The following is a 144,179-nucleotide window of genomic DNA, read 5'->3' on the forward strand; positions in this document are numbered from 1 at the left end:
TAGTTTTTCGCTGCGCTGTATCCGAACTAGTGTCTGATTCATGTCGGCAAACGGCGATCCGCAAGGCCCGCACATTCGTACTCGGATATGTTCAACTCGGCTCATTGACACATTCACACGGCGGAAAGCGAGCAGGCGACAACGCAGGCGACAACGCAGGCGGGTGAAATCTACTGTCGACGCGGGGGCCATGTACGCGCTAAAAAAACGCAACTGGTTCGTGTTCGAGGATAGTTACGGAGACGGAGAATGCCCGTAGCGCTAGCAGAAATTAGAGTGCTCTAGAAATGTGGCTATTGTACCGAAGTAGACGACGATGTCACACGTGAAAGCAAAATTATGCACTTGCTGGGCATGGTATCATATATCTAGGAAGACTTAGACTAACAAAATTAATTGTTTAAGAAAGTATTTAGTAATCCAGAGGAATACCGGATACTGCTCCTGGTGGGCCATGCAGTTTTCGCAGATGCTGTCACGAGTTGGACCGTAAATTTCCAGGCAGGCTCGCTTGACTTCGGGGTTCCTCCATACCGTCAAGCCATTCTGAATGCCACAGTCAGAGTATCCTCACGTTCAATGTCTTCGGCACGAGAATCGCTGTACCACTGAACCGAAAAAATGGAAGTAGTGCCCGGAGCCTCAAAATACCAACAAAAGAAGCTTAGCGGCGATCTTGGTGCCATCCCGTGCAGAGCGGCATTGTTGCTAGACTATCTAGCTGTATGCGCCCCGGAAGCGTAGTATTTTGATATACTCATCCGCCCGAATACTGGACCAGAAAGAAGCTTCGCATTGTGAATCCGCCTCGACTGCGGGCCCTCCGCTGCAATCACGAATTCGTGAGGTCACAAATACGCATTACCTGGCCCGAATCAGTGATTTCACCCGTCGAGCAAATCGGCTTGCAGAGGACACTGTCTAAATCGCTCGTTCAAGCGCTGCTACGCGCAATGGTAGGTTAGAAAGGCCCTATTTTACGTTCTAAACAACAAAAACACACAAATGAATAGCAAGAGAATAAACAGAACTCCATTTAACCGCAGGTGTCGGTGATACGCACAAAGGGCACAACGGTGATCTCGAAGAAATTAAATTTAAACCACTGTCGGGGAGAAAAGTGGCCTGTGTGATGGGACGCGTACCAATACCTTCCTAAAAGGATAGAGAATCTTGAAGTTAACAATGCACTTGAAGACGAGCAAAAAAGATCAGAGAGAAGTCACATCGCTGCGGACTGGCTTAAAATAGAGCAATAAGTACAGTAAACTTGAAATTCTATGACGTCATATTATAAGAGAACGAACGAAGTTTTAAGGCATGCACATTGCCTGCACGCACAAAATGATAATTGTCATTGCCATCATCGTTTTTACTGACGCGGGAACGGGCACTGGTCACTCGATCAGGTCTTGACGGAATTCAGTGGCGTTCGCCATCCAGCACGCAACCTCACCGAGGGAAGGATGACAGACAGACGGGCATAAACCACTAAATGAAGCTTCGCTCTGAAAAGTTGTTTCTTCTTTTTAGCCTACCGTATCTTGACATTTCTAAAACATTTTTTTTGTTTGACGAAATCTCAACATGGGTTGCTTGAATAACTTTCAAAAGGAGAAGCCCCAGGCGTAAAGCATTTTCTGAGAGAAAGGGTTTCACTTACCGCAATGGAATCACATGGCAACGATTCTCCTCATTACGATTCAGTTAAACTCAATGAATGTACTACTTGATTGTTGGGCTGAGTTGTTCCTATTCCAGTTTAGCAGCGAGGCAGACCGGCTCAGCATTAGCGGCGCTACAGAAGAAGTGACAACTGGGCTACTTGGTATTGCATTTGAATCATCTTGATGGTAGCGCACTTAGACACACGACACTAAGAAAATAGACGAAAAACCACAGCGCTGACTCACAACTGATTTTGTATTAGAACAGACACACATTTAAATACTACACCCCAAACTCATGGATTGTGACGTATGTATGATGTGTGGTCCCATGGGTTTAGGGTGTGTATTTAAATGTGTCTCTGTTCTAGAAAAATCAGTAGTGAGTCAGCGCTGTGGTTTTTCGTCTCTTTCCTTAGTGTCCGTGTGTAAGTGCGCTACCATCAAGATATTCCATAAACACCACTATACCGGTGTTATTTTGAAAGAGAAATATAATTTGTCTAGCTAGAGTACTAAAATTTATTTCATATGAAACATTTACGTCCGTACAAGGTGAAATGGCTGCAAACAGCTCTGATCTAACGATGCAACATACCGCATTGACTGCAGTACGCTCCTTACCACGTATTTCAACGCGGGGGAAATAACGCTCCCATGAATGGAGTCTGTGCCGAAATACTCAAGGCTGTATGCACATCCCTGCGTCTCAGGTATGTATCATGCTTAAGTTTTACCTGTATCTGGTTACACTTTTGTAGAGAAAAAGCAGGTAAACAAAAGCGAACGCGGCACCATTATTCGCAGTTTGACATTTTCGTTCTTTTTAGTCGCAATATTGAAATAAAAATAGGCACACACATTACATACAAAACAGCGTGAAAATAAAACGAGTGCTTCAATAGTCGTTTTTTTAAAATTAAGGGTTGTTTTAATGTAAGGGCGATGATTTTATTTGTGAGCACTTCTAGGCCAGAAAGCCACTTGGTTCCACAAGCGCTGTAGACGTGTGGCATACGAGATCCGACAAAATTCGCAAGGGGTCGGCGCATCAAATGGTATTGGAAACAGTGGCGTACGCAGGATTTTTCTTCGAGGAGGGAAGGGGGACGGGGGGGGGGGGCACATAAAACGTAGAGAGAATGATAACAAAAACTACCAAATAAGGATAATAATAAACAAACAAAATGATTTAGTAAGAACAAAAAACAGCAACGAAAAAACAAACCCAAAAACACACAGTGGCTCATGGTTGATCCAGGCTTGAGAAGTGCCCCTCCATCTCAAAAATTTCAAGCGGGGGGATCCTCAGGGTCACGTGTGGTAAGCTGGGCCTCCCACTGCTCCTCAGTTGCGCAATGGGCGTCGGTGCCCGCACACTCCCATACTATGTGTCATAGGGTGTTAAAATGTAAATAATAACTTGCCCACAACTTTCCCAGAGACCGCACGCGCACTGTCATTGATACTGTCACGGTAAGCTCCCGTAGATAATGCTTCCCCGTAATGCATTCCCGTGTTAGCGCACTGGTTATTTTTGCAGCTACAACTTGATACCGGCGGATGATCCATTCTGGGGCCTGAGAAAGAAAGACGGAAACTGGACCGGAATTACCGGCATGATCCAGCGAGACGTGAGATTTGATTTCTGCCTTTCAAACCAGAAAACCTGGAAATAGGATACCTTTTATGGCTGACAATAGCGTGTAAGCCCACATTGTGTTAAGAAGGAGTTATTTGATCCTCATCTACCGTAATAGGGCTTTTGTCACCTACCATTGTTTCTTTCGCAGCACTGAGAAGCTTAACAAATTATAAGGCAATTACGAACTGCAAGGGATACACTGGCACAAGCAGCGGGGAACAAATGTCTTTTAGGGAAAGCGAGCTGTAATTTGTCTGCAATAGCAGGATCACTCCGGAGCGAAAGTAATAGCAGAATTTAAAGGAGGGCTCATCGATAAGTTTTCATCGCTGAAAACAAAGACCCGCTATAGGAAACAAAACAGCCAAAAATCCCGCGCAATCTCCACTATCGTGAAACCAAGGAGACGAAACCGTGACGTGAAACCTTGTGAGGGGCGAAGCATGCAGTTTATAAGTGTATTCTTGGCGCCTTGGCGTTTTTGCTCACGGAGATGAAATCGTTGGGGGCTAGAGATATACAGCTTTGCTGTATGTCTCATGTCTTTGAAGTCCGAAGCGCTCTAGCGCGAGCCGTTGGAAAACGAGTGTCGCGGTGTTTTAGTACCGTGACTACATGATGCTAGGACGACGTGAGACGACGACGACATGACACGGTGACTGCCCGAGCCCCTAAGAGGCTTCGCCCCTAAAACACTCGTCAAATGAAACAGCGACCGTCCCGCCTTCTTTTATGCATGTTTTGTCTACTTCAAGTCTGCATTTCCTTACACGACGAACTATATACGCACTCTGCAGCGTGCGACGTAGGTACTTGGGTTTTTTTAAACAAACACATACACACACAAAAAAAAAACTGCGTTGCGTGTGCTAGGTGTTCTCCATCTATATATATCTGTTGTCGTTATTTCGCATCTTCAAGCAGCCAAAACATGTCCGCCCCGGGCTAATGTAAACACAGACTAATATGGCAGGCACCACTGTGCGCTCTACTTGCTCAATGATTACGCGTCTGGTTGCGGAAAACCTAAGAGTTAACGACTGTTGAAGCGGAATATGCCTTTTGGCTATGTGCCTATTCTGTGGATGAACACTGCAGCGCAGTTCTCCTGCATGATTATAATGCGCAAGGTCTTGCAACACATTATTCGTTAGTTTTCGAAACGAAGTAAAAGAAACTTGGCAAAGATGATGCCATCTTCCTTAAGGTAGCTGTAAATAATACTTAACACCAAAAAATGACTTCTTTGTTGACATTTTATTTTTATTCTTCTCACAGGAAGCCGACCTCAGCATGTCCGTGCTGAACCCCAGCCACGAATCAGAGGTGGTGGCGGAGACCGCTCCGATCTTCATGTCCATCGAGCTGGTCATACTGGCTGGGCGCATCAGCCGGCACAATGGGAGTCTATTGGACACCATCGGCATCTTCAGTTGGCAGGCACGTGGTTTAAATGTCTCGCCGGGCCCACCGAATACTTCAAAATTTAGCAAATTATGAAAGAAAAATGGCTGGCGATTACGATACTCCCTAATGCGATATTTAGGCGCAGCAGCAGCGCGCTGAGGCAGCACTTACTCGTGCGTTCTCTCGACGGCAGCGATGATGAGCCTCTGCGTCGGCGGTGCGAAGTGCGTCTCAGGAAGGGACCGCGACCCGCGTTTTAGGCAGGGAACGCACACCACCATCACGCGCACCCCCCCCCCCCCCCCCTCGTTTTCGCCAGCGGCGCGCAAGAGAGCGTCTCGTGCGGGCACAGCATATTGCCCCCCTCCTCCACCGTACACTTACGGAGAGCGCTCGCGCCGCCGCGGCGAACCGCTCTCCCCTCAAAACTTCGCGATGCTCTCGTCCTTTGCTTTCTTTCGCTATTCGGTCTTGCCATCGTTCACTCGGTTACGATGGCGACGCGGCTCAGCCCAGAAACGGCCGCCAGAGGGCTGCGCCCTAAAAAATTATGTTTCACCTGCCGACAACCTCGCACTGTGCCCACAAAATATTATTTAAACAGTATTCGCCATTACAGCCCCTTTTGAGTATGAAAACTAGAGGCCAGATTTTAAACGGCGCATGTGTAGCATACGCGACGCTCCATGTTGGTGTTTTCATCAGGTGAGCTATGCTCCCAAGCGCAGAGGCGTGTAGTTCCCTCCATTCGCAGCAGTTGGCGGGGGGACGGGGGTAATGAACGGAGGGTGGGGGGTCTGAAGGTGCAATCTGTGCTTCCGTTAGCTCGATTACTCGATTACTCTCTCACGTGCTTGGCGGGCGTGCACAGTAAGAAACCTCCGTCCGCACTCGCTCCATCTGTAGTCGCCGATCGATGAGCCAAGGATCATTAGACGAATCGACCTACAGCTGCTTTTTCGAGAACCCTCGGATTTTTTTCGCGAAGAAATTGGTGAATAGCATACATCGTTGTCCCATCGTGAAGTCTCAGCTGACGGGAGAATGTCCATGACCTTCACCCTAAATGGGTGAAACGGGCTGTGACGTTGACGTTGAAACCGATGGGGAAAAGACGGTGCGCCTTAATCGGAGAATTGGATTGAGACAGCGGTGTGCTAGGTTGCTGTGTGAGTGTTTATGAACACCAACATTACCCCATTCTCTGTCCTTAACAAATTTCATTCACAATCCTCTTTTTTGTTATTCCTTCCTTACCCAGGTGAACACGCTTGCTTCCACTTTTTAATAATTCTTCTACATTCAGTAAGAACGGATATGTTTGTGTCAGGTTGTATGTATGTGATAAAGTGTTTTATATGACTTCTGGCATCTTATTGCCCTTTTCATAATTTGCTGATAGATGACACCAGATTAGAACATCCATTTGATCTACTGTCTTGTATCTGTCTGCTGTGTATTAAGTGTATTCACTGTGTATTCACTGTTGCTATTTGTTGTTTTTACAGTTTTCTGCATTTACTCTTTTGCACTGTTCACTGTTTTGTCCTGTTTTTTACAGTTCTTTACATTTATTATCACAGGATGTCTTAAAGCAGCCACAGACTATGGGTCATGCTTCTGTATATATAACACACTTCACTAAAAACACATTTTTACAGCAATAAAACGGATTATGTTTCGAAAGGATATTATCTCTGAAATAAATTCCTATAAAGAGAAGTGCCCGACTGACTGAGTGACTTACGGACTGATTAATCTTAGCCTAGTCGTAACTGTCTGAACTAGAGACTCCAAATTTCGGGAGTACATTCCTATCATCGCGCTGGAGGAAAGAGGGGGGGGGGGGAGTTTAAGCCTTGATTTACGCAAATTCTACCCCTGAGGGAGGAAAGAGAAGTGCGGATCGGCATTTAGGAATGTACTGGGTGTTTTTACCGCTCTCCCAATGTATGCTCGAGCGATTTATATGTCGAATTGTTTTTTTTTTTTCTGGCAAACGTTATACCCATTCAAATGCAAAAAAACACGTGTACCATCCTGGGCATGTTGCTATTCCATAACTACAAATAATTGCGCCCGTCCTTTACTTCGTCCGTGTCTCCCATTTTTCGCGCAATTATTTTTAGTAATGCAAAAAACACATTTATCGATTTTTTTCTTACGACAGTGTTAAATGACAAGATGGATTTTTAAAAAATACACACGTAAAAAAAGGAAAGGTCTAACCGTTAATCTAATGCGCACCAAAAAGCTGGTTCTAGAGGCTTGAAATTTCGGGAGTATACATTGCTATCCTGCTTTAGGAGCTCAGTATTTCTAGATTTTAAACAAATACACTGTTGAGAGAGTAAAAATTGCTAACCTAGTTTTTTTCTTCAGAAATTTCTCACTTTATCTCAGGCCCGTTAAGATATCCAAGTGGTTTTCGTTGATGCAGGGAACCTATACCAATCTCTAAACGCTGTTCTCTCCTAGCAGCCACCTAGTGAGGGGAATCAATAATTTGGTAAAATTACGTGTTTCTTAACAGTTTCTCAAAAACTGAATAGCCCGTTGATATTCTCATTTTGTGTTTTATTACAAACGTGTATACGAACATATTTCAGCATTTTGTACTCACGAACATATAAAAAAAGTGAATGGGATTTCTCAAATCGAACACCTCGCCAACTTGAATTCAATGCCGTTTTCTCGCGTTCGCGTACTGTGTGCGCCATCTTCTGAGACAGCGCGCGTCACTTTCTTTGACAATCGCATGCCTCCCGTAGGAGCCCATGTTATTTGTTATGAAACTGGTACTGATAATCATCTATGAAACCTACTGAAATAAAGCTCGCCAAACGTATGTAGTCATTTGATTCCAACAACGTCGTACAATTTGTTTCTGTATTATTACAACAAAACACGGGTTACAGCTGTTTTCTAAACCACACGTTTCCTGTAGTAACCCATGTACATATGACAACAAACGAATAACTCATATCTGTCAGACCCGGTGGTAGACTGCCCCTCCCCCCTCGCCCCGTCAGGCATTGCCCGGGTACGACCAGTGTAGGGAATTCAACACTCGATAAAATATTTGGTGACCTCGCTCTCACACCGTTGGTTAGCTTTCCGGTTGGATATGACGATTAGTTAATAGCGTCGCCAAGAACTCTGCGCGATTACAAAGCTACTTATTTTTTGGCAGGTGTGGTCCTGTTTTTTCGCAGCCCTGCTTCTCTCCGCAGTCGTCATCGCCTCGACCGCGAACGCAAAACGGGTGTGGACCCGAACCACCAGCGGAAGGGTATCGTGGGCTTATGACTTCAACGAGGCCTTCTGGGAGCTTGTTGGAAATACCTTCTGCGAATGTGAGCGCGCTATGCCTGTTCCCGGGCTTCTGGTGCCTGCAATAATCATTACCGACCGAGTGCCGTGGTAAAAAGAAAAAAAAATGTTTGCAGGAGAGATTAGATGCTACGTAACCCCGCAACAGATTGTCACTATCGAGCGTGAATGGGTGCCGGTAAAGAAAAAAGCTACAAGCGAATTTTAACACAACGCTGACGGAGGTTATAAATGAATGGGGTAGTGTGTTAAAAGGTTGTAGAAATTCGAAATAAAGCCATTCTATCGATAATTATAAACCCTAAAATTGATCCCGAGATACTTATTGACTGAGAAAAATGAGCAGACAAACAACATTCGGAAGCCAAATTAGCAATCGTTGGAGGCTTCTGGGGCCGAGCCCTAAGTTTGCAAAGGAGAGGGACGAGATGCTCACGCATTACTCAAGATGCCCAATAGACCTTTAATTAATTTCTATTGCTTCACAATTTTAGCATAATTACAATAATTTTTTATGTTTAATAAATTCATGCAACTATATACGATGCTCCTCCGAATTCTTGAACTTAGATACACCCGCTTCCAAGTTTGTTAGAATGAATGTGTGAGGGAGCTCACTTCCCTGTTCCTTGTTATTTCTATTGTGTTTGTGTATTGTGTAAATAGTACTCTCTTATGCGACCTATGCATCGCTTTGGGTAAATGACTTCATAACGTTAAATCAGTTCGCGTTTTTAGTTTATCGCAACGCCAATTCGCTCTGCGTCTTCGGGTTCTCAATGAAAAGCGTATACGAAAGTGCCTACAAAGGCCAAGCGCGATATACTTGCGAATTCGCTCCACCGTTTGGTGTCCCAGTGACTTCCCTTTCAAAGATGTTGGGTACTGAACAGGCCACATGGGCCCGACAATAAAAGCCACCTCAGGCCGAAATGATGTCGCCAGTGCTAGTTTGGAGTGCCATGGTGAGAGCGCCTATAGCCCGGTGTAGACCGCGGACAGAACCTTGGAGAAAGGAATCAGCAGTTTACTTGGCAGAAGTTATCTCTGACGAAAAAAAAGACTCGTATGTTGTCGTTTCGTAATCGTCAGGATTTCCTTTTCAGCCGCGTATAAAGGCCATCCACCTCTCTGTTTTTTTTTCATTTCTGTTCGGCTTGTTTCACTCACTCACTCACTCACTCACTCACTCACTCACTCACTCACTCACTCACTCACTCACTCACTCACTCACTCACTCACTCACTCACTCACTCACTCACTCACTCACTCACTCACTCACTCACTCACTCACTCACTCACTCACTCACTCACTCACTCACTCACTCACTCACTCACTCACTCACTCACTGGCCTTTGAAAAAGCTTCATTTACTTGAAAGCTAGTGTATTTATCTGCGGCTTACAATTGTTTCATTGTTGACTAGCTGGCATGACGTGCAGCTTCACCCATGGTGTGGACGTCTGGACAGGGAAGGATCGTGAAGGGCGCCTTCTGGTTGCTGGTGATCGTGATGACCACTTCGTTCGCTGGGCAGATGAAGGCCTCCATGATGGTAAAGAAAGACACTGACCGAGTGGACTCCATCGAGGACATCGCGCACAAGTCCACGCTCAAGACCTATATCCCACCGGGGAGTGCCTCCGAGTATGCCCTCAGGGTACGTATAGGCATAAGACTAGGTATATGTATAGGTATTGGTATATGTCTAGGTATAGGTATAGGTATAGGTATAGGTATAGGTACAGGTATAGGTATAGGTATAGGTATAGGTGTAGGTGCAGGTGCAGGTGCAGGTGCAGGTATAGGTATAGGTATAGGTGTAGGTGCAGGTATAGGTATAGGTGTAGGTGTAGGTGTAGGTGTAGGTGTAGGTGTAGGTGTAGGTGTAGGTGCAGGTAAGTCTGCAGCTCAGATCTCAGCGACCCTCCTTGAATCGATTGGTGCGTTGCTGGGACATTAAATTAACCCGTACAAAGCCCGTACTTAATGTTACACAGTATAAACCTCGTAGAGGATATTATACCGCCTATCAGCATGAACAAGAATAAGGATCTTGTTCATCTAAATGTCCCATCCTGTTTTATAGTTCACATACACGCGCATCCCCACAAGCAGGAACGTTTACAAACACATTCATTTGATATCTGCCCTGTGATTAAGGCCCGCCGCGGTGGTTCATTGGCTAAGGCGTTGTGCTGCTGAGCCCAAGGACGCGGGCTCGATTCCCTTCTGCGGCGGCCGCTTTTCTGATGGGAGCGGAGAGCTAAAACGCCAGTGTGTTCGAGATTTCGGCACACATTAAACATCCCAAGGTGGTCAAGACGAATTCGGAGCCCCCCACTACAGCGCGCCTGATCGCCTGTGTAGCGCCGGCGCGTTAAACCTCACAATCAATCAATCAATCAATCAATCAATCAATCAATCAATCAATCAATCAATCAATCAATCAATCAATCAATCAATCAATCAATCAATCAATCAATCGATCAATCAATCAATCAATCAATCAATCAATCAATCAATGCTCTGTGGTTCAAGAGTCCACTCTCAATTGATTCCGCTTTCACAAAGACAGAACGGCATAATGAGCTCTTTAATTAAAAATAACTCGTAAACAAAAATTACGGCCTTCTGTTTAGTAAAAATTCGCTTCGGATTAGTTTTTACGAAAAAAAAAACAGGGTTTAAAAGCAGCGTCGGCAAGAAGAAATACAAAAACAGAACGAAACAAAAGGTACAGAAAAAAATCGCCGCGTATCTGCTCCTTTCGTTGCAAATGTCGTCAAAAGACGACAGTCTTTATCGTCTTTTGCCAAGTAAATGCCTCCCTTCGCTTTCCCGCTCACCTCTTATGTTGTTTCTCTTGCGTCGCGCTCCTCCCAACGTAAAGACGCGAAAGGTTTGCTTAAATCATTTTAAATTTCCCGCGTTCCACTGCTCCAAACCAGGTGTCTCGATGCCAACGCTGCCGTACGGCGAAGACACGCGTGAATCGAGGCGCACTACTTCAGCGTTTATAGAACCGCGTTTCCATACTCCACGTGCGTTGCAAGCAGAACTTGGAACCTTTCGTAACTGTTGCCGGTTGATTTCTTAAAATGGCGCCAGAAGCTATAGTGGCGCGGGTGACAGCAGGCGACGGCGAAGTGAATTTTTTTTCTGCTGTTGATGAAGTACTTAATTTCGCAGAAGTCAAGCATGTATGATTTTTTATAAAGGAACACTGCAAATATAACTTCTGTATTAATTTGTTGTCTTATATTTGGGTAATGTCTAGTTCTTCTTCAACAATGTTGACAAGTATGAACATTACACCGGACTTAGACGGTTAGATTTAGCTGTGACAATATAAGACTACTGCGCAGACATTGTTTTACTTTGGCATGGTGGCTGAATCGAGTCACAGACAGATAGATGGACAGACAGACAGACAGACATACAGACAGACCAAAATTTCTGGGTTTGAAGTAGCACAAGACTATCGTCTTTAAAAGCTATGCCTTGCACTGTCGCAGCGGCGCCAAGCATAAGGAAAAAAAACCCGCCCGCATCTTCCCACGGGGGGAACTCGAGTAAATGCGTCGCACAGTGGTGGGGGTATCGCGTGAATGTTGCGTAAGACTATCGTCTTTAAAAGCTGTGCCTCGCACTGTCGCACCGGCGCCAAGCATAAGGAAAAAAAAACCCGCCCGCATCTTCCCACGGGGGGAACTCGAGTAAATGCGTCGCAGAGTGGAAGTATCGCGTGAATGTTGCGTAATTGGATATGGTTTGGGAATGCTTAATTGTTATTTCGTCTTTATTATTCTTATTTATTGAATGAAGGAGAAGCGAAGGCAAGGAGTGTAAAGTTAAAGTGTGTCTTTATTGCTTGGTGCCGCCAAGCAAAGCGTCAAGTAAAACGAAAGCCAAGCAAAGACGCCCTTGACTGAATTCCGAACGTGCGCTCCGCCGCTTATATACACTCCGCCCGCGTTCGAGGGAGAGGAGTACGGGGGAGAGACGCGCATGCGCACACTTCCGTACACAAGCGCGCAAACTTTCCACGCACCCACCACGCCGTTATCACGTGTACACGCCCTGCCGCCATTACTGTGAGCGCGACGCAGCGCACGGGTAGCGACGACGCATGCGCGCACAGACGCGCTCCTCTCGCACCACCGCAGCTGTTGTTGAGAGCGACGGAGCGCACGGGGTACACGCGCTCCTCCCGCACCGCCGCACCTGTTGTTGAGAGCGAGGAGGGTACGGGGGAGAGACGCGCACCTGCGCCTCGACGCGACGCGCATGCGCAGTGAGCGTGTGGACGGCGCCGACGCCGACAACATCGACGAGTGACATCGCGAGCCTAAGAAATGCTCCGCATTTAAAAATTGGAGTTCATTTTACTATGGTAAACGCGAGTTGTAGCGGTAGAGCTTGGCAGGGCCTCACGGTTATGCACTGTAGCCGACGACGCCCTTCGAACGCTCCTCCCTCCAGCGCCACACGTGCACCATTATCCCGAGAGAGAGAGAGAGAGAGAGAGAGAGAGAGAGAGAGAGAGAGAGAGAGAGAGAGAGAGAGAGAGAGAGAGAGAGAGAGAGAGAACATGTTATTGAGCAAGGTCAGAGGATACTCGTGGCAGCAGGCATGAGCCGAGCGGCGACGTCGGTAGCTCGGTTGACCAGGGTGGTTTGCACGCCTGGATCCGAGATACGCAGTGCCTCCTCCCACCACTCCTCGGATGTGATTAAGGGAAAGATATTTTGAGGGCAGGCCCATATTACGTGAGGTAGATTGGCTGGGGCGCCGCATAGGGGGCAATCAGGTGTGCGGTATATTGACGGGTGAATGTGTGTTAGCCTTGCGGGGTTTGGAAAGGTGTTTCTTTGTAGCTGATCACTTTGTTCAGTTCTGCAGTGCTTGGGTTTACATAAAGTAAGGAATAGTTTATTCTGCTGATGACAAACGCTTGCACCAGCCTAATCCTCTCATCTTCTTTTAAACCTTTGCGTCTGTTTGAAATTCGGCGTATCAGACCAATTGTTTGGTTTATATGTTTCTCGATTGTCTGGAGGAATTTAGTGTTTACCCTGTTCTGAATTTGGAGGCCTGTGATTTTTAGTGATGAGACCTCTGGAATCCGATTGTTGTTAATGTGTATTTTAATGTCGGGGTATTGCTGCTTACTTCGTCTAGGGGGGATTAGAAGGAGCTCAGATTTATTTGGTGAACATGATAATCCTGCCTTCTTTGCTTCGTCTACTACAACCTGTGAGGCCTCCAGCAGAGTCTCCTCTATGTACGCGTCGCTACCGCCTCTCATCCACAAAGTGCTATCATCTGCATATAGATTAAATTTCAGGTCAGGGATCAGGCTAAGCTTTTTGGGAACGTTCAATATTGCCAGGTTAAATAGGAGCGGGGAGAGCACTGCCCCTTGCGGTGTGCCTTGTCTGAAATTAAAATAGTGTTCGAGGTGACGCTTCCTACGTTAAGTACTGCAGTGCTGTATCTAAGGAAGTTCCTAGTGTAGTTGTATGTGCAGGTTCGGGGGTTAGTTGATACTTGCCCTTCCATGATGGCAGCGTGGGTGACATTGTCAAAAGCCTTGGCAAGATCTAGTGCCAGTATTGCCGCCGTGTCTAGGCAATCAGCAGGGGTTATGATGTCATGAGATAGCTGGAGCAGAATATCTTCCGTAGACAGTCCGGCCGTGAAGCCTATCATTGTGTGTGGGAGCTGCTGTGTATCTTCTATGTGCTGTGTCAGTCTTGCTAGGATGATATGTTCCATTAGCTTTCCCAATCATGAGGTTAAATAGATTGGTCTTAGGTGTTCGAGAGTTAAGGGTTTGCCCGGTTTCGGAATAAATACAATTTTTGCGTGTTTCCATGCCTGAGGGATGAAGCCTTCTTTCCAACACGGATCTAAAAACTTCGTGATGTTATTAATCGACTCGTCATCTAGATTCTTCGACATCTTGTTGGTTATTTGGTCTGGGCCAGGGGCTGACCGTGAGCGAGGTTTAAGAATTGCCGAACGCACCTCTGCCGGTGTTATTTCCCTGTCTATCACCGAATTTGGTTGCCCGCTATACTGGGGGAGGAATTTTGGAGTTCCAGAGGAGAGGTAGGCGTTTCTGACTTGTTCTATCAAGTCTCCATCAGTGCCAGGGAAAGCTGGGATTATTTTAGTCAGTCCGTGTCTTTGGTCAGTTTTACTGTGACCTGGGTCGAGCAGATGTCTGAGGAGCTGCCATGTTTTCCTCATACTCATGTTTCCTTTCATTTGATCGCAAAATTAGTCCCATTGATTTTGACGTAAGCGCGTTGAATGTCTTTCTATGTCTTTTCCAAGTTTAGAGAGCCTAATTTCGAGTTTTCTGTTGCTTTTGTTTTTTCATCATCCTCAGTGTATGCTTTTGTAGGCCTCCCACAGATGGTTAAGGCAAAGTCCTTCAATGCTTCGTGAATGACTCTGGTTAAGGTATGGGTCAATAGCTTCGGTCGGTATTTCCAGATAGAGGTTTTTTGTGGCGGCTTATAGATCTTTCAAAAGCTGTTTGACCCATTCATCTATGCTTGTTATATTCTTAAGGCTATTGGGTTCATCGCTAGACTCTCGGATCTTTCGGAAGTCGTCCCAGTTCGTAAGGGTTTTCTGCCTAAGAACGTGTGTGATTTTATGTGTTGGCGTCAGTACAGTCTGTATTATACAGCGGTCACTACCGAGAGATGTGTCTGTTACATTCCAAGTAGTTTTGCTTATGTGTTGTGGGAATGTGAGCTACTTAGAAAAAAGAGCCAAAAACGATACGATAGGGAGCAAAGACAAACACGGCGCTAAACTGCCAACTGAGTTTTATGTAGAAGAACAACGATCAACAACAACAACAACGATCAACAAAAATAAACTTCCATTTTGTGTGTTTGTGTTATGGATTTCCTTCTCTCTTCCTTGTTAGTATATATTTGTTGTTTTTGTAAATAAAACTCAGTTGGCAGTTCAGCGCAGTGTGTATCTTTACTCCCTGTCGTATCGTTTTTGGCGCTGTTTTTTCTAAGTAGCATCATGCACCAACTAGCCCGTCTCAGTTCACTTGTTCAGTGAATGTGAGGTCAGGGGGGGAATCTCGATGTACACTGTTGCCTATTCTGGTTGGCGTGTTAACTTCGGTTTCTAGCACGAGGTGATGTATTTGTGACTCATTCCAGAGGTCTCGTCCTTTAGGATTGCACGTTGGGTATCCCCATGCCGTGTGATGTGCATTAAAGTCTCCCACAATGATGAGAACACGAGGCACAACTACTTTACACGCTAGTGAAAATAAAAGATTAAATTTATGGTAGCTTTTGGGAGCGCTATACAAGTTGAGTAGTAAGAGTTTGTCTTCTCTTCTGTTTTTCGGTAGGATTGTTATAAAGTGACGGGGAGTTTTCACACTATCGAATTGGGTTCTATGGGCGGGTAGATTTCTGTTTACGAAAGACTGCCGTTTTGGGATCATCAGTGTTTTGGAAGGCTTTTTAGCCTGGCAACTTCAGTACTGTGCCCGTTTCCTGTAGTGCTATTATTTCAGGAGGCGTTTGCAGGCTTTGTATATGCAATTGTAAACTGTCCCTTTTCCGTTTGAGTCATCGGCAATTGCACTGCCAGACTCACACGGTGCCGAGTTTTTATATTGGTTATTTATTTGGGGTGCCTGCGCTGCGCGGTTGCTTACTGTGTTTAAAACACCCTGCATACAAGTGTGCGACTCTCTGCGGAGGGATTATACGGCAGCTTGCAAAGTTCGAATCTTGGTATGTAATGTGTAGTAGTTCTTCTGGATTTCCTTCAACTCGCTATTTGTTCCCCAGCAACGCGATTCCTTGCTGGCGCGGTATTCTTTCCTTCTGTAGCCTTGATATATAAAGGCAGTACACTCCCACGAAATAATGTCGCCAAACAGCGCTGTTCCTTGGTCAATCGCATACGTTCGCTCTGACAGACGCAATGTTACGAGGTGGGGTATTTGGAGCTTTCGTACAAAAAAATTGGCCGTGTATCTGCTCCTTTCGTTGCAAATGTCGACAAAAGACGATAGTCTTTATCGACTATGGTTAAGTAAAATCCTCCCTTCGCTTTCCCGCTCACCTCTCATGTTGTTCCTCTTGCGTCGCGCTCCTCCCAAGGTAAAGACGCCAAAGGTTTGCCTTGAACCATTTCAAATTTACTGTGTTCCACTTCTTCTGGCCGGGTGTCTCGATGCCCACGCTGCCGTACGGGGAAGACGCACGTGAATCGAGGTGCCCTACTTCAACGTTTATAGAACCGCGTTTCCCTACTCCACTTGCGTTGCAAGCAGAACGTGGAACCTACCTAGTGGAACCTTTGGTAACTGTGGCCGGTTGATTTCTTAAAATGGCGCCAGAAGCTATAGTGGCGCGGGCGGCAGCAGGCGACGGCGGAGTGAAATTTGTTTCTGCAGTTTGTGAGGTATTTAATTTCGCAAAAATCAAGCATGTATGATTTATTGTAAAGGAACACTGCAAATATCATTTCTGTATTCATTTGCTTTCTTATATTTGCATAATGTCTTGTTCATCTTCAACAATGTTGACAAGTAAGAACATTACACCGGACTTAGACGGGTAGATTTAGCTGTGGCTATGTAAGACTATGCGCAGGCATTGTTTTACTTTGGCCGGGTGGCTGAATCGAGTCACAGACAGACAGACGGACAGACAGACATACAGACAGACCAAAATTTTTGGGTTTAAGTAGCCCAAGAAAGACTATCGTCTTTAAAACACAAAGGAACCCACGCTGCCTGTAACTGTCCTGCATCCTGCATCGGGGGGTTCCGAAGGCGCTGCCTCCCACCTTGCCTTTTTTCTCGGCAACGCCGTCAGAGGGACGCGATGCACGGCAAAGGCGTCCTAGTCGGATGTCGCACACAGTCCCTTCAGCGTGTTGATGAAAAATGTCATTCCGTTTAATAACTTCCTCAGTCTCTCTACGTCAGCAGAATTCTCTGCAGACGTAATGGCTAGGCGGGAATCGATGTGATTGGCCATCAGCATGTCCTTGCGCCAAACATAGTCAGTAAGTATTTTGACTGCGGCGTCATAACATCCTGAAGATGTTAAGGCGCTGTAGTCAAACATAACATCCTTAAGACGTCACATCCTCACGAAGCCTGAAGCCTTCGACCGCGGTCTTGGGCATTACGAGCTAAATACCGAAAGATATTAGGTTATTAGCCAGAGAATGCTGCGCATTGAAACTATCTAACGAAACAGATGGGGTAGCCGGGGGTAACCGGCTGCGATCGTGGAGATGACGCGTCACTTCCGCTGAGGCAGCGGAATTCTGCCCAGAAAATTCCGCGTGGTCTAGCCATTTGAAAGTCGAAAGAAACGTCCTTTAAATGTAATATTTTAGGAACGAAGCACACGCGACTGCTTCGGATGGGCGCCCAAGAGTAGTCTTCCCGAACTATACGCCTCGAGCTTCGCGATCGCTGCGCCGCCTGCCGCCGCTTCTCTGCGGCGATGACGGGATTTGCGCTGCGTGGTTCATAGGAGCTCGTGCAGTGTTTTGGTTCTGTTTCGCTTCTTTTCGCCTTTCCGCGCCCTAAAAGAACTTATGGTGACGTCTATAGGCAAAGAGTATGTTTAGGTCACTTAAAAATCAGCTGCGTCTTCGTAGAGTACGCGATCGCCTGCACAAGCTACCCGGGGACGCGGTTCTGCGTGCTTCGTCGCCGCTCTTCCGGGCGTCTGCGACGGCAGCAACATATATCACCCATGTCACCTCCAAAACATCAGGCACAAATGCACTCTACTGTTGCCTCGTTTAGACATGATACTGACACATTGAGAGGTTGGCTTCATTTTGCAGCGTGGACAACGAATGCGGCTTCGTTTCGGATGTATACGTCGCAGAAAAATAGTTTTCGGGGATATGATTACCCCAATCCCGACAATAACTTATGCCTTTTATAAGAATATAAATCATGCGAAAACGTTAAGTATATTCCAAGCCTGTACGTCGTTAAATATGTGCCAACACACGCCATATAGCAAGAACCAAGGCAAGTTAATGAAACTATGGAAAAATAAATGATCTGCAAGTGCGGAATTGAGAAACCTAATAGCTCTAACGGAAATAAAAAAAAAAACAGTTCAGCTTCTGACATGCTAAAGAAGTTCGTCGAAACTTAAGCCAGGTAGGGTTCACTAGACCAACTACATGCGAAATCCACTGCTATTTCGCGAGACATCGGTGGGGGGGGAGGGGGGAGGCCAGGGGGACGCTGTGTACAAATGCGGAGCGAAATCAAGCAATTAACGTTTCAGTGATCCCACACAAAAATCTCGCGTTCACTTTACTTTTGTTTTTCTACTTCAACGAAGAGCCTGATCGTACGGCGGACGCATGTTTGGAAGTATAAAGGGTAGGCTGTTCAACAAGCGATCAAGGTGTCGTTGGAAGAGTGTGGTATGTGATAAGGCCCTCTGATTTCAGTTTCTGCTTTATTCTGCGGGCTCCCTGTGCTATTTCGAAGAAGAATTTAGTCGCGGACAAGGATTATATTCGAAGCCCGTCTCCGCGCTGCTCGCAGAGGATATATGTAGCAGATTAATGTTTGCCGGCGCTCACCTCACGATAAGACGACTCTGTCGTGTGCTGATTCCCGAGTATAATTATGCATTGTCCCTCGTGCTTTTGTTGAATATTCCCGAAATTAACACAGACTGGCTTGTAAATGGTGGTGATCAATATCTCAGGAATAATATTGGCAAACGTAACTGGCGTGCTGTCAGGTATAAGTGCTCCGCTGATTATGTAAGCACACAAAACCGATTTAAATCGCAGTGTATAGCCATAGCATGAACATCTGAGGAACCGGTGGTTACGGAGACACGGCTAGTAAATTTAGGTCAGTGTAACTACAATCGGTTCCATCATACACCGATTTCGCGACGCTGGCCTGTGACAGACACCTGGCCCTTATACAGACCGAATATACCACACTAAGATCGCGTCAGAAACATTTACTCTCTCGTAAACACACCCCATTTGCGAACAGAGTGACTGCTCCACATAAACATGGATTTCAAACGCCCGCAAACGGTAAATCTCAGTCGTGAACGTGCCGCAAAAGCAGCGGCGGCACATGGGGAGCGGGGCGCGGACTCCCGCGGCTGCTTTCGAAACGGGCCGCTAGGGGGATTTCAGTGGCGCCCCTACAGGCCGCGCTCGAGGCGTATAGATAGTGTCACAGCCTACGCCTGGAGAGTGAGGTTGGGCTGTGTGTAGAGAGAAAAAAGACAGGGGAAGGACATTTCGTTTGTGCAACCACTTGAATTCCTGGCAGCATTTGTTGCGGTCCCATAGAAGGGACTCGATTAGCTTCGTTAAGCGAGTGGCAGAACGACCCTTACCTTCCAGATGCTGTGCGTGGCCTCTGGATGATTATTTTCAGCGCATCGTAGTGTCTTTGACATTGAGGGCGGACTCGAAGAGTGTAGTCTCTGTTTCAGTGTTCATATTCTTTCTGATCGCTAAATTTTATAGCCCTTTGCTTCCTGCATGCGTGTACGAAGACGTGTACACGGGTAAGCATCACGCACGCCCTCGACGTCCTTGCAGACCTCGGCAGACCCTTCGTACCGTCGAGTGTGGGACCAGGTGCAGCGTCACGGGTCCGTGCAGCCTATTCATCGCCTGCTGAGCCACGCCTTAACTCTGGAAACGATGCGTTCCGAAGCGGTGGTCATCCTGAGCCGTGCGTCACACGCCGACAGAGGGGAGAAGGCATGCGCCGCCAACGACTCGCGCGGGGAGCTGTACGTGGGCCGCACGCCCTGTTACTCCTACAACTCGGCCTTCTTCCTCAACAGGCGCCTGCCGCCGAGGCTTCGTCGGGACATCCGCGACAGGTGAGTTTAGGGCGAGTGTTATAGTGCGGGATGATGGCTACGAAAACTATGATTGTGTTCTTCAGGGTCAGCCCTCAAAAAGGCACGTATACACCATGGCGGGGAGACATATGCAACAAAAACCTAGCGTAAACATGAATGCCAACGCATTTCTGACGGTTCTAAGCAAACTCTCGTTGAAATTGTTCTCGCGAACTATAAATACTGTAAAGATCTCCGCACCTACCCACCGACAACAAATCATGCCATCTGATTTCCCCCCTTTGAATTTATGAGCCCTGTGCATAAAATTTAACATGCCTGGCCTCACATCACAGAAAAGTTATGCCTCAAAATTCGCCCCCTTCAATTAACAGTTGCCCTTATAAGTAGCCGGTACTCTCATATGACCCACATTTTTACTGATGGCGCATCTACATTGACCGCAGTTATTCTGGACTCTTCATTTCATCTACCGGCCAAGCACTCTCATGCCGTCTTGGGCGCCCAACATCATCCACATCTGTTGAGCTTCATGCCATTGAACAAGCACTTCGCTAAATTCTCCGCCAGTAGCCAGCACGGTGGGTTATCTTTACAGATTGGAAGACAGCGCTACAAACTCTTGGACATGACAGCTGCTTCAGCATTCACGAACATGTATCCCGCGACGTCTGCTACCTGAATCATGTAGTCTGCGTCGCCAGGCACCGCGTGATGTTACAGTGGATCCCTGCACACTGCAGCATAATAGGCAATGAAAACGCAGATAAGGCCCCCAAGAAAGGATTACGACTCTGGAACGTGAGGAAAATTTTCTTCACGAAGCACGATGCCTTGAGACTAGCAAAGGAGCTTGTTTTCAGGGAAAGAAGCGCCTTCTGTTCTCTCCTAGAAAAACCAGCACCCATTTCCGCATCATGTCGATCCTACTTCAGCAGTGAGGTTACCGAACGAGCTTCACGTCGGCTAGAGACTTTGTTTCATCGATTACGCCTCAACGTAGCTCTTACAAATACCTAGCGGTATCGCCTTGGCCTAACCTTGAACCCTTATTGCGACAACTGCGGTTCACCGGAAACAGTCGATCATATCTTACTGGAGTGCCCGACATACAGCCAAGCAAGAAACCACCTCGTACAGAAGATCGAGTGCCTCAACCACAGTTTCGTAACTTTCAAAGCTCTTCTGGGACCATGGCCATCTCCCTCGTCTCAGTGGAAAGCGCTAGCAGCATTAGTTGCTTACCTCCGTGGCATCGGTGTCGCTGAGATGATGTAGGACTACAACATCCTCACAAAATGCAACCATCTATAGACTTTTCACGTGTCACGCTTACGGTCGCCAACACACAGGCCACCTTTATTTTTTTACTTTTTTTCACTTCATTTACTTCCTTCTTTCTTTCCTCTCGTCGGCCTTACTTCCTATTGCGACGTCATTACCCCCTCGCCATCCCCGCAGAATAGCATGCAAGCGACAACATGCCGGGAGACCTCTCTGTTTTCCTCTAATAATGAGCTCTCTCTCTCTCTCTCTCTCTCTCTCTCTCTCTCTCTCTCTTGTTTCAGGTGAGATGTTTATACGATACCCCAACAGATTTCGACAACGTCTTTCTGAACTCTATTTGACCCCTGACCGTTAGCCTGACCAATCAGGCAACAGCTGATAACGCGACATCACAAGCGGAGGAAAGGGGGAGGGGTGCGTGAATGGGAGCATTGGGGATGTTACACAACATATCGTCATAACTGAAATCAATGGTGAAAGATTTTCCCGTTAGGCTGTTCAATTTGCTCGGCTATTTGGTATCATTTGTATCATCCATAGCTCAAGTTGTTTGCGGATAGATTTAAAGCTAAAACACCCCAGCTGCCACTTATTGTTCGCCCTTTTTCTTTCTTTCGCCTATTCTGCATTCGCCGCAGGATCGTTCGCCTGCTCGAGGGCGGCCTCATCCACAAGTGGTGGCTTGAGTCAAACGGCCAGTGGCAGGGCTGCGGTGAGGCAGTCAGCGGCGACACGCTCTCCTTCGAGGACTTTCAAGGAATCTTCGCGCTCCTCGGCGGATGCTTCGCAGTGGCCACTAGTCTCCTGCTGCTGGAAGTCACCGCGTTATTTGTTATGAGTGGCGACCTCCAGCGTGCCATAGGCGCCGCTCTCAGCAGCGCATTCAGCAGAGCTCGCCGAATTTGCCCCACTTCCGCTGGGCACATACACATCCACGTTGGCCAGAAATAAAGCCCCTGCTGAACCGAATAAAACCTAACGGAGGAGGGAAGTTGGCAGAAGAATGTCTCTGTGTTCCTCCAAAAGAACCTGAGATTATTAACCATTGATGATCCGTTCTACACGAAGAATTCAGAGCAGGCTGTGGGATTTCTTAGAGAAGGTTTTGAGGAAGTGTTCCACGCTTTTTCAATTGACATAAAGGACTTGTATTATTCATTGGCTCACAAACAAATGTTGGATTGCGTCAAGGCCACCATATAAAGCTTTGGTGATGTGAAGTCTCACAATTCCTCCAGTCTTACGGTTGCGAGTTTTCTGGAAGTGTTGTCTGTATATTTTCGACCAACGTATGTCAAATGGGATGATTCAGTGTACCTACAGAAGCAAGGAGTTTGTATTGGCTCTTCAATTGCTCCACTGTTGAGTGACTGGTTGCTGGCGCATTTTGATAGGTTGCTGGCTTCTCGTCTGCCAAAAAGTGACGTGATCCGTGTGTTTGGGTACGTAGATGATTATCTGGTGTTGTTTAAAAGCAACTGTAACAGTGTAGATCAGGCCCCAAAATGCATTCTGGTGATTTTTCAAGATTCCCTTATCCCGCTGATTCTTTTTTTTTTTATTGCGGAAGTTTGCTATTCAGCATAAGGGGAAATTAAATGTACAGATATACTCCGGATTCCCGAATGAATTGGAGCGACCCACGAAAGTTCAGTTGAAAGTTCCAATCGTTTCCTTGCTACGTCTGCTGTTCAAGGACTCCCACGTGTGTTGGTGGTATGAACCACGTGGTAAAAATCTGTTGCTTTTATATGAGTCTTGTCATTCAAAGCTTGTCAAGCGGGGTATTGTTCATACGTGTTGGTCAAATGTCATCAAAAAGTCACGCCATCATGCAATGTCAGACAACTTGCTGTTAAAGCCTCCTGTCTTCTGTGTGCAGGCTACCCTTCGCTTTTGTTCAGTGCCGTTGCTGAAAGATTGCTGAAGTCTCTTAAGAACATTAACAAAGAAAACAGTGACAAGTCATCCACAAAAAAGAAAAATGTTGTTATGCCATGCATTCATGGAGTGTCACACAAATTGAAGAAAGTTGCCGAGCGTGTGAATCTTCAGGTCCTGTTATCTGCACCGCATAAGTTGTCTAGGCTGTGTAAAATAAATAGGCCCAATTCTAAAGCGGTTGGTGTTTGCCCCGTAAATCACCGCAAAATTTTTGTTGAGTGTGTGGAAGGGGTTTTCTACAAGATCCCCCTTTCATGCGGCAAGAATTACGTAGGAGCGACGGGCCGCTGTCTGAATGACAGGTTGCGGGAGCATGATAGTAATGTTAGGCGTGGTTTGGAGCGAAATCTCAGCCGGCATTGTCGTTCGTGTGACCAGGCAGGTTGTACGCCACTGTTTGACGAGTGTCTTGTTGTCAGCCGTCGTGGTAATGCACTTACCTGAGAGATTATCGAGGCAGCTGTGATAATAAGGGATAAGTGCATAAGTGCCCGTCCATTCCGTTGTCAAAAAATGAGATTACTTCCTTGGGCGCCCAATCGTGAACTTTCCCTTGGATGCTTGTGCTGTCTTATTTTCTTTGTCACTTGTTTCTATGTATGCCGACAGTGTGTTTTAATCAGTTTTGTACTCGTGGCTGTGTTGCAGCTGCGCTATCTGCCATGTCATTGTGATAGAATGTATATTTATGTGTGTGTTTCTTTTCTTTAAAAATTAGTTGGAAGTAAGCGTTTGTTCGTAGTCTTCTTCTCGACCCTGGTCTTCTTTCGCGCTGTGTAACTCAAGCATAATTGCATATAGATAATTTTTGGGGATGTCGAATATGTTTCAGTGTTAGAACATACTAGTATGCAGAACCGTCCCAATGGGTGGGTCAGGTTGGCTGTTGCTTCTCTGAAGTTGTGCAGTGCTAAACTGTGAACAGCGACTGCGTAAAGGAAGCACGTTGGTCTCGAAGGAGCATTCACTGCTTCTGTTTAGAAGATGTGGAGCGGGGAAATGCAACAAAGCGGGAAGAAATAATTTTTTAAACAGAAAGGGTTTTATTCCCGGATACACGAAGATTTCGCTGGCGTCATACACGTCACGGAAATGACGCCAGTACACGTTTAACGAAGTGACCCGCCAGCAGGACGTCGCTCACCAAGCACACCCACAAGACAGCCGCCGACCAGCAAATCATGATTAGCTGCAGATTTCGCTGCACATCTCACTTTCGTGTTTGGCTGATTCCTATGACAGGGGAATCAACCACAGTTTTTTACTCATGAGATCCGTACTGGAGGACGCACGGCCTAGGTAGCAGTGTTGTATACGTTCTACTAAAACAGGAACGAAAGCTCGTTCCTCGTTCCTGCCAAATTTTGAAACGAGTTCCCGTAACAAGTTCCTTTATTGCGAAAGGAACGCGTTCCAATTCCACTTCGAACATTGGAACGTGTCGTTACATTAACGTTACATTACATAAAAAAACACGAAGATTTGTACACAAACAATCACGCAATCCACCCTCTCCCTCACACTCACACTCCCAGGTACTCATTAAAGTAAAAGTATAACACAGGCTGAAACCGACCAACTAAAGCAACTCCGAATGCTGGCCGCCGACCTTCGGGCGGCGTCTCTCAGGTGTTGTCCATAGGCGCGAGACGAAATTATGGCCAACAATGACGAAATTCTGTCTTTTGTCAACACGACGCGTGTAATACAAAAGGACCTGGCACTCCCGTCTACCCAATCCCGCCAGATCGGCGACAGACCGCGTCATGACGAACTGCGCGCGTACTCAGTAGCCCCGGATACATAGACTCGACGAGAAAGGGTCGAGTCGACTCGACTGGCGTTTTCAGCTACCTCGACCCCTCCCCCGTTTATATGAACCCCGTCCGAAGAATCGAGGTGAGGGGAGCAGCGAGGTTCTTGGAAAAGGAGTTACCGTATTTTCACGATTATACTGCGCACCCTCTTTTGTTAAAAGGCAGCCTTAATATTTGTGAGCGCGTTACAATCGGGTTCAAAACCGAAATAGGTTTTAAAGCGGCCAGCAGCATTGCCATGCGGAACGGACACGAAGTCCCCACAAAATCCAACTCAATCCAATAAAAACAATCCGTCAACACCACGTGAGTGAATTTCGGCGCACTAATTCCTCAATGGCATGTCGCATACTTTGATCAGCTGTTGCACATTTTGTTGTGCTGCTGAAATTAGCCCGTAACGCCTAGAATTATGAAGATCAAGGCACTTGAAATCGCGAACAGCTTCAGTGTTTCCCGCTATGACTATTTCCAGCAGGAGCTGGATGAGCAATCTTATGAAGCACAATCATTTTTGGCTTCCACAGCTGCATACGCCAAATAAAATCTCCCTCTTCCAGCTACGTGGTGTCATGTCTTTTCCATCTGCGCAGTACCGTCAGTGTCAAATTAATTTTTTTTTTAGAATTTTCCTGCGCGAACTTACCCGCGCGTTACGATTGCGGGCGCGTTAGAACCGCGCAAATACGGTATTATGCTCCCCGCGGCCCGCCGACTCAGCCCGACGAACGAGCCAACCCACCCCCTGCCTTCGATTCGACTGGACTCGCCGCGACGGCTCTCCGACCCAACGTTACGTTGCTCCGACCCACCCCGTCCGCTTATACATAGGGGGGTTGAGTCCGAAAAACCTGTTTATTTGGACTCAACGCGCCCTCGTCGGGTCAATATAAACAGGGCTAGTAACTTCAGGACAACATCCCGAGACACTGCGGTGCGCCCAGCTCTATTGATAGCCGGTGACCCTTCGAATGACCTCACAGCGAGGGCAACTCCCCCGACAACAACGCACCCGCGCCTCCCGGCCACTAATGCGGTACTCCTGACAATGTATAGATACTGTGGTTTCACAAGGGACCGCGCAGTGCCGCTCGGACTTCGACAGCCTCTCCCCGGCAGGGAACAATTTTATCGTAGCGTCACTAAATAAGGTACGCTTTTATTTATTTAGTAAAGCCTTTATTTAGTGACGCTATTCTATCGACCAGACGCGCACCCTGGCCTCCCCAGACAAACGATAAAATGTGAAAAGCATCCTCGCGGCTGCGCTAATCACTCTTTCGAACACCGCGTAAGCTCAACCGGCATGAAAGCACGCACAAGCTGCGGCCCGCTGTGTGATTATTCTTCTGCCTTTGACCTTCGAGGGAGCCCGTTCCGCTGAAGGGCGGGCAAATTGGCCAGCTTATAGGAAGAGAAACACAGGAGCGACTTGTGGATTTTTGTACTCGAGCCTTGGCATCAAAAACAGCCAATTCCTAGCGATGTAACGTTTGCAGAAGGAACCCCGTTCCTGCCGTTCCTTCAAAAACCTAACGAGTTGCCGTTACAGTTCCACCGACCCTTAATTGAACGGTGGCGTTCCTCCGTTCCTCCAAAAAGGAACTAGTTCCAGGAACGCCGTTCCTTGGAACGCCGTTCCGTACAACACTGGGTAAGAGTCTAAAACGGAGTGACCCCCGACGATAAAGTGGTCACTTACTGTAACATATTTCCTCCTGACAAAATTTTCTTGATGATACAGCCGTCCAAATGGCAGTGATGAATCAGTCCTGTGTTGGATTGGACTCAATGTGTACTACATGATGCATTTTCGATTTCACCCCCGGCAGACTTTTGCCCCTCTGCGCCTGACTCGGCGCAAACCGCGTGGACCTTAAACACCATTTTCTGCGAATGTCCTCGTCTTGAACTGGCACGAAACGCCGGGAATGTTTCTCTTGGTCTGGCCCCTGCCCTTTCATGTCACCTTGCGGATACCTCTTGACCCGTGGGAATCTTTAGGAACTACATGAGGCGGTATTGGCGCAGTTAAAGGCCAGCTGCACAAAGTTTATTTTGCCCATGTTTGGTACATAGAGGTAGTTAATGCTCTTGAAATCACTCCGCCGAAATCCCAAGACTCGTAAACGCAAAGCAAGCTAGGTACCGTAGTTGAAAGTAGCTCCGAGCAGGCGACGTTTGCACCTGGCGGAGAGTCGCCGAAACAAGTGCCGAGCGGCCTGTGACGGAGAAGACGAACCTGTCCCGTGGAGCTTGCGCTTCTCCGGCGACTTGCACGGCACACTGCCTGGCGCAGGAATGTGTTCTGCTACACTACCACGCGGTACCACCGTCGGCATCACATGTTTAAAACTAGCCGCATAGGTAGCAATATCCGCCATTTTTTCAATGCAAGAAAAGGCATTAGAAGTCTACAAACTATACGCGCGGATGCGATGGTTTTGGAGTCAGGGAGGCGTTTTCACTTGAAAATATATATTTTGCTGATAAAAATACCACGGAAGGAACACTTGCCTGTACACTTATCCTTCCTACTGCATCTGTCACGCGCACACACAGAAAAGGATCGTTCATAAATTCATAAACATTTGCTCTACAGCGTTTAATACTTGCCGTATTTGGGTTGGCCCAACGCCACTCCACCCCTTAGACCTCTCAAAAACTTCGATGACCTAACTAGAGTTGTTCTGCGTGGGGGAATAAAGATTTCTGCGATAAAATTAGTTTTGCTTGTGGTAATCAATACATCCGCACAAAGACCGCTGTTGTCTTCGCGAAGTGCGAAAGCTAACGAAACTGCTCCTCTCTTAAACAATAAACTACAATTTTTTCAATTTTTTTCAATTTAGGTTACTTGAAGTTAAAATGTTATAACGTCCCCATGCCTCTGGTTAAAAGTAGGAAACAGCGGTATATATAAACCTTTTTTCGTCTTTTAGTGCATTATCTAGCTGTAGAAGCTTACGTAAGGTATAAGACCCATTTTATAATTCCATCTTCCATGTGCAGCGAGGTGAAAATGCCGGGCTGATATTCCGAAAGTTATTTGAGTGTAATGACATAGTAAAATAGTTCGTGATTGATCACCGGCCGTGCGTGGTTTGTTCCATTCAAAAAGAGCGCTGTGATAGCCGAGGCGCCGGCTAACCAAAACTGCTTCTCGATATCGTACGAGCAAGTAGCTTTGTAAATCTGGAGCCGCTTTTTTACTCGCAAAGCCGAAAATTGCTGCTCCGGCAGTTATTCTGATACAAAAATAACTGTCGGGTGCTATACTTCGTCTCAGTTGATAGCACCGAGATGTCGAAATTGCGCCCAACTCCATTAGCCTCGGCAAACGTTAGAAGAAGTTCTTCTGTGGAAATAACTATATAATATGCGAAACGCAGCACTACCGCATGCATTTGGGCGCGCCTGAGAGCAGCCGCCGGTACTGGCGCGCCCGCTTGCGTTCCATCACATACGTCACGTCCTGCCGCCGGTAATGATTGCCTTCTTTTTCAGTTTTGGTTCCGAAAACGTCAATCTTTACAAGCCCTTCGCGTCTTTTTTTTTCTTTATTGTTATAAGCCCTTCGCGTCGCGCGCGTTCATGTTTGAAAAGCAGTATTTTGTATTTCCCACTTTTATTAGGTGTACTATTAAAGGATTATTTTTACGTTATCGAAAATTTCAGTGAAATTGGCCTTTAACATCATCTCGGGACACTACACTCGATAGGGCACTGTGAACGTTCGGTGATATGATCGTATGTGGGTGTGCGTGCGTGCGTGTGTGTGTGTGTGTGTGTGTGTGTGTGTGTGTGTGTGTGTGTGTGTGTGTGTGTGTGTGTGTGTGTGTGTGTGTGTGTGTGTGTGTGTGTGTGTGTGTGTGTGTGTGCATGCGTACCTGCAGTTGCGCTTGTGTGCCTAATTGCGTGTGCGTGTGTCTGCACGTGCGGGTGTTGTGTGGTTGTAGTGTGTGTGTATGCGTGCTTGTGCGTGTGTGGGGGGGGTGTGTGTGTGCGAGTGTGTGCCTGTGTGTGTGAGGGATTGCCTGTGAGCACGCATGTGTGTTTGTGTGTGCTTGTGTGTGTGGCCCTAATTCGCGTTTGTGCGTGCGCTTATGTGTGTGCGTACGTGCGGATGCAGGTATGGGCGAGTGTGTGTGTGTGTGTGTGTGTGTGTGTGTGTGTGTGTGTGTGTGTGTGTGTGTGTGTGTGTGTGTGTGTGTGCGTGTGTGTGTGTGTGTGTGTGTGTGTGTGTGTGTGTGTGTGTGTGTGTGTGCACGTGTCTGCATGTGCGGCTCTTTTGTGGGTGTATGCGTATGTCCGTGCCGCTCTGCGTCTGTGTGTTTGCAAAGAATAGCTTATTAGAATTTGGGTTTGGGCTAGTTGGTAGCGGTAATCCGCGACTTCGTGTAGCGCCAACAAAGCGCCTCCCTGTGTCCTCTGTCGTTTTGTTGGCGCTACACGAAGTCATGGTTTGCAAAGAAACAACTCTTCATACCCTACAGCCTGATTTGGTGCAGCAGGTCGGCCAGGTAGTTTGTCTGACATCGCGAGTTTCTTAGAGAGTTATCTCTCACTCGTTTTCTTACTCCCATCGACACATATTGATTCGAGAGCATTACTTGGCCCACTGTGCAAAAACACCGCCGTCGCCAGAAAGCAGAGGCAGAACAACAGGGCACGGAAAAAAGATGCCATTCAGGATTCTATGGCCTCCGCCACTTCTAGCACTCCGTATTATATGGCGCACTATCCGCTGCACTACCAACGCATTGTACCAGCGTAGCCACAGGCCTCAGTGATGGATACTTTCGGAGGCGGTACACGTGATTGGGCTCTGCCTGGCGGGTGATTCAGTAAATGACGCAAGCCGGATTAAGGCGAGTAGTTTAACTAGGGGTGAAAATGACACGGGGCACGTGGTTGGGCCCTGGTTCACGGGATTTAACGCTTCCTCATTAAAAGCGCGGAATCAGGCTTAAGTTTTCCGAGAAATTTTTGTGCTTCGCCTTTTTAAAGAAAAAAGAGCGGCGACCATTGACGAAAACCGAATCCACGACCCCATCAGAAGCAGCACGGTGTCAGTGGAAGAAGTTCGGGTAGCGCATAGACGAAACCAGGTAATCCTGAATAAAAACAAACAAACAAAAGAAAACAAGTGCAGGCACATGCTTCTTTATAAGACTACACAAAAACTCCGATGAGAAATCCCGTTTTAAACGATAGGCAGCTCGTTCGCAGCTATTTTAACAACATGTCCGGACTTTATGATCCTCTAATAATCCACACCGAACGGTTTATGTTCAAAGAAACTCTCCTAGAGGCGCTTGATGAATTAAAGATTCGTGGAGGAAAGCACAACGTCCTCAATATCTTGGCGGGAATCTATAACAACGTACTACATGGGGCCCTAATGTACTGCACGCTGACAACTGCGAACAAAACTTTTATGTTTCATCGCGTTGCTTATCTTCCACATTTGGGAAGCCACCACGTGGTTCCTACATAATTAATGTGCACGGAGATCACTACAAAAAGTCGCTCGTGGAGTTTGTGGCGGACATGAAAGCTTTGTGTAGTTTTGGCACGCCGAGATCTTTGTGGAAGAAAAATATGCGACATGCATGCATAGCGTCAAATTAGCATATGTGACAGTTGCAAGTTGGGCGAGTTGGTACGTGTTCATACTTAATCACAGCGCGGAGGACGGGACAGACAGAAAGATCAACCACTGGACAGGCGCCTGTCCAGTGGTTGATCTTTCTGTCTGTCCCGTCCTTCGCGGTGTGATTAAGTATAGCATATCTGATTCTGATTTACGGAGACGGAGTGGTCGTACTATGGTGGGCCGTACATCCGTACAGTTCCACGGTGCCTTTGGTGTATGAAATCAAATCTTTACTGAAAAAATAATAGCTCAGCCATGGTCCGAGTGTTTGACTCTTCCTAACTCTTATTGGACACTCCGTGAATAGACGGCTGTGTGAGCTTACTTCTCCACAGTAACCAAGCAAAGGGTCTAAATTTCGAAATATGCATGGATATACGGACAAAAACTAAAGGCTCGTCTTCTTTTCTTATTTTTCGAGCCAGTAATACCCTAAATACACGGTGATTGTGGGATATTACAAGTTTTCGTTTACCTCCAGATAACACGCTGCAGTTAAATACGCTAATGCTCAAAATAGAATGGCTAGTACTAGGGCTAACGTGCAAAATCCACATTAGGTTAGATTCTAAACCAGACGCCTGGAGATCATTTACCGCCGTAACGTGTTTTTACCTTCGCAGGGCGAATCTGTTGAGTGTTCCATCTGGACAATTTTGTTGTCAAGCAAGGATTACGATGATGCTGTAATTGACATCGAGAGTCACTTTCTTCCAATTCGAGGACCTCAAGTTTCGACCCAGATCGTTCGAGGATGAGCACCGTCAACCACAGCCTCGGGGCTATTTTGAGGGTTGGTAGTTTCTCGGTAAGTTTGAGTGAAGTTTTGCATCCCGCTTTATTAGTAAACGCAAGTGTTTACATCATGGCGGGAAGACATCACTCTTTAGGTGTTAGCATTCAAGCGTTACTCTGCGTAATGGCATGTTAGAAACAGGATCTCTTTATTTAAAAACGAAGAAAACACACAAGTGCACCGAAAAAGGCCGTTTAGCTGCGCGCGTCAGTGGTATGCCCGAACGTCCAAAGTGCAGACAAGGTATCTATGATCACCGATTACGTTGCTCCTCCCTCTTCCCCCCGCCCCGCCGGTCATTAAATCTTGCAACAGGATGAACACACTGGGCAATAGCGTGCAGTTTCCACTATATGTACTCTCGATGGCTAAAGCTGGTGCACACGTTTGTACAGATTCACCGCTCTATTACTAGACGGCTACCAGACCGCCCAAACCACAAATACTGATGACTTCTTTCAGAACACACGAAAACGTTTTAAGTTTTAGTTTCTTGCATTTTTCTTAAGTTTGACATTTTCTAGAGCCTTTGTTGCCTGGCGAAATCGTGACATGGGTTGCTTGACTTACGTGCCGAGCGAATGATCTCAGGTTAAATGCATTACCGAAAGGACGTACTTCCCTCCCCTTAACGGAATTATATGGCTACAATTTTTTTCTCTATGGTTGCGTAGAGGCCAAGGAATATATCTCTATAATAGGCTAAGTTGTTTAGTTCAAGTTAACCTATGTGGCAGGAACTGCTCCGATCAGCGCTTCTATCGTGGTGTTATTTTGAGAGTAATGTAATGGGTATGGTTCCAGCCTGAAAACTTATTTTACATAAAATCTAGACGCTCGAGCTTGAAAAAATATCTGTAAAGCATACAGATTTAACGATAGAAACTTCCTCATTGATTGCAGTACGCTCCTTACCACGTGTTTCAACGCGGGGGGATCAACGCCCGTTTAGATGGAGTCTGCGCCGAAATACTTAAGGCGGTATGTTTATCCCTGCATTTAAGGTACGTAAAGTGTTCTGTTTCATTCTCGTACTTTGTACCACTTGTAAAGAAAAACGGCGAAGAAAAGGGATTAACGCAATGCAATTAGCAGCTACTGTTTACCGCCACTTAAGGCTTTAGAACTGGCAAAGTAACACCGGTAAGTACATACGGGCGAAATTAAATGCGAGTAGAGTGAGTGATTGCTTCCCTCTTAAGTATTTTGTACGAAAGGAATCATCAGCAGACTGGATAATGAGTGAATAAACTAGGATAGTTAAGCTGGTAGAATGGAAGCCTTCTTATTTTATGGGAACTGTGCGGCCATACCGCACATGATCTGAAAAAGAATTCCAGTTTTCTGGGTACACCACATTTTTTAAAAAACACTGTTGGACTTTCGCTATCTAATGCTGTATTCACATTTTTACTTCGAATTCTCAGCAACCACATCTTCTTGCACTTTATGCGGGCGTTCGAACTTAATCTAAGCAAAGTATTCCTGCCATAAAAACACAAACAAAACAAATTTTCTACGGCGATTTCGGTAAGATTTTAATGTGGCAAATTTACATTGTCACGCCTTCCTCGGCATCTGCATGAATATTAAAATGGCAAATTACTGAAGCACAACTTTCTCGGAGCAGCCCTGCATCGGTACTGTAACGGCAAACTGCCTTTGCCAATGACTTGCGGGCTTTGTTTTCCCGTGCTAATGAACTGTTTATCTTTCTAGTTACGACCTGATACCGGCAGCGGACCCGTACTGGGGCCTGAGAAAGAAAGACGGAAACTGGACGGGAATTACCGGCATGATCCAGCGGGACGTGAGACGACATTGCTGACTTTCAAACCAGAAAATGTTTAATGGCGATGCCGATCACCTTATTTGCTTTCTCTCTACCTGTTTGCTTACCACGTAGAAAGGGAGACGCGCATGGGCGGGATGAGTAGTAGGGCCAGATTTAGTTAACTGGTCGGATGAGGCAATAAAAATGTGGTCGAATCATTCGTATTGTAGCAGAATACCCAGCGAAAGTGCTTCAACTTCACTGGGCTGCACACATTTGCAAAACCGACCACCAAGCCAAACAAACCCCAATAGAAAAAAAGAGACAGAAGCAGAAATGGAGAATAATTTTTAAATAAATTTTAGAACTTTATTCTGCTCGGTTTGTCCTAGTCACCAGCACTTTTGTGCACGCCCCACCAAACGTTGACACTGGGGGAATAACAGGTAAGAAGAGTGAGACTTCTTTGTCAAAGTTATAGAGTGCACTGCAGGCAATTTTTTTAAGCGGTGAGCTGTCGCCGGCCTTCTTACTGTACATGGTGCCTATAGAGTCGTTGCTGCTAGTCGCGCTCTCTCACCGGTCATTCTGCGCTTCACGACACAGGCTGTAAACGCAGCAGCTCGGTTCCAAGATACTCCCTTAAAGACGAACTGACGAAGTAACGCTAGGGCCTCTCATATCTTTGGACATCAACGTAGATGCGCACGGAAACATTTTTTTAGAAATATTATTGTTACGTGAAGCTTGTTTGAGGTAGTTAAGGTTTTATCAGCGCAATGTGAAAAGACTTCCGAACAAATATTTGTTGGCTCAGTTAAAGTGTTTACACCCCCAACCTGGAAAAAAAATATATTTATTATTTCGCCTTGGAGTGCTTTCCAGATATCCCTGCAGAAAATCAACGTGCTAGTTTCTTTTGAAACGAAACAATTTCCTACTACATAAACAAGAACCCCTGCCATCACGCGGAAAGTAAGGCCCAAAGAAATGGATACCCTTTAGCTTAGCGGGAACAAAAAAAAAAAAAGAAACTTGACGGTGGTGATCCCGTGGTTACCATAAGCTAATAATAAACATGGAAGTCTAGAAGAGATATTAAAGAAAGTGTCTCCTATTGACGCCCTATTGTTTTATTATGCGTCCAGGAAGTAGACTTAAGCATGGCCGTGCTGAACCCCAGCCATGAGTCGGAAATAGTGGCAGAGACAGCACCGATTTTCTTGTCCATCGAGCTGGTCATCCTTGCGGGCCGCATCAGCCGGCATAATGGCAGCCTACTGGACACTGTCGGCATCTTCAGTTGGCAGGCAAGCGCCATTCCTTTACAGCCGCTCAATCCAGCACATACCCCTCTATGTATGTTTTCTTGGAGACCATACGGCCTCTAGATAAAAGGCCATTTTATATTAAAAAGGGCCCCGCGATTTTTAGTTAATCTCGTGTCACTCATCGCGCCCCGTTTTACGGACGGATGGATGGATGGTCGGACAAATTTCTGGGTGAAGTCACCAAAGCATGCTTTCCCATTAACATGCAGGTTGGTCGGCCAACAACTTCCCAGGGTACGCACAAATTATAACTGCTTAATTCCTGGCCATGACAACTTCGTTTTGCAAGAGTGTGCGTGTGCATGCTTGCGTGTGTGCATTAGGAGTCCTAACAAATTCGCACATAAAATGTTTTAACATCGCAATATTTCATTAAGGTTTAAAAAATATTTCGGCACATTAGAAAATTCTAGGCAGACACTACTTCGGCAGAGCCCAATGTCATGAGAAGCATTTAGGGCTTGGTACCAGAATGACACTGTTTACCGTTGTCTAGGTTGTCGTCCGGCGAGAACCAGAGCACCTCTAAGACACTACACGAGCTCCCGAACAACCCGTTAGTGCAGTATCTAAGAATGACAGATTTGTGTTCGCTGGCTGAATTACAGCATCTCCTCCTCATCAATCTTCCTCTCTAGCCATACTTTCTTTCCAGTCCCTTCTACCAACCCTACACTCCTTAAGTTTGTTTAAAAGTCAAATTTCGAGCCTCCACCTTTATTCTTTCGCTCTTTCACGAAAACGATAATAAACACCGTGAAACCGGGATGCTGTTGTGCGGAATTCTCATCATTGTAAAAGGCACACCTAAGGTATCGCGATCCAGAGTCTTTTGCGTCTCTAACTGATATACGCGATTACAAAGCCACTTTTTAAGGGCACAGCACTTTGGGCGCTCGCTTGTCGTCGTAGCTCGCTCGCTGGAACCAAGTAGAGCAGCAGGGCGTCACCTGGTAACGCTGTCGTTCGCGGCGTACCCAAGAGGCTTCGAAAGTCAAACGGTTTATATAATCATAAGCGTTCGAAACTCGTGACCCGCTGGCGGTTGTCCAACATCCACCCGTTGTTTAGCGTAAAGAAAACTGTAGGTACATTCGAGGCAAAATATACGTAATTAACCGGCAGCTCCCGCGTTCATTTAGTGAGGAACGCCCGGTGGGTTGGTTTTTACGATAGTAAGCGAAAAAAGCAGCCGCGCAAGAAAACAATGGCGCGTTCAAAATGACGCAGAAAGGCTCCAGCCGAGCAAGAAAAAAATGGCGCGTTCGGAATGACGCAAAACAAGGGACCATACAAAACAGCTCCAGCATACGACAGTGAACAGAACTCCCGCTGGCGAAGTTTCAGGCAGGGGGCACGCGAGCACTGCGGAGGCGGGAAGTTTGAATTGCATGGGGTGGTAACAGTGAGCGGATAACGGCAGTACAGCCCGTTATGGCGAATCAGTGCTCTGCACTTCCGACAGCTTTCACATTTAGTGGAACGGCTTTAATTTTTGTTGCAGGTATGGGCTTGGTTTTTCGCAGTCCTGCTTGTCTCCGCGCTCGTCATCGCCTCGGCCGAAAACTCACAGCGAGTCTGGACTCGAGCCACCAGGGCAAGGGCATCTTGGGCTCATGAGTTCAACGAGGCCTTCTGGGATCTCATCGGCAACACCTTCTGCGAATGTGAGCGCAATGTGCCTGTTGCGAAATTAAATCCGGTTGTTGGTGGTACTAGTCGTCTTCACGGATTGAGTCACGGTCGACGCACAAAAATGCTGCCAGGAATTGTTAACTGCTACGGAAACATACAATCCGTTCAGAGACGAATATCCACTGAGAATGTTCACTGGGGAAAAAAAGAAAATAGCTAGAATCGAATGTTAATACAGCGGCAATGATGTATATTAGAGAATATAGTAGTACGACAGAAGTACGAAAATAATGTGCTAACAGGGCATTTCACCAATGCCTACGCACTACAATACGACAAGAGTGATCACGAGTAAATCAACTAATGGCAACGATAACAGAAAATAGAAATCTGACCCGCAGATTAGGAAATGTTGGAGGATAATTATGCGCATGCTAAACTGGTATATACGTGTCCGTGTATCAAAGCGACTCGTACCCCAGCTCAGGGGACACAAACTTAATTTTTCAGCGTGATGCTAGGAAATTGATTGATTGATTGATTGATTGTAGGGTTTAGCACGCCGACGCAACGCAGGCGATGAGGCGCGCCGTAGTGGAGGGCTCCGGATTAATTTTGACCACCTGGGGATCTTTAACGTGCGCCGAAATCTCGTACACACGGGCATTTTTGCTTTTCGCCTCCATCAGAAAAGTGACCGCCGCGTCCGGGAAGATGCTAGGAAGTCGGTACCACTAAACAAATTAATCCTATATAGACTGTAGTGATTGCGCCTGAGAAAATCCAAGTAATGGCGCTTTTTAAACCTCTAGTAATTAAAGCTTTTTTTTTTGCGCGGCTTCACGTCAATTTTAATAAAACGAATTCGAGAATATCGGGAAAAGCCGGCGTGGGTTTTCCGATGTCTATTTGAACAGAAGTGCGCAAAAACGTTTTAAGAATTTAAACATCTGTCATTTGTAATATTTGATTGATTGTAGGGTTTAGCGCGCCGATGCTGCACAGGCGATGAGGCACGCTGTAGTGGAGGGCTCTGGATTAATTTTGACCACCTGGGTATCTTTAACGTTCGCCGAAATCTCGAACACACAGGCGTTTTTACTTTTCGCCTCTAACAGAAAAGCGGCCGCCGCGGCCGGGAATCAAACCCGCGTCCTTGTGCTCATTTGTAATAAATATACAAGCTGGTAAGCGGTCCTGTCATGGCCAAATACCATCAAGAAAATTTTGTGATGTTTTAGCAGGAATAAATCTGCACAATCTTGCTGCGCCCATCCCTTTAGCTACCTTGTAACAAACAACGACCAGTCCGTTGTCCTTTATCACTGTCTAGTACTTGGGCTAGCATTCTTTTTCTTTCCGTCCTTCTTTTTCTTTCATTACTAAAATTGTTTCACGCGAATGTTGTTTTTTACTACCGAGCGTGCCGATTTCCACCTTCATCGCCAACCTCCTCCGAGTTATACATATTTCTTCAAAATCCCAGCATTCTCAGAACAACTTCTGTTTTTTGGCAAATTCGTCCAGGTCACTTACATAACCCACCAACTTTACAACTTGGATGCATACGCTTTCAGTCTTTAGGATGCGGCAAAATTCACGTTAACCGACGCATGCAATGAATGTGGTTCTGTTATTTCTTGTTTCCTTTTTGTGCGTGTGTGCGTGTGTTTGTGGCAAACGAGCAAAGTAATGCTCGTATGTCACTAACATTGAGGCTGCTCGCATTTTAAGGTTGTATCGACGCTCAACGACACTGCCTCACCAGGCTGTGAATGAAAAGCACACGGAAACCCTTCGAAGAAGTAAAGAATCTACATTTGTATGTCGCTCATTTATTTGGTCCACCGAATAGTCAACTCACATTCCCGGAATTCCTTGACAGAACCGGGCACACCGGCAGTCAAGGAAGACCGTATCAGGCTAAAATGATGCCATCAGAACCGGGCACACCGGCAGTCAAGGAAGACCGTATCAGGCTAAAATGATGCCATCAGTGCCGCTCAGAATAACGCTGTGAAAGTCAGCCATAGCAGCCAAGAATTGGGCACGGACGGCTTTTTGGAGTGTGTTTTGTTACTCCAGAAAGTTCTCGCTGCGAACAGTATGTTGTCGTTTGGGAATCAAGGTGACTTTTATCAACCATGCCCGCTCGCTTTTAAACAACCTTCATTTGATGGTAACCTGCTGCGAGTCACTGCGTCACGTTATACGGAATCACACGCAGCCTCCCCCGTCGTGCTAAGCTCTGGTCCATCGAAGCTGGTGAAGGGGGCCTTCTGGTTGCTGGTGATCGTGATGACCACGTCGTTCGCTGGACAGATGAAGGCCTCCATGATGGTTAAGAAAGACACCGACCGGGTGGACTCCATCGAGGACATCGCGCGCAGGCCCGCGCTGAAGGCATACATCCCGCAAGGGAGTGCCGTAGAGTCTTCCCTCCAGGTGGGTGGTAAATGGAACAGGCTTACCTAAGAAGTACCTAGAAGCTGAACTACTCTGCTTGAATAGAGCGGAGAGTATCTGCAACATACAAGACGCCGTGCACAGCTTATACTAAATGTTATATATGCACGCTTTATATTGCCCCTATTCTTCGTTTGGTGACTGTCTGGTAGCCCGCTGTTCCCGATCAATTGAATTTCACCGGGTCTGAACCAGCCGCTTGCTCACTATCTCACCTCCATTCTTCCTTGCTTGCTGGCTTGTTTGGTTGGAAGCTTCATTTATGGATTTTATTAATGGCTAACCCATCGTGGGCTGAACTTCGATTTCTTTTTGTCTCGCCCCTTGGGACAGCGAGACGAAATTCCTCTAAAGGACTTCGGATTTCCCCAGTGACCCTTGGACACATGGCGGCTCCGGACGGTTGCAGGAGCACAGTGCTGCCGCATTATGGATAGTGTCACAGCGCACGATGAAACCATACGGATATGATGTGCGTACTGTGGGGAAAGGCAGGTAGTTAGCCATGTCTTTGCTGTTCATTCTATAATTTGTGGCTGCATCAATAGCGGCCCTGTAGGAGGAAAAAGATTTACTGTGCTCGACACGTAGCGCAACGAGCCATACAAGCTGCCGTACGTGCCGTCTTTTTTTTATTGTGGAAGTTTGCTATTCCGCACAAGGAAAAACTAAATGTGAAAATGCATTCCGGATTCCCGAAGGAATCGGAGCAAGGGGCCATGATGTGCCCCTTGAAATCTGGCGGACGTACGGGGCGCAGGCCGCAGGAGGTGATTTGCACATAGGCTTCGCCGGGCAGGGCAGCTCCACACCAAGTGCTTCGCTGTAGCCTGTTCAACAAGAGCGGGGCGCAATGGGCACGTGGAGTCAAACTGGGCATGATACTCAGTTGGACAGGTTCTCGTCACAGCCGGCGTGAATGCCAGTCCCAGACGAAGACGTCGAAGCAGGACCTCATCTTGGCGAGACAACCCGCCAGGGAGGCCCGTACCACGCGGGAGTATGAGAGCGCGCGCGGTGCACCGTACACATTCTTTTGCACTGGCTAGGCGAATGCCGTCTTGAATTATGTTTCGAGTGCATTTTAGTGTCTTTTAGGTCGAATGCAGGGTGTGGTGTTTAGTGAGGAAGCATTATATGCCCCGATACATGAAATTCCAGCGTTGGCGGTTGTGTGAACGAATGATGGTGTCAAAAATCGCTGACATGCATAGAATAATAAAAACTCATCAGAGAAGCTCAAATTAACGAGGATCCGAGTTTCTTCGGGGGTTTCTTGTACACAAAGTAAATGACTTGCTATGAAAAGAAACATTGGTACTTTTCAGTCTGGGTGGTAATCCATCCTGGGCCTTCGGGGCACGTGACTAGCGCTCTACCTCTACACTTGGACTGTTCCCGTTTTTGTCTGACTGAGGGAGTGCTTAATGCGTGTCTCAAAATGAGAGCAAGCCGTTCGCGGCCTGCGAGGCATACGACCTCGTGGCTCTATAGCGCACCTGGCCCACCAGGGGGAGCCACCAGTCGGCCTTGTGTCCCTCGAAGCTGTCACAGTAACTCTGTCCGTGTTTCGAAATGGGAAGTGCTCCAACACCGGTGTACCGCCAGCTTCAGCGTTGGCTAATCGCGGTCTACCACGCAAGAGCGCCAACAAGGTCGAATCACAGGAGGCGTACCTTGCAGTGAGTAGAACCAAACGCCACAAACTTGCTGCTACTCTTAGGGCGATTCCTTGCGAACTAACGTGTGGAAACACAAGTTTTTTTTTATAAGTATCCAAAACGAAGTCATTATGCTTTCGCATTCAAGCTACGCAAGCAGACTTCAGTGCCCCGAGGAATATTTTGTATGGGTACTGGCCAACTTTCGGGTAGCTGAGTTTCAATTGCTGTTTGCGCCCTGGATGTGCCTATGAAGACCTGCAGTGTGAGTGTTCCGCCATGTGAACGATTTTTTGCAGGATTCGCGAGACCCTTCGTACCGTCGGGTTTGGGAGCAGGTGCAGCGTCACGGGTCCGTGCAGCCTGTGCAGCGATTGCTGAACCCAGAGTTGATTGACAAGACGATGCGTTCCGAAGCGGTGATCATCTTGAGTCGCGCTTCGCATGCCCTGCGAGGGGAGAGGGCGTGCGCCCGAAACGACTCGCGCGGGGAGCTGTACGTGGGCCGCACGCCCTGTTACTCCTACAACTCGGCCTTCTTCCTCAACAGGCGCCTGCCGCCGAGGCTTCGTTGGGACATCCGCGACAGGTGAGCTCAGCGCGAAAGTATCAGTAGTAACTCAGTGCGAGATCATGGCAACGCAAACCATGATTCTCTCCTGGATTATTTCCCAACATAGCGCGCGCAAACTTTGGCGGGAAGGCACGAGAAATGAGAAAGCACTGTAAATATAAATGCTGACGCATTTCTGACGGTTTCCTGTAGACCCTTTTTGAAATTATCTTTATTTTTGAAGCGTTTGTGCGACACCCAATCATTGATAATGTTTGACTCAGGCGGACTTGGCTCCTGACCTTTAGCCTTGCCACATGCGGTGCAGCTGGCTACGTGACACCGAAGGGATGACGGGTAGAGAAAAGGGGCGGTGCTTTAAAGGGAGCACGGGAGTTGCGGGAGGGTGCGTGTGACAGCATATAGTTAAACTAAAGCAATGTGGAAACTTTTTAACGTGGAGGCTTTCGATTTGCCAAGCAATTTGGGGTAATTTCTTCTGCTCGCGCATCGAACTGCTCGCGTGTGGAGTGTACTCAAAAGTAAAACACTCTTGTTTACCCTTTGTGTGTTTTTGTTTTCTCTCCCCCGCCCCTCTTCTTTTTTTTTGTTTTGTTTTTCGGCAGGATCGTTCGCCTGCTTGAGGGAGGCCTCATACAGAAGTGGTGGCGAGAGTCAAACGGCCAGTGGCAAGGCTGCGGCGAGGCAGTCAGCGGCGACACTCTAGCGTTCGAGGACTTCCAAGGGATCTTCATGCTCCTCGGCGGGGGCTTCGCAGTGGCCACTGGTCTCCTGCTGCTGGAATTCACTGCGTTCTTCGTTCAGAAGAAGGGCTTAAGCGTGCGAAAAGCGCCGCCCTCAACGCCGCAGCTATGAGAGAGCACTGAGATGACGCAACCGCTGGGCACATGCACATTCACGTGTGCGACAAATAAATGAACGGTTGAACTGAATGACGGCGCGTATTGCAAAACAGATTGAATAAAGAATTGTTATGCACGTCCAACATGCTTCCTCGTTATAACATACTGGGAGAACATAGAACATACTTTTTTCTTGCTTTCTTTTGCGGAGGGGGGAACACGGAAAGGAATTGGAATTGGGAGGGAGGGAGGGAGAGAGAGAGTGAGAGAGAGAGAGAGGAGAGAGAATAAGCTATAATTAAATCAACGAAATGCTTCACAGAGCGAGACAGAGAAACGTTTTATTTCATCTTTATTAACGTTTTATTGCGTGGTGACCGGCCTACCGGTGGCCGCAGCGGCTATCGCGGTGATTACCCGTTGTATAGTCATGTCGGAGCTACCAAGCACCCCAGCCCGAGGCGTCTTCTTTCCAGGATGCCTTGAGCTCGGGCCGCGTCGACAGCCCTTCCGATCAAGCACAGCTGGTCTTCGAGGCAGGAGCTGCCCATGGCCCTCTCCCAAAGCTCTGTGAAAAGGTGGAAGTTTCGGGAGATGGGGTGCAGTGTAGATTTGTCGCAGCCACTCACTGTGTGTTGGCGGGTCTCAGGTTCTCCGCAGAAGCGGCAAAGCGTAGAAAATTGTGTGGGATCAAAGAGGTGCGTTCTGGTGGGGTATGAAAAGTATTAATCGGCAGGGCACGGAATAGTCTTTCCTGCTCCCTCGGTAGTGATTTGTGTCGGGGAAAGGGGGGGAGGAGTCATGTTCTACGGGAGATCCTATAGTGCTGCCTGATTTCCTGGTATGTGACTAAAGGATGCATGTGCTCGGGCTCGGCTTCATCAGCGCTGGCTCGGAGAGTCAAATCTCCAGCCATGAGGTTGGCGACCTCGTTGTCGGGAGTGCCACTCGAGCTGGTGCCCATACATTCCTTACTTGTCTTGTCAGTGGTGTCTGATTGGTTATTTGCAGCGTTGTGTCGTGTAATCGGCTACTTGCAAAGTGTCGCCACGCCCGCTGACGATAAGTTTTGCGTCGCTTTGGATAGACATATTGGGGCACATAGCCGGCTGCCAAAGCTGGTGTTCGGAAGTGCCTGAGTTAACTGCTTCTTTTCTGAAGGTGTGCACTTCTCAACAGAAAAAAATGACTGCGCAGAAGAGGCGCGTTGGTTTCGACGATTCGCATAGTGCTCCTGCTCCGGAGTCATGGAGAAAGGGATGCAACAAAGGTTTGGTGTTTACGTTAATGCATGACCGAGAGAGGGGGTGGGCGATGAGGGGCATGTCAGGACTTTTTTCAATCGAGCCTGTATGGATGAGGATTTCGTTTGATAAATAATAGCGGCACCCGTCGAGTGACAGCGTGACTTGCAGTAATATCGCCGATTTCGCCATCGGGGGTGTCTAGCGCCGCTGTAAATTGCGTGCGGAAGCTTTTTCCCAGGACCAGGCCGCAGACAGCGACCGCTTTGGATCCCCAACTGCGTCGCAAGAATAGGGACGTACCGTACGCGTGGGGCTGCCGACGTTTGCTGCTATTATGGCAGTAAATACGATCCGGCAGCAGTATAGCAGGGTATTCAGCTGATCAGTGAGCAAGCTGCAAGCGTCAATGTCATCATGGTCCCGGACGTATGCGATTCGTGCGCTGCAGCTGAAAGGTAACGTAGTCGTCGCCGCCGCCGCCGCCCTCGTCATCATCATCATCATCATCATCATCATCATCATCATCATCATCCTGTTTACGACCACTGCAGGGCAAAGGCCTCTCCCATAGATCTCCAATCATCCCTGTCCTGTGCTAACTGCGACCAATTTATGCTCGCAAACTTCTTGATCTCATCTGCCCATCTAACTTTCTGCCGCCCACTGTTCATCCTGTTCACCCATCCTGTTGCTTTTAATGACCAACAGTTATCTTGCTTTCGCATTACATGCCCTGCCGACATCCAGTTCTTCTTAATTTGTTAAGGTAACGTACCGGTTGTCTCTCCCCTCAGCCGGACAGCCCTGTGTGGGTGCTTAGGACCCGCTTTACAGCTCCCGTTCCTGAGCTATCACCGCAATACGTTGAGGAAGAAAGGCGGCGCCTGCTTACCCGTCTCCATGAATTCGAGGTGCCTATTTCCAGGGGCTACCTACAGGCGGACGACGTGTTCCTAGGCCGCATTGTGACCGCTTGTGCTTGAACGTTGCACCTCCTGCTCCTTATTGGTTTGCATAGAAGGATGAAGGGTCATGCGATCACTGCGATACTAGTTTCCATCCAGCAGTGGAAGGGACCCAAGGCGCTGCAACCTGACGCAACTTCCTCTGGCACGTCACTTGCTGCTGGAGTACTAGCAAGACATCAAGGGATCAAGCAAGACATAAAGCAAGAATACTAGGAAGACATCAAGCAAGACATCAAGACATCAAAGTAAAAAAACGAGCAGTACTGACACCGCTGTACTACAGAAAGCATGTTTCACAGGCAACACGCTTTCTTGTGCTACCCTAAGGCGAAAATTTCGGCCTGTCTTTCTCTCACTCGATTCATCCTGCCCATCAAAAGTTTAAATAACGCTTGAGCAAGATGTATATGCGCAGGTGCACTACAAACAACTAAAAGCAGTGGGAAGGTCCTACACGTTCTTGTTCGGTGGCCACAAGAAAGCCTTTAGCGTGTTTCAGTCAAAATGATAGCACATAACTGAAAGAAGCAAGGTTTTTTTTAATTTAAAAATATACGTTGGATTGGTTGTTATGATAGCAAATCAAAGAACACGGCATAAAAAAAAGGACTTAGGGTTGCGCACTCTCCAACAAGATGGAGCGCGAGAAGCGCAAATGCGGGAAATTTGAATACAGTTGAAGTGAGAGAGAAGACCAAGAGCTGGAAGGGTAGTACAGGGAGAGGAGAAAGCGCTACCTTGCCGGGACGTCCGAAGACTATGGTATTTCGACGACAGTTGCAGTGGAGCGAGCAGATAAGCAACAATTTTTGTTATTCTCTTCTGACTCCCATTAGGCTGACTGGCCAGGACAGTCTCCTGTAGCCACAAACTCTCCCATTTCGCAACCCACTTTCCTTTCTTCGTCCCGAGGAAGTCCGCAGCCGTTTAATAAGTAGGCCGTTTTAAACAAATACCGTTTCAACAACAACACGCGTTGAACCATGATTGCACGTGCGGAAACAAGTGGGGTAGGTTCAGGAAGGGATTACTCCAGGCAAGAAAGTCATTGCGTTCGGCAATAAAATTCCGCTGAACAAAATTTTTTTTTCAAATTTGATAATATCCATATGATATGGCCAGCATAACACATTAGGTCTTCGCCCATCTACTCTCATTATAACCTGGTAAGGGGACTGGGGTCAGGAAGGCAAAGACTGTGAAGTACCTCCGGCCTTGCCTTCCCTCGCACAAAGTCCCAGCTCCTGGACGTCCCCTCTCTTCGGCTACGGCAGCGTCATAATCTCACTCCGCCGCTTTTGAAGCATTTCCAACATAAACTCCGCCTTGTTCTTCGCGCTTAAGCGAGCGTACGCCGCAGTAGACGTCCATCCACGTATACTTCCATGGTCACCATCATCACCACGCCGAAGCCAATGGCTCGACGGAAGCTCGTCTGGTCGGAAGTAGTCATTAAAACAAGGCATACAGCTGAGGTCGGTGTTCGTGCACTCTGTTTTGAGAGGGAGAGCGATTTTTAATGAAGTCTGGCGATGTTAGCTGGGCTAAAATGCCTAACTTGTTACGCCAGTTGATGACGTGATGAAGATGATGGCGATGATGTTCAAGAAGTTGATGCGTACAGATACGGCGAGTTATTCACAGCGACTGGTCTAGACCTCTGTGTTGCAGGTACTCTATCAGGGCTTTGATAGCCCTTCAAGCACGTATGGGACAAGCCCATGGTCCTAAAACGTCCTTTAGCTGCATGTCCACGGAAAGCGGCAGTCCCAAAGCCACTACGAGGGATACTCTTTGAGCATCGAATCGAGCACATTCACAGAGCAGGTGCTGCAGGGTTTCTCGCACATCACAGTGTGGACAGAGTGGCGACGTAGCCTGTTTTATCTTGAAGGGGAAGTTGCGCGTGTATGCGACATTCAACCGCATGCGATGTAGAATTGCTTCTACTCGCTTGGAGAGTCCTGGTGGCATTTTAAATTTGCGGTTGGGACCGATGAAAGATAGCGGCGCGTAATGACGTGATACGTCATCCCAGGCTGCATGCTGCATGTTCCATGCCACGCTGGATGCAAGTATAGATGCATCTTTCCTGGTGAATGGTATAGCTACTGCCGATGCACGATGCTTATGTGCAACGGATGCAGCAATGTCCGCCTTCACATTGCCAGTTATCCCACAATGGGCTGGAATCCACTGAAGTGCTATGTGATGGTGCGCTTGTAGAGCTTGGAGATGTAAAGCGTGTATGTCAGGCACAAGCTGGTCTTTTGGAAAAGACGCTAGACATTGAAGGGCAGCCCTTGAGTCTGTGAAGATGGCCCACTCTCGAGCGGGTTGCTCACGATATGAGCGAAAGCCACAATCAGAGCTGCAAGTTCGGTAGCCGTAGTTGACGTTCTGTGACTGAGCATGGCACTGATGGTAGTACGGGATGACGGTATCCACACCCCGATAGTGGATGATGTTGATGACACCGACGCACCAGTGTACACATGAGTGTGGTCTCTGTATATCCGTGACATGTATATCCAGGGCGAGGAACTTTAGTGCGGGAGCCGGAATATACTCCTTCCTCGTGATAACGGGCACAGTAGTTGTGACTGGTATGGGCATGAACCTCCAGGGTGGGTGCTCAGGAGGAGAAGGCTCTTGATACACCTTCGGCAGAAATTCAAGCACTTGTTTTAATCATCAACCTCCATCTCACCATTACTATCATCTGTCTTCAGAAGGAACCCTTACCGTCACCCTACCTCTCCCTACTTCCGGACCTCATCTTTCCAAGAAGCTCTCACTGTGTCCTTACTTGTCATCCTGTTTTTCGGTGGGTGTTCTGTTACTCGGGTGGTTCAGCTGTTTAACACGCCGTATCACATGCCCAACAGCAAGTATAGGCGATATAAACATCTTGACCAATTCCGACATATTTTATGGTATGATGTTTTGCATGCCTGACTGCAAGTCCTGCCATCACACTTTCAACGTAATCCTCCCCGTCACCTCCATCCTCCTCGTCATCAGTAGAATCAAATCAAACAGCAAGATCCATGGATTGCTTCCGCCTCACCGTCACATTTCAATTTCGCTTATTGTTTGACGCTCTAAAGCTCAAGCAGGCCTAGGTGGAGAGGCCGCTCAGAACAGGCAAGAGTGCGCTGAATCTGGGGTGGAGGGAGGCGGAGGTATTGACGGGAGCAACAAAGATGGGGAGTGTTTCATTGAATAAACGTTACTATGTGCGCTATTTTGTCGCAGCGGGCTTGTCAAGCCCCGTCGCCAGTGGTGGGGCCCTTAGTCCAGAGCGCCGCTGGCTTGTGCCGCCTGCTTGGCTTGCTGGCTGACTGACTGAAATAACATTTATTGGAAGAGATGGCGCTAGGCCGTATGGGGACAAGGAGGGTAGGAGAAGGTGGAAAGCACGTCGTGCACTTGCCTTGCTGGATCACAGCATGTTGTTCCTGCTCGCCCTCCTTGGTCAGCGCCTGCTCCCACACCGCTTCCCTGCCCGAATGTTGTATCTGTGGTGCTCGTGACGATCAAGGCTGATAGTTGGGCTCGTTGGTGTTGACTTGGAATCATTTTACCAGCGAAAAACGGACAGGGACCTAGAAAAAAGTAGACGGGGCACTCGCTAGACTTCAACTGAACATCTTTTACTTGAGACATGTAATATATGAAACCGTTACCAGACAGGGCTAAAAAGATAACAGTTACAAGTGATAAAAATGATAAAAACAATGTACAGTCATAGATGCGTACCACCCACACGTCCAAGCTACGTCCCGCGCAGGCGCCCTTGAAAGGAGCTTAGCTATTTTGCCGTAAGAGCGATGGAAGGCACGCTGATACAATTACCTGCCTCCCTGTGAATATGGAAGGCCTCAGAAATCTCTCGTTTCACGTGGTCGCGCCCGCTGCCTAAGACACGTGTGGCACCAAATGCTGGGACACAACCAGGACGCCGCTTGCTTGACAAGTTCTGGGTTTCCTCGGGAACTTGTTGCCTCTGTCGCTGAAAGCCTCATCAAGAAGGTTAAGGTGGGTGCCTGTCCTCCAACAGGAGACTCCGCCAGCCAACCCAGGTTGCGGCGGGTAGCAGTACCGTATGTTCACCAGCTCACGCACCGCTTGAAAAAAGTGGGCAAAAAATGCGGTGTCGATGTACTGCTCCTGGCTACTGCTCCTGGGAAGCTGATGCGGATGTGCCCAGCCGTCAATGAGAACAAGAGGCAAGGCTGCACAAAAAAGCCCGCCACCAGGTTTGTCACCTGTAAAATTGGCGTTGTTTACAGCATTCCGTTGTCCTGCGGCAAATGCTATGTAGGGCAGACGGGGCGCTGTACAAATGACCGTATGAGGGAGCATCGAGCTGCAGTGTCATCGCTTGCCGCGGGGGGCCACTTGGCCGACCATTGCTAGCGGTGTCCTGGTTGTGTCCCAGCATTTGGTGCCACTCGTGTCTTAGGCAGCGGGTGCGACCAAGTGAAACGACAGATTTCTTAGGCCTTCTATATTCACTGGGAGGCAGATAATTGTATCAGCATGCCTTCCATCGCTCTTACGGCAAAAGAGCTAAGCTTCTTACAAGGGCGCATGCGTGGGACGTAGCTTGGCCGTGTGGGTGGTACGCATCTTTGACTGTACATTGTTTTTATCATTTTTATCGTTTGTAATTGTTATCTTTTTAGCCCTGTCTGGTAACGGTTTCATATATTACACGTCTCAAGTAAAAGATGTTCAGTTGAAGTCTAGCGAGTGTCCCGTCTACTTCTTTCTAAGTCTCTGTCCGTTTTTCGCTGGTAAAATGATTCCAAGTTCGTGACGATTTGAGGCATAGCCACGTGACGTGGTACAGTACGGCCATGTTCCGGCAGCATGGATATATGTGTTTATATCTGGTTGGGTACATTTTACACAGCATTTACGAACTGGGGTAGGCTTTCATTTCTATTTCACTCCTCGCTGTCGTCCCTTTTTTGTCGAGTTGTTTTTGTGGTTCTGGGTATGGTGTACTAGTTTCTCTCGTATGCGCTGTGATGGCCATTCAGAATAATGCGTGGAGTGACTGGAGATAGAGCGAATTTTCTTTCACTTCAACAGGCGACCGCGGAGCTCGCTCGTAACGTTTAAGGGCCATTGTCCCTCAAAAGTGGACCTGTGGCAACACACACCCAGACCAATAGCCTTAACAGCAGTACTGGGCTTAATGCCACGGGCTGTCTCCCGTTACGATTAGGAAATGCTGGGCGTTCTTAAAAGCCCAGAATGGCTTGGATGTACTTCAGTGGTTATTGTGGAAGCTCAGCCATACAGTTTAACCTTGTACAGTAATGGACAAATCAAACACGATCTCAAACAATTATGAACCAGAACACACAAACAGCGCCATTTCCTTTCATTCAAGTCTAATGGACGCCTAGCCCAATTACAGTACATAGTTGGGAAATGTGGCTTACCAGACATACCAATATTGCGCCATTATTGGACCTCCACAAAAATTGTTCTTCAATTTTGCGTGTTCTGGTTCACATTTTTGTGTTCGCATTTCACATGTCCATGACTGTACATGGATCACCCTAAAAAACACCTGAAAATGGGATGAGACTGTACCAGAAGACATTAAAACTGTATTAAGCTCGATCGACCTTATAGCCAGCATTTTTCTTATTTGTTTCTGGCCTGCTCGTGCGCAGCAGCTTTTGCGTCGCAGCTACTTAGAGTAAACGGTGCCTTTGTAATGAGCAGTATTAACATCCACGCCGAATGCAATCTTCCCAGCAATCAGCAATATACAGGTCGCGGTCGTACGCACATGTTCATATTCAACAGAACGGAAACTGAGTGCATTGCTAATTGCTTCGATGATCAAAGCAGGAATGTTAGTACGCGCATAAACATTCATTCGTAGTGGGGGTCTTAGTTTCAAGATGTTATCACGATCTAGGTGATTGCGAATTCATACTATTGAAGCGATACATATGGGTATACGAGAGAGCGACTGGTTACCTTTTTCCTAATGAGGGACCCGAATCAAATATGGTATTTAAATGTGCGCCCATGGACGTAGTTTTCTTCTTGTGGAATAAAAAACAAAAGCGGGTTCTGTTACCACCTATCCACACAATGCTCTCAAACTTGTTTGCTTTCTTTTTTTACCTTTTACTAGCGTTAGTTCATTAGTGCAGGCTTTTATAGCGAAAGAGAAAGAGAAAGGCACGCCGCAGGGTTCAGTCCTCTCTCCCTTCCTGTTCTACGTTGCTATGATGGGACTGCCCGCAGAATTCGATAGCGAGGACGCTTTTTCTCAATCTCCACCAGTTACCGGCATTCGCTGCACTCCCCCTCCGCGGGTTTCGTGCACGGGGAAGTATTGCAGTGCTGTAGTGAAACGATACGGCTCCCTCGTAATGTCAGGTTATTGAGGCTACAGCGCACTCGAGGAAGCGGAACGTGAAGCGTGTTCGGCATGGCTACGGAAGGACTGCTGCGTTTGACAACTTTCGACGTAAGACAAGACACGTATCTTCCACTTTGGCCCGTTAAAAGCGTGTTAGTGAAAATTCAAAGCCCGGATAAATTAAAAAAAAAAAAACTTTAGAAAATGCGTCGAGTCGTACCCGTCGTTATTAAAAACCCCAAGGAATTCTGAAAGGCTGGTGGGCAGCGTGTTGCGTAAATTACACTGTAGGATACGAGAGATAAGAGCAAAAGAGACCCGAAAAATCATGGTCCAAATTCTATCCTGCGATCACCTTTCTGTTGAGCGAGCGCCTGTTGTAACCTTTGTTGTCTTATGTCTTTACTGTCTTATGGTACACATGTTTGAAAAAGTTAACGGGGTTCCTGCCCCCTAGCCACAACTATGCTATAGGTATTCTTCTAATCCAGGCGTACAAGAAATAACAGGATCTCAATACTCCATAAATATAGGTTAACAACCATAGTCACTAACCATATAGTCCGCTGGCGTTTACATAATTTCAACGCTGGAGTACTTCCCTGCTATTTTAATGGCACTCTTTTTTCTCCGTGGCACCCAGGCGGAGCAGAAATCGTTTTATTTGAACACGTAATGCACGCAAATTTTGTTAAATGAAGTACAAAATATTTACGTGCTCTGTCGGAATAGGGAATAATGATACATGTACGCCAGAGCACTCAACGAGTGTGCCCTAAATTGTAAATGGTATATTAGGCCACGACAAAACAAAAACGTATCGTAATAAAGACGACGTGGAAAAAAAAAGACAGAAGAAAAAAGTTTTCCCTGTTATATATCCACACGCGAGATGAGAAACTAATGCTTATTCCCTCATTCATTTACACATGGCGGATCGGTTACGTTTAGAGCCCTTCACGGTTATCGCATGCTGTCAAAAGCTGTTCGGTGCAATTCAACTGGCTAACCAACTTTCACCCGATGACAATAAGCATGCGTCAACCACGCTTGTTCGGATGCAATTGCCAGCTGCTAGTTAAAATATGGTTCCCTACAAACTAAAGGTTTACTGAGAACCTTTCCGAAGGTACGTTCGGGAAAATGTCACTACTTTACGGTAGGTTATTTGTTCCAATTAATTATGCGGGGCTCAGGGATTAAGCAATGGGGCGATACCATGAGCATACTTGCATGCAGTGTACATGCATTGTACAGAGAATTTTCTCGTTTATCCTCGACCCCAGGCAATTTTTTCACGTCGAACCCGTTGCCCATACCACAAAGGAGGAACATTTTTTTTTTCTTGAGCTTGCAGTAGCTCAGAATAACAGGCGCGCATGCGCACAATACATATCTGGAGTGCGATAGACAAATACGCATGCTCGGAAAAATGTTTCGGAGTCGGCCGCATCAAATGAGGCAGTCAGGATACAGGCCAAGGGCTAGGTAGATCTAATGCTTTAAGATGGCAGCACTCTGCAGAAAGTGTATATGCAGGCAATGTGCATACATTGTATCTTCGCAATGTGCGTCCGCCTGGAAATATGGCCAACAAAGCTGCGTTCAGAGGTTCAACTTCAAGCGTCTAGTGTGAAGCAGCAGTTGCTCAAAGTCATTGTTTTACCGAAATAACGTTTCGCATCCCAGTTAACACCTGTTTCTGGCCCGACCTTACAGTACGCTCCTTACCACTTCATAACCAAGCCAGGACTGAACGGGCAAGTTGGTGGCGTCTGCGGCAAAATTATGGAGGCCATCATTCAATCTCTCCGGACCAAGTAGGTGCCTCCGTTGTCACACCCCGTTATTGCAAACTGCCTGCAACATTTGGCGCACCTTGAGCCGTTGCGTCACGCATCGTGCAAACCTGCCTGCCGTATACCAATGCAATGACTTTATGTACATGAAGACTGCATATTTATTCAATGTTTACAAGTCTATACATACCAGCAGAAGGCCAGCTATCTTATTACCAGTTGAAATCGAGTGCAGTTATAACTACCGTAATGACGTCGCATCGGTTTGAGATCGATCTTCATGCTACCCCGGCCTTCAAAGTTATACTTTTCACCGATTTATCCGCCAACTACGGGCGCGCACATGTAGCACCGGCTAAACATGCTGCAGCTCTCTAAATTTAGCCTTGCCTGTGTGTTGCCATAGCTGACGTAATCAAGCAGCCGTGGAGGCCGGTGCGTGAGAAGCGACACTTTGGGCCGCAATTCCCTGGCTTACAGGGGCTTGTAAATCGGCCGCAAAAATTCCGGATGTTACACTTACGTGTTCTAGATTTTACTCGGTTAAAGGAATTTGTTCAATGTTTACAACTCACTTCATTGTCTTTTCAAATGCTGCCAGAAACAACCATTCAACAGTAGTCCAAGCAACCTACGCAAACAGAATTTTATATTTTCTATTTTTCTATTATTTAGCTACAGCGTGGCTTTCCCCCTGGACTCTTTCTGGGGCCTGCGGAAGCCAGATGGGAACTGGACAGGGGTCATCGGAATGCTGCAGCGGGACGTAAGACATGAAACAATTTTTTTCCTCATCTTGCTTCCTCATTACTTGGCGCCGAAACAAGCCAAGAAATTCATTCTGAGATAAATTCGTTTCATGAATTCTTCCTTCATTGTAGGACAAGCTTTAGATCTAACAGAGACGCTATAGGCTTACTTCACGCGTTATGTAGATGGGGGGATGTGGAAGCGTAGATATTTACGGTGGGAACGCCTACAGTTTCGAAATAATTGTTTTCGAAGCTAATGTTTGCTAATCTCTTCAAGAGGCTTTTCCGTCGCGTTAAATTTGACCTTCATTTGACCGCAGCTGCGCCGTACCCTCGGCAACGCATCACGTGACCCGCCGGGCCGAGCTCCGCCGGTGGCCGCATTCGCCGCGGCTAGGTTGGCGAATGCGCTCTCCGCAGCTGGTTCGCGCCTGATCACGTGACTCGCCGCGTGCACGCGAGCTTGACAATGAATGAGAGCGATGCCAGGCCGTCTTATCGTTGCGTGGGAGCTGGATGTTTTGATGAGCCGTAGTCGGGAAGCAGCGCCTAACCACCCCGAGGATATTGCCCGGCGCGCCGTTTGGCTCGCAAGACGACGCAAGCGGGACCACAACCGCAGACAAAGGCAGGCTTCGGACGAATAGTATAATAATCACAGCTAAATCAAAGGTTGTCCACTGAAACTAAGACTTAACCAGGCTAAGCCAAGCTTTCGCTTTGCATATGCAGGGTTAGCTGGGCTAAGCCGCAGCCCTTTTTTTAGAAACTATTCTCCACTACAAACCTGCGCACGCATAAACCAGCAACCAGTCATGTGCGCGTGCTTAGATGTGACAGACGACGTCGAAAATATCACCTGAAAGCCCTCTGAAGAAGTGATATTGGCTCACGCCGACGTTCCAAGCGGGCAATTTGCTGTTCATCCAGGAGGGATTCGCTGCTACTCCACGAGCTGAACTTGAGGCGGTAACGCGGTGCCAGGAGCTTTCCGTTGTTTTTGCCCCCATTCGCGCTTGTGTTCGGGCCAACGCTTCGATTCTTGCTCTTCTTCCTCGAAACGAACGGCATGCATCCACCCCATAACGATTTAAAACCTGGAAGCCCTGGAGCTCTATTCTCGCGTACAAACTGTCCGTTTTTCTTCCCCCTCGTATGCATCTTACTGTGTGTGCAGTATGTATGTGTAACACATCAACCCACACCCTAACCCCTCGATTGAGGAGGACGGCCGACTAACCGCATTGATCCATGTATTTTCAACATCTAAATACCAGCACAACCGGCATTTCATCGGTAGCGGCATGAAAATTGCCTGTGCGTGCACGCCCCCCTTTTTGTACCCGCAAACCGTGCACGCATAAACCGGAAACTAGTGATGGCGCATACTTAGGCGTGAAAGACACCGGCAAAAATGTCGCTCGGAAGGCCTTCCAAGCTGAAAAAGAAATATGAGCTCAAGCAGGCGTTCCAACTGGGGAAGTTTCTCTTCTACCTGGAGGGATTCGCAGCTACTTGGCGAAGTGATTTTCAGCGGAAACGGCGACGGCGGGTTTCGGTTGTTTTAGGGGGCAGCCCTTTGGCAGCCATTACCTGCTCTTCGCAGGAGCGGCGTCTGTTTATGTCCACATAACCGAGTGAGCGAACGCAGCAGCGACGAAAGAAAGAAAACGGAGAGGAGCGTCTAGCGAAGGGGGAAGTAGAGTACGACACGTGCAGCTACGGTGTTATCTCTCACTACCTTTCCCTCAGACGTTTCATGTGTCGCCACCAAGGAGCGCCTTCCCCTGACACTTTCCCCAGACGCTGTTCCATTCTCCGCTCATCCAAACCACGTGACGTTTGCGCGGGAGGTTCAAACACGATATGCAACTTGCTGGCCGCGGGGGCGCACTCCGAAGTAGCAGCAGAGTAGCGCACGCCGCCGTACGTTCGCTGACCGCTGACCACGCGAACACTTCCATATACGACGCAGAAATGCGCCGTGACCGAGAAGACTGCAGCTCGCGCTGGGCAGAAATTTCATATTATGGAGTGTAGTTATCGTCAGTGCATTTTTTATGCCCATCCATGCTTCTGTTTATTTTTCGCAGTCATCTGATAACCGTTTACCGCCGTTAGCTACGGACTGCGCAACTTGCCAAAGGGGCATCGGTGGAGGCGAGGGGCAAAATAGTTGTGAAAGAGGTGTCAGCGATGATGAGGAGGAGCCCCGGAGCGGCGCCGTGTAAACAGATGACAGTGGAATGAAAACTGGGGTTTAGACATATACTGCTTTGCAGTAATATAAATGAACGTCTCCTCTCCTCCCGCCTCCTCGCGTGCCTTCTTCTCCCGATATCGGCCTAAGATGCTGCATTTCTCGAACAACGGCGTGCAGATGCAACCTTTGCAATGCGCAGCATGGTGACCGCCAACAGACCCGTTGAGCGTGATGGCGTGCTCGCACAGACGGTCATTAATGCAACAGCCAGTCTGGTCTATATTTTCAATTCAGTGGGATGCTGTAAACAACTATAGATTTACATTCAACGAATTACATACCATACATGCATGCCAGACTCACCAAACACATAAACCAAACCAACGCCCTGCCTCCCACCATGTTCGGTTTCCGGGCTGGACTCTCGACAAATGATGTTCATCTCCAACTCTACCACGACATCGTTTCTTCCCCCCAACAGTCTGGCACAGCAGCGATTTTAGCACTAGACCTCACGAAAGCCTTTTACCGGGTCTCACATCAGTCAATCCTCAATGGCCTTTCCTCTATCTCCCCTGGCCTACGAACGTACAATTATGTGAAAGCATTCCTTTCCTCACGTACGGCTACCCTCCGACTAGGAACCTTACAATCAGGCGAGCTTCACTTACCCCCAGTAGGCACTCCGCAAGGAGCTGTACTATCCCCTCTCCTTTTCAATATAGCCATCCTTCATATTCCAAAGGCTCTAGATTGCATTCCCAACCTACACTTTAGCCTGTATGCAGACGACATCACACTTTGGACAAGCGGAGGTAGTGACGCACAAGTAGAGGAGACTGTCCAAGCAGCAGCGTCAGCCGTGGTTGAGGGAGCCACTATAGCCGCCCTCCAATGCTCCCCATCTAAATCAGAGCTACTTCTCCTCAATCCGACGCGCGCAAACCGCACAACTCCCAACATCTAAATCTACATAGATTCAAAGCCTGTGCCAGTCGTCCCACAAATCACAATCCTCGGCCTAGTCATAAACAGTAATCGTTCAACCACAGAGTATAAGCGCCTTTCTTCACATGTTTCCCAAACCATCGGACTCCTTCGCCGCATTGCTTCCAAAAAACATGGGCTTAAGGAAGCAGATAGGATCTGACTCATTCAAGCATTCGTTGTTAGCCATATCACCTATGCTCTCCTGTACCACCTCCCCTTTAATTCAGAACTGGCCAAAATCAATTGCCTTATCCGCACAATATACAAAGCTGCTCTGCAACTCCCGCCCGGCACCTCCAGTGCCAGACTAGAAGGAACAGGGGTGCACCACGACCCAACAGTTGATAGAGGCGCACCGGATGAGCCAACTAAGCCGCCTAGCCAAAACTACCCCCCGCAAACACCTCCTCCAACGCCTACAGCTAAATGCGCCTATTATTAAAAATCCAAAATTCCCCCTACATATTGAAACCCACGCACATATTGAAACCCACGCCTGCCTCAAAGTACGTCCCCTACTCCGCAATATGCTCCCTCATATTCACCAGCGCCGCAGAGAGCAACGAGCCAAAGCCTTAGCAGAATGCTACCCCATACGGCCCGCCACGGTGTACGTAGATGCCGCCGAGTACCGGCACAAGAACCCTTTTGCACTGGCGATCATTAATGCCTCCCCCCCCCCCCCTCCCCAATCAACTCCCTCACAATTCGTACCTCGGAACCTGCGACGGCGGAAGAGGCGGCAATCGCACTAGCCCTGTCGCACCGCGACCCCTGAATTCATATTATCCGATTCGAAAATGGCCATTAGAAATTATGCTGCGGGTACCATCTCAGCCCAGGCCCTAAAACTTCTTATGCAAAATCCACCCATCACCCAAGTAGAACTGATCTGGACTCCTGCCCACACTGGGCTTGGAGGAAATGAGGCGGCTCATGCAACAGCCCGAGCACTCACCTCCCGGGCATACCCCAGCCCCATTGCTTCCCACGGAGCCAGGTCAGCTCGCGACAGCCTAGTGGGCTACCACGACATCACCATGTATTACAGCCTATCTCATCTCCGATACCCCCCGCCCACCCTTCCCTCAGCTACACGGAAGAACGACTCTGGAGACTTGCGGCGCGCAGGCCACCGTGCAGCACCATATGTGGGCCTGTCCCGACGACCCCCTACCCCCAATCACCACCCTGGAGCTATGGGAGGTGGCGCTGGGCTGCTCTGACCTGACGACGCAACAAGCCCTGACAGCAAAGCAGCCAAGGTCGCTGAGCAGCTGCGGCTGTTGGCCACCCGCCCCGCCTAACAGGGCCCGATTTAAATAAAGTCTCTCTCTCTCTCTCTCTCTCTCTCTCTCTCTCTCTCTCTCTCTCTCTCTCTCTCTCTCTCTCTCTCTCTCTCTCTCTCTCTCTCTCTCTCTCTCTCTCTCTCTGTTGACAGGTATTATCTGCGTTGTGGTTGGAATTAAGTTTCCTACACAAGCGCGCAATTTTTTTCTGTGCCGTGAACACGACGCGAACGCCGGATCTTCCCACTACCTTTTTCGTATTGCGGAAAACGTTATGTACAGTTGTGAATAATTGAAGTGATAACAGAGAAATATGAATAAAGCACGCAAAGTCAAAGAATATGGATGCTGAAAATAAAAGAACGACCAACGAGGCAGTATATTTGGAAAGGCACACTTCCAAGCTTTGTTACAATAATAAAGGCAGGCAGGTATTCCAATTGCACGGGAATAAATCGCGCTTTTTGTGTGTTCCGGTTCGTATTTCCGTGCTAGCGTTTCATTTGTGCGTGACTGTACATAAAGGATCGCAGCCGTGCAACATATACTGCATTGGCCCCTAAGACTCTCTATATATTGCCGAGTTTCATTTACCTGTCATTAGTTAATTCACAGTGCAGTTGTAAATAAGGTAGAATTTTCAGATGCTGTCAGTACATGTCGTCTATGCAGGAAGCGCGGAAGTATGGTTGTACCAAACGGCTGTAGCTCTTGTTTTATCGAAACTATTTGGAAGCAAATTACATCACTATTTGTAGCTAGGACGATATCTAACTTTGCATCGAGTTTTGTTTACTCTTCATAATTACATAGTTCCCAATTAAGTTGTAAATGCTGTGAAATTCCCATCTGTTTTCAATACATGGGCTACCACGGGAGGGAACCGTACAGCCTAATGTTTGTCCGCTAGAATAAAACTCAAATCTTTTAAAGTTTCATTCCGCTGATTGGATGGGAAGTAATCGAAATCGCGAATTTCAAACGTATTTCGTTGAGTGCACTCCTCAGACTATGCCCAGCTTCACGGAGCATTATTCTTACTCACAGAGTGAAAGGGCATTGAATTTTTACACAGCAGTTTTTACTGAACGTTCCATCGGCATTGCTCACACCTCTCCCCAAACCGAATCCGTTTATCTCCTGAGTTCTGGAGGCGCGCCCTGTCCATCTGATGCCTGTCCGACCAGCTTCGGCTGGTGGAGCGGGCTGTAGCGGCTGGCAAGGCATATGGGGTCTAGGACTGCGGACTTCTTCACCTTCTGAAGAGTCCATGAAAATTTTGCCAACAATAAAAATGTTTATCCTCCTCCTCCTGCTCACAAACCTTGACGATGGGAACACAGGATAAGTCGCCCTCCCGTCTGCGCAGAAAGTTGCCTAAGGGGTTAAATGTCATGATGTCATGATGAACCAACCATTGTCATAACGTCCAAACCAATCTCATTTGTCCATAAACAACAAACCAGCTGCAAAAAATGAAGCGTACTATTGTGCAACGTCATGGAACGCATAAGCTTGAAATGTGTGACCGACGAAGGAGTGTTCTTGTTATTAGATTTATGAGCAGTGTATTCAGCACGCCCTTTGTCTCAACAGCTCGTTGGTCCCAGACGCACTGCAGGGATAAAGCGACGTGAAAGCTTCGACGCACGTGACCTCCTCAAAAAATTATGCACCGCTCCGTCTAACGACGACGGTGGATAAACGGGAAGCTTTGTCGTGAAGGATTCTTTGGTTGTCATCTAAGTTTTGACTTTGACTTGCGGACGGTTTATTTGACTCCTTGAGCTTTGACATCGACTCGCACAAAGTTTGGACTTGGCCAATCCCCCAGTGCGAGTGTGAGCTACAACACTTTTTTAGAATTATGGTACCTGCTGCTTGGCGTACAGGGAGAGATAGAGAGAGAGAGAGAGAGAGAGAGAGAGAGAGAGAGAGAGAGAGAGAGAGAGAGAGAGAGAGAGAGGTTTATTATGAATAGCCTCGAGCTCACTCTGGGTGAGCTAGGTCTACAAGTCGCACCTGAAAAAACCGAATTTATGGCAGTATACAGTGGTAAGCCACCTGACCCATCCCAAGAAATTGCATTCAACGTAGTCAACAGCGACATATCTGCTTCAACTGAGTCCGTTACTCTCCTAGGCCTTCCAATAGGAACCAAAAAACAGTCCTGCCATGTGGCTTAAACGATTAATACAGAAATGTAATGTCATACTGCACTCAATTCGTCGATTGTCCAATAAATATGGTGGAGCATCGCAGAAAGCTATCTTGAGTATGGCCAGGGCTGTCACTGTGAGCACCCTCACGTACGGTGCAACGGCTTACGACCTCAACAAGACCCACATTAAAACCGTTCAGGTGCTACATCGGGCACCCCTCAGGACAGTCACTGGCTTACCAAAGCATACGCCTATTGGCAACCTGCAGCAAGCTGTACCTCTTCCTCCTATTGAGGCCATCATTCAGGAGGCCAAACCCCGGGCGGACCTCAACAGACCCCTTCCACACCAGGGACACGCTTTAGCCGCGTGGGACGCCAGAAAACCACCAGTACTTCCCGATTACCCAGTCCTCATAGCACCCTGGCGGCGACCAGCACTTGATACTTCTACGCACAGCAAACCTATAGAGCGGAGTAATACATCATTGCGACAGCGGTGAATCCGATGCCTCCAAAGAGCTCACCTTCAGAACGAACTTGACATTTTCACGGGCGCAAGCGTAAACCATCATGGCGCGGGACTTGCTTGGACATGTCCTGAGGCCCCGGATCTCTCAGGGTACACCACCATACTTGGCAGAGAACTTTCCAGCCTCGATACGAAGCTGCACGCTGAAATCTTTCGCACTTTCGGGAGTATGCAGCGTGTGTTCCCTGGCAGTTTGCACAGATGAGATTTTGTGGGAGACAGTTGTCCGAAGGATGATCATGTTGTGCACATTTCGCGCATGTTAGTCGACCACGGCAGGTGTTAGTGACATGCCCAAATCGCTGGCATTTAAAACTCCGGCACCGGTTGGGAATCTATGGCATGGCGGGGCAATCAATGAAACCTGCATTTACTGATTCAGGAACTGTGGAATGGTCGAAAGTCAATATTACATGTTTTGTTGGAATTTCCTTGTTATTTCGACAAATCATGATACGCCTCACTGCTGTCACACCTTGGTCTTTGCCTTCCAACAGATCGGTTTCAGTTTCATTCGTCAGATCTGGCTCAGAGATCACACCCTGGAAGCTTTTAAGGCTGATGTGGGGCGTGACCCTGGTGTCCAGATCTGCGATGCGAGTTTGAGTCGGGAGATTTGCAGCTTGTTGCTTATTGTTGACTTCTACAAGAACTTCTCCGGTTCTAAGTTTCTTGGCTCTGTAGGATTGACCAACAATGCCCTCAAGAAATTTGGAGATAAGAAAGACAGACTTTGTGGCAAGGGGGTTCGACGTGTCAACAGATTCCATTATCAAAAACCTAGGATAGTTGTCCGGCTTTGGGAAACTCGTGGTTGGCAACGGAGGAAAGGGTACTTCAGTGCGGCCCCTTTTAGGGGGCCGGTCTTTGGATTCGGAAAATTTGGATACCATATGGCATGTAAAAGAAACAGGGGACGGGTTTTGGCCTCGGCGTTAGGCCTCCTGAAGCAGGGAAGCAGGGTCAGCCTTACCCTGATAGCTGAAGATGTCCTGGAGCCTCCTGCCAGGTAAACAGACGCAGTACATCCACCGGAGCTTGACCTGGGCTCCGACGGCCACCGTTTGTGGTTACTAACATTCCACCTTAGAACACATTGCCATGGTAGGTCAAAACTTATATATGGGGGCTCAGGGTCCACGGTGTCGCCAATACCGTCACAAAGAATACTCAAGGTACCCCGTGCGGGGCGGTGGCTGCTCTGGCTCGTTGAAGTTGGCTCGTTGAAGTTCTTCACTGATTGTTGAAGTCAGCTCTAGACAGCGCCTCACTCCACTGCTCCTATATTTGAGGATGTTTGGGAATTCGGTCGCACCCTGTTGTCGCATGGGAGAGAGTGACTAGTTAATTGCACTTAGGGCGCAACTTCGGTTATTGGGTTGGATAAAGCTTGTGTAGTCCGAAGAGGTGGGAGGAGGTGTTTAGATTGAGGGGAGTGCTGTTTGACCCTGCATTTCCAACTTCGAATGAGGAAGCGGTAATTTATTTCGGGTTGTTTTGTAGTAGTTGAGAATCTCAGAATATGAGCCTTGCGGGGGCAGAAACATCCTTCTTTTTCGAGTGGGTGCCGGTTCAAGGTAGCGTTTTGATTGGTTTGTTTTTCTACACTGCACCCACGATAATCATGATGATGATGATGATGATGATTGCTATTGGTTTCCCCTTTGTAGCGGGGTGATGACATTTCATCTTGCCAAAAAGGACTAATATACCCATGTTTTATACTCTTGGTTTAATACTAGCGCTGCTTAGGGCAGGTACAAAAAGAATATTAGGCACAAAATACTTTTTTTTTCTGTTACAGGTGGTAACTGTCCTAAGCAATATTCCCCTCTCCGCTTTTTGTCCACCAGCATTCTAATTTTCTTTTCGTCCCCTCGACAGCCTTGAAGTTAACGTCCTCTGTGCTACCCTTAAATCCGAAGGCTTCTGGAAGCCGAATATTTCCCTCGTGTAGATTTGGATGGATACCCTCACATTCTAACACAATGTGCCGCATAGCTGGTTTATTTTCCGCACACCACGCATACCCCTTCATTTTGTGAATACTTCCCCACAAAGCTCTTAGTTCGTAAGCAACCTACTCTAGCCTCAAAAGCAAAGCACTTCCTTGGGAATTGTCGTAGAAATTTTCCTTTCTGATGTTCAATTTCTCAGCCCTGTACACCTCTAACGACGTTTTAGCTTCCATTTTTTCTCTTCATTTATTCGTTTCAATCTGCCTTGCCACTTTTTTGGTTACCTTGGCTGTTTTGGATTCTCCACTGTTCTTTCCGTATTTCATCGTTAGCCTTCTAGTCTTCCTTAACCACTGCGTGTAGACGCTTTTCAAGCATAGGTACCTAAAAACCTTAGCTGCCCACCTTCGTTGATCTCTTGCTCTCAACCTCATCTCAAAACATATTTTACTCTGAGCTTCTCTAACTTCAAACGACGCCCAGCCCATATCTCCCTGAACTGCTTCGTTAGTTGTTTTTCCAAGCGCGCCTAATGCCAAACGTCATACCGTTTTCTGATTCACATCAAGGCCTGATAGAACGTCAGATTTTAAACAGAGTGCAGCATTCGCAAATGTGAGACAAGGAACCATTACTGCTTTCCACATTACTACTTCATATTTGTTATAACCCCACAGAGCTCCATGCTTCATTATAGCTGCATTTCGCTTTCCCTTAACCTTAAGTAGCTCCTCCTGAGTACTTAAGTAGTTATCCCCTTGGTTTATCCACACTCCCAAATATTTATATTCCTTCACTCTAGGTAATTCGCCTTGCTGGATAGACACTACGTCGGTGGTAGGGTCATTGAAAACCATTATTCCTGATTTTTCTGCACTGAAATTTAACCCGAGGTCAGTGGCTTGCTGGCCGCTAATATTTATTAGCCGCTGCATATCGGTTTGGTTATCAGCTAAAAGAACAATGTCGTCTGCGTATAACATTCCCGGAATATGCTGTTGTACCACTTCGCCTTGCAGCATATGGGTTAGGCTAAACCCTACTTGACTTTCTTTCAGTTTCTTTTCTAACCCTGCCATGTAAAGCATGAACAGTATGGGGCTCAAAGGGCATCCCTGTTTCAGTCCTCAGTGGATGTTGAACTGCTGGGCGCATTTCTGTCCTTCTCATGTAAGGTGCCCTCCATTGTCTTTATAGATTGCTATAAGGAACTGTATTAACTCGTCATCTAATCCACCCGCCGCGGTGGCATGGCTAAGGCGATGCGCTGCTGAGCACGAAATCGTGGGTTCGATTCCCGGCCGCGGCGGCCGCTTTTCTGATGAAGGCGAGAAGCAAAAAACTCCCGTGTGTACGAGATTTCGGCGCACGTTAAAGATCCCCAGGTGGTCAAAATTAATCTGGAGCCCTCCAATACGGCGCGCCTCATCGCCTGCGCTGCGTCGGCGTGTTAAACCCTACAATCTATCGTCATCTGATCCCTGGAGTTTCAGCATTCTCCACAGCCGTTCTCTGTTAACGTTGTCATATGCCTTTTTAATGTCAAAGAACTTCATCGATAATGGTCCATTCTGTGCTTTCGCAATTTCAATGCATTGCGTTATCACGAAATAATTGTCATCCAATTGCCTGTCTTGTCTAAATCCATTCTGCAGTTCCCCAAGTATTTAATTTGCTTTCATCCATGCTTGAATATTTAATTTTATCGCCTGCATTACGAATCTATACACCACTAACGTTACTGTGAGTGGTCTGTATGAATCAATACTGGCTTTGTCTCCTCTGCCTTTATATATTGAATTGATCCTACTTTCTAACCAGTCCTCTGGTATTTGTTTGGTTTCTATCACCTTATCTATTGCCCTCATAAACGATTCCTTACTTCTAGGTTCAAGCAGGTTTATCATTTGCATTGATATTTCGTCCGGGCCCACTGCTGTCTGGTGGAAACCTTTTGCGCTGCTTTTTTCCAATCAAGGTTGCTCAAACTTATTTCCCTTTCCGCAGTCTTGTGTGGCGCTGATGTTATCGGCTCAGGCTTCCCTTCCACTATTGCCCCAAACTTCTCACTAATCACTCGATGAATATGCGCCAACGCGTCCTCTCCTTGTAAATGTTTCCCCTCCTCATCAATCAAGAGTTTTCGATGTATATCGTTTTTTAAGCGTAGTAATTTTACATGGTTCTAAAACTTCTGTGCTACGCTTTTATCCTTCTTCCGTATTTCTGCCATCCATTGTTCGCTTTTCCGCTTCATCTTTGCTTGCACCATTTTCTGAACTTCTAGTTTTTTCCTCCGATAGATATGCCATTTCTCCTTTACTACCTCCGGTTACATACCAGTTCTTTTAGCTTCTCTCTGTTCTCTCGACGCCTTTATTCACTGGTCAATAGCCTCGTTTACGTCGTTATTCCACCAGCTTCTCGGCTTTTTCTTCCCTTTTCATCGGTTTCGTTGCTTTGCTTCATTCATCTTAACCTTTACGAACGCAATCATTTCGTCGTAATCCCAATTTTTGTCTGGGTATTTATCGATTTCAGCTTTCATTCCATCAGCGATGATCTGTAACTGCTCATTGTTCAAATTAGTTCATCCTATTGTACCTATTTCTAAATTTGTCCTGGTTGCGCCTCCAAAGTGCAAGGTAAGCCGCTTGTGGTCGCTTCCCAAGCTGTCTGTTCCATTTTCATCCATCCTCATTTCCCGCAACCTTTCGTATACTGTCTCGGACACTAAAGTGTAGTCTATCCTGGACTGTTTGTTACCGCTTTCCCACGTTATTTGTCCGTCACACTTGCTTTCCGTGTTTACTGTTACAAGCCGGTTTTGCTGACATAGATCTATCACTTGAGAACCGTTGTGGCCTGTGTACCCGTCCAAACCTTCTATATGGGCATTCATATGTCCAACAAAGATTATTTCGCCCGAATCTTTGAACTCGCTTATCTCTCTTCTCACACAGTTTACCATTTCCTCATTTTCCTCCCTAGCACTACTTCCGGGAAAGGATCATAGCAGGGAAAGTTGGCTTTCCCGCAGTGCGTTTTTGCGTACGGACATCATCAGTGCGAGGCAAAACCTTCGCCTTGAAAGAAGCAAACTGCCCGGATTGGTAAATTGAAAAACCGGAGTAGTTCAAATTTTAGCTCTACGGCGCTGAGCAGAACGACAGGCCTTTTCACGGGAAGCTTACAATGCCTCACTGAGGGCGACCGTCTCATCTCCAAAACGCATTGGAGGAAAGCCAGCTTTACACAAAGGGCTTCACAAAACGACGATGTGACAAGCGAAGGCACATAAAGCGCCTCAAGAAAACAAGATGAACCTGGGTCCCCGACGCCTATTCGATTGCACCATCCTGACACGGTCGAAGAAGCTTCGTGTCTCAACCATCTTCTTTAGGGGGCTTTGATTTTTTAATTCTCAATGGGTCAAATCGGTTTATTGATTATTGTTCACTAGCCCGACATTGCGCATTGGCGCATCTTGATGTACATAAAACCAACAGAACAGGTATAGACAGTATTACAAACGATGCGGACGTTATAAATCCACCGAGTCTACACGCCTCCAAGAATTATCTTGTAGCGGACAGCGCCAGTGGTAATTTGCCTTAGCTGTGCTTGTTGTGGTCAGTGCGATCGTTTGGTGTGGTAATGTTCCCTTTGAAGGTCTTTTATTAACATTTAGTAAACTATTTAAGGCTCTACATATCATCAAGGCAGCGATAATTGCCCACAGTACTTTTCAGGCCCTTTTCCAATCATCAACATGGGGCTGCAGGTCCACTTTGCCCCAACGCACCCACAGGGTTCGTTGCCCTAAAAACGAACTCTGCGGTCAGTACCATCCGACTGCTCCCGAAAACACGAGCGAAATCTCCCTAGCGTCCATCTGTTGTCCCCCTCAGGCATCCAGGAGCGTCGACGTAACCGGCTGAACGCCCCCACGCAGGGACGAGCAGCGCTAGAGGGCCACCGAGCCCACGGCCTCGAAGAAAGGCTCGGTAAGGGAGACGCTGAAGAAGTACGCCATCATGCCTAGGCTGATGGACAAGGGCAGGGCGGGCAGGGGCTTCTGCAGAAGTACCAGCAGCGTGAGCGTGAGGAAGATGCCCATTATGATGAACACGTAGCAGGTGATCACCGTGGCTGCAGTGCCGTACCTCGAGGCCTTCCCCACGAGCACGCTGTAGAAGATGAAGTCCCCGAGCCCCATCTTCATGCCTTGGTCGGCCTGTGGCTCTCCTGCGGGTTCATGGTGCGGACACCGTGAGGCGACGGCGGTTTCATGCCGGCGGTAATGGCTACCACCGGCGCCACGAAAGGGACTAGCGTTTTCCTCCGGGATATAACGCGGAGCAGGCCCGAAGTCGTGCCACGCGCCACGTCCCCCACCACCTCCACGCCTGCCGCCGTAGTACGAGCCCCGCGAGTCGCGCATTGCTTGAAATCCCCGGGCATTCAGTTGGGGCACGGTGCGTGGTGACGGCAAACCTGGAATCTGCCTCTCCGTGTCGTTCGTATCATTGGCCTCGCCAGGAGAAGTCGCCTCGTGTGGAGCGTTGATTACCGCCATGTGCTGTTTGCTCATGGAGGTGCACGTCATAGCAGGCGCCTCTACACGCCTGGCGGTTGATCCGTTAGTGGTTTCCAGCATCGTTTCTGTGTCTGTGTTCTCCAGCAAGGTAGAAGCAGGGCGTGACTCTTCCACAACTCCTTCACTCTTGGGAAGTGGTTGATGCGTTTCTTCGTCTCTATCCTCGTCGTCTTCGCCGTCGTGTGCCAACGCCAGATTCTGAACGTCAGCGTGCGCAGTGGAGGTCGGCAGTGAGCTTTGTGTGACAGATGCCTTGGCGGGGTTGTGGCCATCCGCGTTGGCGATGAACGTCGAAGAAATGTCGCGGACGAGGGTCAAGCTGGCAGAGCGCTCGCCAATGTCGTAGCACCAGGCCGAAGACGTGGAAAAGACGAGCGCTGGGAAGAGCGGCTCGTTGCGTTCCTTGGCCGTCTCGAGAAGCATCCGGAGCGGACCCACGACGCAGAGCACGGCGAAAACGTCCCAGATGGAGATGAGAACGAGGAGGACCCAGGATGTCCACTCGGGGAGGGACTCTTCCAGGACCAGCGCCATGAGCACGGACATGTACACGAGGTAGCTCTGCTGCATCATGAAGGGGCCGTCGAAGTAGAGCGCCGCGATGCCTGCCATGCCAATGTTCCACGTGATGAACGAGCAGGTCACGTGGTCCACCGGTGTGTTGAAGTAGAAGAGCAGCCGTCCGAAATAGTAGTAGCCCGTGGAGAAGAGCAAGATGCCCGAACCCATCATCAGCCAAGCCTGCGCAGTTTATGTGCGAGCTTTAGTTGGGATACGGGAGAGTTTCTGTTGCGTTAACTACACGAGCATCAGATGTTCGTCATAGTATTTGGAATGGAGAATGCTTTCAAACAACGTGCTTTTTCCAGGGAACGATAGCCATAAATATTTCGACACCGAATACAGAAGATACTCGCTAGCGATTAAGAAATTCCCGTTAGTTTTGTTCTCTTGTACGGGTACTCTCCCTCACCTCCTACATTTTGACAATATTTTATGGTCAGACTACTAAAAGGCAATAAATTTTTCGCTTCCATTCTGGGCATATATTAGTACCAATCGCGTTAGTTGATAAAGTCTCCCTCTTTTTTATCGGGCGTTAAATCAGCTCGGTCTCACACAGTCAGCGCCAATAGTAGTAGTCAGCTACACACTGCCTCGGCTATGCTCTCAGCATTTACTGCTCTGACTGCAGAGGTACGCAGTGCTCGCCTTGATGATGTTGTAGTGTCCGCCCTTGTAGAGGAGCACCAGGGTGCAGTTGACGATCATGATGACGGAGAGGAAGCTGAAGGCGTTGGCAAACGAGTTCATCATCACGAAGGACTCGCCGCCGTCCAGGCCCTCGTCGTCCTCGAGCGGGTAGCGCACGTAGCGCAGCTGCAGGTCCTCGTTGTGGCTGCGCTGCACGACGCGTGTGAGAACGCTCACGCTCAGCATGCACACGGACACGGCCGTGATGAGCGTGATCACCTCCCGCAGAAGGTGCTCGTACAATCGGGACAGCTGCTCCAGAACGCGCCGGTGGTCCATCTCGGAGAAGAACTGCAGCCCGCAAGGTCACGATCCTTCGTGTCTGCTTCTTCGTCGCTTTGCTCGTGCATCCACGTGCGACGACGACGACGACAACCACGATACCGATGATTCGGGGTTAATGGGACGTACCCAATCATAAGCTCGAAAAAAAACCAGTTGTTGAAAACGATGGTTCTCTCTCACACTCAAAATTTGCCTCATCTTCCAGCGTGTTCCCAGGAGCAGTGGAAGGGCCAGCGGACCAGCTCCCACTTGGAGGATCAGCTTCAGCTGATCTCCCGGGCGCAGCTGGCTTCCCACACCAAGGTCATCCTGGACTAAGGACGTCACCCTAGCGAGTGAACCTCTCTAACAACTTCCGTTTCGCCAAAATTAAACGTCCTTTCTTCCTCGTCTCTTTTACAGGGTTGGAAAACTAAAAGTCGACGTCGTGATCGTGAAAAGAAATTCAGAAGAATGGGATAAAAGAAAAATCAATAATTTGCCAGAATTAACAAAACTAAGTATGGCAAAAATTTATTAGAATTTTCATTGAAGCTCCGGAGGGTAGAGCAGATATCCTGGTGGCAGAACTGGCTTTCTTTTTCTTCCATTTTCACCCATACCGCTGCTGCCGACAACCAGCGTGGTGGGGATTGACCGTGACTCATTGCCAAGCTTCGTCCGAATGCAGGCTGCAATGAATAATGATATATGAGGGCCTAGTACCACCTGTCATATTCAAGGTTTGTTTAGTATTTTCACTGTGTGCATCACACCCTGAGACGATGACACGTTTCGTCTGGTCTGCCCTTCTCTATGGACCTTTATTTTATCTTTGTTAATTCAACTTGTCTTGTTGTGCCATTGACCCGCCGTTATTAAAAGGCTGTGGTAGAAAATTACAATGAGCTATCGCTACGAGAAGGTGGTTACGCGCGAGCGAATACAATGTGTTATAAGTCTTATTGTGTGTAAATGTTGCCGCCTTTTTGTGCTGTTTCTTTATTTTTAAGTATTATGCTCGCTTTTTTATTTTCCTAAAGTGTTAACTGCCTTTAGACAAGGTGGTCAGCCACTGCAATATAATAATTGATTTTTCTATTGGAAGAAATCAGCTAGTGCCAGTCACACTTTCCATTTCTTGTACTAGTGCTCCTTCTTCTCTGCATTCTTCTATGGCCTCTTCATGCTGGCCGTGTTCTTGATTTCTACGGTGTCTGTGTGTACACCACCGAGCATGTTTTCGAACTCGACTCCACCTCACCCAGTACGCACGGTAAACCACAATCTCCCTCGCCCAGTCCGCCTTTACTGGAATACCAGAAAGAGTCATCAATGGACAATCTCTTGCTCCTGAGTGCGTCTAGTCGTGTTGCCGAGCCCACTGGTCTACCATAGGGCTCAGCGAAGCAGTTCGGATAATGACTAGACTCCAGCGGCAGTGGTTATTTGCAGCGTACTTTGGCCGTCAACGAAATTTCATTGATTGAGCAATAAATGGAAAATTTCTGGCAATAGTTTGCGCAGTAGATTACAAGAAAGTGGGGGAGAGAAGAACAGACAACGAAACAGCGCGTGCGGAGACGGGCGACGTCAGCCAAGCCAGCGACCGCATTTGCTGCGGTGGCGCTGCGTTCGCACCGCTTCCGGTCTATAGTTGCTAGGGGGACATCAAGCTCAAGCGCGGCTCGTCCCCTCGTCAGCTCTACGCGTTCGTGACGCTTGTACGCGCTGCAAAATGGAGTGTGCATCGAGTGCCGGGCCGAGTAAGCGGCAAAACGGGATGGAATAGACGCTATGCGAAATTGCTTGGTGATCTAGCAACACTGGTGTAAACAAGACCGTCCGCCATATTGGTACGGGCGACGATCGCGAAGTCTCGCATTGTTTACTGTGGAAGAGTAGGTGACGGTAACGCGGTATGGCTCAAACTGGACTGCGTTTTTCGGGTACCGACCACGGATTGTGGACGAAGGACTCGTCTGCGCCGCCGACTGTGTCTGAGGACTCACACCACTCGTGGTGCCGCGCCGAAGACCCATCCGAGCCCAGCGCAGCAGGGCATGCCGCCTAGCCACCGAGCCGCATTGCTCGCCTTCATCGGTGCGGACAAACACGTGCGACTCGCAGTAAGTAAATCTTTGTTTTTTCCTTGGCGCGAGTTAACCGGTATGAGCATTTGTACAGCACTTTGTTCACCGTTGTTTACCATGTAAATGCGTAGCGGGGACCCTGTTGCAGTAACCCTGAAAGAGGAAAGCGACAATCGCCAGACAGTACCGCTAGTGGGTGGATTAGGTATTTTCAAATGCTGTACATCGAATTTACGGGACGATTTTTGGCGAAGATGTTTACGGAAAGGTTGCGGCCGTTTTCCGTGACGGTCATCCGCCCGCGCGTTTGCCGCAAAGCATTCGTACTTTGCGGCGAAGTCAACTACAAAAGTGCACATGCGCCTTGAATTTTCTTTTTTGTGTGTGTTTTCATTATTTATTGCGCATGTCCTGCCGCAAAAATCTGTTTGTGCGTCTGGCTTGTCCTTTTTTGGTAGTGGGGTGGTTGTGGTAGCTTCTAAAGCGCATGTTTTGAGTGTGCCCGAACAGATAATACCGTAAAACCTAGCTCGAACTCACTGAACTAATTTTTTTTTTAAATTCGATGGGTCATCGGTATAGCCAGAATGTTTACCTGTTTATCTGGAAAGGTTTTGGAAGTGAGTTCCAGATAATCATAATATTGCTTGCTTAAGTTATGACGAACACGAATATGCGGGTACTGGTATCATTACCCACGGTGAGGTTCTCTTGAAAGTACATTAACAAATCATGCAGCGATACTTGCACGCTCGAACTTGAAAAACAATTTTGACATCATTGCTGTTTGAGGCGTAGATTATTGCCCTTGCAACAGTGTTAAGCAAGACACAAAATCTGGTCATTTTGAGTCGAGATGTTCCTTGCGGCCACTGCTTTCTGCTCTGTCCCTTTAGCATAAACTGTAGCGGACTAGTCCTGTTCTTCCCTGAGTGCTATTTACTGTTACTCTCTCTGTTCTTGCAGGTTGGGCCTCATCCATGTGGTCAGCAGCTGCTTTCGCTCCCAGAGAAAAATTGACCGGCCCTATGTTGTGTGCCTCACCTCTGAGACGGACAGTGGGGCGATTGTGGAGGCAGCGTGCGAGTGCCCGGCGGGTTGCAGTGGAGCATGCAGTCACATCCTGGCAGCTGTACTCGTCCTCTTGCAAGCCCAAGGTTTTAAAGAGGCGCCACCGGAGCTTGCGTGCACAACTGCCACAACAGTGGGGACGTCTGAGACAGCAGGGCATCAAGCCAGCGAGTGTCCAAGACATTGACTGGAGAAGCCCGCAAGAAAATGGCCCCTCCCTTCCCTTGCCAATGCGTCTGTTCGGCGCACGTCGAGTGCAGGAGCAATGCGAGCAGCAATAAAGTGCCTTGCAAGCGCTCGGGAGAAAACTTGGTAGCCTTTGGAATGGGTTTTTTGCCTCAGTTTTGCTGGCCTCACCCCCCCCCCCCCCCCCATCCCACACACACACACAGTAACAGAAACGAGGACTGGCATGTCACCTGGAGGGTCACCTATGAGCTACCAGCAAGCATTCAAGCAACATCACGCCGTGGTCATCTCGCGAGCACGCAAAGGCTGGGCAATGTCGTGTTTACTAGACCGCTGCATGCAGGGGTGCGCGAATGCTGTTCCATTTATATCCACAGTTTGCTATATTGCACGCGCTATAAATCAGCGAAGTATTTTAATTTACTTGGATTTTCACTGTGGATACAAAAAAAGCAAAACCACTCAAGCTGTTGCGCGGTGGACTGAAGCAACTCAGGCCGTTTTTCTTTTTTTTTTTGATGGAAACTTGAAAATTGCCTCACCTACCTACATCAATGGCCACTATCATTACGTCGGAGGCATGCATGCAGTATGTGACAAACTAGAGGAGTGAGTGTGTATTTTAGTCGCAAAATATTCGACAGTAAATACATCGCGGCTGAAATGACAATGGGCAACAAGTTAACTTGGCGTAAACAAACCTGTCAGCCCGGCAAATCGGGAACCAAGTGCAGAAACTCGAATTTTCCAACGTCAGATCATCATAAAACAGTGTACGCCACTTCCGCAACGACAGGCGGCTAAATGCACCGAAAAGAAACGAACAACATACTCCGATACCGTGCGCGCCCGCCACAGAGGAAATTTTCAACCGCGCCGTGACGGCGTAGTGCAGCAAGAAAAGTTTACAGCCCTAGGTAAGATAAAGGCTCGTGTAGGGGCTAAGCGGTACCATTTAACAATGAAATGAAGCGGGCGTAGAGCCACAGGGACGAGTGAAGAAATAAAGCCTAATTTTGACAACGTGTGGTACTGTTTCCCCGCTCGAGCACCGCTGTCAGTCATAAATAGGTGACGCACGCTCAGGCTTCATTTATAATACAAAGGCTGAACCACGGAACTCCAACGCAGCTGTATTTTTCATCCGGACAGCGACTACGAAATCCCGCGCTTAGCGAACCAATGACAAATACTCGCTCCCAGCGCAACGCGCTCAGCGTGTCACAAAGGTTGCTCGCGCCGGCGTAGTTCGCGTCAGAAAGTTCGTTCAAGAGCGTGGAACTTCACGTGCCTTTTCTCCATCTGGACCGGTATTTCCTCGTTGCGTGCACTGCGGCACGCAGCAATGCTACGGCATTGTAGTCCATCAACAAGTGCGGTCAATGCCCGCCTTCTATGTTTTGCTACTTGGTTTCGGTTTCAAACGACCGTACCAAAATGGCGGACCTAGTTACCGGAGTCGACGTGAGATGGCGGGGCGCATTTTGCATAGGGTCTATTGGAATGACGATGACAACACGGTGGATGGTGGAAAGCAGCACGAGCGGCAGGCAGCCAATGACGGTGCTAAAGCGATCAAGCCTGATTATTGTGAGGGTTAGAATGCAAATTAAGGTTAGTACGGTGTGCGAGAGGCGTGCGAGAAACGTTGTGACACGGGCTTCTAAAGTTGAAGCAAGGCGCGGGCATCGGGATGAGCCTAAATTTTGGCGAGGGAGAGGGATGAGATGATCACACAGTCTTAGGAATCCACCAATAAATCTCTCATAAATTTTGGTCTCCAAAAGGTGTGCGCAAGCTTTATTAATGCGAGAGAATTAGTTAGTACTGAAGGGAGGAAATTCGGAGTCGTAGCCAAGACTTGACGCGCAAAATAGCGGACGGATTTTACACAAATGGCCGACCACTCAAAAAATAAACATCTTCTCAAGGGTGGGTAGGATCAGTTGGTTGGTTGGAACGGGCCCAGTTGTTTCCCTGGGCATTCGTCGAATCCAGCCCTTCTCTAAGTTGAACCGAAGGGCGCCTGGTGATGTTTGGGGGCGCACACGGTGAAATGATCTTTCGGAGTTCTGGACTTCGTTCGTCTCCAATTCCTGGTAGCCTCCCGGCGCGAACCGTACCTTCTAGAAGTAGTCAGCTCGTGTTCGGAGCGGCACGAGCATAGCTCGCAGTGACAGACACGACAAAGACGACGATGGTTATGATAATGATGATTACCATTACCCCTTATGAGCGAATGTTCTACACACAGATCGGTTCGAATTTCTCTAGCCAATGCGTCTTCTGTGACCACCAACAAGCTATTTATCGCGTCTCTCATTTTGCCACAGGGAATATCCAATGCGGCAACCCTTACTAGAACGAATCAGTTGTTGGCGGCGTGTTTCATTTTGCCTTTCTGTGATCCTTTCCCTGTTGTCACGGCAGTCTTTGGTGTTTTCGGACAGTGACATTGTGTAAACCGTTCACACTTACTGTACCGCCCCTTACCGCTAATCCGGCTAGACATATTTTTATTTATTCTTGGGTTTTCTTTGTTTCCTTTTCGTCTTTTTCTCGTAGTCTAAAAACAGGGCCAATTATTCCACATGGTATTAATTTCGGGCCCATAGCCTTCCTTCCAAAAAGACTTTCCACTGCACTTCTTTGTTTTTAGTTTCGATATGTTTGTCCAATCGCCTGCAAGGATAATTGTTATTTTTTGCAAGGGTACGGACTGACCGATAAACGAGTCAGCCAGTCATTGCTCATCTGTGGCTTAGGGCCAAAGATCTCGATGGCTGGTCAGTTGGCTGCATCTTTGGCCACGAGCGTGCCTGTTGCGTCAGAGCCCATTACAATCATCGGTATCATGCGGTACTTTGCAGTCAGATGGAATTTCGGTTGCAGGTATAATGTTTGCCCTTAAAAAAAGGTGCCACTACTAAAATCGTTGTCAAAAGCTACGGTCGTAGATGAAAGCTACAATCTCCTAGACATGTTTCTTGGTGGTGGCTTAGGTCAGTTGCGGCCAATCACACAAACAAAATTAATGTGACGTCATACATAAATCTCCGGGAAGTTGATGTGGAGTCTTCTTTGCTTCTTAGGTTTTGTAAATACCTCCGTTATTTGTTTGAAATTTGGGATAGAATTGGTATAATCGTTGTCGGGACAAATAATTATTTTTAATGAACCAAGCTCGTATTTTGTCTTTAAGGCCTCTAAGGAGAAACCGTCAATAAAAGGCTGTCGGTCCGGCTTGTCACTGTAGGCCCGGCCCGCAAAAATTGCGGTTTCGTTTCGACCCGAAGTTGTTGAATATGCTGACCCCATCGACGAAACTCTATAGCGTCAAGGTCGTACACGAGCGATCCTCTAGGTATACGTTTAATGGAACAGCAACGAATGATTAAGAAGATGCAATCTGCGCCAATTTTTTTCGCGCAGCTTGCACTACTGGTGCAAGGTTGGAGAAACCACAGAACTGGCCGCCCATCTCCCCTCGTTGAGACCCAGCTGTTGCATCTCACATAAATTTCCAAACTTACCGCTGAACGTTTTCCACGACTGACAGGCCCGGATCGTTTTCACCGCTGGCTTTCACACCTCTCCTAAAGTGGACCGCGTTAGCGCGCGCTAGAACCCGCGGCAACCGGCTTTGCGAACTCGGCGTCTGTAGCGCGAACTCAGCGTCTGCGCTCCCCACTTCAGGCGCGAACACACGTGAACTATTGAGGAGAACAACAGAGATCCCGCCTCTAACGCTGGGCAGATTGTTCTCGAAGGTCGAGCTGGCCGACACCGGGCACTTCTCACGAGGCGCCATTTTTTTCTTTGATTTTCTTGCGAGCTCCTCACGCGGCGCAAGTCCTCGCGCAAGCCTGGACGACGCTGGACTAAAAGCTTAAACAGCTGTGCTGTTAAAACAAAACGCGCTCATTCAGCATGGCGCATGATGGCATCGATGCGAGTCAATGTATACGTCGGCCTCAGCCACGGAACAAGAACAAGGCCGGAGGGGAAACGGTACATCCTAGGGCGGCCAGATAACGTCCCAAGCGCTTGGCCTAGGTTAAGCTAGCGACATCTGTCCCGGGAGCAGAAACTGCGTGGCCGCAGCAATGGCTATTTCTCAGCGCCGCCCCCTAAATGAATTGTGGCCGCCATCATATCGTCCATCGGGTGCCGCCCGCTACCCGCTCCTTCGTCGTCGCAACTACGAAGCTTCGTAGACCGAGTTTGTTTGCATTGTGACAATATCGTTGCTTGCCTGCGGCCGCCGCAATGGACAATTTCGCCTTCTATATACTAATTTTCTTGCTCTGTGGCCTCCGCCCATCAAAGATAATAACCCACAGTAGCAGGCCAATGGCGGTCGAAAGCGATGGTATTGAGACAACATCGAAGATTCTGTGCATTTTAAAAAGAATTGTGAGGTCCAATAATAGTTATTTTGTTATATTTCAACAGCACCAGGTAGCCAACGCAATGCTACCTGTACCTGCAGATATGGTTCCGTGTTTGCGGTACGTACCGATAAACACTGCTAAGAAAACTCTGACATGGTCTTGAAAAAACAATGCAGAATCCGAGCTATCCTTGACAATGGAAAACTTTAGTTTCACGGGAATTAAGTGCCTTTTCCCGGCAGGGTTGTAGCCGTTGTGAAGAATGTCCTCCTTTTGAAATAGTCACTGCATAAGCTTCTTTATACTTCGCAGACTAGTGTCCCTCCTTGTCGAAAGCTTCCCTCGATGTTCTCAGCAACCCGTCTCAAGCGCGTACTCGAAGGACGCATTTTGTGACCGGAGTTTTGTGAGCCACAAAAAGGCCAATCCTATGAGAAATAAATTGCTTGCAGTAAATATTAGGAATTTTGTAAAAAGGCATCGACTGAAAGGGGAAACAATAGACATCGGCAAAACACCTGAAGTAAAATAAGCTCCCAGTATAGGGAACCCGACCATTAAAGGCTGTATGACAAACGTATTTTGAGACACAGTGAATAAGCCGTAATGAACATCTTCCTTTTCTTTTGCTCTTTCTCTCGTTCTTTGCTTACTTCCTTCATTCCTTCCTTCCTTCTTTCTCCATCCAGCCTGCCAGTCTGTCTGTCTGTCTGTCTGTCTGTCTGTCTGTCTGTCTGTCTGTCTGTCTGTCTGTCTGTCTGTCTGTCTGTCTGTATGTCTGTCTGTCGGTGAATGCAACAAACAGGCCAGCGAATTGACCAACTAAATGCCGCCTCCTTTTTACAGGAGGCTGACTGGGCCCTGTCCGTGATCAACCCCACGAGCGAGAAAAAGGACGTGGCGGTGGAAACCGAGATCATCCTGCCCATCGAGCTGAGCATCCTTGCCGGCCGCCTCTCCCGCCACGAGAGCAACATGATCGGCGTCATTCAGATCTTCCCGTTAGAGGCGAGCAATGGACTGGCAACGAGTGCATGCTCCACTGACTACATTCGAAATCGTAACTATATATCGACAACAATAATCAAAATCGCAAAGCACCGTACTATTATGAAGCGTTAATAACTAGGCGATGAGCGCAAACTTTCTGTTGCCGAGCGTCCTCTAATCGTATCCCATTGTTGTTCGTGACCATTAAACAATGTCTACGAAAAATAAACAACTGTGGAGTTTTAAAATCTCCGCATATCGCGACGTCACGTCACCGTATATTGGTCAGAACAACACGTGTTTTGATTCAGGGAATTTTGTGTTGGTGTCTTGGAGTTCTCTCAAATGTAAGGACACGTTGAATCACACAACGGGCCGACTCTGTGCAGTCATGGAGAAATGAAATGCGAACACGAAAATATGAACAACACCACCAGAAATTGAGAAATAATATTCGTGGTGGTCCAATAATGCTGTAGTGTTGATGATGATGATTGTAGGGTTTAACGCGCCGACGCAACGCAGGCGATGAGGCGCGCCGTAGTGGAGGGCTCCGGATTAATTTTGACCACCTGGGGATCTTTAACGTGCGCCGAAATCTCGAACACACGGGCGTTTTTGCTTTTCGCCTCCATCAGAAAAGCGGCCGCCGCGGCCCGGAATCGAACCCGCGACCTTGTGCTCAGCAGCGCAACGCCTTAGCCACTGAGCCACCGCGTCGGGTAATGCTGTAGTGTTGGTATGTTTCGAAAGACATATTTCCCGTCTTTGTCACTATAATTAGGCCTCGCGTCAATTTGGCTTGATTATGAGGTTTAACGCGCCGACTCTACACAGGCGATGAGGTGCGCCGTAGTGGACGACTCCGGATTAATTTCTTCCACCTGGGGGTCTTTAACGTGCGCCGAAATATCGAACACACGGGCGTTACTGCTTTTCGCCTCCATCAGAAAAGCGGCCGCCGCGGCCGAGAATCGAACCCGCTTACTTATGCTCAGCAGCGCAACAATTTGGCTTGTAAGGAAAGAAATCGCGCCATTTGTGTGTTCTGGTTCATATTATTTTCGGGGTCGCATTTTATTTGTCCATAACTGTACATAACACAAAAGTTGATTGGTTGATTAAAACCCGTCATTTGAATTTCAATCTGAGGCGTTGGAGCAGCCAGGTTTGGCATATCCACAGAGAGATGGCGGTAGCTGCCTGAAACGAGCCCGTTTGGCTTTCTTGGAAACAAATGTCCGTATGCTTAGTCCACTTCACCTTCTTCGACCCTTTGCGAACCACCACGGACGCATTCGTGAGCTTTAACAATGCCCTTTATCGAGCCTTCCTGGAAAAATATTTGCCCCAGAGATATTTACAATAATAAAATAAGGCTGTATCGGGAATTGCGGGCAGTATTTCTGAAATTGAGATATCACTAGTAAGGGAATGGATAGCGGGAAATGTTAATTAAAGTACACAGCTTCAGGAGAACCTTTGGGAAACGAAAACGCTGAAAGGTACTAAATATCACATCTCTCCTTTTTTTTTTATTTTTGTTCTTATAGTTCCTTACAGTGGTTCATTACTACACTGCTTCTTGTTCTGCAATCACAAGTTGTAGAAGTTGCTAAACAATGGTAACACAGTGTGTTGACAATTAAATTAATTTCGTGAAGAATTGATTACCGTTACCAATTACCACAGAAAAAATACATTCAAGACTTCTTGAAGTTTTTGTTTCGTTGCTTTCTAACATGCCTCGGTTGTAGCGGCATGGAATCAGCCGTTCGAGGGAGGAGGAGGAGGAATAAACATTTAATTTTCTAGTTTCCTTAACAGTTACCAAAAGTAACCCAAAAAACTTAGAAACACTACTGTCCATGTATGTCCTTGTTGCAAAGCGCAAGCGTCTTTTTCCTCTACGCCGCCCTCCCCCTACCCCCACTTTCTACATTTTCCGCTTTATAGTTTTACCGCTGTTTGTTTTTGCCGTGTCAGTGTCTCCAAGCAGGAAAAGCGCTCACGCATTGCGCAATACCCAATTGCGGACGCTGTTATCAATCAGCGTGAATTTACCCACACGGTAGTTTACGCATTACAACACCCCGGTTCTCCAAGATCTCGGGAGGAACGGGAGAATCACCGATTCAGAGTTAACTTTGCAACAAGGACATACATGGACAGTAGTGTTTCTAAGTTTTTTTGGGTTACTTTGGGTAACTGTTAAGGAAATTAGAAGGCTAGAGTACAAGCTGCAGGTTCATCCTTGTAGGTTTGATATTGTTTCAGTAACCTATACACCATTTTTTTAAGTCTATTGTCTTGGCAGCATGAACTCGTGTCCGAAACCGCTGGAAACGGGTGGACAGGCGCCTCGCCAATTGTGCTGCAAGCTCGACCAGCTTTTCGCTGTAAAAACGATTGATTGATTGATTGATTGATTGATTGATTGATTGATTGATTGATTGATTGATTGATTGATTGATTGATTGATTGATTGATTGATTGATTAGCCAGGTAGTGGTATCCGAAATTCCCATCGTTTTTATCAATAGTGTTGAAGTTTCGACCACTGTTAGGCATTAATTCGTAATCTTCGACAGACGTAGTATCTAGAACTGACAACACAAATCACAAAACTGCAGCCAACCTCAGCAGCTTTGGTGTTCTCACACACCTTTTGTAGTGGCGCAAGTATTAAACCTGAAGGTGAAATCGGATATTACGACAAAGTTGAGCATTACGTCGATAATTACTGCTTCTGACTCGACGTACCACTAAGGACCAAAGGTGAGCACTCATTGGTTGATTGGCTGGCTCGTCTATAGAGAGAGAATGCTCTTTATTGAAAAAGCAGAGAGTTTTGCCGGCGTTTGCGATCGCCTACATGCTTCTCTGCTAGGGGTCGGGGATGTAGGGAGAACAGGCCCTAGAGAGAGGTGGGCAGAGAAAAAAACGAAAGCAAAAAAAAAAAAAAACACTGGCGTGGTTTAGCGGGCTTGGAAAACTTCCAAGAGAGCTCCCTCGTAGGCTAGACACATTATATCATCGCCTACGACTGAACACGGCCTACACCAACAGTTACCACTTTCACCTCGGACTGACGACGAACCCGTACTGCGATAACTGTTCTTCCATAGAAACCGTCGAACATATTTTATTAGAATGTGTGGCCTACTTGGCACCAAGATCCCGTTTTTTTGAAGATATTGAACGCCTAGATCAAGGGCCGGTAACTTTGAAGACCATCTTAGGACCATGGACTTGCCCCTCGAAGCAGCGTCAGGCCCTAAAAAGTTTGTTTTCATATTTGGAGGACATTGGCCACATTTCAAAATTGTAAATTCTGTGACACGATCTAAAAAATAGTCTGGCTCGTCTATAGTTCCGTAGGTTGTTGGTAAGTCGGTTTCTCGGCGCGTCGTAAACCATGACACCTACCCTTGCAGGTATTGGCCGAAATTTTCGAAAATAAAATTGGAGGAGGTGGAAAGTGGAAAAAATGTTTCATTAGGAAAGAAGACTTCCACCGCCAAAATTACTAACATATGGGGTGGTTAACGCACTAATCAGACTATAGAGAAAATCCGAAAACGCAACAAGAAAGCAAAATAACAAAAAACGAGTTCAACAGGATTACCAGTGGGACGACGACGAGTAAGTATGAGCGATAGATATGATATTTCTGCTAGAGAACCCCACACGCACCGGCGCCAAAGGAAACAATAACCAAAGCCAAACATGAGAGGCACAGCCGACCATTGGTCGTCTGCTGGCGGGATCTTCGTATACTGTCGAGACACCGTGCGGCAAATCAAAGGACGTGCTCAATAGTTTCTTGTAGTTACAGAAAGTTCATTGGCTGGCGAAGGTCAAACCGGTCAGTGTGTATAATAATTGCTCATAAAGGGTTCATAGACTATTATTTCTTTTCATAATCATCAGTGTCATTATCCTCGTCGTCGTCATGTTTGTCACTGACTCTGCTCGCGGCGTTCCGAGCACGAGCTGGGTGTTTCTAGAAAACACCGTTTACGCCTGGAGGTTACCAGGGCCCAGAGGCGAAGGAAGTCCTAACGCCAGATGAGGGTTCCCCTGTGCACGCCGCCAAATATCATCTGGTGCTCTTCAATTCCACCACGAGGAGGCCTGGGTTCGACGAATGCGCAGAGCGACAACTGAGCTCGTCACAACGATCCAGTTACTTCAGAAAGCACTAGAAAGGCATGGCCGGCGTCTCGGACAACGTTTCCGGACCGTTGACTTAAGTCGTCTCGTCGAAGAAGGTACCAGGCAGGATGATGAAAGAGCGAAGGCCGGTCTAAAAGGGTGCGGAGAAGACGGCCCGAAAGAGGTACCGGGAGGGCCGGTTCGGAAGAGGCTGTCACCGTAAACGGCAAAAAAGGGGACGGAAATCTTGCGGGTTGCGGACCAGACCAGCGCCTACCTGAGCCGACCAGGCCAGCATGGGCGGCGTTTCGCGAAAGCTGGGAGGTACTTTTTTAGTTGTTTTCTAAGTGTCGAACTTTTTGCTGTTTCTCCGAACCACTTTAACATCTTGTTGTTTATGTTAGCTCACAATTATCGCTTTTTTTGCGTTGTTGTTGAGGGCCTATTACGTCGTTGCGACACTTTGAAATCTTGCATTTATACTGTACCCGTACTATGAGGTACTTCTTTGTGTTGCTTTTAAAGAACCGTGTTTTTGTTGTTGTTGTTGTTGCTGCTACAAAACAGTCTTCCGTTCGGTGTTTCTGTTAGTTCCGACCATCGTATTATTTTCTGTTTTTGTATAGTGGGCTCGTTTAGCTTTTGGTATCTTGTTGCGGCACTCTCAAACATTGCTCTCGTTTCTCATGTTTTGGGCCTTTTAACGCCCCTTGAAGTTTTTTATTCCTTACTCATCGCTTATTATGGCCGTTGTGTTTTTTTTTGACGGCCTAAAATATTCTCGCCGTGCTAGTCGCGACTTTTTTGTTCAAACACACCTTACTGTGTCTTACCTCTGCTGTTACTGAACTACTGAACACCATCCGGTTGCTGCCACGATGTTCTCTGGCGTTTGTCAAACCATTCGTAGTGTTTTCTTTTTCCTGCATTCATTTAACACTACTTAAGCTACAGTCATTTTGGTTGTTAAAGCCTATTATACTGTTTATGATGCTGGATGCATTGGTGTTGTTTCGGCAAAATTAATGCTTTTCTTTTCCTGTTGACTCCAGCCCTTCGAGGCTCTCGTTTAGTTCGCAGTCTGTACATATGATCGTTTTTTTTCTCTCGCATTCAAGCAGAAGCAATTTTTGATATTTTATGTTTTGGTTTCAGGCCAGTTCGGCTTTTCTTTTGTTTTCACTTACGACCTGTTCTAGCATAAATTTTTCGTGCTGTTCGCATCCCTTCGAAGCGTTTGTGTAGTGGTTCCACCGGCTGTTGACAGGTATATTATGTTGTTCGAGCGCGTAGGACGTTCTCAATGTTATTGCTGCAGCAATGTGTTAGTTTGTGTGTTAGTTTTGCTCTGCCACAGCATTTGCTTTCTTGCTCTCTTGTACTTGCGCCGTTACAAGCCTTGATGTTGGCTTTACGGACCTTAAACACCTTTGCTATTGTTTGGGGACTATTCCGAGGGGACTGTTCTGAGGGGTCTGTTATGAGGGGTCTGTTCAGGGAGGACTGTTCAGGGAGGACTGTTCAGGGAGGACTGTGGTTTGGAGGTGGTTTATGGTAACTCTTGTCTATAGAACGGTTGTAACTTTTTTCTGCTTGTTGCTTCACAACCATTGAAGCTTTTCTTGTTGACGTTTCACGACGACTACGACTATCAGAGCAACATTAGTAATTTCTTTTTTCTTGAAATAATAATGCTCCTGATTTCAGGTTTTTTATACCCTTGCAGATTAGTTCTTTTCAACACAATGTATATATATATATATATATATTTTTTTTTTCGGGGTTGTCTGTGCCCGCTTTATTGCGAGGCGTTGAAAATTTTTTTGTTACTGGATCTTTTGTTTACTGGAAGTTCCCTTGTTTACACTTAGCAAATTGCAGTTTTTTTCTTTGTACATTACCGCTGCTTCATGGGCGTCTTTTCATTGCGTGATGCTTTGGGAAAAGTTTTTGTGTTGCCAACGCTGCTACAGCTGCGTGTCTGGTTTGTTGCTCTTGCGTCGCTGCTGAAGCCATTATTGTGCTCATTCGCGGCCGTTGCTGCTGATTTTTTGCTCGTCTATATGTTTTTTGGGCATGTTGTGGCTTTTGTTGTTTCAAGCTGTCGGTAGACCTCATTTTGCTGTGTTTATACCATGATAGCTTTTTGGCGGCCCTTTAAATTACTTCTTGGTGAACTTTTTCAATATAGTTTGGACTACCCAGCATTTGTATTATATGGCTTTGCCCAGGCCTGTTAAGCTTGAGTTTGGTTTCTCCGGCCATTTAGCCCTAATAGTTTGCATTTCTCACCCCATTTTTAGCTTTTCTCTCGTTTATAACACTTTCATCGGTCAGAATCCCTGTTTCCCGCAAGGCATACGTTTTCAATGTCAGAGAACCAATCTATTGTAACCACGCAGACACTTACACAAGCCAGATGTCATGCAATTAAATGTATCTCAAATAATTAAACATCATTACAAGGATTTGCTAAAGTGTGTCATTTCGATGCATCAATTCCCGTCAACCCCTCGCCTGAAACTGGACTGTTTGTTCAAACGGGGAGAGAATTTCCGAGACCGTAGCCAAAAGCAATATCGCGTGGAGGAAAATTGGACAGTTTGGCTAGTTGGTTGCAAATCACTAAGCCTTCGGAAATCTGACGAGGTGATAAATGAGCCAGATCCTGCCTTCTCTCACACTGGAGCCAAACGCGAGATCTGGAACATCAACAAGCACGTGTGTATATTTGGGTTCGAATGATTACTAGCTTTATTGCTGCTTTCAAGCGAACATACGATAGTTTTGAGTGAAAATTGGCATCTGTATTCGGAATAAACGTTATCTGATATGTTTGGAATCTTTCTTTCTTAAATTGACTTTGACTACAAAGACAACTTGTGACAACACCAATCGTAAAGGCAAATTTTAAATTAAAATCAGCATTTATTATTAAGAGACGCGGATACGTTTTTCTATCTGTGCGATCATAATGTTCGGTGGCAACGACCCACCATTCCTGCTAATCCAAAATACATTTCTGCAGACAAAAGTAGCCATCCCACACGAGGATTTCTAAACTATTATTAATGCATATATACTTTCTCGCGCTGTGTATTCCTTAGGTATTTCTCGGGCCCTCCAGTAAACCGGTTATAAACACCTCATTTACAAAACCTGTAATAAATTACTAGGACAGGGCAAGCCTGCATTGTCTGGCTTATAGCTGTAACTGCGCTCCTGTGAATATATCGTTCCTGTACTGAAATCTGAAATTCGAAGCACGTAACTGAAGCGTAAATTATAAATTATAAGTGGTGGAATTATAATTATTATTGTATTATATACATATACAGTAATTGCTTAATTTGTATATTTATTGCTACAAATTCCTTCTGCTATATGCTATGGATTCACATGAAGACAAAATGCAGCACACAATTGAAACGCAATAAAATAATTAATGTAGTCCTTACATAGTTAACATAGTGCTAACAACACGATATGAACCTATGGAGACCAACCTTTGAGCCAAAAGGGTATGGGAGATGCCTTCCTCCAGCTGTGGACATAAATAGGCTGATAATAATGACAACAATTATATTGATAATAATTACAATTATCAAAATAATATTAATAATAATAACAACGACAACACATGCTACGAAAACAAACTAAACCCAGGCAATCAAAAGATAATAATAAGAGTGCAGATAAGCTCACACTGTTGCATTAGTTATTGTATATGTTGATATACATTTTGCTGCATACCGTGCATTCACTTGTGCTAAAATGCAAAACACACGATCGAAACGCATTAAATCAATAATGCACGTATAAATAAACGTGTGTAGCTAATGTACTCACTGGATTAATTGCCAGATGCTCTGCCACGCATTTGATGCGTAATTCAAGAGAAAAGAAGACAATCAGAATGTAATAAATAAATAGTGCACGTGTATGCTCCCTTAAATTATGAACTACTGCTGCAACCGCATCCTGCAATGTCATGCAAGCGTGGAAAAGCAAAACGAGCAGCATGCAGATCGTACCTTTCGTCTGCCGGGATCCAAAAGAGTTTTATGGAGGCCTGGCGTGAAGAATTTCGACACCACTCAGTACAGCACGATCTGTAATGACGGCGCGAATCCATTCACCCGCCTGTTTCGATGAAACAAACTTTACGGTGGTAAAAACGGCCCTTGGAACACCGTGGATCGTAGAATACAGGTGGACAAGTCAAGAAACGCCCCTTTTCAGCGGTGCGAAGCAGAAAGACGCGGTTCCAGTGTTCCACTCCGGGTGGCGCTCGTATTTTTGCAGTCTCGAGCCGCAACTTTTAAGTTCACTAGCATATCAAAAAACCCCCGTAATTAATAAGTAACCTGGTAAAAAGTATAAAATGCAACAACAACGTCCATTTATGGTTCGTATGTAGTACAGCCTCCAAACGTTAGGATCGCTGCAGTCACGCGACAGAAAAACGGCGGAGTTTCATCCCCCTGGCCTGAGCAGGTGCGCGGCCGAGCAGGGGCACTGCGCTTGCCGCTGTCAGCTGGTTACGGGGCTTAGAGAGTGAGGGGTACCTTCGCACTTCCTTTCTATAGTATGGCTGGCGTGACAAGGGCAACGAGACCGGTTCCTCAAAGCAGGCGCACTTCGCTTCAGCGCAGGCACTTTGCGCAGCCCTTATCGCGCCGGGCACACTACAAAAGCAAGAACACGAATTCCCCTTTCTCTCTTTAGCTGCGCAACCAGCCAACAGCGGAAAGCGCAGCGCCCCTGCTCGCTAACGTGCTTGCTCCGACCACGGTCGCCGTGGCCCACAAAATCTTGAGAAAGACTGCACCTATCTGGGAACAGAATGCAGGGCTTTTGATGGTAGCTGTCGTTGTCACTTCCCAACTTTCCACAGTAAGTATGGGGAAATGTTTATTGGTGATGTAGACGTCGCAGCAAAATAGAACTTTATGATTCGGGTGAGCTTGTAACAGCAGCAGACACCACCATTGGTCAATTCTTTTGTACGGGTATGTGGATTGTGGGCGGGTATGTTGACATTGCAGCCGAATGGGAATTGGTGACATGACATGAGCTTCTCATGGCAGCTGTGATCGTCATCGGTCAATGCATCTGGGTGTGTATGTGGTTGTACCTACAACCGCCTTAAACGTGTGGTTGCAATGTTAAACATAACGAAGTGCCAAACAACTCCAAACTTCAAGGAATTTTAAAAACTTCAAAAAAAAAAAAAGAAACCCATTGTACCTCGAGCTGAGTGTACCGCAGTTGTCGGCATCTTCTGCATCGAAGGCCACAACGCATTCACGAGGTCCACCTTTAGTCAGATAGGCCCACCGAGCTATGTGATATGCATGTCGAGCCACCAAGATTAACAAAGTCGTAATTCCTAGCAGCTGTGGCATTTTTACATAGTGTGTATAATTCTTTCAACCAACCACCTGTGACAAGAATACGGCGCCCTTCAAGGACGAAAGGCGGCTTTAATGAGCCTCTTGGAGACCACCATAAGTCGGCGTCCATGACTGAACATGAAGACCGTGTAGTTGAGATGCAGGAGCAGGGCCCATGCAGGCGAGGCCAAAGCCACCATTAGGTGTCACTTTTTTCCTCTATAAAGTTCCAACAACCTGACTTGCTCCTTCTTTTGAACGCTTGTCAGTGTTTGCGCGAATTTCAATGCATTTGTGCTTGCCCTAATTTTAGTGTAGTCTCTTGTCTGCTTGACTATCTTCACTACCTATATGCTGTCCTCATGCTGTCGTTACGTTTGAGCATATTCTCCCTTTGTTCCACGTTGTGTGAAGCCGCTTGCCTCCCGTTACTTTCCCTTTTTTATCCTTCCTTTCTTATGGTGCGCTGTGGCAAAATGGCGCAATTAAAGAAACGCATTAAAAGTTCAAAATGAGTGTTTGCTTACCCAAGCTACACCTTATCTGTGAGGTACGGCGTAGTGGAGGGCTACGGACTAACTTGAGCAACCTGGGGATCTTTAACGTACAGAAACGTCTTGACGCAGGGCTGTTTTCGATTTTCACCTCCACCATAAAGACGTCCGCAGTGGCCGGCATCCAGTGCGCCCTCTCAACTCCTTAATCAGCCGCCGCGGCGACTAGAACATTAAGTGTGTATTCCCCAACGTTTCACATCTAGGCGTAATACAAGGAAAGAGAACTAAACTATGGAAGTTCATCGGTCTTGCACAAACCGGGAAGTTTGAAATCGTTTGGCCAAAACTACAGGATATATACAAACCAAGCGCCGGGTGCGTTCAGTTGTGTTACACATCGGTGAGTAAGTTTAGACGGGTTGTAAGCTTGAGGCAAGTCCTTTTCGCTGCTAAGCTTAAACCCTCGCGGTGCGGATGTTTAATTTTATTTGTTTATGTATTTATTAATTTATTTATTTATTGGTTGGTTGGTTGGTTTGTTAGTTTGTTAGTTAGTAGTTAGTTTGTTTGCTCAGCGTTCGAAAGCTTTCAGGGGTAACAAAGTTAGTAAACGTCGAAATGTTGCTCATGAACATGTTCCTCCACACGAACGCCTACCCTACAACGTATAGTGATGGGGTGCAATGGACTAACGACGCCCGAACCAATCACCGCCCTCCGAAAGTCTCCTCTTTTAAAGGGACACTGAAGTGAATTTGTCAAGCTCCCGTTTTTGCTTGCACTGCGTAGACTGGCTCAAATTAGCACACTTTTCATCGTTTATCCGGTTGACAAATCGGTAATTATTTTACAAAGCGCGAAGGAAGAAAAACTACCATGCGCAGTTTGCGGCGGCCGCACCAACTAAGGCTGTGACGTTGGGAGGAGGGGCGCCGTGATTGGACGATGCCCAAGGTTAGTAATCAAATAAGTTTCGGTTTCGGTTTCGGTTCTGTAGAACATAACCAATGGCGTTGTTGGATGGGCATTCTCAATATCTCAGTAATCATCGTACCGCGCTTCTGCCATGTTGTCGGCTGTAAAATGCAGAAGATCAGCCTCCCAGGACGGCTTGTAGTCGTAGTATTCACTAGCCGAGACCTACGCAGTTCATGAACGCCCTCCGCGTACCCGCAGACGCCCAAATGTCATGCGCTTTTCCCCCATATTTGGAGCTTGCCTCCCTCATGCCTGTATCGTAAAAAGAGTGTTCGCACCAGGCCAAGGGTCTGTTCATTCTGGCCTGTGCCCACTGCCTGCAAGCAGTCGGTACTTATGGCAACAGCACGCCAACGAGAACTCGCTAGCGCGCCAGTGCCAGCCTGCGCGCGTTTTGTGAACTAGTTCGTGTAGCCATGAACGTCGCGGGCCAAAAAAAGGTGAACTCAATATAGAAAACATCGGCGGTAAGCAAAAAAGTTAACTTACAAAAATAAAAGCACGTACTCGCGGGGATTCGAACTCGTGACTTGCAAAACACCTGCGGTGACATACCAAGCGCCCCAGACCACTGAGCAACGGAGCGGGCTCGCAAAAGCATTGCTAATATAGGGTATATATTGTACAACCGGTTTACACTTTTATTTAGTTTTGGCATTTCAAGCAGCTTAGGTGACTATTTGTTGTACTGCGCTCGTGCAGTAAGCGTCGCCCGAGTTTCCACAGTAGCTCACGTCTAGCAATTGCATTTCGTAGACGGAAAAGCGTTCGCAGATGCGTAGTCGTGCTGCTGACCGCTGTGCTTGTTCGCCCAGCGCAAAAAAGTGCTTCCCGCGCCCTAGTTTTACGCTGTACGGTAAAAATATCAGTTGATTTTATTTCCTTAGTACGTATATTGACTTCGCTGACTCTTCTCCCGCCTTCAAGAGGCCTTATATTTTCCTACTGGCGTACCAGTCAGCGAAGCGTCGCATGTGCGCTTGTGAAGCGCTTGAGTGAAGCGACCTTGACTTGGAGCTAGGTACAGTGTACAAACAAGCCAAGTAAAGAAAGGCACATTCTTTCATTCACAAACGTGTCCTGGCTTCGTTTCAACTAAGCGAACGAATTGCGACCCAGCAATTTTTTTTAACCTCCTTGATTGCGACGACCCGCCGGCGGCCGGCGGACGAAACGCTGGGCCGACTGACTCTGTCTGAAGGCCGGGGAGCCGTGCAGTAGCGCAGCCAATTGCCAGCTCATCCCCTCCTGACGACAAACGCCACAGAAAATGGGCGAGCGTATAGAGAGGAGGACAGCATTTTCGAATTAGTTTTTCTACTAAATAAAATCGCGTAAACGCGCCTAGAGTGGTCGAAACATGGCCTGGGGACTCCGGACTACAATTTACGCTAGTAATCCCGCAATGTTTACATATCACTTCAGTGTCCCTGTAGGAGTGGATTACGTCACTGCAAAACCAAAATTGGATCCCGCCTTCATTGTGGGGTTTCGCCTGTGAGGCACTCACAGTGCGCAGGACTCAGCCACCAACTTCCTTAACCACATTTCCCAAGCCAGCCAAGCGCCATCCCTTCGTCAATAAATTGCTCCCTCCTCCTCCCTCGCACGTGATTTATGACCAAGCTACGAGTGTACTCAGGGCAATCATTAGAGATATTCTACCGTTAATTACGTCGTTGTCAACGCTTGTGACTGCAAAAACGTGCAATGACCAGCAACGTGAACGTTATCTGTTGCGGCCTTTCATAGGGTGCACAAAGTTTCACAATGCCAAAGGTACAGCGAATAATAATTTTGGGCAACCCTGCTACCTAATGTACACTCCTAGACATTTAGAAGATTCATTGCCACATTAAAGAGTGTTCTTGGGCTAGTTGGTGGATCATTTCAAGGGTTGAAAAAACTGCGCATACAGGACAAAACAATAAGGAAGGGACATGACGTTAGCAGTCACATTACCTGGACTACCACATTACCTGGGGGTTCATGCATCACTTGTGTACCACGTAGAAGACCACATTACCTGCCACGTTACCTGGAGGTTCGTGCACCGCCTGTGTACCACGCAGGTGTGGCTGCTTTTCCTATGCGCCCTGCTCCTGTCGGCGTTCGTGTGGGCCTACAGCGACTACGTGCACTTCAGGCTCGCCGGCGGACTTAGCAGAGCCTTCGACCTGTCGGGCATTTACCTACAACGGTTCTGGACCTTTGTCGAGAACGCTATGCTGGAAGGTACGGACACTGCCTGTGTTCTTTTAATGCATATATCATTCTTTGCCGAGTACCCCCACAGCCAGGACCGTGTAACGACCTGCATTCCCACAAAAATGCTGATATCGCGGAAGTTCCGCCTGTAATCGTTATAATAGCCCGTAAATGGATATAACTGGTCGCGCGAAATTCTGAAACACTGGAACATTAAAAATATGAAAATTACGAAAATGGCGAACCATGTCCCTGCATAACCACGCCCTGCATTTACACAATAATGCAGATTTCGTGACATTTCCACCTCATCTTTATAATAGCGTAAATGGAAATAATTGGACGGATAGGATTTAGAAAAACCATAAAAATTGGCTGTAAAGAACTCTCAAGACAAGCGGCATAAGAATGCTACACATTAGTAGACAATTCTCTGAATTTCTGCATTTTTTTTATTCGCTCCCTGTCGTTAGCGACCGATACAGGCAAAAAAACGATTCTTTATCGTCATCGCCATCATCCTCGTGATCAACATCATTATATTTATTCTCACTTGACGACGAAGCCTTTTCCGGTGGGATTTTCTTACAGCTCCTACGTGCGGCATTAAAATACATTTTTTGCCCGCCTGGGCGCTAAAGCGACTCATTTACTCTGTAATCAATTAATCAACCAAGCAATTATGTAATAAAAATTGATACATCAATAATTCGATCAAGCTGAATGTTGTTCGATTTCAGCAGATGCATATTTCACGATGATCAGGTTACACAGGATATGAGGTGTTGGAATCTGCATAAAGATGACTCGTTGCCGTGGACATCAACCGTCTGACTGCGATGATATGGCACAAGCACCTACTCGGCGCGGGCCGCCTCGTCTGATTAGAAGTTATCCTGAAACGCAGGTGTATTTAAGCAACTACGTCACGCTGTAAACTCATGTTCATGGCTCCAACCATTTTTTAGCTGCGTACTATCACCGTTATTCACGGCCTTTATTATTAACCATCGAGCGCCTACGCTGCGGCGTATGCTGAGCTCTCATACATGTAGAAGGCCTGACACAATTTCCGGCACGGCTTAAAAATAAAAAAAAGGCTCGATTAAGAAAGTTTCAGGTTAAAAGTTGCGCAATCCTCCGAAGTGTGCTTCTGACATTTTTTTTTTTCTTTTGCATAACGCCCACGCACAGTATATAGGTCGACGAAGTTACGTCTGAAGAGATTGCAGAGACGCGTGTCATACTTCCGACAGGCCGAACACCCGCGCGATATGAAAAGCTTTGCATGACGTCAATGGCATGGATAGAGTGCGTATGCTTATACGTATTCTCTGCTGTGGCTTGCTCGTGGAGCTCGCGTCATTCAGGTAATGCTGACTTCGCATTGAAGCGCTGACACGACAAGTACGGTTGCAGGACGCTGTAAGAGGCATGCGACAGTAAAACTGACTGGCGCCTTATCTAACCTGGACTATTTGTAACTTTCTTCAAGTGAAATGTATTTTATCCAGTGTGTCGAACCGAAAAAAATACCGGTTCGGTTACGGTTCTGGTTCAGGCGAAATCATTTCGTTCCGGTTCAGTTCCGGTGCGACAAAATCACGTACCGAACGATTTCGCGAGCCGATTCGGGAGCTTGAACCGGTTTGCGAACAGGTTCGATGAGTTGAATTATCACTGAAATTAGAAAAAAAAAAACACTTCGTAGTTTAAACCAAGAGCCAAATCAAAATACAAACAAATATTCGAAATGCTGCTGTTCCCCAAGGGCAGTGGCGCAATTGCAAAGCCAACTTTGAGCAATTACGAGATATTAGAAAAACAGATGAAGTGGCGACAATTCACCACCCACTTTCTCGCCCAGACTTTATGCGGCCCTAGCGACTATTCATACAGCCACCGCCAAGAGATATGACTGTGGGATACATTTTCGCCCTTTCCTTTTTTGTCGAAATCGCAATCGTCGCTGTGGAATCGCCCATCACGCTAACCTTGAAGCCTTAAATTTAGGCCTGCGTAGGTGCTTTCAAATACCAGCGCTTAATACCAATGGCACACATTTTTTATATTTGTAACAAAACAGAAAAATCTTACAACAGGCACATAAATACTACCAATAAATTAGATTATTTGGTCACCCTGAATAATTTGCTGGCTGTCACCTTATCGAATGTGTTAGCCACACTTTTGCTAAAAGTAAGCTGTAGTTAACGCTCAGTCACTGCATTGTTGCTCTGACCACTGCAATTCCTTTTGCGATAGCTAAACTGGATGTGTGCATTACGATCAATATGTCATCATACCGCCTGACCCCTGGACATCGTACACATTGCGGAATCTTATAACAGATTATGCTGTTACAAAAGGAAAATGAAATTTGACGCGTGGAGCATGAGATGGGACTTTTTTGAGTAGACGCTCTTTAATTTGTCCACAGCAGTACTCCCCTCCGGAACAAGTAGCAGTATAAGTAATGTAGTGAGTTGGGCAGTCAGTACAAGTGCACCTTCGAAAAACAGCAGATCTGAAAGAGACAAAACTGCATTAGCGGCAAACGGCTTAGCCACTGAGCAGCTCCTGCGGTCACACTTGTCAAGTATTAACAATTGGCAGGTGTCGGACCTTTTAAACAAATTGCGAAGTGCAAAAACTTTGCACACATCGGGTGTGGGCTTTCGCTGTTGCGCAGTGGAGCACTCCTGCAGCCTGACTGCTCCAAAAAAGTCACAGCTAGGGAAGGGCGAAGTTGTTTTATATCCCGTGTAAGCTGCCGAGAACAGAGTTGTACACGTTCCTCTAAAATAGGAACGAAACCTCGTTCCTTGCTCCTTCCAAATTTTGAAACGAGTTCCCGTTACAAGTTCCTTTATTGCGAAAGGAGCGCGTTCCAGTTCCACTTCGAAAATTGGAACGTGTCGTTACATTAACGTTACAATTAGGTTTTTAAATTAAAATATAGTTTCGGATAATCTTGGGGCGAAATTAAGTGAGAACTTTAAGACTCACATCGAACTACGTATATTATACAGATATTAATTAACACTGCCGGAAGCAGATTATCTGGAGATAAAAATAATCAAAAGAAAATCTCCTAGGCGAATTTTTTCAGAGCACCGGACAAACTCCAGACGGTGCTGGGACATTTCGGTGCATGATCTTTCGGTGCGGAAATTTCGGTGTACGGACATTCCGGCGTACGGACATATCGGTGTACGGGCGTTTCGGTGCTCGGACATTTCGGTGTACGGACATTTCGGTTTGCAAACTTTTCGGCGACCAAATTATCCGGTGCTTGCCAGTTTGCGAGAGCCGTGATATTTTTATATCCGCTTAACGTGAGTGATGGACAACAATCTGGAGCGGTGAATTTATTTATTGATTGATGCCATCTTTGATCTTTGCCAGGTATTTTTATAAATTCTACATTTATATATTTTTGTTTAATACATATTCCTGGGGACACCTGTTATGCAGCCGATTGAATTCTTTAGCACGCGTTTTTTTTTTCATTTACAATTGGTTGTTAATTTATATTCGCTCTTTTGTAGCTAAGACCGGTTTTTACGATGGTCTGACGCCTTTTTTGTATTTTTTAAAAACTATACACCCCCAAAATTACATAAATTGCATGACACTCTCAATATCCAAACCGTAAACATTAGCTAGCCCCCCGAATGCAGAAAACCTTAAGAAGGGTATTACTTAGGCTGGGCTGCCTTGCTAAAATAATTTTGCGAACACTGGTCTAGGATATTGTCGTGGAGGAAGAACGGGCCTTTTTAAAAACAGCCGCAGCTTCTAATGTCCTAAATGTTGATTAAGGGCGTACGGGCTGTGCATACAAATTCCACCCATCCTGTTCGGAAAAACCAACCTTCATTTTATGTTTACATGCCTACATTCACCACATTTTAATTCTATGTCTTGCCCCCCTCCCCCTTCCCATCTGCACGCTCTAATCTCGACCACATTTCTTTTTCAATCATATTATTTTCTGTTTCCCCTGAAAATCCTACAGGCGTGGCGGAGTTCACGGTCTCCGAAGCCTCACCGCAGTGATACAGGAAAACGCTTTACATTCACCAGGAGCTCACGAAACCTCTATAATGTGCAACAAAAAGCCACCCAAAAAGCCGCTGAGAACACAATGGTCACTATAGTTTGCTGGCAACACCCTTCCGCGCGTCGCGGTCATACCGATGGCGCCCTTACTCCAGGAATCGCTCTGTCTTCGCCTTCAGTCTCCCCATTGTGAATCAACTCTTCAAGTCGCGCATATCATGGACACCCCAGGCATACATCGCTTTCTCCCATTATCAGGAGCAGAGAGAGAGAGAGAGTAAACTTTATTCAATTTGCCAGCTGTGTAGCTTAGTCGTCGGCCGTGAGCCCTTGGGCTCTGGCAGCGTCCTCAGCCAGCTGGACGGCCGAGAGTTGATCTTCCGGGCTGGAACTGAGCAGCACGGTCTCCCACTGCTCACTGTTAGTGATTGTGCGGCCATTTGTGATCGCCTGCGGACACTGCCATAGCATGTGCGCCAGGTCCGCTCGTTCCTGATATCTATGACACTGGGGGGAATAGCGCCCTAAAAAATTGAATAAGGTAGTGTGATGAGAGCGGCAACAGTCGTGTCCAAGTTTTCGAAGTCCAGTTGACGCAATGGTGAACCACAAGTGACACCCCTCTCTCTCTACCAAGGGGGCTGGTAGCCGGCGGGGCTCAGCCTTCCCCTCCCCTAAGTAACGCCACCGTAAGTGCGATCGTTGGTTGGTTAGTTTGAAGTAGAACCGACACCGAATGTAACGAATACGACATTGATGGAGAAAATAATTAAAACGGAATTCACACGCGCTTACTACCTCGTTTTTCTGTTGCTTTTTCTGCGCGGATGCTTTGCTGTATGTGTGTGGGGGAGGGGGGGGGGGACGGACTAAAAGCAGCAGCGTCTTGCACCGTTGCGTTAAATGAAAGCAAAGCGCTTCGATAACACTTAAAGTATTAGGGTTGTTCACATGAATGTTAAAATAAAAAAAAAAGGTTGAACGCATGGAAATCAACAACGTTAATTTTTACCATCTACTACAGAAATTGGGTTTTACGTGGCAATGCTCCGCGAGGGTTTAGCGTTAATTTCCACGTATGGTGGCGCAAGCACTAGTCTCGAACGTAAAATGATCCCAAGTCACGAAATTACAATATTAAAGCTAAAATGTTCAAAGAATGCCTGGGACATCCGTGATTCGAAATGTCTGGGCCAAGACGTCGTGCACCAAAATGTCCGTGCACAGCAATGTCGGCACCGACGCGTCCTGCACCTAAAGGTCCGACACCGAAATCTCCGGATACTGTATTAGACAATCTTTCCCCGCCAGGGACCAATTCTATCGGCCAGACGCGCGTCCTGGCCTCCCCAGGCAAACGATGAAAGGTGAAAAGCATTCTCGCGGCTATGCTATTCACCCGTCGAACGCCGCGTAAGTTCAACCAGCATGAAAGCAAGCACAAGCTGCGGCCTTCTGCGTGGTTATTCTTCTGCCTTTGACCTTCGAGGAAGCACTAACGGCTGAAGGGCGGGCAAATTGACAAGCTTATAGGAAGAGAAACGCAGTAGTGACTTGTGGATTTTTGTACTCGAGCCTTGGCATCCAAAACCGCCAAACCCTAGCCAAATAACGGCAGGAACGCCGTTCCTGCCGTTCCTTCAAAAACCTAACGAGTTACCATTACAGTTACACCGACCCTTAATGGAACGGCGGCGTTCCCCCGTTCCTCCAAAAAGGAACTAGTTCCAGGAACGCCGTTCCTTGTAACGCCGTTCCGTACAACACTGGCCGAGAATGACATTTCGTTTGGTCAGCTTCCACTACGCTCGCGCTTCCAGCAGCAACAGACCTTTGCTACATTGGTGCTCATTGATTTCCCCTGTTGTTACATAGAGCGTGATAGTGCTCAATTGTCTGGAGGGGAAAGTACGCGAGCGGGTACGAAGTTGATGGTACGTGAAAGAAAAGAAGGCCTGAATTGCATTGACTGTGCAAAATCTACAACGGAGGATCCAACCGTTTCGGCATGAACCGGTAACCGTTATGTCTTTTTTTCGGTTCAGTTCTGGTTCGGGGTCAGCATGCTCAGAAAATAACGGTTCGGGTTCGGGTTCAGTTCCGGCAAAAATACCAGTTCAGTAGCGGTTTTCGGTTCGGTTCGGTTCCAATTCGACACCCTGATTACCCTCATGTGCTTTGTGAAACTTCAATTTCATTTGAAAGTGGTTAAACTAAAGAAAGCCGTTATCTCCGAATTCGTACCTATTAATTTCTCAGGTGTTACTTACTGAAGGAAATCGCTGACTCCGGTCTTGACTTTGTATCTACAAGGAATTGTATAGATAAAATTCCGAGCAATTTGTGTATTTAGGCATCAATTAAACCTTATGTATAGAGGAGGAACTCGCACCCTGACTCAATGGCTCAAGAGAAACCCTAGCTGCTACATCATTTCACAAAATTTTATCCCTGTATGTACAGAGCCTCTAGTACGAAAACGTGTTCCTTAAAATAAAAACCTCCACTTTCTGAAAACTTCCGTAAAAAAAAAAGTGGCTTCAGATGTGGCATTTCAAAGCCTCAGAAAGGGTTTCCAAAAATCTAGGCAGGGACTCCGAATATTTTTATGGAGCCTTACATCGGGCACATTCTGTCACTAAAAGATGTCCCTTTGATTCCGAGTGCAGATAATAATTTTCCTCTTCTTTGCAATGCGATACTTTAAATAAAGGCAAACAATTCTGGTCCTGAAGAGTTCGAATTAGAAACAGTCGGCAGCATTCAGTTGGATGTAACCATTTGTCTGTGTAATTTAAGTGCTATGGCACTCAGCTGCTGTGGTTTTGCATTGCCTAACGCCCTTAACCTGATATTCCCACACGTTCTCATTTTCCGAAAGTGTCATTAATCCGGTAAGTATAGGCCTGAGATGATAGGGAGTTCGCGCATTGCTTCTCCCGCTTACCCTTTACGTGGAATCTGGTTTCCTGAACTGAATCTTCCTCCACAACATTTTTTTACGTGTACCTGAGTATTATCAACAACAGGAATGGCCTCCCCTTCTCCCACCCTTTATAGTTGGTCCGCATACCTCGCCTACACAGTGTCCTCATGCGGACAAATCGCCATGCCACACGCTACTTCGCAATTAGGCTACCTTGGAATTGCTAGAGCACAGACTTTTTATTGCCGCCATTACTTGCAGCCTCGCCGAGGCTTCCTCACCGCAGTTCAGCGCGGATTGTGGTCGCCACCTTCTGGCTCGTTGTGATCATCGTGACCACGGCGTTTGCCGGGCAAATGAAGGCCATCATGATGGTGCGCCAGGAGGCCGACCGCATCGACAGCCTCCAAGACCTGTCCCAAAGACCCAGCATCAAACCTTACGTGCCTGCAGGGAGTGCCGTCGTATCATCTATACGGGTGAGACACTCAAGGCACGGCATCGCATTAAGCGTTGGTAGATTATTTGGTTCAGAAAATTTCGGTTTCGTAGAAGCCGTGGGCTAGTCCTCGCATCACAGCCGGTACTTGATCAGCAAAAGGCACAAGACACGCATTGAAATTTTAAGTGCAGAGCACCTTACGGTCTCGCCTTGTCGTCTAGCCCGCTAAGGGTCGATGCGACTGTCCGAATCAGGCAGCGCAGCGAAATAACGGACGGACCCAAGTAGAGACTTATGTATCATTGTCATGGGGTCACGCTGAGGCTTCGAAAACCACGCGGTTTAAATAGTCATAACCGTTCGAACCTCGTGAACCGCTGGCGCTTGTCATACATCTCCCCGTTGTTTAGCGCAAAGAACGCTGCAGGTACATTTTCTGGCAAAATCTGTGTAAAATAACCGGCAGCCCCTGCGTTCAATTTGTTAGGAACGCTCGTTGGGTTGGTTTTTACGATAGCAAGAGAAAAAATCTGCCGCGCAAGAAAAAAAAATGGCGCATTCGAAATGCCGCAGGAAGGCTCCAGCCGCGCAAGAAAAAAATACCGCTTTCGAAATGACGCACAAAGGCTCCAGCATACGAAATGGAACCAATCACAAAAAGAACAAAACTCCTGCTGGCGCAGTTTCAGGCGGGGGGCGCGCGAGCACTGCGAAGGCGGGAAATTTAAAATGCATTGGGTGGCAGCAGTGAGAAGATAACGGTGCCGCAGCCCATTATGGTGAATCACTGCTCTGCACTTCCGGAAGCTTTCACATTGAGTGGAACGGCATTAATTCTTTTTTTATTCAAGCGCAATTGTGGCCGCCTTGAGTCATTTAGCGTTCGTGTCACGGGCACCGGTGGCTTGTTGCGCTGATGACATGCTTGAGGTGGTTACTGGAGAATTTGCATCCAACTAACGAGCAATACGGACCAGCAAACAGAATTAGTGCCGTTTTACAGGATGCGACGGACCGAAGCTAACTTCCGGGGTCCCATCGCCGACATACGTGGTGCCATATGTACTGCTACATCCCAAGGATGAACTTCACGGGGTTAACCTAGCCCGTGCGAATCGCTTTGATGTGAATCAGTCTGTCAGACCGTGGCAAGGATAAAATATTGTTACGCTGTGGCTTGGTGGTTCGACGCGCCTGTGCTTTGAGGCGTGCCAAAGTGGAGGACTACAGGTCAATCTAGACCACCCGACAATCATTAACGTGGGTCCAAATTTCTTCACATGGGAACAAGAGAAAGCGCCCGCGGCGTCAGGCATCAAATCAAATCCGTGTTCTTGGAATATGCAGCCCAACGCCTTAACTACTGGTACACCGTGGTAGGTTGTGTGACAGCTGAGGTCATCCGTGTCTACAATGAACAAGCTTCGAAATTATACAGTGCACAGATGATAACATTAGGTGTCGTTCGACGGTTGTGTATCTGTAACCATTGCAAGGGTGTTTCTAAGAAGAATGGGTCGTCAAATCTGGGGAGAAAACAAACCCGTCGACTCTACAGACCACCATGACGAATGGGTAGCCGTCTGATGCGCGACTTCGGCGAAGAGAATGAGACAGAGTCTCGAATTCAAAAATAGAAAGATGTATACTCCAAAATCCGAGGTACTATAAAGGCCCTATTCCATAAAAATAAGTGAAAGGTAACGCATAATAGGATAAATACGAATGAGTAGAACCGCACAGAACAAGTACAAACTTGTGTTGGGAAACCTAACCAAAACAGACACCGGGCCAATGATGTACCGCTGTCTCGGAGGCGAAAGTGGCTACCTGCGAAGGGTTGCTTTGGTATAGGCGAGATCATCCGATGACGAACAAGGAGATTCAGGAACTCGAGAGCATGTTGGAGTCTTAAAAGACGCGGGTCGTCAATGACGATACAAGTATGGTCAAAAACCACCGCGACCTATCGGGATTCCTAGGAGACTGCTTAGTCTCGGCACGGGCGTGTTTTAGGGGCAAAGCACCTTTGGGGCTCGTGCTCTCGGCGTCTCCTGTCGTCGTCTCATGTCGTCACGGTAAATCAAGTTGTAAAACAATATTAAAAAACAAGTGTATAATGTAAAAATAAACTAACAAGATTTCAGCTAATTTAAATTATAGTAATATTGAGGATTTAATTGCATTAAAAACACAACATTGTTAAATACTGTCTCGAAATTGGTTTCAAACGCCATTTCCTCCTGTAAAGCATTATCCTTAGCATGATGCAGCGTGTGACACGAAGACAACTTACGGCCAGTCTGTCTCTTATTTAGTTGCTTAGATACGGTTCAACGCAAGAGAGGGCGCCACCGCCTCAGCAAGTGTGCGATTACTCCTCCCACTAGCGCTTCTCTGGCGCCCAATCAGCGCGCGCCATGTGGCAAACGAGACTTACAATCTCTCGATACACTTATACATTGCATGCATAACTCCTCCTCAGGTTTCACGTTAGTTGAGATGGCCCGGGGAATGTTGTATAGTCGAACTAACACGGGGGAGCAAAAACAACATACAAAACGTCCGCCGCAGTAGGACTATGTAACTTCCCCATTCCCCCTTTTCGAACCGTCTGTTGCCAATCCCAGGGAAATTTGCGTGGCTTCCGAGAAAAGGCTCGAATTTTCACGTGGCCACAAAGGGTTATTTTTCTATTTACTTGCCAGCGAGCGAGCGCATCCTCACGCATGAATGCGCGAGGCAGCGACGGCGGCCGAATGAAGAGTTATCGACTCACCCGGGACCAGGATATTCAAGAGGCCTATCGGGGATCGAAAGGAAATACCCAATGAATAATGCGAACGTACAAAGAAATAAAGGAAGCCCACACTAACGCGTAATACCTGAAGGTAGCGAAGCTGTACACAACCGTCACCACCATCAGCACGATTACAGCAGATTTGTTTCTTCTTCGCTGCCGCGACGACCATATTTGTTGCTATAACGGCGAAGAAGAAAATTTAAGAAGCAGAACGAACCGAACGCCCATACTTTAACTAGGCGCCCGCAGGTGTAACGTGTACCCTATCACGTGTTCTGTGTCGAGAATAATTCCTCTCCGCGCAGTCACAGCCGAGTGAGTCAGCCGTTTCAGTCTCGGACACTAACTCTCGGTCGTATCCGATTGACTGACAAAATAAAAAAAAAACAGAAAAAATATAAAGAAAGGGTAAGACGACTGACTCAAACAGGTGGCGTTGCTCAAGCTCCATTGATCTACCAGACACAAGTTCAAATCCTGCAGGGGATTTCTTTTCTTTATACTGTTATATTGAGTTTTGTGAAGCGCTGAAATCAACTTGCAGTCGACGCATTGTCAAAGTTGGCCACCGACAAAGAAGACCTCCGGCGCTCCACACGCGCACTTATTCCACCGTGTGGATCAAACCTCCCTGGGGGGCTCACCCGCCGTGAGGAGGTGGCGCTACGAAGGATTCGCGTCGGGGCTGCTCTTACACCAGCTGTCACCCACACCTGGCCCCCGGATCGCGGACTCCGTTTGGCCGGACATGTCCATTTTGCACCACGTCGGCATCGACGGCAGATATTCACCATCTTCTGTGGACTTGCCGTGGCCTCCAACGTTCCCGACAGCAAGTACTACATAGTGTGGGACTCAACCCAGGCCCACCGCCCCACTACAGACGCTGGCTCCTTGGGCCGTATCACCGGAGCCTTTTAGACTTTCTGAGTGAAAACTTCCTTTTTACGTACATTTAGACACACTCGCCCCCACTGTTTTATGCTGCAGAGCAAGCTTTCGCAATTAAAAATAAAAACCAATTGCTAAACAGCTACGCTGTTACAATATTAAGAGGCTGCACAATAATATTAAATGCTGTACGCGTGAGATTGCGACAGTTGCCTAAGGCCGGGTTCACACTGTTGCCGCAACTGTTGTAATAACATTAAAAAATGACGTCATTTCACGTCTCAGCCAGCCGAACTGCGTGACACGCCGTTTTTTTACGTCCTTAGATCACGATATGGCTTTTGCGTCGGTAGTCTGAACATAGCCTTACTTGTACTATTATGAGCAAGATGAAAGGGAACACAGGAACGCGTGTCAAACAGTCTAGAAACAGACTCGGAGAGATACGCGGATGTTGCAAGGGGGCGGATTCGATTCCCGGCCACAGCGGCCACTTTTCTGATGGAGGCGAAAAGCAAAAAACGCCCGTGTGTACGAGATTTCGGCGCACGTTAAAGATCCCCAGGTGTACAAAATTAATCCGGAGCCCTCCACTACAGCGCGCCTCATCACCTGCGTTGCGTCGGCACGTTAAACCCCACAATCAATCACTCAAACTCAAGGGGTAAAGGAGGGCGCTCTGTCACTAACTGTTGGCACCCCCACCACGCTGGCATTTCTACAAACCAGCAGCTCACGTCATTTCGCGGATAATATGGCATCGACCGACAGCCGATAAGACGGTAATCGTCGCAGCGACTTACACCGATTCATTTTCTTTTCTTTCTTTCATTCTTTTTTTCTTCGCACAACCACTTGATAGTAATCTTAGACCAAGCTTGCCCTGTATTTCAAACCTATTCTTTATTTGAATCGGCGCGCCCAATTGTCAGTGGCACTTCTAACAGCGGTGGCGCTCGAACCAATGACGACATTCGAATAGAATAAAGAAAAATGAAAAGAATCATAGATAAACTTCCTCTCGTGCGACTTTGTTGCACCAGGTTCGTTGAGAAAAATTCACGTGGCACACTGCAGTGCCCCACGCAGAGCAGTCAACGCGTCTCTGCCCCAAAGAATGGAGGGCGTCATTCAAGTCGGCGGTGGCATGATGCGTTATTAGGCCACCAACGAACAAAACAAAGGACGCGCATAAGCTAGGATGACGTTATTGCCTTATTCCATCTGCATCTATATCTTTAATATTCGGCAAGCCCCAATACACCTATTTTAAGCTCACCCTTGCAGCCCATTTTTCCCGCTTTACAAGATTTACCACAAACCAATATCGAAGTAAGGAGCAGTGCTACCTTTTGTAACGATTTAGCGCAAAAAGTTACAAGTGACGCAATATCTAACAGTTTTATCACTGTCTGCTGGCGACGCGAAGTCCCGGAATGCGAACATTTGTTAGAATAGCGTCCCCCTTTCCACTTTGTTTCCGACGGCGGCCGCTGCATATCACCCATAGCTGGGTCTGAGGGTGTTTTTTGCGCGTTCCTGTGTTCCTTTCATAGTGCTCATAATAATACACTGGATTGTTTCGGCTACAAATGCGACCTTTCACAATGTCTCCTGACCGCTGGCGATTACAAAAAGCTACCGGAGCATTGTTTCCATCCTCGTAGTTACCAGGGCAGGTAAAAATAAAGACGAACAATCTATGAGGCTGATTTCTACGCCAACGGCAGAAAGATCACCCGCCTGCGTTTCGCCCTGCTTCGACAGCTGCTTTACGTTTGACAAGTGCATAAGCGTGGGGGAGACAACGCCAGGAGGAGGAAGTGCTGTACTTTTCCACCGTTGCAAGTGTCAGTGTTTTAAAAATGATACTCTGTATTATTCTCTATCTCCCTCGATTCATTGATTGATTGATTGTAGGGTCTAACGCGCCGACGCAACGTAGGCCATGAGGCGCGCCGTAGTGGAGGGCTCCGGATTAATTTTGGCCACCTGGGGATCTTTAACGTGCGCCGAAATCTCGTACACACGGGCGTTTTTGCTTTTCGCCTCCATCATAAAAGCGGCCGCCGCAGCCGAGAATCGAGCCCGCGACCTCGTGCTCCCTCGATTCAGCTGCCCGGTCAAAGCTAAAAGAACTTTCGCACGAGACGTTTATATAGACAAAGCATTTCTGAACTACAAAACCTGGTGGCAATGTTCATGATTATCAACATTGTTCAGCAAAACGAGAGCATTGGGCATACATGAGGAAAGACTTCAACACAAGTGATATCTGCATAGTTTTAATTAAATATACAAGGCGGCTTGATTTTTCCGATAGCAAAGTAAAAATACAACTTGAAAAAAAAAAAAACTGTTTAGACCTCAAAATACAAAAAGCGCTCACGGCACCTTCTCGTGGCATCGTTCCAAGTTCAAAAGTAACAAAAGGTTCCTTATGATGGTGCGAGTAGTGAAACCCTGAAAAATTGAATTGACTTGAGTAAACCTCTCCTATTTTATCGTGGGAGGGGCGAAACAGGAAGAAAATAGCGTGAGATGTCACCGGGAAAGAGAAAAAAATGCATTTACGTGGCAGGAGCGGCAGAAGACTGTTGTCTTTCGATCACATTTGCAGGAAAGTGAGTAATCTTCTGTTCTACCATTAGTCGCCTTTTCTTTGAAGCTGAAATTGGAAGTCAATTTGAAACAGCTCATCCAATCATAACCAATTCAGCGATTAAGAGGTAAAGGTCGCAATTTTTAGAATTCGAAATCAGACAAACCTTAATTCAAAGGCCTTCAAATATACCTTCCTATTTTGTAAGATTTCTTCATCTGAATGTTTGTGTTACTCCTATTGTGCATTTCTGCCTGTGTTGGAGTTGGTTTTCCGTGATGCGGTTAGTCTCATATGACAAGATTGATTGATTTAAAAACCTTTATTAAGACAGGAAGACCAGAGGTCCGAGCGTGGTAAGGGAAGAAGAAACGAGGCCCGTTCATAAAGATCCCGTTAAACACAGCAGTGGGGAAGTTGGTGCATTATGATTGAAGAATATAGCGCGACATGGACAACGAAACGAAGAAGAAAGATGGGACAAGCGTTTGTCCCGTCGTTCTTCTTCGTGTCGTTGTCCAAGTCGCGCTCTATTTTTCAATCATGAGAGAGAGAGAAACAACTTTATTGAATCGATCCGGCAGTTCAGGGGAGGGGGTGTGGGAGGGGAGACTCTTGCGTGCCGGCTTGCCCCACGGAGGCGACGGCCGTGCTGCGAGCCCGAAGGCGAGCACCGGTCGTCTCACGCTCCTAGGGGAACGTGGCACGTGCTGGACCTTGTCTCTGTGGGTAGTCTTGCTGCTTCTTCGTTGTGGTGTTCCATGTCTTCGTCCTGGCCCCGCGTTCACCCTATCCGTTGTCTCGCAAGCGAGACGACGTCCCGGGTTTCTGCCGGTCCAGGAGCTCGAGGACGTGCTGGACGACGGCCCGTTGATTACCGAGTTCTGTGCTGATGAGCTTGCTGCAGATCTCATCTGGCAACTCGTTGTCTTGGGTGTTGGGTGCAGGGGGCGAGCATTCCCAGAGTATGTGGCTCTGGGTGGCTCGCGCCTTCTTGCACCGTTGGCACGTGTCTGTGTGATATATCTCCGGACAGACGTGTTTCACCCATACCGGAGTCCATATCGCTCTTGCCTGTAGTTGTCGACATCCCGGATGAACATGTGCACGAAACGATGTCTCCACTGATCTTTATTCGTTTCTGTTTCCCACAACAAGGACTCCAAGGACCCGTTCTACCGCAAGGTGTGGGGCATGGTGGAGAAGTTCAAGACGGACCTGCCGCCGGCGGTGGTGCTGGCCGACGGCACGTTGCGCGACATCATGCGCGGCAAGTCGGTGCTCATTCTGAGCCGGCCCGCCATGGCCGCCAGGGCGACCGAGGTGTGCGCCAACTCGACCGAGGGCGAGCTGTACGTGGGCCGGGTGCCCACCTTCAAGTTCAACGCGGTCTTCTACCTCAACAAGCGTATGCCTAGGCCCCTGAGAGATGCCATCAACTACAGGTTCGGGACTACGGTCGCGTGGCTTCGAGGCTCGTTACAACGCTTGCATGGTTGCCGTAGATTCGAGCCTTGAACGCGCCGCAATAAATCACGCCCTTCCCATCATTTGATTTCATCATTGCTAACAGAGTTGAATAGATATCTCATTTTATCAATTTGGAGCAGTGATTGACTTTATTCGATAACGAGTTTGAAACAAGAGGTTAGGGCGGGAATTATAACAGAGGGATAATTGGTGGTACGTCCTCGTGCCTTAGTCATGTATACCGCCTGGGGTGTTTGCCAGGCTCTCCTCGGACATCCTCGGTCATCCTGATGAACACCGCTTGAACGAAGTGGCTCATTTCCTGGAACGAAGATGCTTTGCTAGACACTAATTGAAGATTGAAGTTTCAGTCAATAGAGCTTTGCCATTTGCCGAGTGACGCAGCCTTGCTCTTGGTGAGGCTTGGGCAGTGACAAATTAAATTGGTATTAAAATGCCAAATTAAACGTCCCTGCAGATGGTGCACATGGGTACCGCTGAAAAAGATGGGGCTGTATTTTACCATTTTCTTGTGACATTTTAGTGTTTTAACGTAGCAAAAATTTCAACAAGCTCAAGAATTGACAGTCCCATAACATAACTACAATAATGTGTGTGGGGGGAGGGGGGAGGTGATAGCGGCCTGTTTTTTTATCCCAAACTTCGGAGCATTCGATGATATCAAAAATATTCTTACCGTTATTCTTCAGTTGGGTGAGACTGACAACCTTCAAAAGGTGCAATGCATACAAAACAAAAGTTTGGTTCATTCGAAAGATTGCATCGTTAGAGTCATACTGACAACAGTTTTAACGTACAATTCGCCTAAATAACTTATATAATTAGAAAAAATGAAATGGCCATGCGACCCACTCGCTCATTTCCCGCAACAGAACCTATGATGTCATATGCTGAGCTGTGCGATTGGCTATGGCCGGCAAAAGCAAACGCAAATTAGGCAGGGCTTATAAGCTTTCCGAACGAGCTGTTTTCGCTTAAACTTAGTGCGCATTCTTTCTATAGCAGTAAGAGTTAGTGCGGCACTTTGCCGGCTCGCACTGGCTAACACAGCCGTCGAGCGCGTTGGACTTGTCTGACACAAGTCACTGACCAACTTACATAAGCAGCATGGTCACTTACATGACCATGCTCGTCGAGTCATTGCTTACGTTTTAGGGAACGATTAGTATGAACACTAATAAAAAAACGTCACGTAGAGGAGTCCGGCCATAGGTGTCCGCCGCACACTGGCACTGATAATGACGATGATCATGATTAGATGCCCTCCCTTTGTATCGGGGCGTCGGTTGTCATCAACCGACTTGCCTGTGTTGTTCTGCTTATTAGCCCTACCCTTGACTAACCTAATGAGTTTGCCCCCTCCCCTCTGTTTTAAACTCCCATCGCTTCCCCTCCCCCTTCCTGCCCTTGCACACCTGTTTAGCTCCACCCCTCCCCCCCCCCCTTCTGTTCTTAATTCCGTTGCTATTTCCCACCTATACCCGTCGTGAACCTTAACTTATAGCTACCTCTAAGGGAGTCTGATGCACTAGCAAGAGACCCCCGGGTGTTTTTTCTACATTTCAATAAACGTTGAAAAAAAAATAATTGGGTATATTACCCTTCCTACGTCCCTCTCTCTTCCCTACTTTTCTTCCACCCCCCCTACAGCCACCTCTTCGTCACCTCTATGGCACTGAATTTGGGGCTCCCCCTCACACCAAATCGCAAAGCCTCTGTCAACGTCGTTTCCCCATCGTCCCGCCTGGGCAGTGTATGACTTCAGCAGTATTGCAGTGCCATCTATGAAAGTGGGCGATAAACAAGATAACCAAACATATAGTGTACGAGTACACTATACTAAACGGCTGTATGTGAGGTGGTAGCAGGCATGGTCAGCAGGCTATCTTTAGTTTTATGGCCCCGCTCTGGATACGTCGTCATCGACGTCAAGAAAACACACTATTTACCGGGAGAATTGAAGTTTGGCTTCCTTTTTTAAAATTTCTCAGTGAATAAAGCATCGTTTGCTGCCGGACAAACGCTGAGGGCACAATAAAACACTAAATCTTTCGAATAAAACAAATCTGAATTTTGTCTGTATGGCCGCTTTAAGCTCCCCTTTCAGTTTCGAGAGCAAAAACATGGAGAAAAGAAAGCGTTCAGGCAAAAATGGCGGCTGCGAAAGCACTGCGATGTTTTTTGAAAATCAATACCTATCGAACAACGAGTGATGTGTGAGCGTGGGAGTTGTTATGGTGCAGATGGCAATAGTTGTTGTTTCACTTTTCTGGACATTCGCGAAGAATGCTTCCAAGTACTTCCGAACCTCGCCGTAAAAACTACCACTGACTGTTAGCACCGGAGATACCAGTGTCTCGTGAAAAATTCCGTTAATATCGAAGAAAACAATCAGCATGGGTTTGACAAGACTGAATTTGAAGAGCCTTTTTCGGCCACGCCCAATCGCGCGACTTTCACGAAGTCGTCGTCTGCTGCTTCGTCTCAAGGTCATAACACCAACCCCGTGCCTCATCACTTATGATCTGAGAAATTAAGCTTCCTGTAGAGAGAGAGAGAGAGAGCTCTTTATTAGATGAAAGCAGAGAAGTTTGCCGCCATGTTCCCGCCTACATGCTACTCTGCGGGGATCGGGAGAAGGGAGTAAAGGCCCTAAAAGAAGTAGGGCAGAAGAAAGGGGCAAAGAAGAAATTAAAAGAAAAAGTGAACACGAAGCTTTGCGTGGTGACATAAAAGTCCACACGATCTCACAGGTAAAGTTCTAAATTGTCTCTGCGACGCCGATTCCGTGTAAGTAGCATATACGAAGCTCCCTGCAGCAGTTTCGTTGAAGTAAGAAAACCGCAAGGGAGAACTTTTGAAGCTTATAGTCCGGCGCATCGGTAGACTGAAACATATGACTTTACGACATGCCACTGAACAAAACGACGCGTATTCTTTACCTGCCCTGATGCTGGCTCACTGATACTAAAGAGCGTTATCTAGGGATAGGGCCACAATTATCACCGCATTTATATGCGGTAAAGCGTACGAACCCAGATTGCGCGCGCTGCTTAGACTCTCGCAACTTTTGAATAGCATCTAGCACAATTATGACGTCAACTTCCGTTCTACAACCGTGTTTTCGTTCTTGCTGGTTTTGAAGCTTCAAAGTCGACTGATAATATCATTTTTCTTGCTTTGTAATATACACTTTGTGGACGAAAATTACATAATTCAGCCAGAATTGGTAACGCAGAAAAAATTGCTGGTTGAGAAAGAGAGTAAAAGAGAGAGAGAAAGCTGGAAAGCGAGAATAAAGTTTATTGGTTCAAAAGATACCAAGTTGGTGGGGCCATATTCTAAAATTTCGTTCTAGCTGACTGCCTCGCCCGCGTCCCCCTTAGATAGTTTTTGCTGACCGTTTTCGACGGTCCTCTCCGGTACCGGCTGCCCGCTCAACGCAGCCGGAGCCAATGACGTTCGCGGCCAAGCGCACCACGCATGCGCAATGTCACTCCCGCTTACTATCGGAGAGGAGCGCACCGTGAAAAACGGTCGGCTAAAACTTGCTATTTCGGCAAAAGTGTGCCCGTTATTACGTGCATATTGTTAACTGCAGAACACGGCAAACTAATTAGTACACATAAAGTAAGAGTGCTTAATGTTTGTCAACAGCAAGTTAGGCAGTTACATAGACATCCCTTTGAATCCTGCGTAGATATTTTAACTGCCTCCACAAACAAAAATATCTTCCGGATGGTGAGTGATGTGGTAGCATAGAAGCAGAAGGTGCCCGTGCATTAATTGTTTTCTGTGCGATATGCATACATAGAAAGCATCAACCAAGAGCTTTGACGTATATGGCACTCTGCTGTGTAGTTATGCCCCGCCCCGCCATGCCTCCATTTTTGCGTTGTAAATCTGTTTGGGCGGAAACCACTCTTTCCACCCAAGTTATTCCTTTCCACGCTTTCATCGCAGAATCCTCTGGCTCCGCGAGTCCGGCCTGGTGGAGAAATGGTGGCGAGAGTCGTCCGGAAACTGGGAGGGCTGCGGTCAGGCCATTAGTGACGGGACGCTCAAGTTCTCCGACTTCAAGGACCTGCTCAAGATGTGGCTCGCCATGCTCGGCTTCGGCCTCCTCGCCTGTCTCGCAGAAGTAGCCGCTGGCTGGGCACGCCGTATTCGAACGTCGCGCCTCACCTAAGAACAGAGGGCGCCCCCGTAAAGAGCTTTGCACTTGCGAATGAACACAAGGCAATGCGACAGGCACATACCGTTTAGCGCTGATACAAAAGCTGGGGCGGAATTGCTTTCTTCCATCCTGCTCGAGCCTGTTAATTTCAGTCGAGAGTGATACTGTGCGAGACGTGGTTTCAATACTATTAGCCGATAGAAGCCGGTAGAAGCCGGTAGTAGTCAACTGTTAAATGAAGTGAACGAGCGATGTGGCTTGTGAGAATTCAGTACCTTATGTATGGGAGAAAGTCTAGACTTTTTCTAGCACGTAGTATCTCGTACGTAAACCATTGACTTGTTAGCTCGATTAGATTACCAGGCTCACGTTTGGGCTCAAAAGAATCAAGAACTGTTTAGAAAAAACACTGCGTTGTTTCTTTCAAGCATGTTGGTGTTATAATGTCCGATTCATTACTTGGGAGATGGTCATGTACGAATGGGGATCAAATAAAACCCGTTCGTGTGCCCTGTTCAGGCGAACCAATTGCACATCATTAGCAGCTGGCCGTAGAACTAAATAAAGCAACATATATTCGAGCAAAATACATCAGCTCACCAAAGAAGCAATCACGGAACGTATTCTTTTTCTCATCCTACTGTTTGGTACGACGACGCAAACCGTCTGCTAAAAAGAACGGTAATTGCTCCTCGAACCATTTCGGGCGACCAGTCGGTGCTGTTCTTTATCCTCAAAGCCAGGCCGATCGAGTGAGCCCGGTGTTGATGGAAAGGGAAGAAGAGGGGGGGGGGATCTCGACAGCTGAGCCACCTGGCAGTGGAAGAGGCAATGAGGTAAATGATGCAGGGACACAGAACTGGAGGGGCCAAATCGGCAGCGACGGACAAAGAGGCGGAAGGGGTATAATGAGAACATTCATTTGAAGGGGCCAGAGGGAGAGGTCAAGCTCCCAGCACGGTGACTGATGGAGCAGGCGATCGGGAAAGGCGTTTGTCCTCCTTTATAATGCGGCGCAGGGAGGAGCTCCCACCGTCTCCCGAGGGACAGGGGATAAACGTTGCCCGATGAAGACTATCGCAACCGAGTTGACCGGCCAACTCATTGCCGTTAATCCGAAAGCGGCTAATGGCTGTAGTGCCAAGAGCGCTCGTTTGGCCTTTCACTGAATTCGAATTCAGTGAAAGGCCGAAAGAGTACGTAACCTAAGTTTGGAGGCTAAGGAGTAATTCTGTGTGTGTCGGAGAGCAGCACGGGAGTTGTGAAAAGACTTCGTCCTCCAACTGCTGCTTCCTTCCAATTGTTGCTGCCCTGCGTCGCTGAAATCTATTTTTTGACGACAAATGTTCCTATGGCATCCCTCCATGCAGGTATTGATCTTCCAATACCTCTAGTACCGTCTCTCAGTAGCCACTGTTTTTTCCCTGCAGGTGGTCCACCGGTTGCTAGTTCTACGTTTCACATGTATAGCCCAACTCCACTTACTCCACCCGAGTTTGCTCCCTAACCGACCACGTTAGTTTCCTCTCTCTAAGAGTTACGCCAATCATTCTTATTTCCCCTGCTCGGTGGACGGACACAGCTTTTTTAAGGTCCTAAGTAAGTCTCCCAAGTCTGCGCCATCTGTCATCCCCCAGATGACCAGTGCATTGGTTGATGTGTATGTTAGAGTGGTGAAAAATTGTGCGAGGTAGTGTCATCAGCTGTGGTTTTCAAAGCGATGCTCAAATATCTGCCGCGATCTACGCCGACCGTCCCCGAGGGTCGGTTCCGGCACCGCCGGCCCGTTCACGCGGGTGCCGCGAGCGGCCGAAGGATATGTGCCTGCGCGCAAGCATCGGCCGAGGCCGTGGCAGGTACGTATCTTCATCATCGATCGCTTAAACGGACGCGGATACAAAGTTACACATACAAGAAAGAGGGTGGCAGTGAAGTGAAAAGTTGTATTGGGGACTCTCAATTACAACTGTAACGATAGCGGCGAAGAAATATCTGCCGCGACGTTAAGCCTAAAGTTCCCAGCATTCGATTACGTGCATCTGAAGCCGGCGGCGAGCGGTTCGAGAAGACCCTTTCGCCGCGCACGCGCGTGTTGCGTTTGGGTTCCCCTATCACTTTGAGGGGCCCCCAATGCTTGGTTCTCCTATTTTAGAACTCCCTCGTACACAGCCTCGCCTTCTGTGAGCAATCGTGAGTTTCATTGATGCTAGAGGAAGGCAGGCTCACTGTAAACAGAAAAGAGCCCACGTTACAATTATACATTCCCACGCCGAAGTCATAATAAAAACTAAACATAGCCGTGTCCAAACCCGCTCGAAGGCGTTGAAAACTCGCGTTCATGCCATTCATACATTGCGTGCAAGTTGTCCCGAAAAGTAAACATATCAGCCGTGCAGAGTACAGGCTACGGCAGTGATCGTTAATCAAATCCGGGAATAACTATGAAAAACATTGTACGGGTAATAGGCACTGCTTAAGCCAAACTGCGCATAATAGCATCACTTTTCAGCATGCGCGGCGAAGCAATCCGATCACCGTTCTCACGTAGTCATTCATTTACCAGGCAAGGCGAGCAGTACGCGCGGTGAGATCACAGTGCGCGACGCGCTTCCGTCGCTGTTACAAGGTGTTTCCTTGCACACACAGTCTCGTACATGTCACGTCACAAGTATTTCATAATGAATTTAGAGTGTACTTTTCTCGGCCTCAGTTGCATCGTCCTGGGCGTTAGCTGACTGCGTACGAGCTGTGGGGCGCGGCGGTTTCGCCGGGAAAAAGCGAGTCGCTGATTGCCCGCCCGGATTATTTGGGTTGCAGACAACTTTTTGGGTAATTTGCATCAAATCCACAAGGAGCGCGCGGGGGGGAAGGGGGGGGGGGGCGGTGGCCACAGACCCACACACACACACACACACACAAACACGCGGCCGCATACGCAAAGGAAATGGGTTGTAGCAGACGACAACCCGACCCGGCGTCCAACAAGTGACGTCATTCGTAGGTGGCGCCACGGTATGTCCTCGGGGTCAATATAAGCAGCGCTTTAACGGCTAGGCTTTGTTTCCTGTTGTCAGAGAGCGAGTGTCCAAGTGTAGCAATATTGCCTCAGGGTTCTTTCGCTCACTAGAGTACTTTGGAAAAGCGCTAAGCAAATGTTCGATTGTCTCAAGACCACCACATAGAAGGCAGTCCGGGCTGTCCTCGCGTCCGATTGTGTGGAGATACTTTCGGGTCAATGCTACTCCAAGTCGCAGCCTGTGTAGCAAGATCTCTTGACTTCTAAGTATATGTGTGTATATATGAATATATGCATGTATGTATTTGCATATGCATAAATATATGCGTAAGTGTATGACAGCTGCATCTTACCGGTATTCACCTACGGGGCAAAAACTTAGAGGCTCACTAAAAGGGTTCAACTTAAATTGAGGACGACTCAGCGAGCAATGGAACGGAAGATGATAGGTGTAACATTAAGGGACAAGAAGAGAGCGGAGTGGATCAAGGAACAAAGGCGTGTTAAGGTCATATTAGTAGAAACTAAGAAGAAGAAATGGGTGTGGGCAAGGCATGTAATGCCAAGGCAAGGTGCCGTTGTTCATTAAGGGTAACAAAGTGAATTCCTAGAGAAGGCAAGCGTGGCAGTGGCGGCAGAAAGTTAGATGGGCAGATGAAATCGAGAAGTTTGCAGGGATAAATTGGTCGCAGTTAGCACAGGCCCGGAATAATTGGAGATCCATAGGGGAGGCCTTTTCCCTGCAGTGGGCGTAGATAGGCTGATGATGAAATATATGTGTGTATGTGTGTATGTGTGTAGGTATGCTTTGAGGATAGTTTATAGCAGGGTGTCGAACCGGAACCGGAACCGAACCGAAAACCGGAACCGAACCCGAATTGTCACCCGGAACCGGAACTGAACCGGAACCGTATTTTTTCCGCCATTTTGGAACTGAACCCGAACCGGAACGAATTGAAGGAACCGTTCCGAACCGGTTCCGGGGTGTCAAAACTGTAATTTCTAGTTTTCGATTATGGTGCCACCTTTTGTTTGAAGATATTTTTACCACTCGCCCGACAGCACCACAAAATATTTTGCATAGTCTGCAGTAGCAGAATAACCCACCAGGTTCTCTGCCTATCATTAGCCTCATTATGTGCCGTCTCCATGTGTTCTTGTCCCCATTAATTTGCACGCAGTTTGTTTTTTCGAGATGCATCATTACCAACTCGCCCAACTCTCAACCCTTTTATAGCCTCATTTAATGTAAAGTTGACCGCATAGTCTATCCGTTTGCTTTAGATACTGCTTATCACACTAAGTTTGGTTTTTCATTCAGAAAAAGTTAAGCTAGAACGTATATTCCGAAGGAGCACATCATGGATTGTTCCTCATGATTTCTATCGGCATGGTGTTTAATATTGTGTAAACTTGTTAATGTGTAGTTAATTTGTGCGCATTCCTGCCCCCCTGTGAAGGCATTCAGGGATATTATCAACAATAAATGAATATCTTCCACTCATTTTAGTTTGAATAGGCAGTTATATAAAAACAGCGGTGAAACAAACACTCCCAGTTCTCCAAGTCATCGGTACCTTTTCTTGTAGAGTGCCGTTGTGTACCTTCTGCTCTCAGTGAGCATGAGAACTAAAAAAATTAGAGGGATTTTTAATTTCCACTTTCAAAGTAGATGCGACCGAATTTCTGTATTATCTTGAGTTTTCTCTACCTTAAAGTTAAGGGTAGCATGAGAAAAAGTCGAATAATGCGGATTAGCAGGTACACTGGAGTGGATTTGTGAGATGAGTGGAGGAGCTAGTGAGAATTAGTGGGATTGGTGTGTTGATTAATTTGGATTAGAGGAATTAGAGGGTCGGTTAAGGTGAACTATAGGGTCGTACCAAACACGATCCCTTTGTGGTCATTGGTATTTGTAAATATTGCGGCGGTTTCCTTCTCGACCAATCAGAAAATTTAGTTTCGCAGAAAATAGCCGGGAAGTTATGTGACGACCAACTGAATGCTGCAAAATGCCTTTCTTTAAGCACGTTTTGCGCTGTTACATTATTTCTAGTGTAAAAGTGACATCTCGAACTGAAGTTAGTAAATAATTACCTAACGCATATTTTATACTCATCTAAGTGTTTTCAAAACAAATATAGAGGGTGTTACGACGATAATTGGAAATTAAAAAAAAATTGTCAGTGAATTGCTGCGTGGTTCCCTCTCAAACTTCACACAAAGGTCGCATTTTGTGGTCTATTTGTTTTCACCGGCAACAACGACGGCACTTGCCTGCTTATTGTGAAAATAAGTAAAAATGATTTTCGCCTATGAGAAAATGGCGGCCGAGGAAAATGGCGGTCTCACGGTCCCAAGCTGTGTCGAGTGCCTGGGACCCTGAGACACCTAGTGGGCGGCTGCAACAAATCTTCCCTAGAACCCTCCTTCCCCCCTTCCCCTTAAAACCTCCACCTTTCTACAGAGCTTTGGGAGAGACCCGTGGCCAGCTCAGGCCTCGAAGATCAGCTGTGCCTGATCGAAAGTGCCGTCGACTCGGCCCGAGATCAAGGCGTCCTTGAATGAGGGCGCCTCTCTGAAACTTTTCCTCGATTTAATTAAAGTTCATTCTCTCTCTCTCTCTCTCTCTACAAGCGACCATTACCACTGCTTGCGACCTCACTAAGTTACTATCTTTCCTAGAACCCAATCGCTGCCACCTGTGGCTGAAGTGTCAGTAGCAAGTTGTAATCGCTGGTCAGTGAGCCCTTATCTTTCCTTCTAACCAGCATGTTAGGAGATGGAAGGTGTGGAGAATGGCATCCCTTTAAACGCCACCTGCAATGGTTTACAGTGGAGGCTGACGCCGACGGGGGACATTTTTCGACTTCTAGCATTGCTAATGATGTAGTGTTCACGCTAAAACGCTGTTGAAACTATGGGTAAGTAAAAAGTGTTACAGACCAACCAATTTTTGTTAAATTAGAAATTTTTTTTCCCCTCACCGTGCGAAAATACGTGCGAGTGCGCGCGTGCATGCGTCGACATCTGATGTTAGCAAAATAGACAGCGGGCGCACAGCCTCTCTGCTACCCAGATAAGTTTCCTGCCCCAAAATGAGGCTTCCCGCTTGCCAGTAAAGTACCTGTCTACCTGCCTTCCGGCCAGCCAGAAGATTCCGGCGAGGTTGGGGGATTTGGAGACGAGGGGTGGCCCGCGGGCTAGTATGTGTGTGTGTGTGTGTGTGGGGGGGGGGGGGGTGGAATGGCACGAAGCCGCTCCACGGAGACACTCGAGGGTACCAAAAAAATTGGGCCCATCTCCCCACGAGGGGGGACTCGAGTAAATGCGTCGCGTAGGGGGTGGGTGTATTGCGTTAACGCTAGTGTTTGGGGGGTGGTGGTGGGGTGGTAGTGAATGTGTTAACTATTATTGCTTATTACTATTAATTATTATTATTTCTTTCATATATTAATTATTACTTTCGTGATTTTGCGACTCGAGTCCCCCCTCGTGGAGAGATGGGCCCAATTTTTCTTTTTTTTTGTGACGCAAGAAGTGAAGGCAAGGAGTAGGTTGTTGTAAGTCGTTATTTATTTATTTGTTGCTGTTGTCGTTGTATTGGATGCTGAGAACGACGGCTTCGTGGTCGCTAAAGTTTACGGTTAAGGGGTCTTTAAGCAGTCGTGCGTTGCAGCAACTGGTGAAGACGAGATCGATGCAACTGCTGCCGTGTATCAGCAGTTTCTTGACGTAGTTTGAATGAGTCAAGGATATAAGGCGCGTTCGTACCCTTTGATTCTGTGTCGCTTTTGTGGCGCAGTGGGAAGAGCACCATGTACCTCGCGTTCCGCCCACAGGGTCGTGGGATCGAAACCAGGCGCCGATAACTATTATTTTTTTTATATAGTGTAGGGGGAGAGGTGCGGACCTGTTGTTGAGAGCGAGAAGGGTAGCGTGATGCGGGAGAGGAGGAGTGGGGGAGAGGGCGCACCTGCGCGCTGAGCTGTTGCGGACGGACGGCGGACGCTACATGTGAGTTAAAGAAATGCTCTGCATTTAAAAACGATGGCGCACGGACGGGTCGTCTGCTTAGTGGACGGACGGGGCAATGGACATCCTGCAGGGAGGCTGTACATTTCCAGAAGGTTCTGGCGAGAATGCCACACCAAGGAATATGAGGAGGAGGAGGAGGAGGCACTGGGGCACTGCCAACTGATCAGGAGGCTACAAGCTTGCCTTCCAGAAGACTGAGGCAAGGATACATCATTTGGAAACGAGGTGCGGCCCGTCACTCGTCGGCGAGGGGAGTGGATCCCAAGGCGGTACAGCGACGGCTAAGTAGAGCCACATTTTAGATCGCAGCTTTTAAGCGCCCGCCCCTGTGGTTTCGCGTACTCCCTTAGCGTCGCCGATAGAACGAAAAGGCCACCGAAGGTAGCATAAGCATTAAAGCGGAGGATTAAAGTGATTAAAGTACGGCGAAAGTGTGGGGGGAAGGGACATGCTCGCCGGTGGCGACGCGCAACGAGATAACGACAGAGTACAGCGTGCGCAGTCGTGCATTCGCTGATGACGCGATAGGCTTCCTGAGACGAAGCAGCTATGCGCCGTCGCTGAGGAAGCTGCATTGGCGCCGCACTCAAATTTCGCATTAGCGAGTATCGTAGTTGTCAGCCATATTTTTGTTTCCTCAAAAAAACTACTGCATATAAAACTGCGGGTTTCTGAGCCAAGAATAAAGTTAAAATAAGTTCTACAAATAGGTGAAACCAAATAAATAAAAATAGACCTGCGGCCATAAAGACTACTGATTTCACCTGCATACACATATGCAGCCTTAGGTGTCTCAGCGAACCCTTTATTTCGTTTCAGTTAGTGTTGTAATCGATGACCTACCATAGAAAACAATTTCCAGTGGATTGTACAGTTAACAGGACTCTTCAACGCTGTCTATAAACGTTTTCACTCTTTACGTCACTTCTGGAAGCGCTGAGAAATCTATAGCCATTGCCAGCATGGGGCGGCACTGCGTGATTTGCACGTCACAGCGGATACGCCTTCGTTTCTGCTTTGATTTTGCGACCTTCTTTTTAAATTGGCTATCAAGTGCATTCTTTGCTGTAATTTAGGAAAGCCGGCAAATAGCCGCTACACCCCTGTAATGACGTAATTCCAGCGGTCGAAGAACTCCGAGACTCGGAAGAAGAGATAAATATTTTGAGCAAGTTTCAAAGTTCTCTGATGGGCATAGAGCAGTAATTTTTGGCTGAGGTACTTCGTGACCTCGTAACATAAATACAGGATGTGTTGATTTTCTACGTTCTGCAAGCATTCAAGATTTAGAAAAAAGTTGACAAAAGTGTTTAGCATCCCTTTAAGTTGGCCAAAGAAAAACATTTCCACAAACAAACCTACATTGTGACTTCATTTTTATACCGACGTCACAGAGAAATGAAAACCGAGCGCACAAAAAAACGCAAAAAACTCATGCCTTCTTCTCCCGAACCCGTTTGAACCCGTTTGAACCGGTTCGAACCGGTTCGAACCGGAACGGAATGGTGCTCCGGAACAGAACCCGAACCGAACCCGAAAGGCTTGAACCCGAACCCGAACCGAACCCGAAAAAATACCGGTTCGACACCCTGGTTTATAGTATGACAAACCATTTAAATGTAGTTTCAAGACCACCAGTCTTCTATAGTTCGGCTGCGTTGACCCTACCTTTAATTGTGGAGCGAAAATTCGTTTGATTCGTGTTGAAGACTTGCGAAGTGTTGCATGCTATTGTTCTCCTCTGGACACCCTTATCCACTGCATTGGCGAGGGCGGGAACTCGGTGATTACTTAGGGCTAGTTATCCCCCTAATGCTGCCTACCTTGAGGAGAGTTAAATAATGGTGGAGGAGTGATATCTCAACAATACGGAGCAGTCAGCCTGACAGCTAGCTTGGCTTTCTCCTCCATATGTACATAAAAATGGCGAAAATGGTAAAATACGAGAGCCCACAAAACCGCACACAAGCACTAACTCACTCAGAAGCGCACACAAAAACTGAAAGACGCAAGAACGCGCACACAACGGGAGCGTGTTTAAGACAACATTCACATACTTTTGTTCAAGCCACAGTCACAAAAAAGGCAAGGCCATTGTAGCATGTGTCGCAACGGCAGTCGAGTGTCAAGGACCAATCCTTTCACGGGGTTTTCCAGGCGTGCATCAACCCTCAGTCACACAGATTGTGCAATGATATGCCCCACATGGTTAATGTGCTTATATCGATCAAGTTAATACGCGCTCCGTATCTCGCAATCACCCTTTTAAGGAGCTGGCAGCCCGTAAGCTCCGTAGACGGCCCCTGGAGGCTTGCTCACAGGGGACGAAGGGTGGCAGCAGGCTCTGCTCGACGAATCGCTGCTTAAGTAGCCGTGCTACCTCAGGGACAAACTTTGGCAACAGACCGCGATGGAATAACGCGGTTCTTCGCTTCAGTCTGGAGCGGCGCTTTCTAGCGTCCGTCGAGCGTAACGCTGTTCTAATGAAGCCTGTCGTATCACGCAACCACTCTTAAATGACCACCCCCAGCGTCACCAATTATTATAACCTGAAAACTGATGACGCCATGATATCATTTTTCGGACAACCACACAAAGGCCGGTAATTGTAGCAATATTGCTGTTGCTTATAAAAACCATTTAGAAGGCAGCCTCAACTTGTGGGCGCTAATAAACACAAGCACGAAAGTTTGTCCAAGCACCTGTTTAGACGCATTGTTTCGAAATTATTATTTGTACTATTCATCTTTGCAGCAATGCCATCCGTGTAACCATCAAAGGGTATTTAGCAAACATTTTTGGCATTTCTCTTTCGTCACTGCATGTATTTTATTCGATAACTGTTTTGTTTCTACCTGCTCCCATTTGTTATGATTTGAACTTGCCTCAACTCAAGGATTTCCACGATAAATAATTTTAAGAAATCAGCGGTACTGTGGAAACGGGACGCAACACGTTTCTGTTTAAGCGCAGCTGCATGAAGATGAAAACAGATTATATGAAACCATGTGTAAACCGACATTTGCGAAATCTATGCCTATTCAGCACCCATAAAGGAGTTACGTATGGAAGACTTCCTGCAAAATAAAAGCATATTACGCACACAGCTGTTATCTTATGGCATATACGCCGTGCAGTTAGTGTGGTGCAATAATCAACTTTCCTTTTAAATTTTTTTTTTACTTTCCCAGCGCATGCGCTCTCTAGCTGCTCGCTTACCTCCAATGGGACATGACAAAGATGAAAATAAAAAAAAAGACTGCATTGTATATTGTTTTTGTATATATTGTATATTGTAATCCTAAGTGGTTTCGCAAACCTACGTGGCCTGGTTGACTTCCACGCGATCGCTTGCGACATTGGGAGCCCTCTCCCACGCAAAACGGAAGCCTGCAGAGAGAAAAAAAGAGATAAAAATTCCGCAGCGTCGTTGCTCAGGGCCGGGGCGACCACTTTTATGCCGCTTTCTTGCGGGGTTCCCACCTTTATCGAACACAGCGCGAAAGACGCGGCAAGCCGCTCTGCTTTATAGACCGACGGGCATCGACCCGCGTCCACGCTGCTTTCAACGACCCCGAATAAGTTGTTGCCCTCGCCGCAAAGCGGGTCGTCGTCCGGTGTTTAGCACCGGTGGAGGAAGAGAAGAGATGACCGGAATACGTCGCCTCCTGCCGCCGCATTTCCTTCCTTCTCGGGGCTCTGTTTCTCTCCAGCAGATTCGTCTTGTCTTATCTTGCCATTTAAAGACGCTGGCCCTCACTTTCCGGAAGAAAGTGACCACATTCCAGGTCAGCTGGACGCCTGCCAGTCGTCCGATTTCGGCCTCTCGGGCGACTGAAGCCCAGGATGACGAATACGACCTGTCTGGGATTGGGCTCAACATTTTTCCCTGAGCCTGTGTCAGAGTTCTCCGCAGCAATATTAGATGCGAAGCATCTCATGCTCGGAGCTGTGTCTCTCCCTCGCTCGTTGTCGTTGTTGTTGTCCGCCGTCCTCACTCTACTGTGCATGCGCGTCTCTTCAGCCCCGTCAGCGTTTGGACTGACGTTAGCGCAGTCCACTGTAAAAAGAAATAGTTAGGCGGCGCCCGGTTTCGATCCCACGACTCTCTGGCCGCAACGGCAGGTACGTGGCGCTCTTCCCACTGAGCTACAAACCGAGACCGGAGCATGTGCTACGAACGCGCCTTATGTCCTTCACTCATACGAACTACGTCAAGAAGCTACTGATACAACGAAGGCACGCGAAGCTGAACGTCAACGGAAACGACGAACTCGAAACTAATGGGAACTTCAGTCGACCGCATGGCTGCTTCACATATCACTCAGGGTTCCCCTACGGGAAGATGGTGTAATTTTTTGAAGAGTGGAAGTTTTGAGAACCCAAAGGGGCCAAAAAGTTTAAGGATTTCAAATTTTCATCGCAACAAGTGAACGCTGGTCAAATTCCGTGTATTGTGGCTCCACGGCGTGGAGAACAGGGGAAGCTCTTAGATAAAATAGGAAAGCCACAATGCAAGCAGTGACTCCGTGATTTGCACGCATCTGGCAATCTGAAGCAAACCTGGAAGGGGGGCTAGCTGGTAAAGCATATCTTACGAAAAAGAAAAAAAATACATTGCGCAAACGGTTACGTTCGCGCGCTGTTTGGGACTGCAATCTGAGACTTAAATCCTAAAGCTGAGACTTAAAAGTGACTTATTCAGACTCCTTTTTACTTAACCGTGTGGTGGTGGGAGGCGCGGCCTGCTGCTGCTGGCATTGCTTTCGCACAGTGTCATATTTCGTTCCTCAGGCGCGCATTTCAAACGGGTCAGGCGGAGTGGTGGGTGGCCTACCCAAGAAAGTCAGCGATGAAGCGGAGAAGTGGACGGCATTTCCCCCACCACACACGGTGGGGAGAATCCTGAGCTGTTTCTAGAGCGCCTTCTGGCGGTACTACAAGCACCCCACAAAAGCGACGTACTTCCACCAGCATTTCGCGAAAAAAGAAAAGGTGCCGCGTCTGGCACTAATTCGCTCTCTCTTACGTAATGCAACGTAACCTAACCTAACGTAACCTAAGGAACATAAACAATTATTTAAAACAATAAAGAACAACCTAAGCCACTAAAACTCTTTGATTGAAACTTAACATGTAAGAAATAACGAAAGCAATAGGCGGAATCGAACCACCACCCTTGGTACGAAGAACCTAAGACGGAAGCTCTACACCACAACGGCAGACAATTTGACCAGCGTGGTTTTATTTTATTGAGTTTTTAAAACTCGAATGTTGTCGGACGGTCCTTAGACACTGCGTTCCTTTAAACTGATGCTGGAATTGTTCGTTGGCTTCGACAACGTATTTCCAAATGACGTAATAAATCAGGGCAAACATCGCAGGTACAATGGTATTGAAGATGCGTAGGAACCACAGGAGCATGACAGCATGGGAACAAAGGTAATTTGACAGTCCAAAACCCATATTATGTGCATCGGTTATCACTAGTAATTGCGGAAAAGGTAGCAATACAAGGGAATCTTACAGTAAAATTTGATTTGAAACATATCTTGTTTTTAGTTGACGGAGTTAACGAATGCAAGGTGATAGCTTCGCCTGCCTCGATTGAGGTTTTAGCGAGCTCCAATCAATGCGCTCTTGCATTTAATGGAGCTCGCTGCCACAGAACTAGCCGCCCTACCACAGAACAAGTGTCTTCGTACTCCAGGTGCGGCTTCTATTGTACACCAACGTAAATATTTGTCCGTCATGGCGTTTAATTTGGCTTCGACATGGTAAAAAAGCGCACTAAAACGAGGACACAAGAAAAAGGCGGTGACACGGGACGAGCGCTAGACATCAACTAAGGCTTTATTCACAAGAAAGGCTATATATACACACATATAAATGCGCAGAAACGCAAAAAAAAAAAAGATACACAGGGCGCCAAGTTGATCAACGACGCTGAAGTTACCGAAGGGTTGTGACACATAAAGTTTGGAAGAACAGGGCCCATTGTACTAGAAAGAAGACTATTCAGGGCAGAAATTTGGGCTATATATACACACATATATACACACATATAAGGCTATATATACACACATATAAATGCGCAGAAACGCAAAAAAAAAAAGATACACAGGGCGCCAAGTTGATCAACGACGCTGAAGTTACCGAAGGGTTGTGACACATACAGTTTGGAAGAACAGGGCCCATTGTACTAGAAAGAAGACTATTCAGGGCAGAAATTTGGGCTAGTTGGTGATGGGACTTCGACATGGTAAAAAAGCGCACTAAAACGAGGACACAAGAAAAAGGCGGTGACACGGGACGAGCGCTAGACATCAACTAAGGCTTTATTCACAAGAAAGGCTGTATATACACACATATAAATGCCCAGAAACGCAAAAAAAAAAAGATACACAGGGCGCCAAGTTGATCAACGACGCTGAAGTTACCGAAGGGTTGTGACACAGATAGTTTGGAAGAACAGGGCCCATTGTACTAGAAAGAAGACTATTCAGGGCAGAAATTTGGGCTAGTTGGTGATGGGACTTCGACATGGTAAAAAAGCGCACTAAAACGAGGACACAAGAAAAAGGCGGTGACACGGGACGAGCGCTAGACATCAACTAAGGCTTTATTCACAAGAAAGGCTGTATATACACACATATAAATGCGCAGAAACGCAAAAAAAAAAAAAAGATACACAGGGCGCCAAGTTGATCAACGACGCTGAAGTTACCGAAGGGTTGTGACACAGATAGTTTGGAAGAACAGGGCCCATTGTACTAGAAAGAAGACTATTCAGGGCAGAAATTTTGGCTAAATATACCCACATATACACACATATAAGGCTATATATACACACATATAAATACGCAGAAACGCAAAAAAAAAAAGATACACAGGGCGCCAAGTTGATCAACGACGCTGAAGTTACCGAAGGGTTGTGACACATATAGTTTGGAAGAACAGGGCTCATTGTACTAGAAAGAAGACTATTCAGGGCAGAAATTTGGGCTAGTTAGTGATGGGACTTCGACATGGTAAAAAAGCGCACTAAAACGAGGACACAAGAAAAAGGCAAGTGCAATTTGGCAAGTGCACATTGTTTGCATGTACAGTGTGTTGCATGTGCGTATTATTCTTGCTACATACCCATGGCGAGAAGAGTATAGCCATTTTCAGATACCCACTAAGAGGAGCGATCCTAGAATGCAATTATTTCATACCCTCTAAAAGGCATTAGGCAGTGATATGACCGTTGCCGTGAGGGGCTCGTGCTCGATACACCACTTCCCAATGACTGAGGTGTCAACCATCCCGCCCGCAATTGTCAACATACCCACTAGTGGACACTGGACAGTGGCAATGCCATCTGCCGTCAGTACCTCATGATCGGTTTATACGAGGTACTTATAGCGTGAAACTAACAAAATAGGCTATTTTTTATCATTTATAACACACGTGAGGAGTAGAGTTTCGCTTTGAACGTTCATCTGCTCATAGAATGGCGCTTCCGTGATCTAATGAAGGTGACCATATCTTGATCGGAAATCAATGAGCACCCTCAATGTTTCTCCTGTGAGCAAAATATTAACGTTGCATACACAGTTCTTCATCTTCTTCTGTTTCTCTTTCGTGTTTCCTTTTCGTTTTCCTTCGTCTTTTTTCTTTTACTTTTCTTTCTTTGCTTGGTCGTTGGTGTTCTTTCCGTCTCCAGACATGTCGCATCTCTTTGTCGTTGTGCCGCCCTGCCTGTCAATCAAACGCCGCCGTAGAGGTAATGCATTCCTTCTAACTTTTGTTCAAACGCCGTTCATTGTTTCGTTAAAAGGCGGCGTGCGTATACTCTGTCCAAAAAGACGAACTGGAATCGTCGTAGATACTTAAGCTCGCTCCGCGAACCTCAGTCGTCACTGTGCTTTCCGTCGACAGATTTGTCGCATCGCTTTGTCGCTGAAACCGTTCTGCGAGTTAATCCTGAGCCAGCGTAAAGGTAACGAATTTCTTCAGACGTTGGTTCCAACTCCGTTAACTGTTTCGTTAAAAGGCGACGAGTGTTGTCTGCCTCTAGAACAGGCACGCAGAACTTCTTACCGGTTAAACACGCAGCGGGTGTGCAGACAGCAGCGCCGGTAGCTTTTCTTTGTCGCTCCCAGAGCTTGTTCTCGTTTAAGGACGGCGTATAATCTTAAAGCGATACCCCCAATTCATCTGCAGTCCTCCTTAGGAGAACGTGAATCCACCTGTTTACAAGAAGTTGCAAAATTCATCTAGGAATTGCCTTTTAAATGCGATACACGCTGCACTTCTGAATGTCACTTTCTTTTACAATCTCGCATGGATTTTTCTTTCTGTAAGACAGTGTAGATCTTAAACCTATAACGCCAATTTATGAGATTTTTTTACTTTTCAAAATTATCTAGTCGTTGTTGTTGAGAGTTTCTAGAAACGGTACGCTAGCCGATATAATTACTGGGAAGTGACCGCCTGATCAGGCGGATTACGATTTAAACGCAGACCCCTCCGTTATGTTCGCACATGTCACTTAATTAATTAATACCACCCGGCAACTAGGTATCGGTGGTTGGGTATAGCATGTTTACCTGTATTATGTTTGTTTTCCCGCCGGCCGAGCTGACTTGGGCGTGAGGGATGGAGGGAAACGAGAGGGAATTGAGAGGAGAGAGCGGTGAGACCCGCTCGACACGGGCCTTGTATGCAATCACGAGCCATGAGAGTTGTAAACACGTAGTGTAAGTAAAGTGTACATATTGTGCATCTTGCTTCTTGGAGTAGCTCATATACGCTTTTTTTCTTAGCTGATCACGAAGCTGCCCAGGTGCAAAAAGGACAAAGTACGTCCTCGATATTAACGTTTCGATTAAGACTAGATTTATTATAACAACAACTGTACGGTGCAAGGGGATGCTGGCCGCATTCCTTTGTTTCTTGTTTTTAGCGTTTCTTGTTTGTCTTCTTCCTGCCTTACCCCTAATGTCTAATATTCACCACTCGTCATCGTAGTCACCCCCATCTGACGTAGCAAGCCTTGTCACTAGCAGGGCTGACCTCAGCAGTCCACACTAAAGAGCTCTCTCACTCTCTCTTTCTCTCTCTCTCTGTCTCTCTCTCCCTCTATATATAAATATATATATATATATATATATATATATATATATATATATATATATATATATATATATATATATGTCCAAGCACAACACAGGTAGGTATTGAGTGCTGCCTGCTTCGAACCAATATCCCGTACACCTAAGAGGGTAAACTAGGTTCAACCATGCTTGGAAGGCTCTTAGGGACGCAAACAGCACTCCCTCACCAGAAAAGGATCTGGCCAACATGGTGTAGCCTCTGGCCTTACCTCCCATGACTAACCCACTCAACTTTCGGCACTCAGTGCCAGCAGCTGTAGAGCACATGTCCACGGCGGCGGTCAGAACAGCGATACAGCGGAGAGTGCTAAGAATATCTGGGAAAGGAGTCGGACAGGCCGCCTTTGGAACTGGAACCTGGCAACGTTCAACGCAGTGAACCCTGTCTAGCGAAAGAAGCTTATCAGTGCTACTACATTAGCTCTCGGACATTAATTGGGATATTATATGGTTAGGCGAAGTTAGAAGGGCAGGGGAAGGCTTCATGGAGTTGAGTAGCGGGCATATCCTGTGCTACAGAGGACCCCAAGGGAAGAAAGAACACGGGGTGGTTGCTCCCATAGAAACCCATGCTATTTACTATGAAACTGTGACAGATATTTATCCATCAAACCAATTGAGATAGCACTTTCCAAATTCCATGGGATAGCACTTTCCATGGGTGCACACCGGGGCCGAACGGTTATCGGGGGGATGGTTGCAATAAAACACGAGTTCCTCCCGTTTTCTTTAACCACACGGCTCTAGTATAGAACCCCATGTATTTACAGCAGGCGGGTATTATTAATAGCGTGTGACTCCACGGTGAACAAATCATGACAAGTAATGAATAACTGGACATGTGGTATACCTAATGGTATATTGGACCATGCAGACATCGCCGGGTACCACCGGTAGTGGATTCATATTGGTGTGTAAGGCACCGAAACTGCGCCATTACGCAAAGTCAAGCGAGAGATTATACGTGACCATGCGAGGGTTACCCTACTGTTGGAATCCCAGTTTTTCACTGGCGGTGTTTTGCAGCGTCATTTGCCTAGCGTCGTCTTCCGGTTCCCTTTCAACGTTAGCGACATGTTTTAGGGTTGCTTTGGGGTAACTACTTCAAAGAGAGAGGAATTATCAATTCGCACAAGTAACCTTTCAATGCAGCATTAGCATTTTCGTAGTGAAACCGGTCAAACCCCACCACTGCAGCGTTAACTGTGAGATAACGCTGTTGTTGATCGCAGTTCGAGAAATTAACAGATAGCTTTAGTTTTACGTACGTAGAGGCTTCACGTACGCAGACCTTTCACGGGTGGCCAGTGCGCATGCTCAGAACACAAAGGGCCTACGTGAGACTCACGGACGTACGTGAGATTCGAATTTTTACGTAGCGGTGTTCACGTTGCTTCCGTATAGTTTACCAACATGGCGGCGCCTTGCCCTCCCGATTCGCAGCGAAAACAGCTTCGTCGCTAATCTTTTGGTGTGATGTCGGGCTCTAAGCTGTTGACTTCGCCTTTAATTTGCCCATTCTTAACCTCGCCTGAGGTTTAAATCCACGAACATCTTTTGTTTTTCAGATAGAAGAGCGATTTTTCAGCTGGTAACCCTGACGAAGTGGCATTTGTCGTCGTCATGGCAACGGGCTCGTGAGATCACGATTGGCTACAGCAGTATCTGAGTCTTTTAGTAGAAGGCGCTATACTCGGTTACAACTCAAGAACGGCACCAGCTCATGTAGTGTATCACTCCGCCAAAGCGCCGGACCCGTGATTTCAGTGCGCGCGCGTTTTGGAAGGGGTTTGCTATGAATGCGTGATATCGTCTGCCTTGTCTCACGCAGTTTGTTTGTCCTCACTGGAGTCGTTTATAAGCATATTAAGCCCAAAAAATCACGGGAACGGCTCACGCCATGTTCAAAATATTCCCAGTAACGCCCTACTTGTGCCGCGCGGAGAAACATCCGGCTACGGTGATAAGGCACAGCGGCAACTTCCGGTGCCGTTCTTAAGTTGTCACCGAGTATAGGAGTGACGCGCGGCTATGGGCGGAGAGGGCGTGCATCGAAACGTATAAGCGCGGAGGGTGTCGTGTACGTGTAACTAAAGAGATTCAAACTACATGCCCATCGGCCAGATATACTTGTCACGTTTGCGTTCGTGAACTCTGTATGCACGTAAAACTAAAACTGTCTAGCAATAGACAGTTCTACTTTTACGTACGTAGAAGCTTCACGCAGGTAGAGCTTTCACGGATGCCGAGTGCGCATGCGCAGAACGCGAAGGGTGACCGTGAATGTCACGGACGTACGGGAGATTCAAATTTTTACGTTGCGGTATTTACGTAGCTTACGTGCGTAGAGTTGACCAACGTGGGCGCGCCCTGCCCTCCCGCTTCGCAGCGATAACAGCTTCGTCGACAGTTCCCCGGTGCGATATCCTGTTCTAAGCTCTTGATTTCGCCTTCAATTTGCCCATTATTACCCTCACCCGAAGTTTTAATTGAAAAACAGCCTTGATTTTCAGATAGAAGGGCGATTTTTCAGCTGTTACGCCTGACAAAGAAGCGTTTGTCGGCGTGATAGCAACGGGCTCGCGAGATCACTTGAGGCTACAGCAGTGCCTGTGTCTGTTAATAGATGGCGGTAAGAATAGCGCGCAGCTACAGGGGGAGAGCGGGTACATTCAGGTGCCTTGCTTTTCAGATACAAAGGCGATTTTTCAGCTCTTACGTCTGGCAAAGAAGCGTTTGTCATCGTGATAGCAACGGGCTCGCGAGATCACTTGTGGCTACAGCAGTGCCTGCGTCTGTTAATACATGGCGGTAAGAATAGCGCGCAGCTATAGGCGGAGAGCGGGTACATTCAGGTGCCTTGCTTTTCAGATACAAAGGCGATTTTTCAGCTCTTACGTCTGACAAAGAAGCGTTTGTCATCGTGATAGCAACGGGCTCGCGAGATCACTTGTGGCTACAGCAGTGCCTGTGTCTGTTAATACATGGCGGTAAGAATAGCGCGCAGCTACAGGCGGAGAGCGGGTACATTCAGGTGCCTTGCTTTTCAGATACAAAGGCGATTTTTCAGCTCTTACATCTGACAAAGAAGCGTTTGTCATCGTGATAGCAACGGGCTCGCGAGATCACTTGTGGCTACAGCAGTGCCTGTGTCTGTTAATACATGGCGGTAAGAATAGCGCGCAGCTACAGGCGGAGAGCGGGTACATTCAGGTGCCTTGCTTTTCAGATACAAAGGCGATTTTTCAGCTCTTACGTCTGACAAAGAAGCGTTTGTCATCGTGATAGCAACGGGCTCGCGAGATCACTTGTGGCTACAGCAGTGCCTGTGTCTGTTAATACATGGCGGTAAGAATAGCGCGCAGCTATAGGCGGAGAGCGGGTACATTCAGGTGCCTTGCTTTTCAGATACAAAGGCGATTTTTCAGCTCTTACGTCTGACAAAGAAGCGTTTGTCATCGTGATAGCAACGGGCTCGCGAGATCACTTGTGGCTACAGCGGTGCCTGTGTCTGTTAATACATGGCGGTAAGAATAGCGCGCAGCTATAGGCGGAGAGCGGGTACATTCAGGTGCCTTGCTTTTCAGATACAAAGGCGATTTTTCAGCTCTTACGTCTGACAAAGAAGCGTTTGTCATCGTGATAGCAACGGGCTCGCGAGATCACTTGTGGCTACAGCAGTGCCTGTGTCTGTTAATACATGGCGGTAAGAATAGCGCGCAGCTATAGGCGGAGAGCGGGTACATTCAGGTGCCTTGCTTTTCAGATACAAAGGCGATTTTTCAGCTCTTACGTCTGACAAAGAAGCGTTTGTCATCGTGATAGCAACGGGCTCGCGAGATCACTTGTGGCTACAGCAGTGCCTGTGTCTGTTAATACATGGCGGTAAGAATAGCGCGCAGCTACAGGCGGAGAGCGGGTACATTCAGGTGCCTTGCTTTTCAGATACAAAGGCGATTTTTCAGCTCTTACGTCTGACAAAGAAGCGTTTGTCATCGTGATAGCAACGGGCTCGCGAGATCACTTGTGGCTACAGCAGTGCCTGTGTCTGTTAATACATGGCGGTAAGAATAGCGCGCAGCTATAGGCGGAGAGCGGGTACATTCAGGTGCCTTGCTTTTCAGATACAAAGGCGATTTTTCAGCTCTTACGTCTGACGAAGAAGCGTTTGTCATCGTGATAGCAACGGGCTCGCAAGATCACTTGTGGCTACAGCAGTGCCTGTGTCTGTTAATACATGGCGGTAAGAATAGCGCGCAGCTACAGGCGGAGAGCGGGTACATTCAGGTGCCTTGCTTTTCAGATACAAAGGCGATTTTTCAGCTCTTACGTCTGACAAAGAAGCGTTTGTCATCGTGATAGCAACGGGCTCGCGAGATCACTTGTGGCTACAGCAGTGCCTGTGTCTGTTAATACATGGCGGTAAGAATAGCGCGCAGCTACAGGCGGAGAGCGGGTACATTCAGGTGCCTTGCTTTTCAGATACAAAGGCGATTTTTCAGCTCTTACGTCTGACAAAGAAGCGTTTGTCATCGTGATAGCAACGGGCTCGCGAGATCACTTGTGGCTACAGCAGTGCCTGTGTCTGTTAATACATGGCGGTAAGAATAGCGCGCAGCTATAGGCGGAGAGCGGGTACATTCAGGTGCCTTGCTTTTCAGATACAAAGGCGATTTTTCAGCTCTTACGTCTGACAAAGAAGCGTTTGTCATCGTGATAGCAACGGGCTCGCGAGATCACTTGTGGCTACAGCAGTGCCTGTGTCTGTTAATAGATGGCGGTAAGAATAGCGCGCAGCTATAGGCGGAGAGCGGGTACATTCAGGTGCCCTGTGCGCGGGGTGCCAGGCGTACGTGTAACTATAAGTGCTTCAAAATGCATGCGCGTGGGCGACGGGTACTTTTCACGTTTGCGCACGTGAACACTGTGCTCACGTGCCGAATATAAACGAATGTGAAGTGTACGCTTCATCTCCACAGTCCCCAAACCACCCAACACTGCGAATTTGAATGTTTAAAATAGTTTGCGAAATCCTTCTGATGACGCGAAAACTCGTAGCCCCGCACCCCCGCAAAGCCCGGCACCGTCGGACGACCGTCGAAAACCCCTCCCGCCGAGGGCGCATGAAAACGTCGCTGCTCTGACTTGAGTCGCTAACTAAAGCTTTGTAGCGTAAGCTACACTGGCCGAGGTTGAACAGTTTCGCGTGGACCCTAAAGGGCCGTACTGCGCAAGCGCGAGGAGCATTGGATTGGATTGGATTAAATTGGATTGCAAATTCAATCCAATCGGAGTACGGGTGTGTAGAGAATTGGGTGTCCGTAGCCAGAAATTTTTTTCGGGGGAAGGGGGGGGGGGTATGAATTTTGGGAAGGAGGTAGTTTCGCTGAAAGCAACAGTAAGTATTGCTTACGTGCTGCCTGAAAAACATTTCGGTAGAGGTTCGAACCCTCCCCCCACCCCCAACCCCATCCCCCCACCCCCTGGGTACGGCCCTGGTCTACACATTCGCCGGCCGGTCTGCGCATTCCAGCGGAGTGACGTCATAGCCGCGGCAGACGCACTTGCGCCGGCGCGTGCCCAGCTGTGCGCCTCGTTGAGCAGTAAGTCTGACGCTGCGCCGGAGCCGCTTGATAGCAGCTTCGCGTGGCTCCTGGAGAGCCGTGCTGCGCATGCGCGAGGAGCAGTGACTTGACTGGACTGGACCGGACTGGATTGGATTGGATTGGATTGCTGAACATTTGCTCACGCTACGTATATCCTAGCAAAACCGAGCTAAGCCACTGCTAATTTTAATTCTCTCTTATTGTCTCTCTCTCTCTCTCTCTCTCTCTCTCTCTCTCTCTCTCTCTCTCTCTCTCTCTCTCTCTCTCTCTCTCTCTCTCTCAATTTGAAAGTGAGACATACAGAAATCTGAGCGCGTTTAAGAAAGCGTGTTCTGCAACACTCCGTGATGCGTAATCTATTTAGGAAACAAGAGGTAGGCCCTGCATGAAATAGGGCCGAGATTCGAGAAGTGATCAACTCCATAAATCAACACCTCACCCCACATTTTGCAGGAGATAAAAGCCGTTTCTAGAGAATCACTGCCGGTTATACGCAACAGCGCAACAGTCTGCGTGTTACGGAAAAGCGCGTTCATGGAAAATTACGAAAGCGCCCTACAACAGCGTTGTATCAACGTTTTGTTGGCTCCCGTCAAGCTGCAGCTTCAAGTGGGCATATCGCTGAAGAGGGCGAGTGAAAGCGATGGTCCGAGAGCGTACCAAGTACGCCGAAGAATTTTTTTTTTCTTTTTGAACTTCCGCGGGGACTTCGAGCCTAGCATCGTTATCAATTCTGAATATGACGCAGTCCAGCAAATACAGGAATAAACCTGTTGAACCACTCCATTCGCTGTGGGACGTGGAACGTAGCAATAAAAAAGTATATTCTTATTTTTTTTGCTAGTGATCAGTGTCATTGTTGCGAGTGGTGCCCTTTCCACCCAACGGAACAAAGCCCGCGACGCAGACAGGTGAGAGACTGCGGTATCCGTATGGGAGTGGCCGTAACTGATAGTTGGTGAGCATCTTTGAGAGCGGAGACAACATCCCTACGGCTTTCTGTCGGATAGTGCTTCCAGCCTCTCGAGCCTGACCACAAGACGTGAGAGCCTGAGGTCACATCATCTAAGGTCAGAGCAAGGTCATGCGCATTGAGCACTCTCAGGGCAACTTTCTTCTCTGCTCGAGTGTGTAGCAGTCCTGAAGTAAGGTATACGTTTTTACCTGATTTGCTAAGAGCACGTGTAAGTTAATATATTTCTTCACACCATAGTTGGCTTAAAGCGCATTTTAGAAAAGCCTTTTGTCAAAAAAAAATAAAGAACCCCGCGCATCTGCTTGCGTCACTGCAAAGGTCGTCGAAAGGTGGTAGTCGCCTGCCGCATCTGCCACGTAAGTCGTTCTCCGCTCTCTGCTCCCACCCCTTCCGCTCTTCCCTCCCCCGCCTTCCCCACCCCCCCTCCTTATTACTCCTCTCGTGATGAAGTGAATGAAGGTTTGTTCAATGCCATTCAATTTTCCCGCTTTCTCACTGCTCGAGCGCCATCTGTTAGGACAGCGCTCATCTTGTTTTTTATCTTTTGTTGGATGTTCTACTTGGAACAGCACGAACGCGTGAGCTCTGTTCTCTCTCTTCTTGCTTTTATCTCTCACGAGCTGAAGCCTACCTGCGCCATTTTAAACGCATTATTTTTTTCACTTGCTATTATAAAAACCAACCCGGAGTGTGCCCTTCACTAAAAGAGTGCGGGAGCTCAGGGTGATGTACTTGCATTTTACCTCAAATGTGCCTCAGGTTTTGTTTGTCCTTAGAAATGGGAGCATGTACGACTTAGTTTAGCAGTTTTAGTAGTTTGAAGCCGTTCTGCGTAAATATACTTCTTTTTGACGGGTTGTTTCAATTTTCGGCCGGGTGGCTGAATCGAGTGACGAACGGACGGACGGACGGACGGACGGACAAACAGACAGACAGACAGACAGACAGACAGACCAAAATTTTCGCGTTTATGCAGCCCAAGAAAGACTATCTGTTTTTAAAAAAATACTCCCACCTCCCCTCGCGGGAACCCCTGTGTAGATGCGACGCATAGGGGGTTCCGTTGTTGTTTTCGTTAGGTTGATTCTCCCATCGCGTGAAACGTGCCGTGAACCCCCTGCCGCGGCTATGACGCAACGTGGCGCGGCTATGACGCAACACAATCCAACACAATCCACTTTAATCCAATCCAATCCAAATCCAATCCAATCCAATCCAATCCACTCCACTCCACTCCACCCCAATCAATCCAATCCAATCCGAGCCGAGCCGAGCCGAGCCGAGCCGAGCCAAGCCAAGCCAAGCCAAGCCAAGCCAATCCAATCGAATCCAATCCAATGCCCCTCAAGAGAGTGTTCGCTATCGGAGAGGAGAGGGGGTGAGCGGCGGAGAGCGCAGCTCGCGCGGCGAGAAGAATGGGGGAGGGGTGTGGCCAGACAACGACAACGCCGTATGGAGGGACAAGGCGAGTGAATGAGATGCCGTCGCATCTAAAACTGCGCTCCCTAACCATTCGAAACCATGCTCAGCTGGAAGTGCCAAGCGCGCTCCATAACGCACGAATACATATTGACTGAAACCTTCTGCCACTGTACAACGTCATTTTACGATAGATTAGGTATTACGACAATAAAAGGCGGTATGAGCCTCACCGGTTGCCCTCAGCAAGGGTTTACCCCATCGCTTATATCTTACCCTGTCTCATCCCGTTCAAAAGGTCATCCTTTTCACGTAAACACGTCCACATTAGAAGCAACAAACGTTGTTCGAGCGACGCAACATCCTCAAAGGAAATCAGCCTGTCATATGCATCTAAAGCATTTTTGAATAAATAATCGGCACAGCTTCGTTTTAGAAACGCCTGCATTCGAGCTAATTGGTATTCACAAACTTTCATCTCAAGCGCACAAAAAACACGGATACAGAAGACAGGGACAAGCGCTAGAAGCTTCGTTTTAGCTCCGAAATTTATTCCAAACCTGTTTAGAAAGCTCATTCTTCGTCACAGCAGCCTTAACGAAACTACGGTATAGACCTGGTAAATATGTGCTCTTCTCGCTGATTTTTCTTTCTGTTTCATTTCCTCTTTCCCCTTCTCTGGCTATCCCCAATTTATAACCCTGCTATTGTTAAATTCCTTTAGATGTCCCTTTAAGGCACTTGGCAACATTTACGAACTAAATAAAAATCAACTGTGGTAATCAAATGTGGAGCCTGTTTCCTTGTTTTAGAGACATACAAAACCCGTGCAGCCGCTAACGAGTGCCGTCACCTACATTTGTTTCTCCGATTACTTCATTCACTGCATATATCAAGAATTTTTCAGCTTCAATTTTCCTGAGTAGTGTAAAAAACTGAAATGTGTATTCCTGTCTCGTCGAAGTAAATGATTGGGCATCTTAGCGACATTCCGAAACATTTTCCTAATGTTTTGCGCGTATTCCTGCTTCCTTGGCTTATCTAACTGGGAGTCTTTCCTATCTTCAAAAGCGCGGACATTCGGATGTAAACCACAAAACCTCAAGTCAGAAGCTCGAGTTCGAAAAAGAACGCAATTGCCAGCATAAATTATTCAACTCACCCGCCTGTCCAATAACTTAACGAATGATGTTTCAGTGCGCCACTGCGCCGTCACGTTTTAACGAACCCCAGTCGATCCCAACCACGATCGATCGATGGTGCATACATTATTGGTGTAAGCTTCAGGTCATTGCGTCTTCAAACGAAAACAACTACAAAGTTTTCCAGCATATTTTTGTGAGGGCTAGATACCAAATTAGTCACCCTCAGCTTCGTTAATTTAAACCGTCCCATGCCCCTCGGGGCTATGGAACCGGAGTCATCGTCCGATTTGTATGTAAGCTTCGTTTTCGCCTTTAACTTTACATCCAGAAAACTCCATGTCAGGTTTTTTTTTTTTTTTTTCGCTGACTTAAAATTTGATTTGTACGGTCCAGTTTGTCTGGAGAACACACAGCGGAACCGTATACGCAATTATGGCTACATCTTTCACTCTTACAAAGAAAAAATTTTAAGGACGAAACGAAGGGCATATCTGTCGATTCAGTGGTTCTGGAAAGTTACATCGCGGAAATATACAGTACAGGCAAACCTGGATGTAAGGAACCTATATGTAACGAATCTCTGGATTTAACGAAGTTTTTCTCTTCCCCATTTCCAACCCCATTGAAACCCATGTGTTCGCGAGATTTATGTAACGAAGGCGTCGCGATGCTTAATCTGGCTGCAACGAATTCGCTACGCTGATGAGCCATTGTTCTTCGCCTTTTATCTGGAAAATTGGCCGGAGAAACGCACTAATTTAGCCAATTTCGTCCTCACCGCAAACTACCGTGCGTTTCCACGCGTGAAGGCGGTGTTGGTTAATCGTTAGGGCTGCCGCCTGTCGCCGTGCCTCAACTGCTATCTCTTGGTGTCGGTTCGTGGGTGATGAGTTGTGCCGCCACAAAACGAAAAGCTCTGTCTTTCCAAGACAAGCTCGCAATTTTAAATGCCGTCTCCGCCGGCGAGAAGGGAGAACGTCGTTGCCGGCATGCAGATCCCAGCTAGCACACTCCCAACAATTTTGAGTGCGAAAAAGAGAACCAAGTTCGCAAAAAGGCGCCATTTCAGCATCAGTTTGGTTCTTGAAATGGGTTAAGGCACCGAAAAGTGTCAAAAGTGACGACCTTGCTTCTTGGGAGTGCCGTGTAGTGCCTGAGGTCGTGGGAAAGTAGCACGCGCCAATCACGCAGTTTTTCACCGTGAAACAAATCCTTGAGCGGTGAGTTCACCATCACTGATGTCTGGAATTTTCGCTTAGTTTCTCATTCATTCACGCGAGCCTTAACTCAAAACCTGCATGTCAGAAAAAATTGTGAAATTTTGTCAACTTCTTTACATCCAGGTTTAACTGTACATCACGGCCAGATCAATGACTGAAAGTCGCTGCGCCTGTTCTGTGACTTCAGACCCGGTCTCTATCGAAGGTTTCCCAGAAGCTAATGATGTAGGCGCGATATGAATTGCGAAATCGGGTCTGTCATTGCCTTATTGAGAGACGTCGACCAGGGGTCCTGGTGAAGCGTTTATTGCAAGGCAACGGTGCAACCGGCTTTGGTGTGAGACCAGCCAAGATGGAGCCCGAAACGAACGCGCCCGTCGGCGAGATGATGATGGTAATGGGAGTGTTCCTGGATGGTGCAGGTTGTGGTGAGATTGACCACTGCAGGACACGATATCCGATAAGACTGAGAGACTGTGCTCACAATATATATATATATATATATATATATATATATATATATATATATATATATATATATATATATATATATATATATATATATATATACATATCAAGGTTGCAGTCGTCATTGCCAGTGCTATTCGGCTTTTTTTTCGAAATATATAATAGGGCCTCAGAGCTCTTGTAAATATAAACCCCGCTTTAAAGTCGAGAGAGAAGCCGCTGTGGGGATAGCGTAATTGGTTAACGCACCGCACCGGTTATGCGGAGATGTGGGTTCGAGTCCCGCTCCCGGAAAACGGCGGATTTTTTCTCGGCTTATATTTTCGCTTATTTATCAATGAATCAAAGAAACGTGACAAGCACACGTCATTCGGCCCTATTATATATTTCGAAAAAAAAGCCGAAAAAAAAAAGCCGAATAGCACTGGCAATGACGACTGCAACCTTGATATGTATCTTTACCGAGTCCCTCGTCCCGTATCTCTCTGTTCTGCTACATATATATATATATATATCGGATATCGTGTCGGATATATAGTGAGTGTGTGTGTGAGAGAGAGAGAGAGAGAGAGAGAGATACGAGACGAGAAAAATATATAAAAAATATAAGTTTACTGACGTTTCGACTGGAGGAGCACTCTTCATCGGAGTATCCGAGTAACGTACAAGCTAGGTACACGGACGCTTTTATAGGTGCGGCAGGTCTATGAAGCCGGCGTCTATCCGATTGCTCCATTTCGACATGGCCGAAGCTGTTTCGAAAACTCACACGACAACCAAGGAATCTGTCACGAGGAAGCTTCGCGTTCAACCATCGTCCTCGTTTGACGGAGGGTTGCGCGATTTTTGTCTCATCATCATCGTCATCATCATCATCATCATCACCCGCCATCTACGCCCGCTGCAGGGCAAAGGCCTCTCCCATTATTCTCCAATTACCCCGGTCCTCTGCTAACTGCGACCAATTTATCCCCGCAAACTTCTTGATCTCATCTACCCATCTAGCTTTCTGCCGCCCCCTGCAACGCTTGCCTTCTCTAGGCATCCACTCTGTTACCTTCAATGACCAGGGGTTATCTTGTCTTCGCATTACATGCCCTGCCCACGTCCCTTTCTTCTTCTTAATTTCTACTAATATTTACTACGTCTAATACTTCTACTACTTCTACTACTTTTACTAATATTTCTACTAATAACTAATATACTAATAATATACTAATAAATAATATACTAATAACTAATATACTAATAACTAATCTACTAATAACTAATAAACTACTAATATTTTTTGTGTTATCCGCTGCAAAAATATTAAACATTTCAATAGTATCAGGTGATGCTTAAATGACATAATTATCCGAAGCTGTTAATTGAGCCCGGGTAAGCTAACCGCCTTTGGCTTAACGTGGTACCTGGGCCGTTGCAATCGATATCGCTGGTGGCACTTCCAGCCGAAAAAAGCTGTCGGTGCTTCCACGTACGATCAGAAACCAAACGCCCGTGTACACAACGTTCAGTTGCCGTCAAGGAGTTCCAGGTGGTCTAAATTAGTACCGAACTCCCAGCAGACGCGCCTCACAACTGGAACCGTGAAACTCCAAGTTCGGACGACATATTTTTCCCATTTCCTTTTACTGGAACCGCGAGCGTATGGAGCATATAAGCGTCAAGAAAGATGGTCTTTTTCAAGGCCTGCAGCCGCACGTCCGGTCCGGAAGCCGGAAGGCCGCTTCCTCCCCGTGTGCTTCCTCCCACCGGCGGTCATCATTCATAGATGCCACGCCTCTGCGAGAGAGTCCCTGGCACAATGGCGGTCGAACGACGCAGTGGCTCCTTCTCGCGGTCTTTGTGGGTAGAGGCCGACTGGCCTTGCGAGAAGTGCCCGGAAATGTGCCACACCTCTGGTCCTTTTAGCGGTGGGCGCTCTTAATAAGCACGCGAATGTTTTCAAACAGAAATGGCTGCTGGCTCACTGTTGCATGTGTGGGGGATTCGGCGAACCCCAACCGTAAACCGGAAGGGACGCAGGGATGTGGGCTCCCAAACGAGGAAACGCTGGATTAGACTGCCCCTTGTTCCGGCTGGACAGAATAATTATAATCCTTATTTGATCAACGAACAGGTTACATGTGCGGTCCAGCCCACGCCAGAAAAGGCTTGTGGGGCCGTGCCCGGCAGTTTGTCGCACATCGTGGACCCCGCGATACACAAATATGTCGTTAATTAGAAAAAAAGACGAAGGAAAAGACAAATAAAAACATTAGGAGCAATGAACGCAAATTGGTAGAAAAAACACAACAAAATCACGAAACACGTATGTCAATTACTTAAAGCAAAAACAGCGACTCGAATCACGAAAAACCCACGCAACATGTGCTATAAACAGCTTCCCTGTTATGAGGACAATTCAGGCCGTCCTTCACACTTACATAGTGCAATCGTGCAATGAGAATTCATTGCAAGAAGTAAAGTGGCCAGTGGCCAAATGCAGATGTTATTTTTGTGTAATGCTGTGGAGTTTGGGTTACTGAGTAATATTTCGCAAAATTTTGTGCAGGTGTTACTTGTGTTCGTTGGATTGCCATGTTTCTGTTCGCTGCCTTTGTCGGCCTGCCTATGTGAGATAGTTTCGATAGTTCGCGCTGCGTTAAATTTCCTCTCGTGTTTCCCTGAGAAGCGACTGAATATGGAAGCTTCACCACGCGTTTTTACAATCAAGGGTGAGCAGTGGGCAGAGAGTGGGGCTACACCAGATACTCTCGCACAAGAACTGCTTAAAAGGTCATCAACCCTGCTCGGAGATCAACCGGCTACGACAACAAGGACGGTGCAAAGTGCTTTTCGCGATTGCGTGAGACGGCGGCGAGATGTTGACATTTTAAGGTTGCCTTGAGTCCGCGTGCACTTCAATAGAGCAGCAGGTTCTGGGTCGATTGTATCTCGCCGCTGTAAACACCACTTGAACACATGGTGCCGGGTGGGAATGTGACAAAGATAAGAGTATACTTTGAGTGCGCGCTGGCAGGGGCTTTCATCGTTAAGGCGGCTTGCTCAAACAGTGCTCTATTTTAGGTATCCCCCTCATTAGTTTACAGTCCCATCAAGGGCCGCCTTCACCTTGCCGGCACGCGCGCTGCTTCTACTGACGTGGAGAGTCGAAGAGCTGAGGACCCCGACTGAAGCGAGAGAAGGACGTCCGCATCCTTTCTAGACGGCGAAAGCTGCGTTCATTCGAGCTTATCCGGTGCGCTGTAACCACCCTCACGGAATAGGGCTTCCAATGCAGAAGAATCACACTTGTTCTGTCGTCTATGTACGTAGTAGCGAAGTAATATGAGCATTCGCTAGGGTCGCATCTCGCTGTAGCGATGAAGGGCGCCAGGAATTAAGGCCGATGAGAAGTTCAAGGGCCCTGAAGCGCAAGGGGCCAAGGGCTGACATGTTTTAATCCCGATACTAAAATTTACAGCACTCAACTCGAACGTCATACTCAATATCAAACAAGGGAAAACTAACTCAGGTTTGACACTTCTACACCTAGTTATCAGGAGCGAAAGCAACGACTGTGCACACAGTGTTTCGGGAACGTTTTGCCTTTGCTTGAGATCTGGCAGCCTTACGTGCAGCCATATCTACTGGCTGATCTTATTCGTCCTGTTGCTAGCGCAGAAAGGCGCTCACCGACAGCCCAACCGGCGTTCCAACGATGGCGAGGCTGAAGGACCAAGCGCCGGCGAAGCAGCCGTTAAACCCTCGCCTAGTGGCGTTGTTCGCTTGCGCAGAAGCGCGTGCAGAAACGCCCCAGTCGGGGCTAATCGGTCAAGCGCGGGCGAATTACCCTCATATGGTCACGTGTTACTGCAGCGGCGAGGCTCCGAGATAGCGAAGCGACAAGAAAGGCGCTGCTCACCCGCCGGCACCTGAAGGTCACGTGGGACCCGATGAATGACGATTGATTGATTGATTGATTGATTGATTGATTGATTGATTGATTGATTGATTGATTGATTGATTGATTGATTGATTGATTGATTGATTGGCGCTGCTTACCCACCGGCACCTGAATGTCACCTGGGACCCGATGAATGACGATTGATTGATTGATTGATTGATTGATTGATTGATTGATTGATTGATTGATTGATTGATTGATTGATTGATTGATTGATTGTAGGGTTTCACGCGCCGACGCAATGAAGGCGATGAGGCGCGCCGTAGTGGAGGGCTCCGGATTAATTTTGACCACCAGGGTGTAACAGCGAAATTTTGTCAATATAACTGCCGCTACGGTAGCATGATGATCGCAGTGAAGAAGTCGAGAAGTCGAAGAAAGGTTTAAGGTTAACTGGTTTACTTTACGGATGACATTGGTGACACTTAGCACATACGAACTTGAAACAATACACTTTTTACACCAGATGAGGAAAACGGTCGAGAGAACAAGAGCACTTAACGGGACATGGCTGACTGGATCGCGGACTCCCGGTGAAAGGGACCGACGACGGGCGGCAGAGTTTTTGAAGTGAATCCTGGTGCAGGCCGCTCGCTGCCCTCTGCCCTCTGCCCTCTCGCTCTCTTCCGTGAACCCGGCCGAGAGGGTTTATATTCGCTTCATGCGTACTCGTGGGAAAAAAGCGCATTCTGGCCCCACTTTCTGCAGCCGATCCGGGATACGCTTGTAAACACCAATCAGCCATGTTCCCGCCAAAGTGAAAAGGACCAATCAAACACAGACACAAGGTTTGAATACGAAAACGCGCGCGTGAAGAATTATTCATGTAGAGAAAGTAATTCAGACAAAACACACTAACGTAAACAGTGTAAAAGACAGAAAGGTCGTCCGAACTACACCGAGGACCCGGAGCCCGAAGGCGACCAGCGCACACAGGCCACGGGGGCCATGGAACGCCATGGCCGCGCCGAAACCCAAGCTGGGCCGATGGTCCCCCTCAACAGCCGCATCCTCCTGTCGGTCTGCGCGCACGCCGCACGCCTTTCTTAGAAAAAACAGACCTTGGCGACTGAAGAAAGATGCTACAAAATAGAAAAAGCAAACTGAACGGGATCTTTGCGACATGGGGATCAACCGCCGAAGAATTACCTTGAAATTTTTATGGTAGTGGATCTTTCGCTTTCAAATGATAATGCAACTTAGCGTGACGTGATTGACTGGCGAAGGTGCCCGGCGTGTGGCGCCAACAGCCCCTGCAAACGTATCTCGAGGGAGTTCCAGCTAGGAGCATGTGAAACAGGCTTATATCCGTTAAAACCGAGCCACGGGGCCAGAAAATCGCATCCCAAGTACCACATTTGCTGCCAGTGGGGTTGACGCTTTTTTAACTCCCATCATCCTATCGGCCAAGTTCTATCCAAAGGAAAACAAACCGAACCGAGAAAGACACTACTGACTTAAAGCTTGAAGGCCCGCTTTCAGTCAAAAGAATTCCTGCATTACCCAAAGCAGTTCGTACCAAAGCGCAAAGTAAACAGTGAAAGGGACGGAAACGGCCCCCGCAACTAAACAACGAAAAGGGGCGCCTGATATGGGGAGAGTCTGGCGCTCGCACGCCGGGACGAGCCATGTAAACGACATAGATTGCACGGGAAGCTCTGTGAAATGCTTTGTGTTCGCCGTAAGGCAATCTGAACTGGCCGCCATTGCTCGACTTGGAGGCCTCCTGCGCCTCCTGTCTCCCGTTTCAAAGCAGATCCGCGCTTCCTACGCCTCTCAGGTGCTCGCCGATAGATCAGAAAACAAACAAAAGTGAAAACAAATCAGTAAGTAGCTTTGTTCCAGTGCCCTTGAAGGTCTCAATCCCAACAGAGAAAAAGTTAAGAAGAGATGGGGATTGAAGCAATAAAACAAAGGACGATGCGCAGTGACAGAGATTGAAGAAGCGGATGTCATTGGATGTCTTCTTATTCTGGTGTCTTATTGCGCAGACGAGAAAGGCGACGCCGGTGGTTGCGTTCCTCGATTCGTACCGCACAACAAAAAGCGCTCGTTGTCAAGTGTAAAGGTTGCCGAGAAAATGGGCTCCTGATATTTTGGGCTGCCCAGCCAAGAAGCGTAAACACATTCGGTAACGGGCGGAGTTATCAAACACTCTGGCCTTGTGGCGCAGACATGTGCGTCATTCGTTACATGTAAAATATTATGTTTGACACACTATATTCACTCGATACCTTTGGTCCTTGACATATTTACGCGAAGTTTGCTATACCTCAGAGATGGCGACGTTGCCCCAAAACTCACTGCAGGAAAGACAACTTTCGATGACGATGGTGATTGAGGGGAATTCGAGAAAGATGGTTGAAACGCGAAGCTTTCTTTGCGGAAAGCCAATTTCCTCAAAGGTCAAAGTCGAAGGCCCCAATCCAAATCATTGTGGGCGAAACGCAGGGCAGGAAAGTTAAATTGCACAATGGGTTTCACCAAAACACTTCCCATGGTCCGAATCGAACTTGGGTACTTCGCGTTTAGAAGCTGGTGCCTATCCGACTGCGCCAATCCGACACGATCGAAGCAGTTTGCATTTTGAGCTTTGACTTTGACTCAGGTTGCATTGGTGAAGGCTTCGTGTTTTAGCCATCTTTCTCTTCAGAAAGAGACTGATTTTTTTTTCTTTTAACTGCATGCAAGGCAACAGTGAAACTAGTTGCCTGGATTTTTACTGGAAGAGCTAGAGTAAAACACCAGGCGTGCTCACTGCGAAACTCCCTGGCAATGACACCTAGGAACTACAAAGTTCCAGAAACCAGCACAGACTCCTTTCAGGGCGAATGTGTGCCCGGAAATACTCATGCGCAACACATGCAACATGAGCTCGCCACCCTGGATCCCTAATACTGTGCCCTCTTTTTTACCCCTGAACCAGCTCGCCATGCGGTATATTAAACTAGGCCCTACACCTATAGGCAATCTCCTTGCCTTTCCTTTTGCTTTCTCGTCTCTGAGGGGCATGGTAGCACTAGACACCAGAAATGAGTACCATCTTGAGATTGACTTCGATCTCATATAGACTTCCCCTCACCCCATGAGCTTATTTATTTATTTATTTATTTATTTATTTATTTATTTATTTATTTATTTATTTATTTATTTGAATATTTATTTATTTATTTATTTGGGTTAATTTACAAGCCCCCAGTCATCACAAAATTCTCCCCATGTTAGAAGAACACACAAAAGAGACAGCAACACTCGAACGCCACCAGTACATGTAATCATTTCAGCAATGCATGCAACAAATAGCGCACCAGCTAACTGAGAGTCAGAAGACTCTACAACGCATTCCCATGCAGTTAGACGTGACTACCTGTCACAACCCTGCAACCACAGCTCATGGCTTCGTCTAAGCCTTATTTCCACCCTGACGTTCTTCAATAGAACTGCCGTTCTCTCAAGTACAGTGCTGCAGAGCTTGGGGAACTTTTCCGGACAACAGGTCAGCCCCTCACACTCCTGCTTCAGGAAACGATAGCTATGACCCCAGAAATAGCAGGTTATCAGGGCCACTTTGTGCCGTCCATACATCCCATACAACGCGGGGGACAATTCAAAACATAAGCACAAGCCACCATACTCATCAGGAAGGACATA

General features: G+C 47.3%; 2 protein-coding genes across 2 annotated transcripts; one reads left to right on the top strand and one right to left on the bottom strand.

Moving 5' to 3' along the window:
* The first annotated feature begins 50,423 nt into the window (after nt 1-50,423).
* Nucleotides 50,424-110,005, top strand: LOC144153361 (putative glutamate receptor). Its single transcript, XM_077685013.1, has 7 exons — nt 50,424-50,462; nt 52,074-52,174; nt 52,829-52,919; nt 76,750-76,933; nt 97,383-97,600; nt 105,018-105,304; nt 109,314-110,005. Exons 1-7 carry the CDS (start codon nt 50,424-50,426, stop codon nt 109,537-109,539), a joined length of 1,146 nt encoding a protein of 381 aa, XP_077541139.1. The 3' UTR covers nt 109,540-110,005.
* Nucleotides 65,927-67,952, bottom strand: LOC144152397 (presenilin-1-like). The gene is made up of 2 exons (XM_077683664.1): nt 67,851-67,952; nt 65,927-67,379 (listed from the first exon to the last, which is right to left on the bottom strand). Exons 1-2 carry the CDS (start codon nt 67,950-67,952, stop codon nt 66,006-66,008), a joined length of 1,476 nt encoding a protein of 491 aa, XP_077539790.1. The 3' UTR covers nt 65,927-66,005.
* Nucleotides 110,006-144,179: the final 34,174 nt, after the last annotated feature.

Source organism: Haemaphysalis longicornis, unplaced genomic scaffold (assembly GCF_048455015.1).
Source record: "Haemaphysalis longicornis isolate Haplotype H1 unplaced genomic scaffold, Haemaphysalis longicornis Haplotype H1 scaffold_9, whole genome shotgun sequence".
NCBI classification, from domain to species: domain Eukaryota; kingdom Metazoa; phylum Arthropoda; class Arachnida; order Ixodida; family Ixodidae; genus Haemaphysalis; species Haemaphysalis longicornis.

What these genes read in the sequence shown, in the direction of transcription:
- LOC144153361 (XM_077685013.1), top strand. Translation starts at nt 50,424, where the DNA reads ATGGCTACGGAAGGACTGCTGCGTTTGACAACTTTCGAC. An exon ending in TCGGAATGCTGCAGCGGGAC is followed by an intron (nt 52,920 to 76,749) that starts GTAAGACATGAA and finishes TCCTTTTTACAG; the next exon opens with GAGGCTGACTGGGCCCTGTC. An exon ending in GAGCAATGGACTGGCAACGA is followed by an intron (nt 76,934 to 97,382) that starts GTGCATGCTCCA and finishes CATTACTTGCAG; the next exon opens with CCTCGCCGAGGCTTCCTCAC.
- LOC144152397 (XM_077683664.1), bottom strand. Translation starts at nt 67,952, where the DNA reads ATGAACTCGTTTGCCAACGCCTTCAGCTTCCTCTCCGTCATCATGATC. An exon ending in GACACTACAACATCATCAAG is followed by an intron (nt 67,380 to 67,850) that starts GCGAGCACTGCG and finishes TAAACTGCGCAG; the next exon opens with GCTTGGCTGATGATGGGTTC.